Source organism: Phacochoerus africanus, chromosome 4 (assembly GCF_016906955.1).
Source record: "Phacochoerus africanus isolate WHEZ1 chromosome 4, ROS_Pafr_v1, whole genome shotgun sequence".
NCBI lineage: Eukaryota > Metazoa > Chordata > Mammalia > Artiodactyla > Suidae > Phacochoerus > Phacochoerus africanus.
Window position 1 is genome coordinate 107,561,714 of NC_062547.1, and position 144,179 is coordinate 107,705,892.

Below are 144,179 nucleotides of genomic sequence, written 5' to 3' on the forward strand. Positions count from 1 at the left end.
CCTGGCCATAGAACATGCTGTTTATTATATCTGTTTAATAGAAGTGTCTATTTAACTCAAATTGTCCTGATAAACATTTTCCCTAATCACCTATATGGATTAAAATAATACATAAATCAGTAAGTTTACAAATGTATGTCAAGGATTATACAGTCAATAGGTTTTTTTATGTTTTGTGGAACACATGGATTCTTGTGCCAAATTCAATTAAGAGAGAACCTCACTCAGCATTGTCATTTCTATTACGAATATAGTGAAAAATTTACCAATTGGAATGCCAAGATAGTCATTAGTTATTGGACTTATATTTGCTTAGCACTATGATTTTAATCATTTCTTCCCTTTCATAGCACTGAGCAACATTTTAAAGTGTTGAATTTTTGTGTACTTTAAAACACACTTCTGAAATTTTTCCCTTCAGTGTGACATACGCTATGTAGCCCTGATACTAAAGTCCTAATACTCTTGGCCATATCATCAGGATTACTGAAATGAGTCCATACATGCAGGGTTAATTAAAAATTGTAGGGAGCTCCCATTGTGTCTCAGTGGATTAAGACCTCATGTTGTCTCTATGAGGATATGGGTTCCATCCTTAGCCTCACTCAGTGGGTTAAGGTTTCAGCATTGCTGCGAGCAGCAGCATGGATGACAGATGCAGCTCAGGTCTCAGTGTTGCCATAGCTATGCCGTAGGCCCCAACAGCAGCTCTGATTCCACCCCTAGCCCAGGACCTTCCATATGGCACAGATGTGACTATAAAAAGAGAAAAAAATTGGAAAATGTAATCCTGTTAATTTAGGACTATGAAAATGAGATTTGCTCTTGGCAAACAAGGGATTTTTATATTCATCTAACGTTTTCAAAGTCTATCACTAGGGGTAAAAAGAAGACAAAGCATTACCTGCAAAAATGTTTAAGTGTGCATTGAAAAAATAATGCTATATGGCAATAATTTTAAGTTACTGTAATCTCTTTCAGTCCTCAAGTTATTATAAATCATAATGTCAATGAACTAGAGGCTTCATAATTCTTTCAGCATAAATAATAATGAGTTCCGGATGAGTAGGCAAGTGATATTTGTAAGACTAAGTGCTTTGATTTAGAGTAGTCAGTGAGCTCATAAAAACATAGAAGACAACTGAAGGTAAACAGTATGAAACAGATCTGAAAATTTAACACTGAGTTATTCTCTAGATGTTAGAAAGATGTGCACAGTCTATGGGTTAAGAATAAACACTGCCTTGGGAAAAGGAAGAGGTATCAGTCAAAGAGTACAGTTAGACAAAATGATTAAGTCCTAGAGATCTGCTTTACAGTATAGTGCCTAGAGTTAACAGAACTGAATTGTATACCTAAAATTTTTCTAAGACTTTAGACCTTATAGTAAGTGCCCTTAGCATAAATACCAACAATATTAACAACAGGAAGAAACCTCTGAAGGTAATGGTTTCATGAATGGATGCTTTTCTCCAAGTTCATGAAGTCGATCTATTAATGTGTGTGATTTTTAACCATACTTACATAGTGATTTTTTTTAAAAAGAATGAATAAATGCTGAGTTGGAAAATACTACAAATCCATTTCAGCCTGAATATTAGATAGCCTGATGAATTAAACTCAAATATAATGATTACTTTTCTTACCAGATAGAAGTGAAGTTGGGGTTTTTTACTTGTTAGAATGCATTAATACATTCAATTACTGAGGACAATGAATATCCTGTGCTCATTCTTCCTCAGATCTTTACGGAGGACTTATGAATGTCCACTTAAAATCTATGGCAAATACAAGATGGATCCAGGAATACGAGAGGTGTACCATGGTCCATTTGTACCACCATTTATTTTCCTAGCAAATATATAGTGCTTCAGCTTGGTACAGGATAAATAAAGACCCTGCACTCTGGGAATTACTATACAGTTCCTAAAAATTTGATTGAGTGGATCTTTATGATTCAACAGATGTTGACCTCTGACAAGATCCCTTTTAAAAAAAAAAAATTTTAAGATGCCTGTCTTTGAATCCAGAATGCTGGATGCTGGACTCAAAACATTTCTGGCACTTCCATACCATGTCAGGAGCAAAGAGTGTGTGGCACAAATTCATGGTAACAAACCTTGTATTAATAGTCTTTCAACAGATATAACCAGAATTATCCTCACTTGACTACTTTAATTGATGCAGAGACAAAATATACTGGAGGCCCATCTAAAGACAAAACTTAATAGTTTAAAATAAAGCAGTATTACCCTAATAGAACCCTAATTAATCAATCACTTAATTACTTTTTTGTGGCAACTGAGTTTTTATCCATTCCATTTATATGCACAACTGGTTTTTACTGAATAGGTTTTTTGAACGAATTGACTGCAGAGTCAAATAATCAAACCAATGCTGCATGGAGATGTGGAATAAATATCTCTGCTTATGGAATTTAACTGGTCATTAGCCTGCTTTATGAAAGTCTTAACTAATTCCCACTGACCTCTTTCCCCCGTACTATACCTTTCTGGTTATTCTACCAAGATAAAAAAGCTTACTCCAGCAAATAAGATCATTGAGCAGGTTAGTAACAATTCCTCCTCTAATCATCACCTGTTTGTTTATAAGTATTATTATAGGTATTATTTATAGGTATTGATTTGAAAAATTTGCTTCACTCTACTATTGCTCTCTCTTAAGGTTATGGATAAACCCATGTTTTATTCTTATAACACTTGAATTTCATTTCAAGAATTTAGGAAGTTCTGAAGTTACTTTTGTGGCCAACATTAACTTTTCTTTTTAAAACATTTTCAAATTTTGATGTTTTATTTAGTGATCATTGTAGACTCACATGTAGTTGTAGGAACCGTTACACAAAGATCCCCCATAGTACTGCCCAGTTTTCCTCTTAGGAACATATCATATAAGTACAGCCTAATATCATAGCCAGAATATTCTCACTGTTACAGTCTACTTACTGGATTCATATTTCACTGGTTTTAAATGCACTTTCTGTGTATTTGGTTTCTGCAGCTTTTTCTACATGTGTGCATCCAAGTGGTCACTACAGGACATGTACATCCCTATTCTGGTACCTGGAGACATCCCCACAGGCACCTTCTTGTTCTCCTCCTCCTCTTTCTCCTTTTCTAATACTAGTTTCCAATAGAAAAAGGGAGGAGGGAAATTTTTTTCCCATAAATGGTGCTGGAAAAACTGGATAGTCACAGTAAAAAAAAAAAAAAGAAGAAAAGAAAAGAAAAAGCTTAACCCCAATTTCACATCAAATACAAATGGAACCAGACTATTAAGCTTCTAGAAGAAAAATGGGTTAGAAATCTAGAAATACACCTTTTACTGTATAACAAATTTCAGATTCTAAATGTAAAATGTTAAGCTTAAAAATACTAAAGAACAAAATATGCTCATAATTGTAGGATAAGGAAGATCCATTTAGCAAGCTATAAGATAAAGGAATAATAAAGGAACAGACTACTTCTTTTGATTGTATCATATTAACAAAATTTTTTTAAAAAGTAGTAGACTAAATAAAATATTTAAAACATATGAAACAAAGAATTTTTATGAAAATGAATGAAGAAAATAAGTAAAGAACTTACCCAAATAATTAGAAAGTTTATGAATAGGCAAATCAAGAAACAGTACATAAAAATTACATTTAACATAAGGAAAATATTTAATCTCACATGCTATCTGAAAAATAAAACCAAAAGATAATTATTTGTTTCTTCTACCACACTATAAAATGAAAAGGAAGAAAGATAGGTTCAATTGACATAACTGACGTGCAGAATTGGTCAAATTGTGAGAAAATGCTCATGAACATGGGTACAACAGTTTTGAGGAAATAGTAGTACAATATCTATTTATGTTTAAAATGTGCATGATTTTAAACTCAGAAATGCTTCCTTAAGTTATCTTGGAAAGTCTGAGGACAAAGAAAAATACATTTTAATGATTTTTTAAAAAAACCTCAGATATTGACTAAATGTCCACTAATAGAATTGCTCATAAAATTGTAGTACAAATATATCATAGTACATTGTATAAAACAGACTATAATTAAGTGGAAAACTCTGTCAAATAAGTGAATATGTCATATTTTTAAAAAATACAATTCATAGACAATATGATCTGACGCCAGTTATAAAGAAAATCCTGCCAAGCATAAAACAAATTCTTTCATCAGTACTCATGTACTCATGTACAGTATCATGAAAAAAATAATTTTAGCTATGTGTATTTATTAAAATGTACTTAATACCAAATTTTCCATATAGATATATAGATACACTATCCTGTAACACTGACTTTTTGAGAAGTAACATGACAGTCCTTAGGAACAATGCTTGTCATATATATCAATGTCAATCCATTGTAACCCTTTCTTGAATTAATTTTTTTAAGGAGTTACATTTTAAGAGTTTAAAGGGGGTATAATCCTAAGAGATAAAAGAAAAAAAAAAAACTATGCATATTGCATGAATGTTTACCAACTGCAAAATCTTAATCTGCCAATGTTTTAGCAATATGTTGCAAAAATACTTCATAATATAATGAGGAAAGCATGTTTAAATATGAAAAACAAAAAAGGTAGGTTCACCTGAAGACAACAAATTAAAATTTAAAAGAATACCAATAACATTACCATGGTATTTCGTTCAAAAACACCATTTCAGGGGAAGAAGCATTCTCAAACATGTTAGGCTTTTAAGAATTTGATTTTACTCTTCATCTTGCTTATAATCTCTCTGCCTGAAGGCTACAAAAAGCACCATAAAGTCTTGCATAAAAATGATAAATGCAAAATATTAAAATTCAAACAAATGAGAAGTTTTTATAAAATTGACTCTAATCAAAAGGGAAATTATTCTTTAGTCAAACCAGATAAGTTCTGAATTTGGGAATAAGCTTTAGCAGGCTTAATAATGTCAATACATTTCATGTTGCCTCCTTAAAGAGAAGGAATTGCCATAAAAAGCCTCTAGAAAGGAAATCAAACAGATGCTCAACTCCCGATTTCAAGAAAGTGCTTAATTTAAAAGTGTATTTAACACCTTTTTATTTTCATTGGTAAAAAGCATACCTTTTAAAAATCTTTATTTCATTATCACCTGCTGCCTCCTTGTTCCCCAGGAAAAGTAAAGCTTAATGAGATATTCTTATGTAACAATAGCAGTTCTTAAAAGAAAATTAGAATGCTTGCTCCTGAAGGGATTTACAGATTAATTTGCCCAATCACCTCATAATGTAAGGGAGGAAATTAAAGAAGTATTTTCTAGAAATGGAAAGAATTTTTTTTTTTTCCTAAATGGTAATTATTCAGGGAGCCTGGGCCGGCTTCTCCCAGTATGGTTTATTCTTAAGTTTTTTGAACTTATAACTCACTACTCAGTCATGAAGGACAAGTAAGCATCACTAAGAGAAAGTTTGGGGGCTGGAAAACATGCAGATCATATCCAGGGAAGAATATGGCTAACTCTTTTTATTTTATTTTTGTTTTTCCTTTGCTAAGGACTGAGAAAAAGAAAGTATAGGATGTTTAGAATTTACCTAAGATCAATATCCCCTCCCTGTGTACAGATAGAGGGCAACTTACACAGAATCCAGGGACACCGCACCCAACTCCACACACACAAAAGGGAAAACAAATGCAAAAATGAAAAAACAATGACGGCGGAGTGGAGGTATACCTGTTTCACAAGTGACCTCAATAGTCTTTATCATACACTAAACTATATCCATTGTATTGGATTCTATATGGTTTTAAAATCTAAGTTTTCAAACTTATGATTAATACTTTGAGACTACTGTCTTGTTCGCTTGCTCCTTACCTGACACTTTGGTCCTTTTTAACTTGCATTTGTGATGACACAAAAATATTGGCTAAACTTGAGTGGAATTACATTGCAATTGAAATTCATAGGGCAGATAAAAGAAGATATAAGAGTAGCTAAATCCTGTGTCCTTTCCAAAGCTACCTTGTTATTCTCTTTCCTACAGGGGCTCCCACAGAGGGAAACGGGCTAACTCTCATCAGTCAATTTCACTCCTCAGAAGAAAGGAGAGGAATATTTTTCACCACAGCAAGCTCTGTGACCCAACCACCACCTGCGCCACTCTGTGGGCTAGAAATACTTCCCTCAGTTAATGCATCAGGTAACTCAAGGCAATGGTTCTCCACACCAGCATTCCTTGATAGTGAGGTTTTTTTGGTTTTTTGCTTGTTTGTTTTGGGTTTTTTAAGCAAAGGCTGTGGTTTTATACATTTATTTGTATTAGTAGTCAAAATCTTCAGTATATGTGAGACTTCCCACAGGGTCTGGAAAGGATATTTTTGGATCAGAAATGGGGACTTTCCCACCAGCAGGATTTTTCTTCGTGTAGGAAGTTTGTTTTCAGTTCAATTCCAGCAACTCTGTTGTACTCTAGACGCACATTCTGTTTCAGCCAAAGTGCTTCTGATGTAGAACATTGCAGCAGACAGAGGGTGATCTTTTCAGCCTGGCAACCAGCAATTTGCTACCTTCAAAACTTATTAATCTGTGGCAAGTTAAGGGGTCCAGGTCTAACAGAATTCTCCTAAATTATCAGCTGAGACATTTCTGTTACCTTCATTGCATATTTCCCTTTGCCTGAATTTAGAGATTAAGTCTCTTCCCTGGGAAACTCTTACGATAATAAGAACATGCCTTTACAATCTAATATATTCAAGAATATTATAAATACCATGAAAAGTATATAACAAAAATATTATAAATACCATCAAAGGTATATAGCCAATATATTAAGAGAACTTTAATTTTTAAAAGCCTAACTGAAATGGCGCCTTCAGGTAAATTGAAAAAGTATATGCCACCTCGTCAGTCTACTTCTATTTGTTTGAAAACGATCATTGATCATACACAAATGCTACTGCCCAGAGCTGTGTAACAACTATTCTCCGTTGACACAAGATGCAAAACTAATAGTATAGAGAACAGAAAACAGAATACCTCTGGAGATTCCAGAAAACAGAGTACCTCTGGAGATTCAATGTGTAATTGGACTCAAATAAGTGATTATTTTTTGCTATATACATATTCATTAAAAAAGATACACTTATTCTAAAATATTTTTATCAAGAGAAATTTATAAAAGAATCACATTAAGCTGAGCAAACTGCTAAAGTCATTCAAATGGAATTATTCTGATACCAAAAATAATGTATTTTCTATTACTTTGACATACAGAAATTAGAATCTTTCTGTAAGTGTGTTTTATCAATGGCTCCATTGATAAAGTAACAAAAATCATAACCCTGCTTTTTATAAAATTTTAGAGCTCATTCTTTACAAAACAGTAGCAACACTGCCAAGAGCAAAGTTTTTAGTTCTAACAGCATCTCCACTCCTATCACAAGAAAAAGAAAACACTGCCAAAAAACTTTTACTTGCTAGTATTTCAAAATAGGAATAAGTACTTCTATTTCAAAAGCTAATGGTGGCCAATTTTCAGACATTCATAGTGTGTTCCGTTATAACCTAAATTATATTCTTAACCTTCTGCACAGGGGTTGCTGCAATACAATTTGACTCAAATTAATGTTCTAGATATTAAAAAGCATTTACTTTTGAACCTTAGCATCAAGATCAAGTAGCTAGGGAATATTCACAATAACTGGCTTCCAATTAATTGGTGAGACCCTTGAGAGGCTTTGTCTTTAAGCATCAAGACGGAGTTATATGTCATATACTAATAACAGCAGGCCAGACCATTACAGAACACACTTACTGTTTTATTTATTCTTTTTGGAAGTAGACCTTCTTATAATCTAGATAGATTCTATCTTGGAAAGAAACAGATGTCAGGAGGTAGCCTATTCTAGGAAGGCTAAGTCCAGTCCTTTCTAGGACAGCAGAAGAGAAAAAGAATATACTAGTCATGCCAAGAGGCTTTATATACTCTGTAAATTTTCTCATGCAAACATTGTACAACCTAAAACTAAACTGAAAACCTCTATTATTCTAATGTGGCTTCTCAGCAACTGAGTTATTAGGGGGAAAGCTCACTCCATTATTCACAAATTCCATGGAACAGGTAAAGATTTGAAATTTCTTTCTAGTCCCATTTATTGTAAAAGAGAAAATCATAAACTTTAGTAGTAAAAACACGTCTATGGAGATATAGGGTGATAATATTTTTTATTTGTTGGAAAACATACTAAGCATTATTATTTTGATAACATTATCAAATCCCATGTTTACCTCATTCTTAGAGAGTTTAACCAGGCATCAATATGACTTTAATGCTCACTGTTGAAAAGTGGTCATTTTGGAGTGATTCTGACAATCACTACAATTATTTTAGTACTGAAATTTGTGATTTAAAAAAAAAGGTTACCTTTGAAGAAATTGATATATGGGAAATTTCAATGAGTCTGTAAGTTAACTAGAATAGTTTATCTTATTCTTGGTCCACATTGCATGTAGAGATTTCTTATGTAAATGAAAACTGTTACTCTGTTTAAATTCCAGATGGCTTTATGAAAGAGGCATTGGCACATAACTGAGGACTTGAAGGAAATACACTATGCCTACTCCATAAAACCTTATAATCTAATTGAGGAGTGTACTAATTCAGTTCCTCCAAGAAGCAGGCACCAAGATTAGACACACAAGATATTTACTTGGGGTGGGGATGGGGGGAAGGGAGAGAAAATGATAGTGAAGATAAGAGGTTGTAAGGATAACCATGGGACTTACACAGCTGATGCAGATTTAATACTTGTGAAAAGAGAGAGGGAAGACAAAAATGAATGGATAGGAAGTGCTTCAAAGAGGAGTAAGTTGGAAGAACTGTGCATCTTCCCGTAGTCCATAGTGTATTCTTTGTACTACATGAATTTACTTCTCTACATGGATACAGAGAGCAAAACCTTACTAGTTCCTATGAATTTCTCTGTCTGAGGAATATTTAGAAAAAACGTTAGTGAAATGAATTGTAGCTCCTTCTGTAGTTTTAACTGAATTCTTACCAGTCTGATTGTCACCCAAAATGTTTACATTCAATTTATCTTAATGGTCATGTTAGCTTTGCAAGAGAAATTAATGCCCCCATGCCAGACAATAATAAGAAAGCAAGGAAAAGAAAGGAGGAAGAGAAGGAGATTGGAAGAAGACACACTAAAAACTTGAAATAATGCTACTGTTAGTTATTGGTGAGAAATGGTAATTTTTAGGAGTCATGGTCCTAACCATTAAACATACAGTCATTAGAAAAATGACTGCCAGATGCTAGTCATATGCAACAATTTTGAACAAGAAGATATACTTTATTAAGCCTAGTTAATTAATATGATAAAACTGGCTGGTTGATTTAATTTAAAAAAGGGGTTCCAGGAATTCCTGTCACTAGCATCCATAAGAAACAGGTTTTATTCCTGGCCTCGCTCAATAGGTTAAGGATTCAGCCTTGCCATGAGCTGTGGTGTAAGTCACAGATGTGGCTCAGATCCTGCATTGCTGTGGCTATGGCGTGGGCCAGCAGCTACAGCTCTGATTGGACCCCTAGCCTGGGACCCTCCATATGCCATGGATGTAGCCCTCAAAAGGCAAAAGACAAAAAAAAAAAAGTGGAAAGTCCTACCAAGCAACTTTTTTGACATAATGGTATGAAGTTGGAAATCTATTACAATAAGAAAACAGGAAAATTCATATGAAGATTAAATAACATTCTACTGAACAACCAATTCAAGAACAAAGAAATTAAAAGAAAAAAATTAAAAACCTTGAAACAAATTAAATATGACATGTACCCAAACTTATGGGATGCAGAAAAAGCAGTTCTAAGAGGGACATTCATAAGGATAAATACCTAAGCCCAGAAACAAGAAAAATTTCAAACAACCTAAATTCACTGCTCAAGGAATTATAGGGGTACAAAAATGAAACTCAGAATTCCTGCTGAGTGCTGTGAATTGAGAATCCAACTGCAGTCGCCTGGGTCACTGTGGAGGCACAGGTTTGATCCCTGGCCCAGCACTTTTGGTTAAAGGATCTGGCATTGCCACAGCTGTAGTGCAGGTTACAGCTGTGTTTCAGATTGAATCTCTGGCCCAGGAACTTATATATGCCATAGGTGTGGCCATTAAAAAAAAAAAAAAAAACCCAAAACAAAACAAAAAAAAAACCCATGAAACTCAAAGTTAATAGAAGTAAGGAAATAACAAAGATCAGAACAGAAATACATGAAAGAGACTAAAAAGACAATGAAACTAAGAATTGTTTTTTTTGAAAAGGTAAAACAATATTGATAAACCTTTAGCTATAATCACCAAGAAAAAAGACAGGACTAAAGTAAATAAAATAAACAATGAAAGTGGAGACATTGCAGTTGATAACACAGAAATACAAAAGTAGTCATAATAAAATACTGCAAACAATTATGTACCAATAAATTGGACAAAGTAGAATAGATAAATTCCTAGGAACATATAAATGTCCAAGACAGAATCATAAAGAAATAGAAAATCTGAATATACTGATTAAAAGTAACCATATTGAACAGCAGTCAAAAACCTCCCAACAAACTAAAGTCTAGGACTAGGGAGTGTCAATGATAAATTCTATCAAACATTCAAAAATGTCTTTCTCAAACTCTTCCAAAAAATAAGAGGGCACACTTCCAAACTCATTTTACAAGGCCAACATTATCCTGATAACAAAATCAGACAAGGGAAACCATAGGGGGGAAAAAAAAATAACAGACCGATATCCCTGATGAATGTAGATGCAAACATCCTCAACAAAATATTAGCAAACCTAATTCAACATACATTAAAAGGGTCATATACCATCATCAAGTGGAATTTATTCTAAGGACGTAAAAGATGGTTCAACATCTGCAAATCAATCAACATGATATACAAAGTTAATAAAATGAAGGATAAAAATTAGATGATCATCTCAATAGATACAGAAAAGGCAGCTGACAAAATTTAATGTCCATTTATGATGAAAACTCTGAACAAAATGGGTATAGAGGGAATGTGTCTCAATATAATAAAGGTCAAATGTGACAAGTCCACAGCTAACATCTTAACTCAAAAGTGAAAAGATGAAAGCTTTTCCTCCAAGACCAGAATAGGTAAGAATGCCCATTCTCACCACTTCTATTCAAAACAATATTGAAAGTCCTAGCCAGTGCAATTAAGCAAGTACAAAAAATAAAGTGCATCCTGGAGTGGTTCATGTGGCTCAGCAGGTTAAGAACCTGACATAGTCTCCATGAGGATGTGGGTTCGATCCAACTCAGTGGGTTAAGGATCCAGCATGCTGCAGGCTGTGGCATAGGTCACAGATGCAGCTCAGACCCCCCATTAATCAGGCTGTGACATAGGCCTGCAGCTCTGATTCAACCCTTGGCTCAGAAACTTCCATATCCTGCAGATGTAGCCCTAAAAAGAAAACAAAATGTATCCAAATTATAAAGGAAGAAGTAAAGCTGTCATTATTTGCAGATAACATGATATTCCATAGAGAAAACCCTAAAGACACCACCAAAAAATAGATAAAAATGATCAACAATTCAGTACAGTTGTAGAATACAAACTTAATATACACCAGTCTGCTGTGTTTCCATACACTAATAACACTATTGGAGAAATTAAGAAAACAATACCTTTTACAATTGTATTTTTTTAAAAAATCCCAAGGAATAAGTTTAAACAAAGAATGAACTTTAAGACTTTGCTGAAAGAAATTGGAAAAGACACAAATATAGATATTTCATCATCATAGATTAGAATAATATTGTTAAAATGGCCATATGATGCAAAGCAATCTACAGATTCACTGCAATCCCTATCAAAATTCCAATAACATTTTTCACAGACATAGAACAAACAGTCCTCAAATTTGTATGAATCCACTAAAGGCCCCCAAAACCAAAGGAATCTTGAGAAAGAAGAACAAAGCTGGAATCATCATGGTCCCTGACTTCAAACTATATTACAAAGCAATTATAACTAAAACAGTGCAGTATTGGCATAAAAAATATGCATACAAATCAAATGAACAAAATAGAGATCCCCAGAACAAACCAATGCTCATATGGTCAATTAATTTATAACAAAAAGTATACAGTGGGGAAAAGATAGTCTTTTCAAAAAATGGTGTTGGGAAAACTGGACCACTTTCTTCTACCACACACACACAAAAAAAACAATATGAATGAATTAAAGAATTGAATGTAAGACCTATAACCATAAAACTCCTAGAATAAAACAGAGGTTGTAAATTTTCTGACATAGGTTTTTGTGATAGTTTTTTGGACTTAACAACAAAAGTAAAGGCAACAAAAACAAGTTGGACCACCTCAAATTCACAAGCTTCTGCTCAGTGAGGGAAACCTTCAACAGTTTCAAAAGACAAACTACTGAATAGGAGAAAGTATTTGCAAATCATGTATCTGATAAGGGTGTTAATATTCAAAATATGTAAAAAAACTCATACAACTCAATAGCCAAAACAATCCAATTGAAAATGGGCAGAGGATCTTTATAGACATTTTTTCCTTTTTTTTTCTTGGCTGCACCTATGGCATAAGGAAGTTCCTGAGCCAGGGATCAAACCTGCACCATAGCAGCAACCCAAGCTGCAGTGACAACACCGGATCCTTAACTTGCTGCACCATAAGGGAGCTCCTGAATATACATTTTTCAAAGAATACATACAGATGGCCAAGAGGTACATGATAAAGTGCTCAACATCAGTAATCATCAGGAAAGTGCAAATAAAAACCGCAATGGGATATCACCTCACATCTGTTAGAATGTCTATTACCAATCAGTCAAGAAATAAAAAGTGTTGGCCAAGATGTGGAGACAAGACAAGCCTGTGCACTGTTGATAGGAATGTAAATCAGTGTAGCCCCTATGGAAAACAGTATATGGCTCCTCAAAATATTACTACCACATGATCTAGAAATTCCATTTCTGGGTATTCAATTTGAAGAAAACAAAAACACTAACTCAAAAAGAGACACACGCACTCTAACTCTAATGTTCACTGCAGGATTATTTACAATAGCCAAGACATGAAAAGAGCCTAAATTTCCATCAGTGGATGAACTGATAAGGAAAATATGGGGTGGGGGGTGTTTATGTGTGTTTCCAAAGCAGGTTTAGGAGAAAACAATATACTTTTTCCTTCCAGCTTACACACAACACACACAATGGAATATTATTAAGTCATAAGAAAAAAAGAAATATTGCCATATTATGACAACATAAAATGACTCTGAAGGCATTATGCTAAGTGAAAATATCAGGCTGAAAAAGACAAATACATAAACTTCCAGTTTTAAAATAAGTCATAGGGATATAACATATAGCATTATAACTATAGTTAATTGCATACATGATTTAAAGATGCTAAGAGAGTAGAGCTCTACTTAATCATAAAATAATTTTGTAAATACATATGATGATAGATGTTAACTAGACTTGTGGCCATTATTTCACAATGCGTACAGGTATCAAATTATTATGCTGTAGACCTAAAATTATTATAATGTTGTATGTCAATTATATTTCTATTTTTTAAAAAGATAATGTGAAAAACACCGAAGGCCTACTCCATGAAAGGAAAAAACTGAGATGCTGAACTTTATAAAAATTAGTATCTTTTGCTTTGCAAAAGACACAGTTAAGAGAGACAAAGACAAGCCAGAGACTTGGAGAAAATATTTGGAAAATGTGTATCTGTTAAGAATTTCTATCTAAGACATACAAAGAGTCCCTTAAACTCAAATTTAGAAAACAAACAACACAATTAAAAATCAGGCAAGAGATTTAAGCAAATGCTTTATCAAAGAAGATATACAGATAAGGAATAAGTGTATAACAATTTGCTTGACACAATTTGTCATCAGGTAATGGCAAATTTAAAGAACAATGAGAGAGTACTACACACCTATTAGCATGAATAAAAGTTTTAAAAATGACAATACCACATTCTGTCAAAGATATAAAAAGGAATTCTCATTCACTGATATTGGGAATGCAAACTGGCAGTCACACTGGAAAAGTCTGGCAGTTTCTTACAAATTTAAACCTTATCATATAATCCAGCCATCACTTGCCTAGATATTTACTTCAAAACCTAAATCTACATGAAAACCCTATTCATTAGCAGCCCTATCCATTATTGTTATAACTGGAAGCAACCAGATGTAGTTCAATATTCAAAAAGACAAACTATGGTACATCCATAAAATGGAATACTACTCAGTGATAAAAAGAAGTGAGTCAAGGCAAGAAAGGACATGGAAGAATCTTAAATGCATATTTTGAAGTGAAAGGAACCAACCTGAAAAGGCTATATAGCGTGTGATTCCAATTATATGACATCCTGGAAAAGAAAAAATAGTAATGATAAAATGTTCAGAGTTTGCTAGGGATTTTGGGGGGAATGGGGATGGGCTGAATAGGTAATTTTTTTCAAGTGATGAAACTGTAATACTATAAAGGTGGATACATGAAATTCTGCATTTGTCAAAATCCTTAGAACATTACAACGCAAAACCAAACCTTAATGTATGCAAGTTCAAACGCCATCATTTAAGAGAACAGCAAATGTGAAAATGGAACACAGATCGTAATAAAAGTATCCATATTACAAGTACATTAAACATTATTACAGAAAGTGGCTAGGATGTAAAGGTGCTGACCTTGGTAACTATAAGTATGAATGTCTTCTGTAAGACTGAAAGTGAAAGAAACTGAATGAGAGCACTGTGCTATAATTCATAAAGTTTTGTCCATGGGAGTACAAGTTCAAAATTCTGATGTTGATATGCACGTATAATGGAAATAAGCAATTAAATGGATTGTGGATGGTAGGAGCCAGATTTCTTTTACAATAAGCAAAAGAAATACTTTAGAACGATTGCTGTCATAATAAACTTGAGCTGAAGACATCAATGTGAATTTATATGTACCTTTTATAGATACACAACTATTTATGGATGTGTCCATGTATATGGGTTGCTATTTATTTTCTTGTTGATTCATCTGAGAGGGTCTAGAAGAAATGATAACCCAATAGCAATGAGTATACTCGGCACCCAGATCTTGATTTTTAATAACTTTTCTAATAAAAGGAGCCAGAGCTTTTTGGAAAGAATATAAAAACATAAGTAGAAGATATACAAGATAAACTTGAAGCATCATGTATTGCCAGAAAATAAGGATGTACAAAAATGCTTACACACATACAAATAGCCACGCTTGGATGGGCATATGTTAAAGAAAGAAAGAAGCCAACTAAAAGAATCTCCAGTGGTCCAAACTGAAACAATTTGAGCAAGAAAACCAAGAAAGTAGCATTAGAGTATAACCTAAGTATAAAACAGTCATGAATTCATACTGATATAAATGAATGACTAATAATTAAGAGCAGAAGAAGAGACCAATATTCTAGGCAAAAGATGTCCAAAGAATTTATACAGATATCATGCCCTCAAGAGGAAAAGCATAAACCCATTCCCTATGACTGGGCTGTGCATAGTGTCTTCCAAAAAGTGCAATATGGAGTATAAAAAGGGTCAAAAGGGAGTAACTTTATAGTGGAAAACTTGACAGATACTACCTTACAGAAGTGGTTAAGTCAACATCACCAATGATAAATCACATTAGTAATGCATATCCACGGTATGATATGATGACAATGTCAATGTACTTCTATAGTAAAGCCCAACCCCAGTCCACTCAAGAGGAAAACAGAAAATTCCAACAGATCGACATGACCCAACCAAATACCAGACAGGTTCTCCTCGAAACTGCCAAGGTCATCTACAAAACTAGGAAAATCTAAGAAAATGTCACAGGCAAAAGGAACCCAAAGAGATATGACTAAGAGTAAAATCATATCTAAAATGAGATCCTGGACTAGATAAAGAGCACTGGGTAAAAAATAAAGAAATATGAATAAATTGTCAACTTTAATAAGAAGAAGTATATTCGATCATTAATTGTAACAAGTGCACCATGCTAATGTAAAATGTTAATAGGAAAAACTGGGTGTGAGGTAAAAAAAGAACTCTCTTCACTATTTTCTCAATGTTTCTGAAAACCTACAACTGTTCCAAAAAAATAAAGTCTATTTTTTAAAGTTATTGTGGCAAAAGATAAGTTTAGATAGGAAATAAGGAAAACTGAGAAATGTGTTGCCTCTGATAAAGATGTGGAAAAAGTTTGAGAGTCATTTAAATCTCTGAAGATACTGAACTGCAAAGAGTATGAACCAAATGACAAATAGTCAAATGTATTTTATATTGTACAGAATGTATCATGCTATTAATGACTAATATTTTCACCAAAAATTATATTCTGTTTGGTCTTTTAAAATCTGTGTATATATATACATATATATATGGATTACCTATCTATATATGCAAATACTTATTTTACTGAATTTGCTAGTTAGTGAACAGACTGTTATGGCATATATTTCCAAGGTGTGAAGGAACTTTTATTACTAGAAATTACTTCTTGGCCATTAGAAGAAATAACAGCTTCTGAAAATTATACATTCAAAGTTAAAATTTATTTAGGATTGTATTAAATAATTTAATATTTATGCTGAATAACTTTTGTTCCTTTGTCCTATTCAGAGAGTGGGCTTTTAGATTTCACATATAATTTATACAGCTTATCAAAATTATATGTCTGCAATATGTAGGCTAATTTTCCTTCCTAAAAGGTTCTGAGAAATATGTGAAAGAGAGAGAGAGAAGTCCCTGGCATTCAAAAGCTGGCCTGACAATCACATCTAGGCTATTTATTTTCCCATTTGATAAACAATTCCATAGTAAACCAGTTCTCAGATGGGGTTATTCTAAGACATGGTCAAATGGAAAAAAAGCAAGACCACTTCATATTTTTGCTGAAGAACAAACAAAAAAGGTCATTCTACCACCCGCAAGAAAATACTCTCCTTATTTAGACACTAGGCAATTGTCTGTTTTTTCACTGATTCACAGCATTGCCCCTGCTTTCTGGCATGTCCACTGCAGACAGCCCTCTCTTGGTTAGACCCTCCTCCAAATCACTGAACCAAAACTCAAACCCCAGAACAGATTCCTTCTAGCAGGCTCTTAAACGATACTTACTCTACTTCCCTCATGGTGTATATCCTCCTTTGGTGATCTGACAATGCAATTTGCTCACTTCTGATGTGTTGCTAGAGGTCTGCAGCTGAAAGTCATTGACAGAAATCAAAAAACTGACATCACAAAAACAGAATCTTTATAGTTCAGAAGATCTAATCAGCAAACTCTGTAAATTACTTATCCTTGGAAAACAGGTACTTTGGCTAGCATACTAGTGCTATCAGCATATTAAAATAACTACTAAATAACTGGTCAACAGGATTTTGTTATAATAAATATCATTGGGTTTTTCGTTTTATTTTGTTTTGTTTTGTTTTGGTAACTGAAGGGAAGATTGCCGTCTCTTATCCACTTGGCCAGATCTTTTCAACCACTCAGTGTGTCCTTATTTTCCTTTATCTTGCTTCTTGCTGCTTATGACTCTGTTTGACACCCCCACCCCCTTATAAAGTGTGAGCAGTACCAGCACAGAACAGGCTGTTACAGAGGCTGACAGAGTTCTTTACCAAAGCAAAGATTCAAAGATTCCTGAACTCTAAGTAAGAGGCTGCCAGAACATAAAAATTAAACCCATGTGTGTTTTAAAGTAGGCTGTCATGGTTAGAGTATAATGTGAAAGCATTCTGCAAAATGTTTATTCTTGTATTTGAAGGACCAAATTCCTCTCTTCTGATGATTCTAGAGGTTCTCTAGTGCATTCAATTCTATATCTAACTCTTAGGCTAACAGTTTATGTAATATTGGGCAGCCATGTTACTCATTCTAATATTGGGCTAGTTACTCATTTTCTTTGTCCTTTAATAAGCATTCATTGCTTTATATATTAAACTGGACTGAACAAGATTCTTAGAAGGAGTAATTTTTAAAAACTGGTCCTCTATATATTAATCATTTTTTTCTCTCTACTTATCATTTATCTTTTCATTCACCCATTAATTTATTCATGAATCAAACTGATTGCCCATGATTTATCTTAGAGTCCTTGCCGCGAAGTCCTTGCTTTGTCAGTCTATCATCTCTGTTATGTGATTTAGAGCAAGTTACCTTTCTAACTTCATCTCATACCACTTTCCCACTCACTGGGTTCCATCTTAGCTGGCAAAGTCCAATCTCAGGGACTTTGCATTTGCTTTCTAATGCTGAAAAAGTTCTTTGACAGATCAGTATTTGGCTTTCATTCTGATTTTATTCAGGTCTTTAGTCATACATTTTCTTCATGAGAACTTCCTCAAACCCTTCCTAATAATATGTCCCTTCTCCATGACACTCCTATGCTAAGTCCCTACTTTCTTTTTCTAGGTAACATAAATACTTTCATTTTTACTTATATATTTTACTTACTTTGTCTCTTATCTTTTTCCTCAACTGGAATGTGAACTCTCCTAGGGCAGAGATGTCCACTAGTTCAGTGCTGCATCTCCAGTTTCAAAAATGGACCTTGCACACAGAAATCCTCATTAAAATTTATTTGGATTCATGGAAATGTTAGGAAGATAAAAAGACATTTGAAAGTAATGTGCTTGCAACTGAACCTGATACAGATCATGGACTAAATAGATGGTACATATAGTCTGGTTTTTTTTTTGGTTTTTTTTTTTTTGTCTTTTCTAGGGCCGCACCAGAGGCATATGGAGGTTCCCAGGCTAGGGGTTGGATCAGCGCTGTAGTTGCCGGCCTACGCCAAAGACACAGCAATGTAGAATCTGAGCTGCGTCTGTGACCTGCACCACAGCTCACAGGCAACGCTGGATCCTTAACCCACTGAGCGAGGCCAGGGATCATACCCAAAACCTCATGGTTCCTAGTCGGATTCGTTAATCACTGAGTCATTACGGGAACTCCAGTCTGGTATTATTTCACATAACCTCATGCAGAGAACACTTACACAACCACCATGAAACTCAAGTACTTATCACACTCTTAGAGGATATTATTATTAGTTATTTAGTTGCTATTAGAGAAACTGTTAGTCATAGACTATATATAAATATATAAACACAAATATCCACATATACTAGATATGACATGATTGTAATTTTTACATGACCATATATATATTTTTTGTTTGTTTGCTTTTTCTAAGACTTTTTTTTTATTACTCAAATGAATTTATCACATCTGTATATGTATAATGATCATAACAATCCAACTTCACAGGATTTCCATCCCATAACCCAAGCACATCCCCCCAACCCCCAAACTCTCCTCTGGAGACCATAAGTTTCCAATGTCTGTGAGTCAGCATCTGTTCTGCAAAGAAATTACATGACCATATATTGAGTAACTTGACATAATTATGAGTTTATGACTTACTATATAATCCTTGCCAGTTCTTTTCCTCACATGTAAAAGTCCTGTGCCTGTTGAAAGGAAGATTTACAAGGTGACAAAGTGGCCACTTGTCCCCAGGCTGGGTCAGTCTTCTCTGCAGCTCCCCCCTATGCAGCAGTGTACAAGCCCTATTGCTTCCTAAGCACAAAACTGGCACTAAATCTATTCCATTTTCCCCAGGTTAGACTACTATGATGACATCTGTAAATGAATGAACATATGATCTGTGCACAAGGAAAAGGAGATAAATGTGACACCATGTCCTTATTATTCTGCACATGCTATTACCTGATGTCAATAAATCTTGTTGGTTGTATGTACATAATTTTGGTGGGACCAGCCCTCTGAGCAACATATTTTCTAATTAAAGGCACCTATACAAGGAGGTAACAGTTTTCTGTCCTGCTTGGAAAACAAAATAGTTTAAAATATAACATATGTTCTCCATTAATTGCTGCGTGAGCAAGATCTCTGCTCTGGGTATTCAAATAGGCCGGTTTCCAAATTAAATAGGACTGAAAAGCAAACTCATGTTGAGAATTACTACCTCTTAGATAAGGAAATTTACACTGTGACTTTATTCTGCTACTCTATATTAAAACATATTCTGAAGTAACTATTTCAACACTCAGTATCATTATGTACAAGAAAATGAACATTATTTTTAGAAGTGCTATCAAATCAATTTATCAATTCCCCTTCTCAAGTTCCCCAGAGATATAAGACATATTTAATTAACATCTATGTTTTGTAAATTATGACACAGAAGAATGGGAAAAATACTGAAAAAAGAGGAAAGTCAGAGGTAAAAAGGTGGACTGGAGCAGACAAGAGATGAGATTTGTAGTATCCCTTTTTGTGTATCCAGCCATTCTCTGCAGCAGTGAAAGCTCCCATCTTCAGTTACTATTCTTTTCTAGAATATGACAGAATAAGTTAATAAAGCTATGAAAATCTGATTTAAAGTGGCCCAAAACATTGAATTTTAACCAAGCTGTACATGTTTTCCTGAAATTTATAGTTATTTTTTACATTTTAAACCATTCATAATTTGCAGAAATACAGCATTTACAACCAAAAACTCAGCAAAGTTTTTGGGAGAAATAGATCCTAATGAGCTATCACATCAAAGTCAGTTTTATAACATTTTAGATTTAAATTGGCTTTAGAAATAGATATGTCAGCTATTTTGGGGAGTGTGAAAAAGTATATGCTAAGGTTTCATTGAACGATATAAACTTTTTCCAAACATATTGAAAATTTTCTGATATATAAAATGCTTCTGAATTTAAGTTTATCAAAATATACATGTTTAAGCTTTATTAATTTTAAGTACATTGATTTATCAACATTTTTTCCAGAGGCTGTATTATTTAATTTTCTTACTATATTCATCAAAATATATTTCATTTGGCTTTGTTTTAATTATATTAGCTTTTTAAATATTTCATATGTCCACTTTCAAAATGATGAATAGAAGAAAATAATATTTTCTGTTTTTTTTTTTTTTCAAATTAAACAACTTAAAACTCACTCCTAGGACTATATCTCTAATCCAACGTAGCTAAATGATGTGTTATTCTCCATCCTGTGCATTTATTTCATGTCATCTACCCACTTTCCATGTGTTAGACACCTAATTTGATTCCAGTTTGCCAGCTAAGCTGATATTAAAATAGAGTTAGTGAGGCAGCTAGGGCACATCATTTTTCTTTCTTTTTTTTTTCTTTTTTTTTTTATGGCCACACCCACGGCATCTAAAGTTCCCAGGCCAGGGATTGAATCTGAGCCACAGGTGTGACCTAAGCTGCAGCTATGGTAATACAGGATCTTTTTTTTTTAAATTTTTTATTATTCAAATGAATTTATCACATCTGTAGTTGTATAATGATCATAACAATCCAATTTCACAGGATTTCCATCACATAACCCAAGCACATCCCCCCACCCCCAAAACTGTCTCCTCCAGAGACCATAAGTTTTTCAATGTCTGCGAGTCAGCATCTGTTCTGCAAAGAAGTTAAGGCTGTCCTTTTTTCAGATTCCACATGTCAGTGAAAGCATTTGATGTTGGTGTCTCATTGTATAAAGGACTTCACTTAGCATGATAATTTCTAGGTCCATCCATGTTGCTAAAAATGCTGGTATTTCATTCTTTTTAATGGCTGAGTAATATTCCATTGTGTATATGTACCACACCTTCTTGATCCACTCCTCTGTCGATGGACATTTAGGTTGTTTCCATGTCTTGGCTATTGCAGCTAGTGCTGCAATGAACATCAGAGTACATGTGTCTTTGCAAGTCATGGTTTTCTCTGGGTAGATGCCCAGGAGGGGGATTGCTGGATCAAATGGTAGTTCTATGTTTAGTTTTCTGAGGACTCTCCATACTGCTTTCCACAGTGGTTGCACCAATTTACACTCCCAGCAACAGTGTACTAGGGTTCCTTTTTCTCCACACCCTCTCCAGCACTTATTGTTTGTAGACTTTTGGATGATGGCCATTCTGGCTGGTATAAGGTAGTTCATCATGGTAGTTTTGATTTGCATCTCTCTAATAATGAGTGATGTTGAACATCTTTTCATGTGTACTTTGGCCATCTCTATGTCTTCTTTGGAGAACTGTCTGTTTAGATCTTCTGCTCATTTTTTGATAGACTTGTTTGTTTTTTTGGTATGGAGCAGTAGGAGGTGTTTATAAATTTTGGAGATTAATCCCTTGTGTGTTGCTTCATTTGCAAATATTTTCCCCCATTTTTTGGGTTGTCTTTTCGTTTTGTTTAGGGTTTCCTTTGCTGTGTAGAAGCTTTTAAGTTTAATTATGTCCCCTTTGTTTATTTTTATTTTTATTGTCATTACTCTAAGAGGTGAATCTGAGAAGATGTTGCTGTGGTTTATGTCAGAGAGTGTTTGGCCTGTTTTCCTCTAAGAATTTTTAAGTATCTGGTCTTATATTTAGTCTTTAATCCATTTTGAGTTTATTTTTCTGTATGGTGTTAGAAGTGTTTTAAATTCATTCTTTTGCATGTGCTGTCCAGTTTTTCCCAACACCACTTATTGGAGGGACCGTCTTTTCTCCATTGTATATTCTTGCCTCCTTTGTCATAGATTAGTTGACTGTAGGTGCATGGGTTTAATTCTGGGCTTTCCATCCTGTTTCACTGATCTATATTTCTGTCTTTGTGCCAGTACCATATAGTTTTGATGATTCTTGCTTTATAGTATAGTCTGAAGTCCGGGAGCCTGATTCCTCCAGCTCCATTTTTCTTTTTCAGGATGTCTTTGGCTCTTCTAGGTCTTTTGTGCTTCCAAACAAACTTTAAAATATTTTGTTCGAGTTCTGTGAAAATGTCCTTGGTGATTTGATAGGGATTGCATTGAATCTGTAGATTGCCTTGGATAGTATAGTCATTTTGATAATATTAACTCTTCCAATCCATGAGCAGGGTATATCTTTCCATCTATTTGTGTCATTGTTGATTTCTTTCATCAGTGGCTTGTAGTTTTCAGAGTACAGGTCTTTTGTTTCTTTAGGCAGGTTTACTCCTAGGTATTTTATTCTTTTGGATGCAATGGTAAATGGGATTGCTTCCCTAATTTCCTCTTCTGCTCTTTCATTGTTAGTATATAGAAATGCCATCGATTTCTGTGTATTAATTTTGTATCCTGCGACTTTGCCAAATTCGCGGTGAGCTCTAACAGTTTTCTGGTAGAGTGTTTAGGATTCTCTAGGCATAGTATCATGTCATCTGCAAATAGGGATAGTTTTACTTCTTCCTTTCCAATAAAGATTCCACAAAAAAAGAAAATTATAGGCCACTTTCACTGATGAACATCAATGCAAAAATCCTCAACAAAATACTAGCAAACCGCATCCAACAATACATTAAAAGGATTGTACATCATGATCAAGTGGGATTTATCCCAGGGATGCAAGGGTTCTTCAATATCCTCAAATCCATCAGTGTGATACACCACATTAACAAACTGAAAAATAAAAACCATATGATCCTCTCAATAGATGCGGAAAAAGCCTTTGACAAAATCCAACACCCATTTCTGATAAAAACCCTTCAGAAAGTGGGCGTAACGGGAACTTACCTCAACATGATAAAGGCCATATAGGACAAACCCACAGCGAACATCATTCTCAATGGTGAAAAGCTGAAAGAATTCCCACTGAGATCAGGAACAAGACAAGGATGTCCACTCTCGCCACTACTCTTCAACATAGTTCTGTAAGTCCTAGCCACAGCAATCAGAGAAGTAAAAGAAATACAGGATCCTTTAACCCACTATGTTAGACTGCAAGTAGAACCTGTCAACCAGAGCTGCTACAGTTGGCTTCTTAAAACCCCCTGTGCCACAGCTGGAACTTCATGGAGCACAGCATTTAAGGAAGCACTTACACTCAGGTTGAGTGCTCTAGACTGTGGTCATGTTTTATATAACCTTGAAATTGAGCCCCTCCTTAATATCTGCACCTGAGCTGCCTCATTTACCCCACCTTAGTTCTCAACCAAGTCTTCCTGGGAAAACAAACACAATATTTCTAAAGAACAACTTTTCACATGTCCCTTTATAATTTATTTAAGGATAGGTTTGGGTTATATATCCAGTAAAACAACTGATTTATCATAGGGTATATGTATATATGGACTGAGTCACTAGTACTAGATTACTTTCCAAATGTCCAAAACAATCTATATACTACATTAGATGGGCATGAAGGTTCCTGTTACATTGTTAGTGTTATTTAATGCTCTAATGTTATCTAATCTAATGGCTCTAAAGTGATACCTTATTCCCGTTTTAATTTACCTATTTATGATCACTAATGCTTCTATGACTTCCCTTTATGCATGCTTGATAGCTTTTTAGTTTTCAGTTTTTGAAAATACTGTCTCATATCCTTCACAGTTAATTGTACCAGAATTGCTCCTTACAAAAGAATTTATCATATGCCAGGTATTGATTCTTAGTTGATTTTAAATATCATAAATACATTACCTCAATCCATTATCTGTTTATTAACTTGAAACATAGTGACTTTGATTAAAAAGAAAATTTTTTTTTTTTTTGTCTTTTTGCCATTTCTTGGGCCGCTCCTGTGGCATATGGAGGTTCCCAGGCTAGGGGCTGAATCGGAGCTGTAGCCACCGGCCTACACCAGAGCCACAGCAACGCGGGATCCGAGCCGCGTCTGCAACCTACACCACAGCTCACGGCAACGCCGGATCGTTAACCCACTGAGCAAGGTCAGGGACCGAACCCGCAACCTCATGGTTCCTAGTCGGATTTGTTAACCACTGCGCCACGACAGGAGCGCCAAGAAAATTTTCTTGATGTTATCAGCTTTATAAATTTTCTTTCTTTGGGTTTATATTTTCACATTTTTGTTTAAGTTCTACTACCCTAGATATTCCTCTAGATTTTCTTCTATTAACCTTATATTTTTACCATAGGTCTTTAATCTATTTGGAGGCCACCATCATATGTAGTGTTTGCTAATGGGAATGAATTGATTCTGATCATTGCTATTCCATTTTCTCCCAATAACAGAATTATATACCAAAGCTTCTATGAGACCTCCCACTAGAGTAGGACTATATATTTCTAGCCCCACTGACTTTGGTGTTGTTCATGTGACCAGCTCTGAATAAAGCAGTATGGACCACTGTGAAATGGCATAATGTCAAGCAGAGACTTGGAAAGGCATTAGATATTTCCACTGCCCCCTCTTGCCTTCCTGCTGTCTCCCATGAAAAGGGCAGCCCCTCAATGACTACAACTCATTTCACCTCATTATTGGAATGAGAGACCCATGGAACAGCCCTGAATCCAAGCCTGACCGACCTGAGTCAAGCCGAGGTTATCAAGGTTATCAAGTCCGCAGGCACATTTTGCTACACCACAATGAAATATGACTATAGGATACATAAATTCTTTTTTTGTTTTCCTTCATATAGACATCCATTTTTCTGTCAGGATGATGTGAAGAAGTATAATAAATTTAAAAAGTTGAAAAAAGATCTAAATAGGCATTTATATTAAATGATATAAAACTATTCATGTTAAAGAACACTTTCCCAGGTGTTCAAAGTAATCAAAAGCATCTTAAAAGGAAGTGGAGTTTACACTCACTGCTAAAGCACACTGTTACAATTTTTCTAACCGGAGGGTACTTTGAATACGTCAGAAGTAGCCATTGTTCTCAACAAAGTGTACAACTGAGGTGTTAAGATCATAACTCTGTAATGTGTACTTTGGAAGCTCATCTACAGAACTGAAGTTAAACTTGCTGACAATTTAAGCTGATTTGTTAAACTGACAATCTCTGTACTTATAAGACCTTTCTGTGTGTAGTCATTTTTCCTGAATCTTCTCCCCAAACTCCCAGCAATATAGGTGGTCAAACCATGATTAATGACCAAAGTTTTGACACTCAGAAGTACTTTATTCACTAATAAAATTCTTGAGTCATTTAATGTACTCAGTGATTTTAGTGATTTTGGCTCCCCTACTTAATAGTCTAAAAACATCAAGACAAGGACTATAGTTGTCTACTGAGGGAAGTGATAAAAATATATAATATATAAATATAACTCCACAATTTTTTCTTTCTTCTCTTTCTTATATTTCTTACTTTTTTTCCACTCTTCTCCCTTATAACCTAAAATTCTTTCTATTTTCTTACATATTTAGGTAATATATTTCTGAAAATTAGAATAAAGGCATTACTGCTTGTATAAGAGGTCATAAAAATAAAAAGACAAAGTATACATAAGTTCCTATGAACGTACTCTCATGATAACTAATGGCAAGAAAACTCACACTTTGATTCCAAAATAAGGGCTACTTTCTTCACTGCCAACAGCTGGACAATCATGAGAATGTTGGCAAAGTTTTAAAATGTAATGCGGGATTTCCCATCGTGGCACAGCAGAAACGAATCCGACTAGGAACCATGAGGTTGCGGGTTTGATCCCTGGGCTGGCTCAGTGGGTTAAGGATCTGGCATTGCAGTGAGCTGTGGTCTAAGTCACAGACACGGCTCGGATCCCATGCTGCCATGGCTGTGGTATAGACTGGCAGTTGTAGCTCCGATATGACCCTTAGCCTGGGAACTTCCATTTGCCACAGATGTGACCCTAAAAAGCAAAATAAATAAATAAATAAATTCAAATAAAATAAAATGTAATGCATTCCCAGAAAAAGATTAGCTAACTGCTCACCATTATGTGACCCAAGCACATTTAACCCCACTTGAATATTTGCTCTCAGACAAGGACTTCAGGAAACCCCCTTCCCTGGCAGAGGGTGGCCACATCCAGGATTAGAAAGGTTAAGGTCTTCACAGGTTCATTAGCTCCAACCACCCAGTGAAGACAGGAATACATGCAAAAGTTCTAGCAATCATTATTAGCATAATAGTTTTAAAGTGTAACATGAGGGCTTCATTAAGATGAAACTTTGGAAAGTGAGAAGACAGGAATGAACAAAGAGAAAAAAGAATGAGCAGAGGCTTAAAAAGCAAAAAGTTAACAGATTCACTAATTCACTATGTTGAAAAACAGAGAGACCCTTGCCATCTCTGGAAATATAGAAACTTGAAGGAGACATTTCACTCTCCCATTTTTCTTTCTTCTTTTTGCTTTGTTTGTTCTTTTCTCTGGCATTGGTCTTATTCACAATTATGTAGAAATAATAGTGAAGGAGTTCCCACTGTGTCTCAGTGATAATGACCCAGCTAGCATCCATGAAGACTCAGGTTCAATCCTGGCCTTGTTCAGTGGATCAAGGATCCAGCATTGCTGTGAGCTGTAGTGTAGCTCACAGATGTGGCTTGGATCCAGTGTTGCTGTGGCTGTGGCCTAGGCTGGCAGCTGTAGTTCTGAACTGACCCCTAGCCTGGGAACTTCCATATGCCACAGGTGAGGCCCTAAAAAACAAACAAACAAAAATTCTCTGCCTTTTAAAAAACTTAAAAGGATCAACTCAGTCATCAAATTTAGGTAACTTGCCAGATTAGTATTTGTGAGGTTCAAAAAATAGTGATAAATAAAATAAACAAATGAAAAAATTCAAGTCTCTCCCGAATCTCTGCTTCCTCCCTCATCCTCTACACCCTGACATCCTTTCTTTCAAAATTTCTCTCTTTGTCACCCCCATAAAAGGAATTGAAGACATATCAGTCAATGACTTTCCGTCAGTGTGAGGGACAATACTACCAAATAAAGCCTTTAATCAGAACCTCAGAAGAATGCTGGGCCTTGGCAGGCATATGCCAAACTGCTGTACCCTGAGTCCTGACACACCTATATATCTCACTATTTTTAGTAACAACATCCAAAGTAATTTCAGCAGTTGATAAAACCAAATGACTTCTTACAGCATTACCATTAGAGCATTTTATGCTACAATAAAAGAGGCACTAATTACCACAGGAAGTCAAGACAGCTTTATATTTTTCTCTCTAAATGACACAAAACATCGTAAGCACTATAGTTAGCATCGTTTTGTCATGAGTTCTTTTTAGATTTAAATATAGACCATTTCCAAGCTCATTTTGCAAAGTGCATGTTGGAAGAATCATGAATGACATATTTACACTATAAGCACTTCTTAAAAATAGACATAGGGAGTTTATTTTCGTCCCTAAACAAAAATGTTCACTTACGCTAAACAATCACCAGAGAGTTTCATATCCAAGCCTCCAATTACTACTTGATTCCTTATGAGCAACAACGAAGTTTTCTGGCAATGGAAAGGATTTAAACATGGTTAACTTCCAATGGCAATGCTAAAGAAGCTGTCTTCCTAGTGCAGGCACTAAACCTGGATAGAAAAGGAGTTTTATTAGATGACTACAATTTTATTGCCTTGAGATCATGGTGCTTCTGGGATAGAATAAGATCAAGTTTAAATGTTTAAAGTGTCCTTTTCTATCCTGTAGTTTAAAAAAACTGTAATATCCTTCACACAAGAATACTTTTAATGAGAGATCAAAAAGAAAACAAATGAGCGCCATGTGCATTACATAAGCATTAACTACAGCACTGGCTAAAGAGCAAGCTATGTTAAACACCAGCTGAAACAATTATACTAGGAGTACAGTCTGTTGTTTCTTCCAGTGTTTAATCCTGTTCCAGACAATTTAAAATCATTTTTCTATTCCAAAGCCAACCTACAATGTGTCAAGTTATTATATATTGTCACACAGCTATGTTACCAGTGAGTGTTCAATGAATACTAGTACAACCATAATGATGATTGTACGTTGCATTTGTATAGTTCAACAAATGCAACACAATGGCAAACGAAAATATATTCTCATGTATTTCTAACATATGAGTTTAGAGTCATTAAGTAGCTACTTGATCAAATAATGAATAATCATTGACACAAAGACTGACACAATTTCCTCAAAGTTCAGAAATGAGAAAAATATTAAAAAGGAAAATAAAAGAACCTTGGCACTAAAATTTTAACTATTAGTTATAATGGTATTATAAAGTATAGTCTTTATCAAAGTATGCTACATACTATAGAAGTCTTGGAAAGAAATGAAGGGGTATAAAAAAACTCCTCCATTATTTGTCTCATTAGAAAGACTCTGGAGTTCCCATTGTGGCTCAGGAGAAACAAACCCAACTAGTATCCATGAGGATGCAGGTTTAACCCCTGGCCTTGCTCAGTGGGTTAAGGACCCAGCATTGCTGCGAGCTGTGGTATAGGTCAAAGATTCTACTCAGATCCCATCTTGCTGTGGCTCTGGCTCTGGCTGTGGCGTAGGCAGGCAGCTGTAGCTCTGATTGACCCCTAGCCTGAATACTTCCATATGCCACACCTGTTTCCCTAAAAAGCAAAAGGAAGGAAGGGAAGGAAGGGAAGTAGGAAGGGAAGGAAGGGAAGGGAGGAAGGAAAGAAGGAAAATAGGAAAGAAGGAAAGTAGGAAAGAAAGAAAGAAAGAAAGAAAGAAAGAAAGAAAGAAAGAAAGAAAGAAAGAAAGAAAGAAAGAAAGAAAGAAAGAAAGAAAGGAAATTAACATGTGATTTCAAAATGTATATCTCAGATCTTTCCTTTAGTATCCCTTTAAAAAGTAAGATAGTGAAAAATAAGGAATACCATGCATTCATTAAATGACAGGTATGTGCTAGGCACTGTGCTCTTTGGAACTCAAATATGAAATACATTCTCCTCACCTTTAAGGAGAGTGTTTTGAGAGCAAGCAGAAAAATATATACACAATTCCAATTCAACTTATTATTAGGCAAGTTGTATGTGAGAAATGTAGAACATAGATACTTCTGTCTTAAAGCTTCTACTTGTCCTATTTTATAACAGCTTATTTATATTGCTTTTGAAGAAGTGAAAATTGCAACAAAGGATATAACTTTCCTATGAATTATTTTTCTCTCTGCAAACAAGCCATTAGTTTTAAATAAGGGGAAAAACCAAGAGGAGAATGTCTGTAATCTAGTCTGCAAAATTATATTGCCAATCTCTAGTTCTATTTGGCCTGAAATTAAGTAAAAATAGAAGAATTAGCAAAGATTATACATTAAGTTTTGTAGGTTGTGCACTCTACAAAACTACCTGGCAATGGAGTTCCCGTCGTGGCTCAGTAGTTAACGAATCCGACTAGGAACCATGAGGTTGCGGGTTCGATCCCTGGCCTTGCTCAGTGGGTTAAGGATCCGGCATTGCCGTGAGCTGTGGTGTAGGTTGCAGACACGGCTCAGATCCCACGTTGCTGTGGCTCTGCCGTAGGCCGGTGGCTACAGCTCCGATTCAACCCCTAGCCTGGGAACCTCCATATGCCACAGGAGCGGCCCAAGAAATGGCAAAAAGAAAAAAAAAAAAACTACCTGGCAAAATGGTTAAATCCAGGAGTCCCTACTGTGGTGCAGCCAGTTAAGGATCCAGCATTGCTGCAGCTGTGGGAGAGGTCACAGCTATGGCTCAGATTCAATCCCTGGCCCAGAGAAATTCCATATACCACAAAAGCATCCAAAAAAAGAAAAATAATAAAGATCCAACTTACATTCCATGTGTAGAACCAGGCTCTTTGTCATTGAGCCTTATCCATGAATTATGTCAAATTCAGGTAAAGATTCCTTATGGACTAGTGACAACTCTGAATTTTAGGGCCCCTGTTGCTGGGCATGCAATCGAAAGTCTGCTCCTGTTAAAGATCTCCCTCAGTGTTCCTTTCAGCAATACATATTCTAAAGTTGGGTCATTAAACAGAGAACAGCATGGCCGCATATGCTGCAGGTGCAACCCTAAAAAGGAAAAAAAAAAAAAAATGATACTGGGAAAACTGAACTCTTACAGCATACACAAAAGCATCTCAAAATGGATTAAAGACTTTACATATCAATGTCTACTTAGATTTAATATCACACTACTTCATGCAAACTGTAAAAACTTTAAACAGTATAATTCTATTCATACTCTCGGTCTTTATATTGTTTTTGTCCTATATTTCACATTTAACTGTCATGAACCCCACAATACAATCATCATTTAATTTTCTTAAATTAAAAGATCTCCCAAATTAGGACAAGATTCTAAAGAATTCATCCACACTCCATGTTGAGGTCAGAATCCCCTTGGAGGATATATCTGTCCATTTCACAAGTCTCTCTTTGAGAGAATGTAAAAAGGCCCAGATCCTGTAAGGCCTATACAAGAAATCATCTTTCTTAATAAATGTAACATGTGATATTTAAATGTTAATTACTAAAAACAAATGCTCCCTTACATCAAAGTAACCCCAATTATTTCCTCTTGGTCTTACTTTAACCTTGGGAAATTTCATACTTTAATATAATCTCCAAATTAGTTGTCAACTAAAAAAAATACACAGTGTGAGAGCTGTGAGTTAACTTTCAATTGGGGCATTGTGAGCACAATAGCCTGGGAAACAGCATCTCAAATAGCTCTGAAGGAATGTGTGGTCAAGCACACATTTTGGCAGAGGCTTGCTGCTAGTCATGAGGAGTAGGTGTCACTGTTAAGGATTTTGGTGCATTTCTAGACATGAGAAGATTAAAAAATCAGGCTCATAAAATCTCCTGAAAATATCTAACTATCTGAAGGCCTGTTCTGCCAGTTTTTTCCCAGAGCACAGAGCAACCCATTCCTGATCTCCACCCTGAACTCCTTTCAGGGTACGTTGAAGGTCAGTGGCTGCAGGGGCAAGGGAATTAAACCATCTAGAGATAGTTGGCACAGTGAATCCTAGAATTCCCTTCCCCATATTTTCAGGCTCCAACCCAGCTTTTTCCCAAAACACCATATCCTGATTCCCTTGGTATGATCAGACATACTGAGAGATTTAAAAAATTAAGTGCAGATAAAAGAATTATTAAACAAGCAATGGCTTGTTTTAAAATTGCCTTCTGCCAGAATATAAAGGCCCTGTTTGATCATGGGCAGTTTTGAGAAAGTCAAATACTGGTCTCCACAACTGGCAGGTCTTCAGCACCAACTTGTCTGGATTTTTAATTTTCTTCCTCTTCCCAAGGGATGACTATTTCCTATTCGACCATCGAGGAGTCCTCCTTGTGAGTATTGAAAATAAAAATACTCTGAAGCATCTGTACTCAAGAAGACTAAGAGAGACAGACCTGCATTCTGAACCCAACCTAGGCTTCCCCTGATTTCTACTTTCTAGAATTAGAAATGCTCTCAATTCCTCCCCTTCCCCCACTGCCATCTGCCCCTTGAGCTAAGTGTTGCAGTGATGGATCTTCTTAACCTTCTGAATAGACTTACCACAGGGATTTAAGCTTCCCAATCTAACAGGAATTGCTTTCATCTCACAGAAACTGCTTTCATCTCACAGAAATTGCTTTCATCTCTGTCAAGGGTATTCCGGAAGAACATGAATCACTGAGTTTAAGAGTCTAGCTCTGAATAGAACTAATTAGAGAAGACCTAAACTCTCCATAGATCAAAAAGTTAGGAAATAACCTTAAGAATGTTTCTCACAGATAGCTAGAAAACACCTTTAGAACAATCTCAAATCGCCTGACGTTATTGGCCAACGCTCTAAGCTCCCTCTAGAGGCATTCACTAATCCTTTCTAGCCCCTTCCTCAGGTTGCAGTTGAAACCTCTCTCCGATCTCATGCTTCCCTGAGAAGCTGATTAGTTTTATCAATGATTTTCCCAGAACTCTAGCTTAAGAGCTGTGGAGCAGACCACACTTGTCATCTCAATTTTTTGTTGTTGTTAGTTAATTTGGTTGTTCGTTTTTGTTTTTGTTTTTTTGGCAATATCATCAGCTTGACCAAAACTAACATTTTCACACGGGAAAAGAGGAAATCCAAAGCTATTGCAGTGCAACAAAACATCCCTGAAAGTGAAGCAGGAGATAGGTAGGCCCCAGGCTGAGCAGCTGTAACCTGTTCCCTGTGGACAGATAACTTCAAGATAAAAGCTGCATCTTGCTTGGATAAAAGATAGAGACCACCTATTTCTCATTCTTGAGGCCAAGGAGACCTCAGGAACCACACACTCGCAGAAAGACTCCTCAGGGGTCAGAGAAAGGGCCACCAGACCACAGTACATCCTGTCAACTTCCCAGAGACCCTTGTGCTAAAATCCATCCTGAGGCCAGGTCCCTAAGTCAGGCTAGAGCCAGATGAAGCAACATGATTGGCCAGAGGCAGCATGGAAAGACCGAATCCATACAGGTGATTTAAAGGATCTCCAAAGCATGTGTTGTCTCTCTTCCTCACCTGTTCTTTCTGTCTCTGTCTTTTTTCTCTCCTTCTCCACCCCTTCGCCCAGCCTGTCTGTGTCTGTGCTTCCTCCGCACCATTTCTCTCTCTTCTCTTTTTAAATAAACACTTAATTTGCCTTTGCTACCATCAGTCTTTTTGCCAAATTCTTTTTCCAAAGGGACAAAGTTCTGAGGACGCACATTAAATGATTAGGGTTCAGCACTCTCCCTTGACAGCCACCCAAGAACAAAAGTTCTAAAGGAATTTTAAATTATAAGAGAACTTTAAAAATTCTAATCTAGGTATGTCCACTAGAGTCATATTTGCAGAGCCTACATAAGAAGAAAAAGTCTATTAAATATAGTCACACATTGAAATCACAAAGGTAAGGATTGCGCCCAGTAAATCTGAAAATAGAGCACAAAGAATCAGCAAGAGCTATCTGCAGACATGTTAGCCTTAGATTTCAGACCTCTTTCAATAGAATACAGGACCCATATTAATCTACAGGGACAGAAAATAAGATAGTTTGTGATGATCATTAAGAACAATCATAGTTAAGTATTAGAAGACAAGTAATTTCAGACAGTAAAATTGTCTTAAAATGAGGAATGTTACCTAGGTGGGGATTCAGTTTTAGGCAACTTAACTCTAATACTGAGAATAAGGGATGTTGACTGAAAAAGCAAAATGTGCAACCACATAATAAAGACATCAGTAAAAGTAAAATAAAAAATGATTTGAAAAAATTTGAGCAGAGCTCAGTTATTACTATTTGAATAAATACTCATGCAATCACAAATTGTAAGGAGTATATTGAGAGTAGTAAATGTAGGATAAGAAAAAAACAAAGAAATAAAAAAAATACTCCTAAGGAAATTATGAAAAAGGGGTACATTTTCCTTGAATGTTTATATTCCAAAGAGATGTTTCTCAGCTTCTTAAGAAGGACATTTGGGGCCCATTAAGCTGAAAAGAGGCTTATTTTGCTTTTGAAAAGATGTATATACATTTCAAAGATACAGAGAAAGAACTTACAGTTTTTAAAGTAAATTCTCCAGGAGAAAAAGCAGGAGGAAAAAGGTCTCTCCCTTTGTTATTCAACAAAAAGAACTAAGCCTCTTATTTTTAATTTGTATTTCCATTACACTGCCAAGTCTTATTGGAGGTTTTGGGCGCCACACACAAAGAACAGGAAATCACTGCCCTCAAGGAATTTACATGGCATCCTAATAGTAGTTTAATCTGATCACTATGGCATTTTTTGAGATCATAACATATTAAAATGTTAGCAGAAACTGGCAAACAAGACTTTAGTGGATATAAAAAGCATCCAACATCTATTTCAGCTTCTTTTAGTGGCTTTCCTAAACTACAGAATCTGGAAGGCTAAAAACAAATTGTCCACACTCCCTTTCAGCTACAATGAGAAGGCAGGAATGAAGCAGACATAGATCATCTTTCTCTGCTTGGTTACTGCTGCTCACAACTGACATCAGGGAGGCAATAAAGTTGTTTGCAAGGGCATATAGTTGTCCATTTGTTGACATTATAAGTTTCAAGAGGCAGATACAGTGGAAGAAGCAGGGTAGGAAGTTGTATTTTTCTATCCTAGATTGAGACTAGGACGGTGTGTTCTTGGATCTAACAAGTTCCATGGCAACCTGAGTCTCCACCTTATCAGAGGCAGTAATGCACCTTGGACACTAGTTCAGTGATCTTTTGCCAACAAACAAACCAACCACCTTCCTGGTAATTCCTGGTATTCCACAGCCACTCCTCCAGGTTCTTCAATAATCCTGTAAGACTTTAATTCCCCCTACATTGACTCCATTTCTATTTAAAAGATCTAGAGCAGTTCCTGTTTCCTACAACTTAGTCTCTAGGGTTTTGTTTTTTTTTAAATTATTTTTTTCCACGGTACAGCATGGGGACCAAGTTAAACATACATGTATACATAGTTTTTCCTCCCATTGTTGTGTTGCATATAAGTATCTAGACATAGTTCTCAATGCTACACAGCAGGATCTCATTGTAAATCCATTCCAAGAGCAATAGTTTACATCCTTAACCCCAAACTCCCAATCCCTCGATCCCTCCCTCCTCTTCCCCCACTCCGCCAGGGCAGCCACAAGTCTATTTTGACTTCAAGTCTATGATTTTCTTTTCTGTGGAAACATTCATTTGTGCTATATATTAAAGTCAATTGCTTTATTTTGTTTCAATTGGTCTTTTATATACTGAGGACATTAATACTGAGACTTAACAATTACATGGAGAAAAGGCACATCTGTCCAACCGATGGTATTAATATGTTAATCCAGAATGAAACAGCCAAGACCATCAATGTCCTTAAGTAAACTGCATTTATCCTCATACATTTTGTTATTTTAATATATGCAATATATTTTAGGCTCTTTAAAGCCAATGGCTATCTTCTCTCTACAATGTTTTGCATATGCAAACATGAGATCAGAGAGAAAAGATATAGAAAATAAAAATTTAGAAGTTTTTTTTTTCTTTTTAAAAGTCATTATTTTTGAATGAGGCAAAGATTAAAGAAATACAAATAGGTCAAGAAAAAAAGTAAATTATGCTGTCCTCTTATTTATTCCATTATTCACAAAATACAAAACTTAACTTTTGCATCACAGGACTATTTTGTTACCTAATAAATTTATGAGTGTAGCTCACAACCTGATTTAAACAAATCAAAAAAATTTAAGTTCAATATGCAGTTTAACAAAATTAATTTTAACAATAAAGAATAGAAGGAAACTATAGATTTTGAAAACCTGCTTCTTCACTCACATTCATATTCACTTTGTGGAATATTGATGTTTATGGAATAGAGTTTTACTGTAGATTAATGTATTTAATTTACAAAGTTGTTTTTTTGTTTGTTTGGTTTTTTAATAAAGGCCAGTAATGAACATTAGGAATGGCTGACACAGAGTTCCCATAATGACTCAGTGGAAACGAATCTGCCTAGTATCCATGAGGATGCAAGTTTGATTCCTGGCCTCGCTCAGTGGGTTAAGGATCTGGCATTGTCGTGAGCTGTGGTGTAGGTCACAGATACGGCTCGGATCTGGCATTGCTGTGGCTCTGGTGTAGGGCGGCAGCTGTAGCTCTGATTCAACCCCAAGCCTGGGAACCTCCATAGGCTAGTGAGGCCCTAAAAAGACAAAAGACTAAAAAAAAACAAACAAAAAAAAAGTCTGATACAATTTCCACTTCTGCACACTTAGACTATGGGGAGTGCTGGCAAACATGTAACAATCCCTGACTTGTCAATATAGAATGTTGGAAATTATGGGTCAAAGATATACTACTAAAATTCAGGTATACTGCTGATATAATATTTATGATCTTTCTTAGGAACCAAGACATCATTTTATCATATTGATTTCACTAGAAAATTTAGACATTTCCTTCTTTCCTATGAGCAAATGAGCCCTTCTTCATGCCTCATGTCTGTCCTAGTAAGTGAGCCTGGAACAAGGATTTCTGTAATTCCTTCCCTAGGAGAGCTACACAAATAGGACATTTTGAACTGGAGATTGGCACCTGTCATCTGCCTCTACACAGATTAAATCATAAGCCACTGCAGCTGCCAACCCTTGATACACCCTGAAAAGAGCTCAAGGTGGAGATCAGGAGTGAGGCACTCTGTGCTCTGGGAAAACTAGGAGAATAGATCTTTGGATAGTTAGATGTTTTCAGAGAGATTTTATGAGCCAAATTTTTGCATCTTCTTATATCTAGAAAAGTACTAAAATCCTTCATGGTTACATCTGCTCCTTGTGACTTGCAGTAGCCTTCAGAAGACTAGCAGCAAACTTCTGTTAAAATGTATCCATGTTTGCATAGTCTCAACTTTTTAAGTTGTGCATATTTTTAAAGTTGACAACATCTACCAATAAAATTGTTCCTTAAGCTGCTCAGTGGAAAACCCCAAAATTGTAGAAAGGTTTTCAGAGTGAGCATTTCACCATAAACAGAAAATAAAGTCAGAGAGACAGCAGACTCAAACCGCTACTTAAGAGTCAAAAGATAGAGACAGGCACCATGGCTTAAGGCTGTCACTGGTATCGCAGTCAATGTCCAGTATCAAACACGGCTGTGTTAATAAGCAGGAAATCAGAAAATCAAATTTAGAAAACTCAAGATACTCAGAACATGTAGGATTTCAATACCAGCCACTCAATTTTTATGGTCTTTTTGAATACTTGTTTAGTTATTCAGTCCTTCAACAACTGTTTATTAATGAGGTACCAGATAAAATGTACCACAGAGGGTGGGGAGTATAAAAAAGTGGAGGTAGGAGTTCCCGTCGTGGCGCAGTGGTTAACGAATCCGACTAGGAACCATGAGGTTACGGGTTCGGTCCCTGCCCTTGCTCAGTGGGTTAACGATCCGGCGTTGCCGTGAGCTGTGGTGTAGGTTGCAGACGCGGCTCGGATCCCGCGTTGCTGTGGCTCTGGCGTAGGCCGGTGGCTACAGCTCTGATTCAACCCCTAGCCTGGGAGCCTCCATATGCCGCGGGAGCGGCCCAAGAAATAGCAACAACAACAACAACAACAACAACAGACAAAAGACAAAAGACAAAAAAAAAGTGGAGGTAAATCAAGGAGAGGACACCTAGAATGAAGTGTGTGTCAAGATGGGCAGATTGGGATGAAAAGTTGCAAAAAGGGCACAGTATGTGCAAATCATGAGGAAAATCTTGTCAGAATGTGCATGTCCTCCTCCTGACCACCCCAGATTATGCTATCTTCTGGCAGCAGGAATTGCATATGCACATTTGAAATAGTTTCTGACAACCATCCGTGCTTCATTCCTTTCAGAAGCACTGGTCTAACATTAAAAATGATAGCAGAAAGTGAAAAAGCCATGAGAGATTTCACGAGAATGAGAAACCCATCACCTCTAGATGAGAGCATCAGGGGAAGCTTTATGAGGGGGTAATATCCCATCTGGACATTGAAGGATAAAAATGGTTTAGACAGGCAGTAGAAAAGGCAGGCCTATCACCCACTGCCCTTGGCTAACATGAAAAATTAAGGTAGAATCAGTAATATAAAGACTTCAGTGTATATACCCAACCAGTTTCCCAAGGCCCAGTTTTCACAGACTAGCCAAACAACTGCAAGCTGAAGTGTGCCAATCCACAAGCAGGAGGGCACAACAAACATGTTTAATGGTGGGTGATTGGATGGAGGATGGCATAGGATCATAGCAACTGACCAGTGACATGAAAGGCCACCAAAAGAGGTAAGCAATTTTGATATTCATCTCACAAAGAAAAATAAGATAATGTTTCAAACACCAAGACTTACCAAAAGGATATAAACGTGGTACCCAGTGAATCAAGGAGTTGGAGCTGCATCTGTTCTGAAAAAATAGGGATCTCTTATTTTTTCTTTATAGTTAGACTGGTCTACTTACCACATTCAAATGTAAATTGCATTTTTCTTCTAACAAAAAATAAGGTAGTTATTGTACAAGACATATGCTGGTAATGAAAGATTGGGTTCCCAAGAATGCAAAAAAAAAAAAAAATCACATACAAACTTCTATTTTCAGTTTTTAATAGTACAATTCTGATTAATATATCACTTTATTATTTTTTACAAAAAAATGAAGATTTACAAGTAACATTTGTTGAATACATTCTATGACATTTTTAAAGTATGCTATTTTTTCCTAAAACTTCATTATGTCCATGCAATGCTCTTAAGGCTTCTTTTAATTATTATCAAAAACTCCAGGAATTAATCTCTAATGCTATTCCTGAGTAGAAGAATTAATATTTATTTCTGCTAAAGAAATCATAAACCACCAACATATAGTAAGTATGCCATCTTACTGAGGTAAGAAAAAAAAGCTCCTTAAATTTAATTTGATTTAAACACATCCATCTTACTAATATCAGATTTTTCAAAGGATTTCATGGGTGTGTGATGCCTTAAATGGAATGATTTTCAGCTCCTATACTGCTCTCATATCAAGGGAGAAAAGTCTCCCTTTTATTTGAGAGAGTACAGCCAGCCCAGAAGCAGCAGGGACATGGGATGAAGAAAGGAAGGAAGGAAAGTGGGTAGCTCCCGCCCACAGGAGGCTCAGGGAACAGTAGTAAGAGGCATAAGCAGGAACACAAAGAACTCAAAGCTCTCAATTTTACAGTAATGAATTCCAAAAGGAAAATGACAGTGTTCTAAGCTTAGTAATAAGACCTAGATATACCTCTTATATACCAAACTTTGGAATACTCTGACCAAAGCAACCATAGTAATATCTTAAAATCCAATGTTACATCAGCTAGTTTCTTCCACTAATCTCATTACTAAGGTTATGTAATTATTCCATAATAATAAAGCCCTAATTTATTTCCATTGGCTTAGCGCATTGTTGGAAGCATTTTACATTTCTATTAAATAACTTACTTTCCATTAAATTATGGATTTAAAAAGAAAAGATTCTCAGTGGTTTGCTTTGGTTCATTTTTTTTGTTAATGTTGAAGTTACCCTAAAAAGCCATATTAATTTTACTTTACTAAAAACCTACAATATATCATATTTTGAAAAACTGTAATCTCATCCTTGTGTACATCAACTAGATTAAAATTAAGTAAATCAATTACATTGATAGTTTTAATGTACCATTTTCCTATCTAGGGTCAGTGCTCCTACTCATTAAACCTGTGTGGTAATAACTAGTACATATTATAGTAGAAATAAAGGTACTGCTTGGTATTTGCTTTAGGAGCTAAAAATTCTAAAAGTTTAATTTTTTTAATGTGTTTAATAATGTCTTCATCTATAATACTGACTTCCAGTTAGGGGTCCATACTATAAGTAATCATATACTGATTTTGTGTTGTTTCCCCCAGTGAAAGTATGTATTAAATTGTGATTATTCCTTGTCCTGTATTTTCTGTTGTGTACCTGATAACCTGTATATGCTGTCACTGATGAAAGGGAACAGAACAAGATACTATTATTAATGTGAAAAATTGCCTTCCTTAAATAACTTCTAGTTTTGTATTTACCAAGAGAGACAAACAAAACTTATGAAAATTAAATCTTGTCCCTCCCAATGATATATTTAACACTGTCTTCATATGAATGTTTTCATGTGGATAGCCTAAAAATTGAGAAAATTTTAGTCCAGAGTCATCTTAAATGAGCAGTAGCAGAAAAAAGAAAAAAAATTAAATGCCTTGTCCTTCGATTGTGCCTTACTCTAAAAGAAACCATGAAATAAAATGAAATTTTAGAAATAATCTTTATTAAATTTTTATTTTTAGCAGAAATATATTTTTTCTTTTGAGCTTAGCATAGTGTCTATCATCTAGTGGGTACCCAATATTTGTGAATAACAAAATATTAATAATCTTAGTGGCTTTTAAAGGAGTCTGGAAACTAGGTAGTTCATTTGTTTTTGTTTTCAGCAAATTCTTTTGCTTTTAACCAAGAGCAGCGGAAATGAATCCGACTAGGAACCATGGAGTTGCAGTTCGATCCCTGGTCTCGCTCAGTGCGTTAAGGATCTGGCATTACCATGAGCTGTGATGCAGGTCACAGACACAGCTTGGATCCCACATTGCTGTGGCTCTGGCATAAGCCAGCAGCAACAGCTCCGATTAGACCCCTAGCCTGGGAACCTCCATATGCCACAGGTGGGTACAGCCCTAAAACGACAAAAGACAAATAATAATAATAATAATAATAAAGCAAATTCTTTAAAGGAACAAAGAAATAGTAGCCCTAGGCTACGACTGATTTTCTTGAAAGAGAAAGGAGCTACATGTATTTTGACGACCAGAAAGCATGAATAAATAGAATTAATATTCAGAAAGTACATGATAGTAGGTGAAGGCAAAGAGAACACTGATTATCCAGAGAAATGAAAACCTTGGCATTCCAAAGAAAAGCTATAATTAGAGATGAAAGGGTAAAAGAATCAATTCTTTACTTTTATGCATTAAAATCTTGGAAATCCACAAGTGACTTAGACTACAGAGTTTAAATTTTCCTTTCATTCAACAAGCATATACTGTGGTAAGAACAGATGAGTAGAGAGCACAGTACATATTTGGAGTCAAGGTAGGGCTTACAGTTTTAACACAGTATTAAGGGAATTCTCTGTGAAGGAGACAATTAAAGACTGAAGGCAGAGATATTTGCTGGTATTAACTAGTAATCCATGATCATGAAATACTTACCCAATTATAGCTATACCTCGGAGATACTGTGTGTTCAGTTCTGGACCACTACAATAAAGAGAGTATCACAATAAAGTGAGGCTCATGAATTTGTTGGTTACCCAGTGCATATAAAAGTTATGTTTACACCATAGTGTATTAAGTATGCAATAGGATTATGTCTGAAAATATATATATATAATTTGGAGTTCCCATCATGGCTCAGCAGTTAGTGAACCCAACTAGTATCCATGAGGACACAGGTTCAATCCCTGACCTTACTTAGTGGGTTAAGGATCTGGCATTGCTGTGAACTATGGTGTATATCACAGACACAGCTTGGATCCTGCATTGCTGTGGCTGTGACATAGGCTGGCAGCTGCAGTTCCAATTCAACCTCCATATGCCACGTGTGTGGCCCTAAAAAGACTATATATTTATATATATTTATAAAATATTATTTATAAAATAAAAAAATACTTAAATGCTAAAAAATGTTAACCATCATCTGAGCTTATGTGACTTGTAGTCTTTTGCTAGTGGAGGGTTTTGCCTGCATGTTGATGGCTGCTAACTGATCAGGGTCATAGCTGCTAAAGTTTGAGGTGGTGGTGGCAATTTCTGGTAGTAAGACAACACTGAAGTTGGTCATATCAACTGACTCTTCCTTTCATGAACAATTTCTCTGTAGCATGCAATGCTTTTGATAGCATTTACCAAGAGTAGAACTTCTTTCAAAACTAGAGTCAATCCTCTCAAACCCAGCCACTACTGTATCAACTGAGTTTATGTCATATTCTAGATTCTTTGGTCATTTCAACACAACCTCTCTTGTCATATTTACCAAGAGTAGATTCCACCTCAAGAAAATACTTTCTTTGATCATCAGTAAGAAGCAACTCCTTATCCCACCTAAGTTTCATCATGTGATTGCAGCAATTCAGTCACATCATGAGGCTCCACTTCTAATTCTAGTTTTTTTGCTAGTTCCACCTCATATACAGTCACTTCCTCCACAACTTCTCTAACACTCATGTTAATGCTGACATTCTGACTGCTTCCCATAAATCGTGAATGTTCTTAATGGCAACTATAATTTTGAATCATTTCCAGAAGGTTTTCCATCGACTTCTCCAAGATTAGAGGAATCACTATGACAACTATAACCCTAACAAATATATTTCTTAAATTTTAGGACTTGAAAGATGAAATTACTCCTTGATTCAGGGGCTGCAGAATGCATGTTATGTTAGCAGGCATGAAAACAACTCATTGTACATCTCCATCAGAGGTCTTGGGTGACTAGATTTTCTTTTTTTTTTTCCCTGAGCAGTAGGACCCAACAGTGGGATTCAAATATTCACTAAACTATGTTGTAAACAGGTGTGCTGTCATCCAGACCATGTCATCCCATTTATAAAGCATAGGCAGAGTAGATTTCGCATAATGCTTAAGGGTCTTGGGAGTTTGGGAATGGTCAATGAGTGCTGGCTCCAGTTTCAGGTCACCAGCAGCAGTAGTCTAACAAGAGCCAGCTTATCCCAGTACTGAGTTATCCTCTCTACCTATGAAAGTCCTAGACATCACCTTCTTCCATTATAAGGCCATTTAGTCTACATTCAAAATCTTCCATTTATCTGTTGATCTTCTAGATAACCTGCTGCAGCTTCCACATAAGAACTTGCTGCTTCACCTTGCACTTTGATGTTATGGAAATGGCACCGATCATGATGCCTTAAAGCAATTACAATAGCACCCTAAAAGATCACTGATCACAGACCACTCTAACAATAATAATGAAAAAGTTTGAAATACCACAGAAATCAACAAAATGTGACATAGAAACAGGAAGTGAACAATGTTGTTGGAACTGTCAGCATCAATAGAGTTACCTAATGCACTGTTAACACAAACCTTCAATTTATAAAAAACACAAACTGCAAAGTGCCATAAAGTGAAGCACAATAAAACCAAGTATTCCCATATTAAATTACTTTGATCATCATCAGCAAAAGAGTATAAACAATTAAATATTGCCATATTCATAATGCCTTGTGGTTTTTTTTTTTGGAGAAGTGAAGGAGAAAGAGTTGAAAAGCAAAGAAGAGGAAAGTATGAAAGATCAGAGAAGTAAAAACAAAAAAGCCTTACAGCCATTGATTTCTACATAAGATTATATATTTGTTTATTATTTTTTCTATTTTGCATACGTTTGAGTCAGTCAACTACTTGTACACAGAGACTGTTAATTCATGTAACATACATGGCACTTTAAAAATAAAATGCTTGATTTCTTGAAACTTCATAAAGATTTCAACTTCCCTAGGAGTTAACGGAGAGTATAGCACCACTTTAAATATAGATAGGAGAAAAATCATCCTCTGAATTTGCAATTTCCATTTCAGTAATAAATAGCTAAACATTAATATTTGTAGTATATTTCCGTGGCATTTAAAAAATTTTCCCATGTGCATAATTTACACTTGAAAATATTTTTGATATATATAGGAACTCATAAAGAACTGTATGTAAGTAAAAGATTTCTACCACACACTTCAGTTCCACTGTCTGCCTGTGCAGTGACACTGTGGAGGATAATCATTTTTATAATCCTTCCATAAGGAGATATGTAAACAATGTGTCTCATATAGATTTGAAATCTGTAATAGATTCAGGAGAAATCTCAAATAGAATCAGGAGACCAGAAGGGGGATCTTTTATGCCTTGGGAAGACAGTAGAACCCAAGAGGAAGAACAAAGACTTTCTGGCAGAGACTCAGCCAATGAAAAGCCATGCACTCTTTGTTTACTGTAACCCTCCTAACTTCTTTTCCTTTCTATAAAAGCTTCTTCCCTTGCTATCTGGGGACTTGAACATGGTTCTCCATCCATGGTTGTAGATTTTGAATTGCAATTCTCTGCTGATCCCAAATAAACCCACCTTTACTAGAGAAATATCTGGCAATCTATTTATTTCTGATCAATGGACAATACATATGCATGACCTATCACTTTACTACTAAAATAAGTCTGTACTACAAGCTCTGTTCCTTTGGTTACTTAATAATTCTCAAAAAAATATTATATGCCAATATAAAGATAGCTACCTCATTTTTTTTTTGTCTTTTTGTCTTTGTTGTTGTTGTTGTTGCTATTTCTTGGGCCGCTCCCATGGCATATGGAGGTTCCCAGGCTAGGAGTTGAATCGGAGCCGCAGCCACCGGCCTACGCCAGAGCCACAGCAATGCGGGATCCGAGCCGCGTCTGCAACCTACACCACAGCTCACGGCAACGCCTGATCATTAACCCACTGAGCAAGGGCAGGGACCGAACCCGCAACCTCATGGTTCCTAGTCGGATTCGTTAACCACTGCGCCACGATGGGAACTCCACTACCTCATTTAAATGCCTGCAAAATACCATATAAATTACATGGATTTTATACATGAATTGTGGTGTTGTTTGGTTTTTTTTTTTTTACAGAATTCCAGACTGGATTTTTTGGAGAACCAAGCGGCCATACCAGGAAAAGGTGACTAATGCCTATTTCCAATTCTGCTACTGAATATGAGGCCTCTAGAACAGTGTAGGGTGTTTTTGTGTTTCCTCAGGTGAGGATATGCAAATTAGAGGTAAGATTAAGCTACACAAGCCTGCTTGTCCATTCTGATTTCTGTATGTTCAATGGATGGCTTCCCATGGTCAAAGGTTTGCTTGGATGATAACTGAGTTTTAAAGCAAAGGAACAACAGAAAACAGGCTCCAAGTGGCACAGTTCCATTGCCAGCTTGCTGTGCTGTTGGTCACACACTGGGCTCTGTGAGCAGCTCGGAAAACAGGATCCAGGTTGGCTTTATTCTCTGTTATCGGCCCCCAAACAACACAGAGTAATGGGTGATTCTGTGGTCCCCAATCCCTGTCACCCAGGAGAAAGCTGGAGGTTTAATCTTCTCTTCTGCACCATGCATGCCCCTCTGCTGGCAGAACTGCCTCTCTCAGTGTGGCTTTCTCTTTCCATAGAGACTTTGTATCCAAAACCAGAAAAGGAGTCAATGTGGGGGTCTGAGCTGGGTATCTGTGTTATTTTTCAAACCTAAATTATATTTCTATAGGTACATTTGTTATTTTGTAGTCAGTGTTTAGCATACTCAAACACTTATGGGTAACAAACGTCTATTAAGCATTAACACATAGCTCTCTTACTTCACACATTCCACCAAAACAACACAATTCTCTCATAAGGGCAAGCATATGCTAAACATTTTACAAATTATTTACCAATAATTTTCCTGTAAGGTCCATGAAAACCACTACCACGTCTTATAATTCCCACACTAAAGATGTGATACTCCATTTTTTTTCCCCCTAGGGCCACACCTGAGGCATATGGAGGTTTCCAGGCTAAGGGTCGAATCAGAGCTACAGCTGCTGTCCTACGCCACAGCCACAGCAACGCCAGATCCAAATCACAACTGCAACCTACATCACAGTTCACAGCAATGCCAGATCCGTAACCCACTAAGTGAGGCCAGGGATGGAACCCTCAACCTCATGTGCTTCCTAGTTGGATTCATTTCCTCTGCACCCTGACGGGAACTCTGATACTCCATTTTTAAGACAACCAAAAAGCTAAAAGAAAAAAAAAAAGGGGGACTATTTGCTAAGATTAGAGATCATATAAAGAGTCCGTGTAACTTGGACAACGAAACTTTATTCACTGAAATATCCTATTCTACTTGAACATATGAAACTAAATCACCCAACCAAATGCCATCAACCAGCTAGGTCATTGTTTTGGGCAATGTTTTGGATTAGACTAATCTGCTATGTGTCAAAAATGATCAATGAGTCCCACACATGTTTCCTCTGAGTCGTTTCCAGCCTGCGAAGCAAAATAAAGACTTGGAGTGAGTCCTTGCTCCATGACACAGATCATCCAGACCCTCCCAGGTACTAGACTAATGGTTTCAAAGATCATTAATCTTATCCCAACCCCCATACCTGCCAAATGCTTGCCCTGGATAAATGCCTTTCCTCTCTTCTGGTCACCTCAAGCATAATTTAAGTCAAATCCAGAACACATTCTCCCTCCTCAATCAAACTGTTTGACAATTCTAGCCATGAAAACCTCTCTCCATTATTCACTCTCTAAACTCATTTTAAACAGTATATTTCAAACAAGTTTTATTACTAAACTTCCTGAGTTATACATATATCTTCCAAAATACTGTTTTATCCCCATTCAGAAACACCAAAGTGACTACTCTAAGGCTAACAACACAGTGAAAACTCAGTAAAAGCTTGTTCATTTGAAAGTTGTAAAGTTTGTGAAGAAACGGTGTCTCCATTATCAATAACTTAATGATCAAGGATTAAATACCACTAGTTTAATCTTGAAGTAGAAAACTCTATACCTGGACCCATCAAAGAACACTGCCATGTATTACAAATCTATTTTTGTGAATAATTGTAGACGAAATTGTAGATAAATATCTTTGTGCTCAGTTGTTCTGGGAAACGCTTAACATTCTCAAATAATGCTATTCACTTTTTCAGTGCCTAACAAGCTTTTAAAAGGCTACTGCCAAAAGTTGTTTACATAAAACTGCTTTGTCCTTTAAAAAATGTGATATCCATCTAGAAACACATATTTCACTTGGCCCCCATGAGCAGCAATTAACCCAAAAATGTTCATTTGATTCCTTAAAATGAATTAAGCTGATATACTCTTTATAGTAAATCAAATGTTTTAACCAAGCAGTTATTATTCTTCCCATATATTATTTCATATGCCAAAGATTATAATAAGCCCAATACTTATATTTTTAAAATTATCTTGAATAAATGCAGAAATCATGTTCTTTCTTCTCTCACCTAAGGGGTTGCTGCTAAAAAATTCTGTAGATACATTCATAAAGGTATCTAATAAATTTATGACAATTCAATGGTTTAATTTGATTGAATTTCTTAGTACCTAGCACATGATGGTGCAAGTTACCTTAATATGCATTCTCATAGCAACCTCTGTTTTCCTTTGTTATATTTATTTGTTTGTATTTATTGCTATATGTATGCAATTGATTAGATATGTATATAACTACTTATTTGATGTCTCCTTTCTTACTAGGGTCCATAAGGACAAAATTCATGTTTAACATTGCATTCTTTGTGCTTAAAAGTTATATAAAAATAGATTCTCAACAACTTTTGAAAAAAAAAAGAATGAAAATCAATGTGATAGGCCACATTAACAAATTAAAGGGTAAAAACCATACGATCATTTTAATGATGCAGAAAAAGCTTTTGACAAAATTCAACACCTGATTTATGATAAAAGCTCTCAAAAAAGTGGGTATAGGGGAACATGTCTCAGCATAATAAAGGCCATGTCGTACCCACAGCTAACATCATATTCTATGGTGAAACTGAAAGCATTTCCTTCTGGAGCAGGAAAAAAAGCAAGAATACCTACTCTGACCACATTTATTCAATGTAGATTTGGAAGTCCTAACCATAGAAATCAGAAAAGACAAAGAAATAAAAAGAATCAAATTGGAAAGAAAGAAGTAAAATAGTGATTCTTTGCATATGACATAATATATAGAGAAAATCCTAAAGATGCCACCAATCTGCAGGATACAAAATTATTATATTGAAATATGTTGTTTTTCTCAACTCTAAGAATGAACTATGAGAAAGAGAAATTAAGGAAACAATCCCATTAATAATCTCAATAAAAAGAATAAAATATTTAGGGATAAATCTAACTAAAGAGGTAAAAGACCTATACTCAGAAAACTATAAGATACTGATGAACAAAACTGAAAATGACACAAATGGAAAGATATAGCATGCTCATGGACTAGAAGAATTAATATAATTAAAAATGAACAAACTATGTAAGGTAATCTATGTATTCAGTGCAATCCCTACCAAAATATCAATGGCATTTTTCACAAAACTAGAACAATAATTCTAAAGTAGGTATTTGTCTGTAACACAAAAGACCCCAAACAGCCAAAACAATTCTAAGAAAGAAGAACAAAGCTGGAGGCATCATGCTTCCTGATTTCAAACTATATTACAAAGCTACAGTCATCAAAGCAGTATAGTATTGGCACAAAAACAGACACATAAATTAATGGAACAGAAGAGACAGCTCAGAAATAAACCCACATTTATATGATCAATTAATGTATGACAAAGGAGGGAATGGGGAAAAGACAAACTTTTCAATAAATGGTATTGAGAAATCTGGCCAGCCACATGCAAAAGAATGAAACTAGACTACTTTTTCTTGCTATACACCAAAACAAACTCAAGATAAAGACCTAAATATAAGACCTGAAATCATAAAACTTGTAGAAGAAAACAAAGGCAGTATACTCTCTGACATTAATATTAGCAATTTTTTTGAATATGTCTCCTCAAGTAAGGGGAAACAAAGTAAATAATAAACAAAGGGGACGACATTAAACGAAAAAGCTTTTGCACAGCAAAAGAAGCTGTCAACAAAACAAAAAGGCAATCTATTGAAAGGGAAAAGATATTTACAAATTGTATCCTGATAAGGATTTAATATCAAAAATATGCTGATATGGGGTTAATACCCAAAACATATAAAGAACTCATACAATTCAATATTAAAAAAAAAAAACTCATTAAAAATGGGTGGATAACCTCAATAGGTATTTTTTCAAAGACAACATACAGATGGCCAACATGTATATGAAAATATGCTCAACATTACTAATCATCAGAGAAATGCAAATCAACACCCTAATGAAATGTTACCACACACCTGTCAGAATGGCTATTATCAAAAAGGCAAAAAAAAAATAACAAGCATTGGCCAGAATGTGGAGAAAAAGGAATCCACACGCACTGTTGGCAGGAAGGTAAATTGGTCACATTTTTTAAAAGCATTATGGAGGTTCCTCAAAAAATTAAAAATACAACTGCCATATGGTCCAGCAATTCCACTACTAGGTATTTTTTGGAGAAAACTGAAACACTAATTAAAAAATATATGTGCACCTTCATGTTCACTGAAGCATTATGTACAATAGCCAAGATATAGAAGTAACCTAAGTGCCCATTAACAGATGAGTGGGTAAAGATGTGGTTACACACACACACACACACACACACACACAAACAATGGAACATTACTCAATCGTCAAAAATGAAAAGTTTGCCATTTGTGAAAACATGAATGGACCTACAAGGCATTATGCTAAGTGAAGTAAGTCAGAGAAATACAAATAACATATGATTTCACTCATACGTAGAATGTAAAAAAAAAAATCAACAAACAAAACAAACAAAGCTAGAGATACAAAGAACCAACTGGCAGTTGCCAGAGGGAGGAGGGTGAGGGGATGAGAGAAATAGGTGCAAGAGTTTTAAATGTATAAACTTCCAGTTACAAAATAAATAAAACGTACAATGTGGGGAATATAGCCAATAATAGAAGTATTATCTTTTTATGGTGACAGATGGCAGATGGCAACTAGATTTATCATGGTGATTAGTTTGTAATGTTCTGAAATATCATATCACCATGTTACGCACCAGTAACTAGCATAGTGTTGTAGGTCAATTATACTTCACAAACTCACTTTTAAAAAAAAAGGATGATCAACTCTGTGATTACCAGGAGTTTTTGGGGGGTAGGAGGGAGGATATTGGATGAAGGATTTTTAAAAAGAAAAAAATAAATGAAAAGAGATGTCTATCTATAGAGCTTGGAGTATTACTGCCATTCTTAAAACAAGAAAAGCTTCAGGAATTAAAAAAATCCATCAGAAAACTTAGGTCACAGGGCAAACTGCCAGCCTAATCCAAACAGTACATCAGAAAGATGCGCGTCCAACCAAGGTCTGCTCAGTAGAAGCCACTTGAAGTCATAAACTCATAAGAATATTTACATAATAATTTTGACAAGGTAATAGAGGCTCAATTAAAATCAGGATGAGAATAAAATTTTTTTGAGAGACTGTGTTATTTTGTGGGCTCAGCATTCACACTTACCTTCTAGGATCCTACCACATTCTCACAGTGCAGATTCAAGAAATAACCCCTCTTGACCCAGGCAGGAGAGGAGGAGAGTAACAAATCTAAAACAGGCAGATTTGTCCACAATGAAAAGATTTTATTAGACCAGAATTTTGAAACCTCTTTCCAGCTATTGGAAGGTAATTCCTCCCCACTCCAGCCCCCTCCAGTTCGCCTGTCTTATTCAAGAGACTAAAAAAATGAAAACAGGAGTTCCCATCATGGCTCTGTGGTTAGCAAACCCAACTAGTATACATGGTTAATGGGGTTTCAATCCCTGGCCTTGCTCATGGACTAGAAGAATTAATATAATTAAAAATGAACAAACTATGTAAGGTAATCTATGTATTCAGTGCAATCCCTACCAAAATATCAATGGCATTTTTCACAAAACTAGAACAATAATTCTAAAGTAGGGGTTTCAATCCCTGGCCTTGCTCATGGACTAGAAGAATTAATATAATTAAAAATGAACAAACTATGTAAGGTAGTGCAGCCCTAAAAAAAAAAAAAACAGAGACCAGAGCTTCAAAAAATATGTTTGGGGAGTTCCCATTGTGGCACAGTGGAAACAAATCCAACTAGGAACAATGAGGTTGCAGGTGCAATCCCTGGCCTCACTCAGTGGGTTAAGGATCTGGCGTTGCCACGAGCTGTGATATAGGTCGCAGACACAGCTCAGATCTGACGTTGCTGTGGCTCTGGTGTAGACCAGCAACTGTAGCTCTGATTCATCCCCTAGCCTGGGAACCTCCATATGCCACGGGTGCAGCTCTAAAAGGACAAAAGACAAAAAAAATAAAAAGAAAAAATGTTTGGAACACTGAAGAGGAAAAATGTTACATATCACTGAAGACACAACAGAAACACTGTGAAGACTATAGCCCCAGGCCCATTAAATAATTAAGATGAAATCAGAATATTTCAGAAACATCAACCACACCCCCATGCTACCACCCTACCAATAAGCCTCCAGGATATTAAAAGTGTGTTACTAATGAAAGGCACTGTAAGCAACAGTGTGTTATTAATGACAGAGTTGTAAAAATAACTCTTTGAATCACGTTCATATAGCAAAGTCCCAAAGCCAAGATGGGAGACAAAAAGCAATTAGAGCAATTTGAAGGCTGTGGCACCTGTAACTAAACAAACCTTAAACATAATCTGACTCCTAGCCAGATCTTGGTCCATGAAAGAAAAAAAAATTAAGTTGGACTTTATGAAAAAAAATTTTAATTGTTATACAAAGGATACTCTTAAGAGAATAAAAAGACAAATCACGGGCCCAGAGAAAATGTTTGGAAAATGCATATCAGAGTAATGATTTGTATCCAAAATACACAAAGAATTTTTGAGACTGTACAACATGAAAACAAAAAGACCTAACTAAAAAATGTAAAACAGATCTGAACAGGCACTTCACCAAAGAAGATCTATAGATGGCAAATACGTGTGTGAAAAGATGCTTAACATCTTTTCTCATTAGGAAATTTCAACTTAAAGATACTATTAGATATCACTACATACCTGTTACTCTGGCTAAAATCAAAACAAGTAAGTGATGATAGCAGACCCTGAAGAGGACATGGATCAACAGAAACCAGAACTCTCACTGATTGCTGACAGGAATACAAAATGGCACAGCTTCCGGGTTTCAGCGCGCACACACACACACACACACACACACACACACACACAAATGGCAAGCTACTCTGGAAGCTTGGCAGTTTCTTGGATAATCTTAATATGATCCACCCATTGTGCTTTCAAGTATTTGTCCAAATTTTTGGAAAATGTTAAGTCCACAGAAAAAATATGCATTGTAAAGCAATATACAACTTTATTTATAATTACCAAAAATTGGAAACCAAAAAAATGTCCTTCAATGGGTTAATGAAGAAAGAAATAATGGATTATTCAGTAATAAAATTAATGTGCTATCGAGCCATGGAGAAACATAGATGAATCTTAAATGGATATTACTAAGTGAAAGTTAGTCATAAAAGCTATATAATATAATTCCATGTGTATAACATTCTGGATAAGGTAAAACTATAGTAATAGTAAACAGACCAGTGTTTCTACCAAGAATTGTAACAAGGGGGAGGCTGAATAGACAAAAGAGGATTTTTAGGGGTGGCAAAACTATTCTATATGATATTGTAATTATGGATATATGAAACCATGTATATATCAAAACCCACAGAATTCCACTGCACACAAAAAAAATGAACCTTAATTATGCAAATTTAAAAATAGGAGGTTGGAGTTTGTGGGGCAAAATTCAGACTGTGACAAAACAATCTAACATATTATAAGCCTATGAGATATTCTCATTGAAGACATGGGGGAAAGGTGCTGACTTAAGAAACCTTGGAAATGATCAGTGACTATAAGATCAAAGACAAAAGAGCTATACAAAAGCAACATGCTCTAGCTGGTAAAATTGTTTCCCCAGGGTAATGTTTTAAAAATTCTGAAACTTCTATACATATATGTGAATTGAAAATTAATGCATGGGAGACAGTGGGAGCCACATTTATCACTGTCATAAGAGGCTGTAGATAAGCAGGAGTCAAAAAAAAAAAATGGAACTAATGGTATTGGTAGAATTGAAATCATCAGGGTGAACTCATGTTTAGCTTAGTGGAGACACAGATGGATAAACATAGAGGTATTTATACACATCTATATATACAGAGGTTGATGTACACAGGTTTCCCTGCTCTATGAGCAGAAAGGCATGGACACAGTGATACCCAATAGCAGTAAGTACATCTAGTGCCCAGATACTGGTTTCTAATACTATTTTCCAATGAAAGGAACCAGGATGCTTTGGAGAAATGGCTCAGTCCAGGATTAGGACAGAATATATAGTAGATAAGGCCTGGAGTTCCTGCTGTGGTGCAGTGGGTAAGTAAGAATCTGACTGCAGTGGCTTGGGTTGCTGCAGAAGTCCAGGTTTGATCCCAAGCTCAGTGTAAGGGGTTAAAGGATCTAGTGTTGTCACAACTGTGGCTCAGATTAAGTCCCTGACCCAGGAACTTCCATATGCTGTGGGTGCGTCCAAAGAAAAGGAAAAAAAAAAAAAAAGAAGATAAGGCCTAAACAAGTTATAGGAAAAATGGAAGGGCTAAAAAAGCAAACACAGCAATAGCAGGAGTATGTCAAAGGAGACAGTAACTCAATTAAAGAGTTCCCAGTAGCCAATGCCAAGACAATTTGAATGACAAAATTAATATAGTCATATTAGATTATAACCCAAGTAGAGAATGAATATCCATGGATCCAAACTTATAAATTATTGAATAAAATAAATGCAGAGAATAGATCTTTGTAGAGAATTCAAAATAATTTATGTCGATACTCAGCCCTTAAGGAAATGCAACTTAACTCCTTATTCCATGACTGTATGCTGGACATAGTGACTTCCTTTCAGTGATTAAATGGTTAGGAAGGAGATGGAGCTGAATCAATTACACTTCAGAAAACTGACACACATTTAAACTGAGTGATCACTGATAACATCAAGTGATAAAGCATGTTGATAGTATATATACTTTACATGATGTGATGAAAATGATACTTACCTCTATGGTCAACCTCATAAAATGCCATAATCTCAGTCTAATCACAGAAAAAAAAAAAATCAATGAATCCTAAATGAATGCCATTCTTAAATATCTTGTCATTGTTCCTAAAAACTGCCAGTATTGTCAAAAACAAAGAAAGTCTGAGAGCTATAATAGCCTAGAGGAGCCTAAGGAGACATAGCTACCAAAGGTAATGTGACATCCTGGATGGAACTTTCATAAAAATATTAAAATGGGAGTTCCTATCATGGCTCTGTGGAAATGAATTTTACTAGGAACCATGAGGATTCAGGATTCATACCTGGCCTTGCTCAGTGGGTTAAGGATCCGGCATTGCTGTGAGCTATGGTGTAGGTCACAGATGCAGCTGGGATCTCTCCTTGCTGTGGCTGTGCCGTAGGCTGGCAGCTGTAGCTCTGATTCGACCCCTAGTCTGGGAACTTCCACATGCTTCAAGTGCGGCCCTAAAAACCTATTAAAATGGCTACTAGGTAGAAGCTAAGGAAACCTGAACAATGTATGGATTTTAGTTAATAATAAAGTATCACTCTTGCCTGCCCACTTGCATCTCTCACAAGCGTCCTATCCTAATAAATCTATTTCTTTTCAATTAAAAATAATAATAATAATAACATATCACTATTGGTTCACTAGGTCTGACATATATGTTTTAACAAGAAGGAAATATGAGTTGTAGGATGTGTGGGAACTCTACATCATCTGCTTAAGTTTTATGTAATTCTAAAACTGTTCTAAAATAAATGAAGTTTACAATATGGTATTGTCAATGGTAGTCATATTGCTCCATTAGCCCTCCAGAAATTGGCTGGCAGCCTTCTGATCTATGAAAATGGTATTATCACTCCATTTATTTAGATCGTCTTTAAAATTTCTTTCAGCATCATTTCATAGTATTCAGGATATAGATGTTTTACTCTTTTTTTTTGGTAGATTTATCTCTAAGTATTTTATTTCTTTTTGTTATTTTAATAGGTATTTTAAAGTTTCAATTTCTCATTGTTTCTTGCTAATATATAGAAATACATTTGATTTTTTTTCTTGTCTTTTTAGGGCCACACCCATGGCATATGGAAGTTCCCGGGCTAGGGGTTGAATCAGATCTGTTGCTGCCAGCCTATGCTATAGCCATAGCAACGCGGGATCTGAGCCGTGTCTGCAGCCTACATCACAGCTCACAGCAATGCCAGATCCTTCACCCACTGAGCGAGGCCAGGGATCGAACTTGTGTCCTCATGGATACTAGTCAGATTTGTTTCTGCTGAGCAACAGGAACTCCAATAAATTTGATTTTTGCATATTTGAAATTGCAAACCTGCTAAACTCACTGAAGAGTCAGAATTTTATGGTTTTTTTGTTTGCCCTTGTTTTAAGATCCTATTGGGGAGTTGGAGAATTCCCAGTGTGGCTCAGCAGTAACAAACCCAACTATTATCCATGAGGACATGGGTTCGATCCCTAACCTTGTTCAGTGTATCAGGGATCTGGCATTGCCATGCACTGTGGTGTATGTCATAGACTCGGCTCAGATCCCTAGTTGCTGCGGCTGTGGTGTAGGCCAGCAGCTGCAGCTCCAATTCAACCCCTAGCCTGGGTACTTCCATATGCCATGGATGCGGCCCTAAAAAGAGAGAAAAAAAAAAAAAAGATCCTATTGGGTTTTCTATATAGATGATTGTGTGAAAAAAAGAAAACAGGGGAAAAAAAGACAATTCTGTATCTTACTTTCTAGTCTGTATGCCTTTTTTTTGTTTTATTGCACTGGATAAAATCTCTAGAATAAGTTTAAAATAAGTGGTACAATCAGATATCTTTGTCTCTTTTCCGATCTTAGGGAGAAAGCAGTCAGTCTTTTACCAATAAGTGAGATATAAGTTGTAGGATTTTTGATGTCCTTTATCAAGATGGACACGTTCTTTTATTCTTAGTTTGCTGACAATTTTTATTAAGAATGAATGTTGTATTTTGTCAAATGCTTTTTCTGATTCTACTGAGTTAATCGTGTGATTTTTCTTCAGTTTGTTGACACAGTGACACTGAACAATTCTTCAAGTGTTAAATAAACATTGCTTTCACAGGATAAATTCCATTGGCCACCATGTATTATTCTTTTTGTCTTTTGTTAGATCTGATTTACTAAAATTTAATTAGAATCTTTTCATCTATGTTCATGGGAAATATTAATCTCATTTTCTTTTTTTGTAGTATCTATCACAGATTTTGATATCAGAGTAATATTGGCCTCATGGATAAATTTGGAAAATCTCTCTCCCAAGGAAAGACTTTTAGAGCCACAAATCCCATCCAGGATTTAAGAAACATTTAGTCATCAACCTGCCTGCTCAAGAATAACATTTTCATTTGTCTTAAACAGCAGGTAGAAATAGCACTTTTCCAAAGAACTGCAGTTTTTCAAAAATGTTTCAGTTATATCTTCCTTACTGTATGCTAATAATTCTCCTGGAATTTCAATTATCTGATTATTATCAAGGAATTATATTTTGTTTTTACTAGCCAATTACATACAAATTGGTAAGTACAGCATCACACCATTACAGAGCTAGGTAGAACTAGAATTAACTTAAAAAACTTTCCTAGGGGCTTGTAAAGGAGGCCTCTACAACTGGTGACTCCAAGGTGAGCTCTATTTTGAGTTTAACAAAAAACATAGGTTAGGGTCAAGGGAAAACTCAATTAATGCCTTCTGTAAGTTTTTTATTCAATGTAATGAACTTCAACTTCCAATAGGCCAGGGAAAAATTTTTCATGTGAATCCATAATAGCAACCTGCAAAAATTCTTGAAAGTAGCTTGCAAAAAATATTTGTTAGAACAGTAATTAGTACCTTATTAGAAACATCTCTTAAAGGCCTTGTCTAAGGACTGTGCATATCAGAAAGTCTAAGACACAGTAAGTGTCTCTCCATTCTGTTGCCCTCACTCCATCTCTTAACACTCAGGGATCCAACGCCTACTCTGATTAGTTCTTCCAAGGAGTGCTCTATTCTCTGTAATTCTTCACCTCCCTTTTCCTTCTACATGTAATAAAATATTCTGTCCCTTAGATACTATTTTTATTTATTTATTTATTTATTTGTCTTTTTAGGGCCACACCCGCCACATATGGAGGTTCCCAGGTTAGGGGTCTAATCAGAGCTGTTGCTGCCAGCCTACGCCAGAGCCACAGCAACGCGGGATCCAAGCTGCGTCTGCAACCTACACCACAGCTGACAGCAACACCGGATCCTTAACCCACTGATTGAGGCCAGGGATCCAACACACAACCTCATGGTTCCTAGTCGGATTCATTTCCACTTCGCCACAATGGGAGCTCCTGGACACCATTTTTAAAAGGAACTCAAAATACACATTATATTAACAGTTGTTAACGTGTGATTCCACCCCAACAGCTGTGTAATGAAGTTCTAGAATACAAAATTTTTGAATCAAAAAAGAGAAAAGGAGCTCCTGTCGTGGCAGAAACAAATCTGACTAGTAACCATGATGAGGCAGGTTCAATCCCTGGCCTCAATCAGTGGGTTAAGGATCTGGCATTGCCCTGAGCTGGGTGTAGCTGGGGTATAGCTCACAGACGCAGCTCAGATATGGTGTTGCAGTGACTATGGTGTAGGCCAGCAGCTACAGCTCCTATTCAACACCTAGCCTGAGAATCTCCATATGCTGTGGGTGCGGCCCTCAAAAGACGACAAAAAAAAAAAATGATAGAAAAAAGATACTTGGGCCTTTCATGTTCCTCTAATGAAATTATATGGCTTAATTTATAAACCAATTAAGCTAATTTTTTTTTTTGTCCTTTATTAAACAGCTGGATGGCTCTCTGTAGGCTCTGGTGACACAATGGTGAATAACAAAATAAAAACAAAAAAGGAAAAGGGTTTCCACCATAAGCCTAAAACTAATGTGTAGAGATACACAATGAACAGAGAATGCAATAAATTCATAGCATGATAAGTGGTATAATAAAATAAACAGAGATAGCTGAGAGAAAGCTGGAGTGGACTAGTTCATATAGAGTAGTAGAGGAAGTTAACATTTGACAATGTGACACCTGAGCTGCAACAAGTCAGCTGATTCTAATGGCTTTCCAGGAGGTGCCCTTCCCTTGTACTTAATTCCACCCAATAAATTTCTCCTCCTTAACTCATTCACTTAAATATCTGTTAAAAGTTACCCTAAACAGTATACAATATTGACCTTACCCAAATTACAGAGGAAGAAAATTTAATCAAATGCCACTTTTTAAAAATTTACTGACATATAGAAACAAACGACCCATGAGTCCTTTGTCTCAGCAACTGGGCCTTCAAAGCTCTATCTCCTCTTTAAAAACAGAATATCCCATTTTCAGGTACTTCTTCTGTCCATTATACATTGTTTATTCAAATTACTAAAACCCTTTCATAGGTAATAGCAGGTGTTAATTTATAATGTTCCTCAGAATCGTCTGAGGACCTTGTCAAAAAATAAAATGTTCAGAACCCACCCAAAGAGATGCTAATTTAATAGATTTTGAGTGTAGGCCAAAAAGAGGCAATTTCAACAAACACCACATGTAATTCTGATACAGGGTGGCCCCAAAAAAATACAGTGATAAAAAGTGGGTTAAGCCTTTTTCTGGAGTTCCTGTCATGGCGCAGTGGTTAACGAATCCAACTAGGAACCATGAGGTTGCAGGTTCGATCCCTGGCCTCACTCAGTGGGTCAAGGATCTGGCATTGCCATGAGCCGTGGTGTGGGTCACAGACGCGGCTCGGATCTTGCGTTGCTGTGGCTGTGGTGTAGGCTGGCGGCTATAGCTCCAATTAGACCCCTAGCCTGGGAACCTCCATATGCTGCAGGAGCAGCTTAAGAAAAGGCAAAAAGACACACACACACACAAAAAGTGGGTTAAGCCTTTTTTTAGCATGAATGTATGCCATACTTATTCTTTTGCTGCTTTGGTTTAGCAGACACCAAAATTTTAAGGGTTTCTATTGAACGTCAGTCTGAACCTTTATGTTCTTACTTTATTCCTGTAACTCTTACGTCCATGCCTCATCTCCAAGCACATTTTCTACGTGAGCACCTGAAACTCTCAGCTGAACAAATGCCCTTCAGGTCTGCACATGTCTGGGGGTCAGTATCAGACCCTTCACTTGATTCTCCTCTTCAGACTTTGCCTTTTCATATATCCATTATACATTTCTATTCTTTCTTAAACTACTGTGGTCTTAAACTACTTTGTAAGTTGCTTCAGATGATGGCTAAAGCTTCTCTGTATTCTCCTTAGAAAGACTAGCACACAGTGGATACTTCAAAATGGTATACAGCACATTTTTTCCCCAATAAATATAGTGTAATCCCATGTACACAAAACAGGAAAACAAATCATACGGAGAGAGAGGAAAAAAATAAAAAATAAAAAAAACAATGAGCACAAGGAAAAGCAAGCTGAACAAGCTAAGGAGGTTATCTTGGTAACATTCCCTTCAATAGTTTGTTCTTTCAAAGCCCAACATTTCTCTGATAGTCACAACACACAGCACCATCTAGTGGTTTTAGTTCAAATGCAAGCCATCCACATTTACATGCTCCATTTTCAAACAAAATTAAAATGACACTTTTTTTCGTAGGATACAACACTCCAGCTATGAAATACATATTTTATAGACTCAGTAATAAAGTTACAAATTGTTTTGTGTGCATGTGCAAACTACATATTTGGAAGATTTTATGATTATGATTTGCTTCGTAGAGTTTAAAAAAATGATTGTCATAAAGACTAATCATAGCATTTATTTAAAATATTTGAAGTATATGAACATAATATCTAAAATTATATGTATTTTACATATATATTTATATTTAAAATTATAAGTGTATGGCAATATAATATGGCAAGAGCTCCGTTCATAAACCATCCATTTTGATCAGTTTACATTACGGAGGAAGATAGAAACAAACAGAAAAAATGAGAGAAAAACTGTTGTGTAGAAATCTGGGCCCATTTTCAAGAGAGAGAGATTCCATACCATAATTACTTGTTTTTCTTCACACCAAACTCAGCTTCACACATAAAACTCAGCCTGCTTTGGCTATCAGATACCCAACCATATATATAAATGGAAAATTCTGGAATTACCACTGTGGTTCAGTGGGTTAAGAACCCAAAATAGTGTCTGTGAGGATGCAGGTTAAATCCTTGGCCTCAGTGGGTTAAGGATCTGGCATTGCTGTGGCTGTGGTGTAAGCTGGCAGTGGCAGCTCCAACTCACCCCTTAGCTGGGGAACTTCCATATGCCACAGGTTAGGCTGTAAAAAGAAAAAAAAAAAAGAAAGAAAGAAAATTATACTCAAAGTAAAACTTGGACATTGGATTTAAAGAAAGAGAAACTATTTTTTGAAGCCCATGTAAACAAGGTATATACCAATGCCAACAGAATAAAGCTTTCTTAAAGCATTAGGGTTATTTTCAGGTTTCTTATTTTGGGTTCTTGTAGTGTTTTTATTTTTCCAAATCTAGGTAATATGGCATGTATCAGACACATAGGCTGGAGGAATGCCAACAAGAGTTAGAATTAAAAGAGGTTTGCGAAGCTCATTTCCACAAACATCAAGATTTTAAAGACATCAATGGGCTCACGGCAATTTTGCACGCTCTTTTCTCTCCTTGGAGTGTCCGTCTCATTGTTTTTCTTTCCATGTCCCAAAAACTCTCTCCTGTCCCACAAGACAACTTAAGCGTAACCTTAAAAAAAAGTCCTTGGGGGTGGGGGGCAGTTAACCTAACTGACCAAAGATGAAGATTTATTTGAAAAGATGTCTTTTTAACTGAGATGTGAATAACTAGATAGAATAAATCCTGAGGATATCAGGAAAAACCATTTCAGAGGGAGAAAAGAGCAAGTGAAAAGGCTGTGAGGGGAGTTCCCATGGTGTTACAGTGAAAAAGGATCCGATTAGGAACCATGAGATTGCGGTTTTGATCCCTGGCCTCGCTCAGTGGCTTAAGGATCCTGCATTGCCATGAGCTGTGGTGTAGGTCGCAGACACAACTCGGATCCTATAGACCCCTAGCCTGGGAACCTCCATATGCCGTGGGTGCAGTCCTAAAAAGCGAAAAAAAGAAAGGACTGTGAGGAATGGCTGAATATGGGAACTTTGAAGGAAAAAAAAAAAAAGGCTACTTGGGGCTACAGTAGGCAAAGGGGAGAGAGAATGAGAAGAGGACAGAGAAATAGAGAGGTTAATAATTTAGGGCTTTATAATTAAGAGTAAATGTTTGAATTTCACTCTACTGTAATGGCTGAGAGGGGCATTATGAAGTGGATATGTAATTTTTTTAGAATCACTCCATTCTAAAGAGATTGTACAGAAGCAAGAGTGCAAATACCAAAAGCAATCAAGAAGCCATTGCCTCTCTGAGAGAAATGTGCTAGTCTTGGCCAAGTGTCAGAAACAAAGATGAACAGATATAAATAGACTGAAGATATGGTCTGGATTTAGAGTCAACAGGAGTGTGGAAGGATGGTACATGAAGGAAAAGGCAAAGAAGAGGAACCAAGGACAAGGATGGAAATTTTAGCCCGAGGAACTGGGTAAATGCGTTTGCCCACTGAGTTGCTAGTGATGAAATAAATTTATATTTGGAGTTTGCACTGTGGCATAGCAGGTTAAGGGTCTAGCATTTTCTCTCTAGCAGCTCGGCTCACTCACTGCTGAGGTGCAGCCTTAATCTCTGGCCCAGTGCAGTGGGTTAGGATCCCATGTTGCCACAGCTATGGCGTAGGTCACACCTGAGGCTCAGATTCAATCCCTCATCCAGGAACTTCCATATGCTGCGGGTGTGGCTCCCACAAAAATAAATATTTTGAGAAGAAAAATTTAAACATAGAATATTTTCCTGGCCTGTTTCGGCCTCTCCCCTCCCCTCTAGTATACCTTATGCATCTGCATTATGCATTAACCAGACCTACCAAAGAGAAGAATACCTAATTAATCATGAAGATCAATTTTTCCTCCTTTGGTGCCAGCCATGTAATTGCTTAGAAAATAACATCTTTTTCTCAAACCTCTCAGGGGTCACCATGACACACCACATACCTGGTATGGGCAGTTTTCTCTGGTGAACTTTTTTTTTGGGGGGGGGGTCTTTTTTTTTTAGGGCCACATCCTCGGCATATGGAAGTTCCCAGACCAGGGGTCAAATCAGAGGTACAGCCGCTGGCCCGAACCACAACCACAGCAATGAGGGATCCGAGCTGCGTCTGTGACCTAAACCACAGCTCACGGCAATGCAGGATCATTAACCCACTGAGCGAGGCCAGGGATCGAGGCCGCATCCTCATGGATACCAATTGGGTTCATTACTGCTGAGTCGCAATGGGAACTCCAGAACTTTCCAATGTATCATTTCCCTTAAAGGTAGTGACTAGGTGGGATGGCCTGGGGAGATACCACACGACACCTAATGGAAATTCTTAGTTTAAATACTTGTAAATCACAAGATTACTCTTTCTTATATTAGGAAATGTATGGCTGAACCTTAGATAAAATTAATGATGATAATGGGATTTGTAATGACTGGCCAAATATCTAGTCCTATAAGATCAATGATTTTAATAGTGTAATTCTAAATATGGGAAGAAGCAACAAGAGGGAACCATTTTCTCCACCATAACAGACTAGTTAAACAGGTGATCCAGAGGCTTTTGGTTCCTTTTAACTGGGCCTAGTCCAATAATAGCACATTGGGTGGCCTCTCAACAAAATCCTTGCCGGACCTGGCAATGTGCATCCTACTGCAGGCAGTGGGGAGGGCAATCTGGTCATAAAATCCCTCCCAAATCTTGGTGGAAATGAAGACAGAAAGGAACAAGATTGTAAAAAAAGAATATGTCCCACCATCCAGTTTTACAAGAATCAAGCCATTAGCCACCACGGTAGATGACCTACAGTACACCCTGAAAGGAATTCAGGGCGAAGACCAGGATGAAGCACTTTGTGCTCTGGGAAAACTGATAGAACTAGTCCTCAGGTAGATATGTTCTGGAGATAATTCTGTGAACTCAGTCTTGCATCTTTCCATACTTAGAAAAGTTCCAAAACCATTAACTGAGCAGTTATGTACTTGAATGCACCCTGCACATACTCCCTGAACCAAAATCCCATACACTGACCTCTCCCCTTTACCTCTTTACAACAGTTCTCAGAGTTCACTGACAGATTCTCCAGGTTATCATACTTAGTTGGCTCAAAGGAAAATTTCCATTTCTCTCATAAATTGACCACTTATTTTTTCACTGATACCAGAAAAAGGGTGGTCTTCCAGATGTGAAGCACATTTTTTTTCTCTTAGGGCTGCACCTGTGACATATGTAAGTTCCTGGACCCAGGTTCAAATCTGAGCCAAAGTCCATGCCTCTGCATTGACTCCAGCCCCTGCAGTCAGATTCCTAACCCACTGCACCATGGTGGGAACTCCTAGAAGTACATTCTATAGATGGAACTTGAACTGTCTTATGCTAGAGTACACACCATTGCTGAACAGAAAGTCTATTAAAGAGACTACATTTTGTTTCCATATTTATGGAACTTTGGGGAATTTTTGGACACATTAATATTCTGCATGCCTTTTCTTCTACTCCTGTTTGTACCCAGTTAATCATTCAAATTATTCAAAGTATACAAAATATGTTATTATTGCAATGGATTGGATGTTTGCAACCTCCCACAATTCATATGTTAAAACACTAATCCTGAAGTGATGGTATTTGAAGCAAGGCCTTTGGAATAATTAGGTCATAAGGGTGGAGCCTTATAATGAGATCAGGGCCCCTGTAAAGAGGAGGGCAGAGAGCTAGCTAGCCCTCTTTCCACCATGTGAAGATACAGCAAGGAGAGATCAAGAAAGCAGGCATTCATCATGAACCCCACAATGCTGGCTGCCTGATCTTGAACTTCTAGCTTCCAGAACTGTGATAAATAAATACTTTTTGTTTAAGCAACCCAGTCTATGGTAATCTGTTATAGCAGCCAGAGCTGACTCATTCTAATCACATTTATAACCTACACAAAAATTATAAGAAAAATAATACAAGAAACAACTCAAATAATTCTCAAGGAAAAAACCAAGAAGCATGTTTTAAATGTTCTACAGCAGGAAAACTCCACAAAATGTAGTAATTTTGTAAAAAAAAAAAAACCATAAAACTAAAAGGGTTGGGGAATCCTCTTATGCCCTTAGCAATATATATGACACACAGTAAGTATGACACACAGTAAGGACTCTATAAGATCTGTTCAATTTAACTAGACAAAAAGTCACTTAGGGGAGTTCCCATTGTGGCTCAGTGGAAACGAATCTGACTAGCATCCATGAGGATACAAGTTCAATCCCTGGCCTTGCTCAATGGGTTAAGGATCTGGCATTGCTATGAGCTGTGTGTAGGTCATGGACACAGCTCGGATCTGGCATTGCTGTGGCTGTGGTGTAGTCTGGCAGCTGTAGCTTGGATTTGACCCCTAGCCAGGGAACCTCCATATGCCACGGGTGCAGCCCTAAAAAGAAGTACAACAACAACAAAAAAAGTTACTTGTGTTAGAAAAATTTAATCATAATTGTCACCAACAAAAAAACTAGTATTTACTGAAAATTTAAGGTTATAAGCCTCTGCTCTTCAAAATGCGTAGCGGAGTCCTTGGGTTCCAGAGACATATTAAGAAACCGTATCAGTGAAAAGGAGGGCCAGGTGGCCCAGTATGCTCTACTGTGTGACATGTATTGAATTTCCACAAGGAGTTCATGTCTACAAAGATTTTTGAGGCTAAAAATGAAGGCTTGAGAAGCATTGCTTTAAGCTAAGAAGACATTTTCATTTTTCCTATGTTGTCATAAATTGAGATAAGGAAAAATTTACACTGATACTCAGCAGTCACTGTAATTATTTACTGGCATCTAAATCTTTTAATATTCCTGTGTGCTTTAGTGGCTTTAGCAATTCATCCTTAAAAATTAACCAAACAGAAAAAAAAAAAATGTTTATGAGTGTATAAGAGAAAGGGAGGACCAGAAATAGTCCAGGAACGCTTTTCTTCCCTTTTGAGGCAAACTTACAGTTTCAGTAAATTTCCACCAAAGGAAGAGCTGCTGAGTTCCAACCCTACATTCATTCTCCTTTGCTTCATGGACCGAGAACTCATCGGGACCCCATTCCAGCCTACAGCAATGTGTGCGTAGCATCACAATGGCAATGTGTGTGCAGCATCACCTCTTTTACCTCTAGTGAGAACACATATATTCTCTCTTCTTCCCTGGCAATATAAATTTATATCTGGAAAGAATAAACAACATGATAGTATACATATGGATGTATTTCTTTAATTCATTGTCTAATGTATAGAGAAGGTATCTGGGGAAAGAAGATGTATGAATATTTAAAACAACACTAAAAACTTGTTCTAATGGAATACCCATTAAGAACTGATTTTCTGAGTGAAATAACATGACTTCCATCTAATAATTACAAATCATATTTGCTATTACCCGTGTTATCAGGGATGTTGTTCCGCAGTTTCTTAAATGATAAGGTCACCGATTTAACTGCTTTTATCACCTACCCTATGGAATGGAAAAATTCCGCTTGGTAAAACAAGATTCTTAGAAATATAATGGGAAAATTATTGCACCAAAAGCCATATTAAAAGTTATGACCCAGTTATGTCCAGGCAAATGGTCTTAATATTACATTATAATTTTACATTCCTTATGCTGAAATTGCTGATTTAGCTTTGAATTTAAATCCTGAAGATTGATGTAGAAATAAGCTTAATTTAAGCAAATGAAAAAATCAAACTATAACATGTATTTCCCCTAAAGAAAGATATATCTACTTTATTGTGGCAAGGCATTATGGTGTATCTATGCCAAAAGAGTGAAGAAAATATCCAATAACACAAGAGCATATCAATAATTATTGTATAAAACATGTTTTTTACAAAGTACCATGATGACAACACAGTATATTTTCATAGTTCTAAGATTTTTCAGGAAGCAGGATCCTTTACCCACTGCACCAAGGATCAAACTGGCAATGCCATAGGGACAAGCCAGATTAATAACCCATTGTGCCACAGTAGGAACTCCTTAGGAAGCACTCTTAACTATCTCATTCCTACTCTGCCTACATAAAGCTCCATGTGATCCAACTGAATTTACTATTTACTATGTGTTGAGACTAAGAACAAACAGATGAATAAGAAAAAAAAAGCCTACATATTAAAGAGCTCATTAACGAAACTGTTTTCCCAAGATTCAATTAAGACATCGATCGAGAATTCATCATAGAGCTCGCTTTGCTGCCATCTCCAGAAAAGACGGATCTGGAGATTCCGATTTGAGTATTACCAGTGAGAATTCTCATTCCTCTGAAGAAAGCACAAAAGTCTGACCATTCTAAATGAAATTCTTATTAAACTTGGATATTGTATGAGGGCACACAAGCACAGTTTCATATTTGCTAAGAGAAAAAAGGTGAAAATCCCTGTTGCTCCATGAACTAGGAGCAGAAAACTCAGAGGTACGTTACCTCTTTCCAGAGACGTCATAACCTAATTTTACCCACCTCAGAATGGTACCATTATGTCCTGGGGGGGTAAATGAACCCACATACTATCCCAAGAGACCAGTGACACTCTCAAAGTGTCAGAACATACTGTCAATAAAATTCTACAGCCTCTGTTATTAATACCATGAAAAAGTATCATTAAAATTTTAAAACATATAAATGTCTTATTTGTTTTATCCTTTCAGTAACCCATATTTTAAAGTCTTAATATTTACTTCATTTCAGCTCCCCTTATCTATAATACACAAAATTATCCCAACTTGGAATGGGAAAATAATATTTACGTTTATATAGCAGTATCCAAAAATGAGAAGGCCAGACAATTAGAGAACATGAATACTAGATCCTTTGAAATGGAAAAATTAACTTTACATATTAACCAATATACTATTATCTGCTACCCCACAAATCACAGCTAAAAGCTATCATGAATTACCTGACAGATCAGGTACTATCTTGATACTTCAATTTTCAAAGATATGTTTTGTATACAAGTAGCTGTTTATTAGATTACATTGGCTTATGAGCCTCAAGGTATTAACAGATTGTATTTGCATTTTTTGTTTTCAGGAATGTTCTGCAAAATCGTCCACTTTTGAGCCAGTTTTAGATGATGCCCTGATGGGCTTTTTCATTATTCACAAACCTCAGCCTTGTCTTTACTTCTCTCTTATTAATTGAATACAGCTGTCTGTTAAGATGCCTTACTCTCTTCCCTCTGCTCCTGTAACACTATTTCTTCTAGGTTTCTCTTACTGATTTACATCTCCTTTATCTCTAAACACTGAAGTGGCCTGGGAGTCAATTCTTGGATATCTTCTTTGTTTACCTTTGTTTACCTGTCTCCCCTAGGTGATCACATCTGGTTCTGTGACTTTAAATATTATCTTTATTTGAGGACCCCAAATTTCCTATCTCTAACTCTGACCTCTTCCCTGAACTCAGGTCCCCTCTGGCCAGCAACCTAGTTGGTATCTCCTGTATATTTAAAGATGAGAGAGAGCGCTTTCCACGTCCCAAATGAAAATTGATCCCACACTGCTCACCTCAAATGCTCTTCTCACTGTCTTCCTCACTTCAGTAAATGACAGCTCCAATCTTTCAGAACGAGGAATTCTAAGTCATTTTTTCTTCCTTTCAAATCTACATTTTAACAGCAAATCATCATGTTAAAATATAACCAGAAGTCAGCCATTTCCCCCTACTTCTAATGCACCACCCTCATCCAAAACACCATCACCTTTGGCTTAGAAGGTTTTAAAAGACTTTTAATGATATCCCTACTTCCATTCTTGCTCTTCTACAGCCCACTTCCACACAGAAATCAGATTTTAAAATCTTGATAAAACATGGCAGATAGTGCCATTCTTTACCAAACCTACCAGGGGCTTTCACTTTCACCCAGAAGAAATCCCAACTCCTTATAATAATCTGCAAGGCTTTCCAGGATCTAGTCCCCTGCTACATTTTGAATCTCATCTCCATCAAGACATCCTTCCTTACCCTACTGTAGCCCCACAGGCCTTCACTGTCTCTCAATCATGCTGGGCAAGCCTCTTCCTCAAGTTCCCTCACTCTTCATTCTGACTGCCTGGAGCGTGCTTTTTCTACCAGCTACCTGGATTCCTTTTTCACTTTTTCAGGTCCCTAGTCAAATGCTTAGTTGCCAGAGAGATTTTCCCTGACCACACTACATTAACATGCTTCTTTGCTTTATTTTTCTTCATAGCATTTTTCATTACCTGATGGATATTCACTAATTATTTGTTTACTGTTTCCCCTCCTCCATTAGAAACAAAGTCTATTGAGAACTTGGGCCTTATTATTTCTGGTATGTTACTACAAAATATACCACTTCCAAATATTGCCTGCAACATAGCAGATGCTCAAAAAATATTTGTTACACAAATGAATAAAAATTACAATATTAAATACAGAGGCAATCCCTTAATTTTCATATATAAAACATTCCTAGAAGAGATATAGAATTAGAAAGACAGACATGGATAGATTGATTCCAATCCCAAAGGAAAAAAAAAAATGTTTTTCAAAATCTCTAATTACATCATGCTTTTCAGTTTTGAAAAACATATTTCTAACATGTCATATATATGATTCATTTTGTTTTCTGCAAATTTAATAAGATAATTTATGTTAGAAAGATATTAAAATTCATTATTTAATGTAGCTGTAATGATTTCTTTGTTCTTGTGTACATTACTTCTCATAATCTTCTTGCTTATATTCCTTTTACTACTGACAGGAAGAAAGGAAATAAAATTCCCATAAGTACATCAGCAATGCTCTGAAGACAAAGAAATTGACTTGGCTCAAAACAGTTGGCTAGAAGGCATTTCCACCATACAGTAGCTTTTAATACATCTCATTAGCCAATGTACTAAAGTCCAAATTTGGTGTACAAAGGGAGTTTTATAGAATCAGTATACTCAAGTGTGAGCTGTATAAAATCTCATTGTAAAGAAGGCAGAAAATTGGGGAAATTACCTCACATCATGATATAAATATAATTGCGGCTCAGTCATCCCCAAGTTCTCAATCAGCAGTTTTCAAACTTCAACATTTATTTAATCCCCTAGAGGTTCCTATTAAAATTCAGGCCTCTCAGGCACAACCCAGATAATCTGATTCAACAGTTCAAAAAGAGCCCAAGAAATAGCGTTTCTAACAAGCACCTCAGGTGATACTGGTGTAGCTCTTCTGAGAACAACACTTTGAGAAATGCTGGTCTAAGTGAAGAAAGGTATCAGGGCTTCATTTTCGTCTATATGACTATTAGCTAATTTTTCAGATATATACTTTTTCTTGATGAATTATTTCCCCACAGTCTCAAAATTCTGAGCTGACTGATTTGCTGAGAAGACTTTAACTTCTGTTTCATTATCTAACTGAAAGTAGTCGAGGAGCTGTATTTCATTTTCTCCTCCTTCATCTTCCTGAAATGAGACATACGATGAATTTTTGGCTATCATACCTATTTTTGAAAAGTATAGATAATTTGTCTAGCACTGAATTTTAAGCCTCAGGCTATTCAGTATCAACATATAACTACCACTTCAATTACTCTTTCAGAAAATATTGCTCCATCTCAAGGGAAATACCATAATGGAGGTTTCTGAGGATACATTTTCCTCGAGACTGAGAAAGCTACATACAAAAAGTATGAGTAAATCTTCTCTTGGCAGAAACCAGAAAAACTGTTTCAAGGTCAATGTTAAAGAAAGGTTCCACATAGCCAGAAGTCTTGACATAATTAACATGCATAAGCAAAAATATATCAAAAATTGTTTTTGAAAACACACAACAAAAAGACCAAATTCTCAAAGACTTTTATAAGCATATTGATTCCTTACAGTTATGCTGTATCCATAGGTCTTTTAGCATTTTATTTAGTGTGTGATCTATAAAAATAAAGTTAAAAAATAATTGAAGAGACTACTCTTTGAAACAATGTTAATTTCGAATTAGATAACATACAACTAAAATCCCCTAAAAAACTATATTTTACCATAAACTAAGAATCAGCTATGGTAACTGACGGCACTAATGGCCTGAACCGAGCCAGAACCCAGATAGGGACACGAATCCCGGTGCCAGGACTAGAACCCAGATTGGGACTCAAACCCATGAGCCAGGACTTGAACTCAGACTAAACCCATATTGGGACTCAAACCCAGCCAAAACCCAGACTGGGACTTGAACCCACGTGCTGGGACTTGAATTTAACCTAAAACTAGATTGGTACTTGAAACCACAAGCTGGGACTCAAATCAACCAAAACCCAGATTGAGACTTAAACATACAGTTTTAAATTAGAATCACTCACCCGGTGTCTGGACTTACTGAGGTTCAGGTTCTTTATGCCTCCGCACAGAAGGAATTCAGCAAGAAACAAAGTGATAGGTAAGAAGTAGATTTATTAAGATAAGACGCTTGTGAGAGGAGCAAGCCGCAGGCAAGGAGGCTCTACTCTGAGGATTAGGTGGGCTAGTTTTATCATCCAAGGAGAGTAGGGATCGGAAAAGACACGCCCCTTCCTCTTTCTTTAACAGCTCCTCCTTGGTATCCAGTAAGGTACGCATTCAAATTAGCAGAAGGGCGGTCCTCAAACTCCAGCCCTAGGTCCCACTCTGAATGCAGGCCTTCCCCACCCCCCATCCAAAGACCTGAAGCATATCTCTCACCTCCACTAGTCAAGCAAGCCTGCCTTGTTCTGATGACTTTCTTGAGCACTTATTAACTTACAGTGATCTCCCAAAGTTTCTTAAATTTCCATCTCTATCCAACCCTTATTGGCACTTCTACAACTACCTGTGTCTACTCCACCCCTATCACTGCTAGATTTCTTTTGATTGCATTCTTAATTAAATGACTTGAGAGACTCCATATTTTTTATGATCTGTTACGTGCCTATTCGTATTTAATGGACATCCTCAGTTAGTAGGAACAATGGAAAATTAATAGCAATTTAAAAAAAAACCTTCAGATAACCCACAAGTAAAAAATACAAAGGTAAATATAGCAGAGAGTTACGTGTGTTGTGCATATCAGAGTGGAATTTTCAGATGCAAAATAATAAGATACCATGCTGGAAGTGGCTTAAAGAAAAGGAAATCTTCCTTTCCTAAAAAAAAAAAAGAAAAGAAAAATCGTTCCATTTTAAGTAATAAGTTATGACTCAGCTATTTTGCTCTGTTTTTTGCCCCCCCCCCACACCCCCATCAGGGATTATAGGCTGACTTGCTTTGTAAAAAGGGAAAACAGAGGTCTGCTATATAGCTGGAGGCCTATAGTTTAACTCTGTCAGCAACTACAGCAGAAAAGATCCTATCTTTGCAAAAAGTATCAATAAAATCAGGGCTTTAGACGAAGACAGCCCAGCCCTGAAACAATGGCTCTGCCCAAGGCATGTGCTGATCAGCTTGGTTCCCATCACAGTAACACCTTGATTGATGCTGGGTTTGGAGTCAACTCTGCCAGGAACACTGTGCTCGGAGTGGGAACAATGGTTCCTTTAAAGTAAAATCAGGGTTTCTTTTGGTGGCAAACAGGAAATAGCAACTAATAGCCAGGAACAACAGATGTTCATCCCATTAAAAACTGCCATGCATTCAATTCATATGCTATTAGCAGTAAAGTGACTTTATAGGGTATCTGTATAAGCAAGTGTGGGGCAAGCTTTATTGTCTATATGTAGGGATAACAGAGAATTTCACACTGTTCTGTGTTGATCAGGGTTAGAAATACCAACATTGAAAGCACCTGCAGCTGCTTGTTATAGTAATGGAGGCCAATTGTTTAGGGAGCTGTGGTGAGGGGGGCAGGGGTGAAGGGAGAGGGAGAGAGGGTGAAGTGGGAATGGGAAGAGAGGAGGAAACTTCCCTATGCCCATCACTCTCATATTTTGGGGGTCACACCATGCATGCTTGTTTGGGGGTTATTAAACAGAATGAAATTATCAAGTAACCCACAACAGCTCTGCCATCCTATTTTAAAGGTGATCCTCAATGCTCCTATAAGTTGTGATTTCGTAAAAGCTTTCACCCACTCCAGAAAGAGATTCAGATTTAAGTTATTGTCAATCATCCAGAACCACTAAAATAGAGCCTTCCTTATGTAGAAATGAAGACTTTTGCTTTTTATTTTCTAAGTTACTTAAAAGACCCTGTTATTTTCTTGTCAAATTTCAATTCTAAATATCAGTCAACATCAAACAATTAGGAATCAAAGAATTAAGTTTGGAGAACATTCTGTGGTCCCACAAAATCATATATTGCCTCAGTAAACTTAGTTTTTTCCTTTGTAAGGGCAACTGTGGATTTAGACTGAAAAATTAATAATGCACCTGAGACAAGTGCAGGAATTAAATCATCATTTTCTAATAAGAATGAAGAAATTAATCTGAATATTTACATTCGATAAAAATGACAAAACTAGATACACCTAATTATCACGTGTAGTATTGAATGGTGCATTTTAAACTCTGTCAGGGGTTCCCATCCTAGTTCAGCAGAAATGAATCTAACATCCATGAGGATGCATGTTCGATCCCTGCCCTCGCTCAGTGGGTTAAGGATCCGGCATTGCTGTGAGCTATGTTGTAGGTTGCAGATGCAGCTTGGATCCCACGTTGCTGTGGCTGTGGCGCAGGCCGACAGCTGTAGCTCCAATTCGACACCTAGCTTGGGAACCTCCATATACTGGGGCTGCAGCCCTAAAAAGGAAAAAAAAAAAAAAAAAAACCCTAACTCTGACAGAAAGGGATAAAATATCACCACACCATTCCTATGGTAACCAAATGACTCATTAATCCTCTTTTTAATAGATCATAGACTGTTATTCAATACATAATAAAGTAATCATATTGGTCACTAATGTCATAATAACTCTAACTTGGTTTAAAAATAAAGAGGAAGTTGACAGATCATCCAGTTATACCTCTGTTTCATAGAAGAGTCAGTTATAGTACATAGCAACTATGTAAGTGTCCAAGGTCATGGACTTAACTAAAATTATAACAGAACACATGAATTGAATATGGCTTTCTCCTCTTTTTAATACTTTGTAGTACAACAATGTCCTATGCCTATCAATAGTCATGTCTTTTCTTACCATCGTCAGATCTGGCTCAAAAATATATTAATATGCAAACTTTATAGTCCTAGGTAGGCAACAGACATAGAGGGAAATATTTAAAATGATATGTGAAAAGGTTAGGAAAATATTATCCTTCCGGGTTTTTGTTTACTGTGCAAATCAAGCCTTTTGTTCTGTGCTATTTCATTATAATTAAATGGGAAGGTAATTAGTATGCCAGTGGCTTTAATTTTAATACTTGAAGCTGAAGGTTCTTCTCAGTTTCCAAGTAACTTAAAAATGATATGTGTAAATAAACCATACTTCAATTTTAAAAAGTTGAAAAAAATTAAAAGTGAAAAAAAATGAGTCTCACCTAATATAGTAATGTTGGGTTACATAAGATTACGAAACTACTCTCCAAATTTTTCAGACTGTTCTAAGAGTTACAAACTAATCAAGCCTTGTTAATAGTGTTCTTAACTGTTACATAGCCAGCATAAACAGGAGATTAAAAAAAAAGACAAGGACAGATTCACAAAGCTTTAACCAGTAGGTCAGTTAGAAAATGATAAATAGAAGCTATTTCAAAAGAATACAAAGCAGGAAACAATAAAAAGCTAAACCTTTCAATTATGCGTACACAGGCATTTTGAGAGAAAGAAATAAAACAATTCTTATCAATTTTATTTAACCAAATCTGTTATATCCATTCTCTTCTTGTTCTCCTCCCGTCTTCCTTTCCTGTTGCTGTTAGAGTCCATATAAAATTGAGACCATATGGTATTTGTCCTTCTCTGTCTGACTTATTTCACTTAACATAATACCCTCATGGTCCATCTATGGTTTTGCAAATGGCAAGTTTCCAGTCTTTTGCATGGCTGAATAATCTTCCATGTGTACACGTACCATATATTCTTTATCCATTCATCCATTGATGGTCATGTAGGTTGTTTCCATGTCTGGGTTATTGTAAATAATGATGCAATGAACATGGAGGTGCATATATGTCTTTTCAAATAAGCATTTTAGCTCTCTTCAGATAAATGCCCAGAAAAGGAATTGCTAGAGCCCATGGTAGTACTGTTTTTAATTTTTGGATGAAACTTCATACTGTTGTCTATAGTCGTGGCATCAATTTACAGTTCCACTAACAATGCACAATGGTTCCTTTTTCTCCACATCCTCACCAATGCTTGTTAGTTCTTGTCCTTTTGATAACAGCCATTCTAAGAGATGTGAGGAGATACATCATTTGTGGTTTTGATTTGCATTTCCCTGATGATTAGTGATGAAAAGCATCTTTTCATGTACCTGTTAGCCACCTCTATGTCTTTGAAAAAATGTCAGGAGTTCCCATAATGGCTCAGTGGAAATGAATCTGACTAGCATCTATAAGGATGAATGTTGGATCCCTGGCCTTGCTGAGTGTGTTAAGGATCCGGCGTTGCTGTGAGCTATGGTGTAGGTAGCAGATGTGGCTGGGATCTGGCATTGCTGTGACTGTGGTGTAGGCCAGCACCTATAGCTCCTGATTTGACCCCTAGCCTGGGAACCTCCATATGCCATGGGTGTGGCCCTAAAAAGACAAAAAAAAAATGTTTATTCTACAACTCCGCCTGTTATCAGTTGGATATTTGCTATTAGCCCTTTATCAAATATATGAGTCACAAATATTTTCTCTTCTTTGGTAGGTTGCCTTTTCATTTTCTTGATGTTTGCTTTTTTTAGTTTGATATAGTGCTACTTATTTATTCTTGATTTTGTTACTTTTGCTTTTGGAGTCAGATCCAAATAAATCATTGCCAAGACTGATGACAAAGAGCTTACCACCTATGTTTTCTTCTGGGAGTTTATAGTTTCATGTTTTATATTCAAGTCACATTAATAAAATGATGTTATTTGCTTTCTACCATATGGGTTTTTGTATCTAATGGTGGTAGGTAAAATTGCTGGGTGCTTAGAAACAGTATAGTCAGTGGCACCGAAATACAAGTCTTTTTTTTTTTTCCTTTTCTATGGTCTCACATGTGGCATATGGAAGTTTCCAGGCCAGGGATTGAATCTGAGCCACAGCTGCAACCTATGCCACAGCTATAGCAATGCTGGATCCTTTAACTCACTGTTCAGGGCCAAGGATCAAACCCATGCCTCCATATTGACCTGAGCTGCTGCAGTTGGGTTCTTAACCCACTGCACCACAGCAGGAACTCCACACTAAGAGTTATTTTATTCTTCCATTTTATGCATTCACAGAAAAAATGAAAAAGCCAATTTCACTTAAGAATGTCCTTGATATAACTGTAAAACTTAATCAAATCTTAACAATGAGTAGGTCTGTTTTCAATATCCTTTATGAGAAAATGGGAAGTACACAAAACATTTGTGTTATATATTTCAGAAAAAGGAAATTTGGAAGAAAACCACTGTGTGAGTTGCTGTTTTTTGTTTGTTCAACAGATCAGTCAATGCTTTATTAGGGAAGTGTAATACCACCAAAATGACAGAAGTGATTGATAACATTTATAAGGGATTCATGAAAGGGTCTTTAAAAACTATTTTTTTTCTTCCAGTTTTACTGAGATACAAATGAAATGCAGCACTGTATAAGCTTAAGGTGCACAGCACAATGATTTGACTTATATACATCATTTGAAATGATTCCCACAGTAAGTTTAGTGAACATCCGTTATATCATATAAAATTGAAGAAACAGAAAAGGAATTTTTTTCCCATGTAATGAGAACATTCAGGATTTACTCTCTTGATTACCTTTATATACAATACAGAGCAGTGTTGGAATTCCCTTTGTTGCTATGCCGGTTATCAACCCAAATTGTATCCATGAGGATGTGGGTTCTATCCCTGGACTTACTCAGTGTGTTAAGGATCTGGCAATGCCATGAGCTGTGATGTAGGTCACAGATGCAGTTCAGATCCCATGTTGCTCTGGCTGTGGTGTAGCTACAATTCTACCCCTAACCTTTGGACTCCCATATGCTGCAGGTGCTGCCCTAAAAAGCAAAACCAACAAAAACATATAGCATTGTAAATTATATCTATCGTGCTGCACATTACATCCTTAGTAATTATCTTTTTTTTTTTTTGTCTTTTTTCCATTTCTAGGGCTACTCCTGTGGCATATGGAGGTTCCCAAGCTAGGGGTTCAATCAGAGCTGTAGCCGCTGGCCTACGCCAGAGCCACAGCAACACGGGATCTGAGCCACGTCTGCAACCTACACCACAGGTCACAGCAACACCGGATCCTTAACCCACTGAGCAAGGCCAGGGATCGAACCCTCAACCTCATGGTTCCTAGTCGGATTCGTTAACCACTGAGCCACGATGGGAACTCCAGTAATTATTTATCTTATCACTGGAAGTTTGAGTTAGTTTTTTATAGTAGAACAAGTTTACTTGATGGAATGACTGACAGCCAAACTATGGTTATGCAGACTTGGATATTTGTCAGTCAATCTCTCACAAATGTATGATGTGAGCATGTAACGTCAAGTAAAAAAACACACAAACTTTCAACTGAAGATTAGAATTTTGTAAAACTAATATTCTCCATTATTAACTTGACTGCTTCCAAAGTCTTAAAGGCTATCCTGATGAAATCAGAGGTGATAAGAAGTATGATTTCATAAAATGTTACATAATGAAATGTGTGAATATTTGAAAGTTGTGAATAATGTAATGTGAACCAATATTTTCCAGACAACTCATCTCATTAATTGTGTTATAAGATCATTTATGGGAGAAAATCCATTCAAAGTGCAAGATGACCAATGAATTTTAATGTAACAACATATGAAAAGTTTACTGATAGGTTTCAGATTTCACATTGGAGCTAAACTTTAATAAAAAGTCCTTTGTTACATTTTGGTGTGACTTTTAAAAAGAATATCCAAAATTATCTGAAAAGGTTATTAGAGCACCCCTTCATTTTTTAAACCATGTCTGTGTTTTCAGATACTTTTAACAAAAACAAGACTGTTTTGAATGCAGAAGCAGATATGAGGAACCAGCAATCTTATTAAGCCATGCATTGAAGAGATTTACAAAACTGTAAGATAATGCCAACCTTTTCATGGATTCTTTTTAAATTTAGACAATATAGTTACGTTCTCAAAAACCTGCAATATTTCTGTAGTGGTTTTGTTACTGATATTTTAAATTAATTAACATTAGTAACTTAAAAATATGTACTCATTTCTTACATGGCAAATTTTAAGGAAAAAATAAGCAAAAGAAATTGAGCTCTCAATAATTTTAAATAGTGTTGTGAAGCCAAAGACTAAACAGCTTAAAAACAGTTGATCCAACTGATAATCAATTCAGCAAGATACCAGGATAAAAAAATTAACTTATAGAAATAAGTTGCATTTCTTTAACAATAAAATATCAGAAAGGGAAATTAAAAGAAAAATAAAATCCCTTTTAGAATCACATCCAAAAAAAAAAAAACAATACTGAGGAATAAACCTCACCAAGGGTGTGAAAGACTTATATGCTAAGAACTACACAGCATTAATAAAGGAAATTAAAGATGATTCAAAGAAATGGTACGACATCTTATGCTCTTTGATTGTAAGAATTCATATTGTTATAATGGCCATACACCCCAAAGTAATCTAAGATATAATGGGATCTCTATAAAAATACATTTACACAGAACTAGAACAAATAATCCTAAAATTTACATGGAACCTTAAAAGAGCAAGAATTGCCAAAACAATCCTGAGGAAAAAGAACAAAGCAGGAAGCATAACTTTCCAAAACTTTAGACAATACTATGAAGCAAGAATAATCAAAACAGTATAGTGCAAATAGATGTGTTATCTTAAAATATCTTTCTAACTCAAGTGTGGCTCAAAGGCCAGAAATGGAGATAATTTTGCCTAATATTAAAATCTGAATCATTGCAGCCTATGAGAGTCCTCTTTATATGTGTGTTCACAATTATGCTATAAGATCTAGGTCTGAGATATCACTTAGAGGGTTGTTTTTTTTTCTTTTTAAGTTGAAATCTGATTGATAATCTCATTGCTTATATAAAAACACTTGTGATGTATAATGATAATAGCAATCAAACAAACTGATCAATAAACAAGCATAAGACTGAAAACAAACAAAAAGAAAAACTAACAACATGGTATTGGCCACAAAACAGACATACGGATCAATGGACTAGAATAGAGAGCCCAGAAATGAACCCACACACCTAAGGACAATTAATCTTCAGCAAAAGAGGAAAGAATATAGACTAGGGAAAAGACAGTCTCTTCAGCAAGTGGTATTGGGAAAGTTGGACAGACACATAAAAATCAGTGAAGTTAGAAGACACCCTCACACCACACACAAAAATAAACTCAAAATGGCTTAAAGACTTAAACATAAAACATGACACTTAAACATAAAACTCCAAGAAGAGAACATAGGCAAAAATTCTCTGACATAAACCTTACAAATGTTTTCTTAGGTCAGTCTCCCAAGACAATAGAAATAAAATAAATAAATAAATAAATGGGACCTAATCAAACTTGTAAGATTTGCACAGAGAAGGAAACCATAAACAAATAAAAAGACAACCTACAGAATGGAAGTGAATCTGACTAGTATCCATGAGGGTGCAGGTTCGATCCCTGGCCTTGCTCAGAGGGTTAAGGATCCAATGTTGCCATGAGTTGTGGTGTAGGTCGAAGATGCAGCTTGGATCCTGTGTTGCTTTGGCTGTGGTGTAGGCCAGTGTCTGCAGTCCCAATTCGACCCCTAGCCTGGAAATCTCCACATGCTGCTGTTGTAGCCAAAAAAACAAACAAACAAACAAAAAAAAACACAGAATGGAAGAAAATATTTGCAAATGATGTGACCAACAAGGGTTTAATTTCCAAAAAAGATAATGAGCTCATATACTCAATAAGAAAAAAACCCAAACAACCCAATAGAAAAATGGGCAGAAGACCAAATAGAATTTCTCCAAAGAAGACATAGAGATGGCAAGAGGCATATGAAAAGATGTTCATCATTAGTAATTATTCGAGAAATGCAAATCAAAACTACAATGAGGTATCACCTCACACCAGTCAGAATGGCCTTCATCAAAAAGTCTACAAATAAATGCTGGACAGGGTGTGGAGAAAGGGGAACCCTTTTACACTGTTGGTGAGAAGGTAAATTGATGTAGCCACTAGGGACAACGGTATGGAGGTCCTTAAAAAACTAAAAATAGAGTTGTGATATAATCCAGCAATCCCATTTCTGGGCATAAACCCAGACAAAACTATAATTCAAAAAGATACATTCATCTCTATATTCATCCTAGCACTATTTACAATAGGCAAGATATAGAAGCAACCTAAAAGTCCATTGATGGATGGATAAAGAAGATATGGTGCACGAACACATTTACATACGTGCACACACACACTAGAATATCACTCAGTCATTAAAAAGAAGGACATAATTCCCTTTGCAGTAACATGGATGGACCTAGAGATTATCACAGTAAGTGAAGTAGGTCAGAGAGATAAAGACAAATACCATACGATATCACTTAACAGGCAAAATCTAAAATATGACACAAATCAACTTATCTACGAAACAAAAGCAAACTCACAGATACAGGGAACAGACTTGAGTTGGGGAACAAGAGGAAGAGGAAACAATTGGGGGAGTTTGGGATTAGCAGAGGCCAATGATTATATAAAGGATGGATAAACAACAAGGTTTTACTGCATAGCACAGGGAATTACTTTATTCAATATCTTGTGAAAATCAAAATGGAAAAGAATATGAAGAGGAATATACATATATATAAAATCTGAGTCACTTGGCCATACACCAGAAATTAACACAACTTTGTAAATCAACTATACTTCAATTATTAAAAAAAAAAAAGCCACTCGAAACTTTCATAAGTCACTAACTGATAATTGCAACAACCTTTTCAAGTGTCCTCCCTGTTCCCATTCTGACTCTAATCTGCCCAAGCTGTTATAAGATTGGCATTTCTAATCCATACATTTCATACTCACCAGAAAGGAATCCTTTAATAGCATCTCTTTCTCCTGTAGGTAAAAACTCTAACTCTGTGACAAAGTTTAAAAGGGCATCTTGATCAAGTGCTTAACTACTGCTAACATTTGCTGCAACTCTCCACCGCTAGACAGGCTGGTCAGCCGAAAACCCCTGTACCACTCTCTCTCTTTTCCTTGCAGCCACTATCTTTTCTTATCTCATCCACCACCCTACACATCTCACCATGGGCATTTACCTTCACCTCAGGACTTTTGCAAGTATCATCTACAGAAAGTCTTTCTTGCTGTTCTTGCTGTCTATGGAGAAAACTGACCCTTGTTTCTTTTGTGCCTTTCTTCCCTTTCTAAAATATTCATCATAGCATCTCTACCCTGTGTCTACTGCACATGAACCACAGATCAATGGGGTCCCCATAATCTAAGGGAAGAAAACTTTTTTTCAATATTGCCATGAGTGGATTGTGGTTTTCAGTTGCTGTTATTCTTGTGCAGCTGGATATACGCAATCATTTAGATATTGTCTTTAAGCCACAAAATTGCCCTGTTTTTGCTATATTTCACTCTATAAACTACAGTTTTGCTTCACCATCTGGCTCCTTATTAGACTCTAATGGTCAGTACATTTCTATATATAAGCACTTTTTAGTCTTTTCTATGCATTTGGTCAAATTCCAATGTGCTGAAATAATTGTTCCTGTCCACTTTGGTATAGTCTTATGGTTGTTTTAGGGAGAGTATTTACGGATCTCTCCATTTGGTCATAGCCCAAAGTTCTACTCTCTGATACTTATTTTAAAAGTATTTATTATTGATTTGTTACATTTTTAACACTGGAAAAATACTCAAGTGTGCTTGCTTTTATGTGTTTGGTGTGCATCCTAACCAGGCATGTTTGAGAGCTGTGAGCCTTGGGTTATGAGGTAGGCCTGGCATGTCTTCTCTAGGGAGCAGGGTAAAACATATTCTGTGCCTCACAGTATGGTGTATTACATAAATATGTCAGCAGATTAGGACACGCGAACTGAAGGGAGTTCAGAATAACAATAAAATTAATAAGGGGAATGCAAGGAGAGTTTGTTTTGTTTTGTTTTGTCTTTTTGCCATTACTTGGGCTGCTTTCCTGCGGCATATGGATGTTCCCAGGGTAGGGGTCCAATCGGAGCTCTAGCCACCGGCCTACGCCAGAGCCACAGCAACGCGGGATCCGAGCCACGTCTGCAGCCTACACCACAGCTCCCAGCAATGCCGGATCCTTAACCCACTGAGCAAGGCCAGGGATCGAACCCACAACCTCCTGGTTCCTAGTCAGATCGGTTAACCACTGAGCCACGACAGGAACTCCTTCGAGGAGAGCTTTAAAAAGAAAATTTGGCTGAGTCATGTTAATTTAAAAATTAGTGAAGTAAACGTGATGTTTATTAATGAGGAGAGGCTTTAGAAATTGGAGTGTCCATACAACTCAATAGCCAAAACCCCAAACTATTTGATTAAATAGGCAGAAGATCTTAATAGCTATTTTTCCAAAGAAGACATACAGATGGCCAACAGTACATGAAAAGATGCTCAAAATCACTAACCATCAGGGAAATGCAAATCCCAATCACAATGATATATTACTTTACACCCATAAGAATGGCTATTATCAAAAAGATAAGAAATAACAAGTGCGGGTGAGGATGTGGAAAAAAGGGATCCCTTTTGCATTGTTTGGAGGAATGTCAATTGGTACAGCCACCATGGAAAAATTATGGAGCTTCCTCAAAATATTAAAAATAGAAATACTATACAATATGGCAATACCACTTCTGGATATTTATCCAAGGGAAGTGAAAACACTAATGTGAACAGATATATGACACATTCAATGAAGCATTACTTACAATAGCCAATATACAGAAAACCTAAGTTTCCATCAGTGGATGAATGGATAAAGAATATATGGCTTATGTATACAGTAGAATATTATTTAGCTATAAAAGGAATGAAATCTTGTCACAACAACATGGGTAAATCTTGAGGGCATTATGATAAGTGGAACAGACAGAGAAAGACAAATACTGTATGATTTCATTAATATGTAGAATCTAAAAAACAAATCAAAAAACCAAGCTCATAGATAAGAGAAAAAAGGTCATTGTTGGAGAAAGCAGGGGAAGGGGGAAAAGGTAAAAGGAATCAAAAGCACAAACTTCCAGTTATAAAGTCAGTCATGAGAATATAATGTAAAGCATCATGACTATAGTTAGGAGAACTGTATTGCATATTTGAAAGATTCTAAGAGAGTAAATCTTCTTTTTTTTTTTTTTTTCTTTTTAGGACCACCCCCATGGCACATGAAAGTTCCCAGGCTAGGAGTTCCTGTTGTGACACAGCAGAAACAAATCTGACTAGGAACCATGAGGTTGCAGATTCGATCCCTGGCCTCGCTCAGTGGGTTAAGGATCTGGCATTGCCGTGAGCTGTGGTGCAGATCACAGACATGGCTTAGATCTGGCATTGCTGTGGCTGTGGTGTAGGCTGGCGGCTACAGCTCCAATTAGACCCCTAGCCTAGGAACCTCCATATGCCACGAGTGTGGCCCTAAAAAGACAAAAAAAAAAAAAAAGAGAGAGAAAAGAAGAAAGTTCCTGGGCTAGGGGTTGAATCACAGCTACAGCTGCCAGCCTATGCTATGGCCATAGCAAAGCCAGATCCTTAACCCAATGAGTGAGGCCAGGGATCAAACCCACATCCTCATGGATCCTAGTCGGGTTCATTAACTGCTGAGCCACAAAAGGAACTCCTAAGAGAGTAAATCTTAAAAGCTCTAACACAAAAAAGAAAAAAAAAATTATAACAATAGGATGACAGATGGTAACTAGACCTTGTGGTGATCATTTGCCAATTTCAAATCATTATGTTGAAGATCTGAAACCAATATAATATTTTATGTCAATACCTCAATTAAAAATATTAACAATTTAAAAAAGAAATTAGAATGCCTATTTCTCTTTGATATCATGTGAAAAATATAATTTGACAGACTGAGCATATACTCTTGGTGGAACTAGAATCAATCCACTTCTGAAATACTAAAATCTATGTATTCCATACCTGCATATTCTCAACACATGATGCTTTAAAGAGAATAAAAACCATATTATTGTTAAAAAATCTATTTGAGAATAAAGGAGGATTTCATATCCAGATTTCATAACACAATGAGCAAAGACTGCTCTAAGCAAACATCGTATTAAGGTCTTGATAGGACTCAAGGATCTGATTTAGAAAAAGGAATGTTCTTACAGATCTTTCTAAATCAAAGCTACCTATGTCACATCCTGTTCCATACAGAGAAGCCCTCTCCATGGAATTTACTGGATATTTTCCTGGCCCCATTAATCATGCTCTTATTGTACCTCAATCCTCATCTGTTTTCTGTCATCATTTCCTTAATGACTTGCAGAGATGACAGTGGGAACTCTCACTTCTGTGTTCCAAACCAACTGAGAACAGCTGATGGTTTGATGACACTGTTTTCACAGTAACAACAACCGTGGACTATAGGGCTTCAGCTTGAAGCTGAGCTTGACATGTTTCTTCTCTACCTTTCTCTGAATTGAATTAATGAGGCAACTGTGTAAGGAAAGAAGGGAACAACTACAGGGATACAGACTCCCAAGTATAAAAGAAGCCTTGCCCTAAGACATCTAGTGAAGAGGAGAGAGTTTTCAGAGAGACGTAGGAAGTAACTACAGTTAGCCTGGGCAAGAATGAGTGAGAGCTAGGACAAAAGCAAGACCAAGAGGGAGAAGACCAGATGGGACAGGACTATACCAGGACTGTGACTGTGAACGCATTATGTAAATAGAAATACTGTAACAGTAGGCATAATTGGAATCAGTTCAATAGATTTTCTAATATATTTACTTTCCTCTTATCTGTAAAGTAGATAGAAATTATACCCATTTTTCTGGGTTAGAGATTGAAAATTCTCTCTCTCTTCAAGGACCTTGGCAAAGGCCCACTAATTCAGGGAAAGGCACAGAAGCAAAATCCATCTATCCTTGGAAGAAGGGAAGAAAAACACTTGGCCTAAGATCCTGCATAAGTCTGCTATCACTGAGGGGGTAAGTTGAAATTCTCTTCCAACCAGGAACCATGATACAGAGAAGACAGAGACATCATTTCATGATGATCTCAGGATGGCTAAAGCAGCCGGACCCTGAGGCCCAGACTCACAGAGTCCAAGACTGAGGCTAAACCAGGAGAACAGAGATCCCACTGTGCCCATTCTGAGCTTAGCACCTAAAAATAAGCAATACTAGTTTACTCCTGGGGTCTGGGTAAGACTAAGATGAATGCTTCTGTGTGGCTAAGGTACAAAAGGACTGCTACTATTGTGGAATCAGGAACACCAAGAAAAATCCTCTGTTCCACAGACACTATAGTAGGCAAAAAAAAATAGCAGCTCAATATTGGAAATTTTCATTTTTTAAAGATTTACTGAAGTATAGTTGATTTACAGGGTAATAAATATTTCCGCTGTACAACAAAGTGATTCAGTTATACATGTACACGTATCCAATGTCTTTCAGATTCTTTTCCCACATAGATTATCACAGAATATTGGGTAGAGTTTGCTGTGTTATACAGCAGGTACCTGTTGGCCAAACAACCACTGGAACTCTTTGATGTCTGAGGAAATTATAACAATGAAACCCAAATCCAACGCAAGCCCTGAATAGATTGATTCAGTAGCTTGACTGAATAGGAGGCAAGCACATTTGTGTGTTAGATTGATTTGGAAAACATAAAAGTAAGGAAGAAAGATTATTTTTTTATCATGTAAAATTTCTAATGATACACAGAGAAGGTGAAATATATTTTAAATTATTTTCAGGAAAATTTGCAATATTCTGTCCTATTCACAAATCCTTAAGGGCTCAAGAGTATCAATTTGCTTCAAAGTCATTCTGATGAATATTTTCATAGAAGAGAAATTAATTACATAGATTAAAAAATTTAAAAACCTATAGTCTATAACACATCATTTGATGACCAATATTTGTTTCTGTGTTTTTACAGTAATTTTGAAGCATGATGTTTTGTGTCTGGTAGTACATTTTTTTTTTCTTTTCTTTTTAGGGCCGCACCTGCCGCATATGCAAGTTTCCAGGCTAGGGGTGGAATCAGAGCCGAAGCTGCCAGCCTACACTGCAACCACAGCAACACAGGATCTGAGCCACATTTTCGACCTACACCATAGCTCACAGAAATGCCAGATCCTCAACCCACTGAGTAAGGCCTGGGATTGAACTCGTGTCCTCAGGCATACTAGTTGGGTTTGTTACTGCTGTGCCACAACAGGAACTCCTGGTAGTACTTTCTATTACATAATTTTTACAGATTCATAACAAAGTGCCTGGAATATAGTAAGGTTTCAATAAATAATAGATGTGTGCTATATATAAGTTCTTTTCATTATATATTATTTTCATACAATACATTGATTATATATGACTTTATCAAGGCCGATCAGGATGGTCCTTCATCCATTTTTATCACTGTCTTATCCCCAGCATCTAACACAGTGCTTTGCACATACAAAGCTCTCAAATGCAAGGAATGAATGCACACATGAATAACCACACTGCTGATAACAAAAACTCAACAATGATTGATCTTATCTCCTAATTTTGAGTATCATAATATCTCAACAGACTTTTATATAAAAATTAGTATATCACTTTAAATCCACAATACAATGTGTAGTCAGTAGTAAGTATATAGAGCTTTGCAAAGTATCTCTAGGTTATATTAAAATTTTATGATTTGGACTCCCATTTTGGCTGATGGTCTAGCCACCTTTCTCCCAGGTTCTCTCCCTTATAACTAAAAATCTCTGGACACAACAAGTAAGCATAGGAAATCTCTGAAAGGTAGAAAAAAGAGGGGAGTTTCTCTAGACTTCAGGACTTAAGGAATGACTTGGCAGTGAATTCCCTGGCTTTCCTTATTGACTTTCATATACACAGTGCAGAGCACTGCCTAACTTTCAAGCTAAAGCTGCCAGCCAGCACAGAAAGATAATCCCCAGAGAAATTCTGGTCCCTCTCATCAAAGAATCAAAGCCAGAAAAAATTTTGACAATACCCACCCTACTCCAGATAAATATCAAAAGAAAAACAGTCTCTCTCCTTGACAGGAGAAAATCTTCAAGATTTAAGCAAAGATTTCTTAGACTTTACATAGAAAGTATAATCCATAAATAGGAAAAAAAGTTAATAATTTGGCCGTATAAAAGACCCGCTAAAGAGGATAAAAAGCCAAGCTACAAACTGATAGCAAAGTTTGCAAACCACATATCCAGCAAAAGATTAGTGTCTAGAATATATGACTTCTCAAACCCTAGCAATGAAGGAACAACCCCAATTAGAAAATGAGCAAAAGATATGAATAGATATTTCACCAAAGCGTATATACACATGAAAAATAAGCACATCGTTAGGCAACAGGAAACTGCAAATTAAAACTTCTTTGTTAATGTGTGCGTTAAAATCTTTTGACCATTTTTGATTCAATGTTCTGTTTCTTTATAGTTGCAATGTGAGAGGTTTTTTTGAGAGGTTTTGTTTTGTTTTCTATTTTGAAAACAAGTCCTTAACCAGATATGTGTCTTGCCACAATTTTTTCTGAGTCTGTGGGTTACATTTCTGTTTACTTTACAGTGTCTTTTGAAAAGGTTTTTAATTTCTCTGCCATCCACTTTATCATTTATTTTTCCTTGTGAATTGTTTTTGGAGTTGTATTTGAGAAATCCTGATTTAATCTATCATCAGAAAGATTTGATTTCATATTTTGTTATATGTTTTTATGTTTAAATTTTGCAATATACCTATCTTATATATAATGTTAGGTATGGATTACAATCCATTTAAAAATATTTTTGCCTATTTCAGTATGTGTGTGAAGGAATCATTTAGAGGTTTTATTTAAAAGCATTAACTCTTGTTCACAGAACAAAACCTTTTCTTTTTGAATTTGATAAATATATAAAATAATGTAAGCCATAAATGCAATACTCATCCCTGTCCTTTAATTAAAAAAAAATACTTCTTTACTGATTCACCAAGTTCCTCTTCATTAGCTGTATCAAACATTTCCATTATTGGCTTATTAGCCTCATTAGATTTCCTAAAAATAAATCAGGTTCGGATTTCTCTACTCAACATTTGAAAGTCTCTACTATCCACAGTGTATTGATATTCATCATCCTAAAACACAATGTTTAGTAGAAATGTATCTATGGTGTCCTATGTTTCATGATGTTTGTGCTTTAATTGTGTTGCCCAATGTTAATAGTTCCCTTACTTGCCTTACTGTAACATCCGAATTAGAACTCTATTTCTGGTCTTTCCTTTTTTTTTTTTTTTTTTTTTTAACACATCATAAAGCATTGAAGCAAATTCTTGGTTTCCTATAGGCAAGACTTACCAAAGATATGAATTTCAGGGAATTAAGCTCCAGAATTCAAGTACTTTCAATTGCCCAAAGCTACCTTGTACCAGAAGTAGATGAAAGAATAAAGAGGGCGTTGCGAAGACTGACATATCCTAATTCACATTTCTGAGGCATGCATTTTCTTAATGAAGCTGGTGGCTTAATGCAAAAAGGCATCTGTTGCCCTCTTGGCAGTGAAACCTTTGCTATTTCTATCTAAGTGCTAATGCACTAAGTCCAATGAGTGAAACAAAGTAATAAATCCAAATGGCAAAATTAAGTATGAAATTAATGCTATAACATCAACCAGAGTTCATTATGGACAACGGAGCCTTTGAAGACTAGGTGTTCATAAAAGAGTTGGTGACTATTTTGTGACACTGAGTTAATTTAGTGGAGGTTAAGCCTTCTTTCTGTGCTGTTTCATCTGACTCTTCCAGTAGCAATGCCTTTAATCAATGTTTTGATTTTGATCTATTTTTTTTGTTTTCCCTCTCAGTAATTCCCTTAAAAAATTTTTAAAAAAATTCTGGGAGTTCCTGTTGTGGCTCAGTGGTTAACCAATCCAACTAGGAACCATGAGGTTGCGGGTTCGATCCCTGGCCTTGCTCAGTGGGTTAAGGATCTGGCATTGCCGTGAGCTGTGGTGTAGGTTGCAGACGCGGCTCAGATCCCACGTTGCTGTGGCTGTGGTGTAGGCCAGCGGCTACAGCTCCGATTGGATCCCTGGGAGCCTCCATGTGCCGCAGGAGCAGCCCAAAAAATGGAAAAAAAGAGAGAGGGGAAAAAAAAAAATTCTGTGAAAGCCAACACTGGTTACAGGCCAGAGGAGTACAGGACTGTGAGACCAATTGTCATTGGGGGACAATGAAGTTTTCTGGGAGAAAAGATTTGAGTTTGCATTTGAAGGATGGGTTCTGTAGAAACTTCCAAGTGTGTTGGCATTAAAGAAGACATTTTAGGGGGAAAAAAAGGGACAACACACTGAGAAAATATGAAAGATTTCTGTTATCTAAGAGATAACTTGTCATAATTTTTGTAGCTGGGAAGGACCGTGGAGTTCAATGACTCCATGGGTCAACCAATCTTGTGACTTATATCCCTGGAGTTGGCAGATGTGACTCTAGACCCATAAGAACAAAAAAGAGGCAGGTTATGTTTCATGACTGCATGATATACTAAAATTAAAGTATCAAAATCAGTAGTCTCTCCCAATCACTTTATTTTGCTTATAAGAAAGCAGCACAGTGGCACCTCTATGGACACAGAGATCCTAAATAGAAGGACCACGTGCTCTCAAGTCCACTGTTAGGCCATGTTTATAAGATGTGCTAGAATTCCAGACAAAAGATCCATTTTCCAATAATTCTCAGGAAAGGAAAAACAAAAGTCTTTTCAAGGCAAAGTGCTACTGTGTGAGAATAACAAGGAAAGACTAATCTCCCAAGGTCATTTTATATAAAGGATAAGTATCCTTCATAAAACACAGTTCAAAACACTACAACTTCACCACTATTAAGAAATAATAATCTACTGACCAAATTTAAATCGCAATAATGAGGAAATGTATTTCTGATGTTATGATAGGCATAGCTTTATTGTCAGACTTTAGAAATACATTCATTATCCATCTTTTGGAAGGTAATAAAGGGAGGGGTACTTTGGAAAGAAGAAAACTTCACAACCAAAGATTGGAAACAGAATTCTCCCAAGGTCTAAAAGTAATTAAGTTGACCCAGATTTTTAATTCAGGAAATCGTATTATGGAAACATAGTGATTTTCTTTGTCTCTCTTTTATTGTGGTGGCCCTAGAATAAGTATTTCATTTTAATCAAATGATCAAATCGATTAAATAAAACATCTGATTGTATTTCCTTCCAGATTTGGCTAGTGTTCAAATTAAACTGATTTTCATCAAGTCAAAGTCCCTGCAGCCTTTGCTGTTCGGAGCTTCCCCTTCCTACTGAAGATGTGCTTATTTTTGCAGTTAAAAAAATGGTAGCGAGAAGAAAAGAAAAATTTAAATCCATGCTTTCTTTCAAATTGTACAGACAATATAAAATACTGGCTTGAGAACAGTAATTTTATGCCAGCTGTGTGGAAAAGGAGTGTTCAGGAAATAATCAATAATAAAAATACACTGAACTTTAAAAAATGTTCAGGGATTGCTTTGTTTGCTTTGTTTTTAAAATTAAATTCAGGAAACTATTTTTATCTAAGTTAATCTTACTTAATTTTCTCAAAACAACATGCTGGAAGATCTGTTCAACCATGGCTTAATTCTCTTGTCATTTTCCATTATAAATTTAAAGCACAGGGGATTATTCAATATCATATAATAACCTATAATAGAATAAAATTTGAAAAAAAACTGAATCACTTTGCTGTATACTTGGAACTAATACAATATTGAAAATCAACTATATTTCAATTAAAAGTTAAAAAATACATTGCAGTGTGAATTTGAGAGTACTGTTTAAAACTCCAAGATATATTTTTCCAGTATATTACTAAAGGACTTACTATATGTCATGTTAACGTCATAGTTTTCCTGTTTTGCCCTTAAGATTATTGGGGTGTTGTTTTTGTTTTTGTTTTTGTGCTTTTTAGGGTCACACCTATGGCACATGGAAGTTCCCAGGCTAGGGGTCAAATCAGAGCTGCAGCTGCCGGCCTACACGACAGCTACAGCAACATGGGATCTAAGCCACGTTTACACCACAGCTGACAGCAAAGTCAGATCCTTAACCCCATGAGAGAGGCCAAGGATTGAACCCACATCCTCATGCATACTAGTTGGGTTCATTACCACTGAGCCATTGCAATGGGAACTCCCAAGATTATTACTTTTGATAATTTCAAATCTGTGCAAATTTTATACTTGCACCTGAACCTACTTTGCTAACTGGGTTAGGTTCAAATTATAAGAAAACTATAACATTAAGTTTAGTTTAATTAGCAAAAAGTTAAGCAAGCTCAGGTGACATTTATTATACCAAATCTTACATATAATAAGTACTCTAATTAGTTGAATTGATTACTTTATTTATTCAGAAAGGAATACTCCTAGAGATTTAATTATAGCGTAAAACTTAAGTATTTTCAGATTTATGCCATATCAGGAAAGGTGAACCTATCTTAATTCAAATATCATCCATTTACCATGTGCATATATTGACTCATCCAAAAGTCTCTGTGCATATATGAGCCTTGAATATTTTGGCTCAGAAAAGAGGTTATTTATAGCTAGCACCTACATTCATGATTAAAATTATTTACAAAAGAGTTGATTTTATCATCTGCTTTGGGAAAGGGGCATAAATGAACTAACTCCATTCATATTACAATTGTTTTTCCCTCAACTGATAATCTCTGTCTTAAGAGTTTTACTGTGACCTTATCAGTTACTGCTTATACTTATTAGTGGTTTTCTTTTCTTTTTCTTTTTTTTTTTTTGGTCTTTTTGCTATTTCTTGGGCCGCTCCCGTGGCATATGGAGGTTCCCAGGCCAGGGGTCGAATCAGAGCTGTAGCCACCGGCCTACGCCAGAGCCACAGCAACGCAGGATCCAAGCCGCGTCTGCAACCTACACCACAGCTCAGGGCAACGTCGGATTGTTAACCCACTGAGCAAGGGCAGGGACCGAACCCGCAACCTCATGGTTCCTAGTCGGATTCGTTAACCACTGCGCCACGACGGGAACTCCTATTAGTGGTTTTCTTATATCCTTGACCTCTACACCAAGCTAAATTTAAACCTGTGTGAATTCAAAAAAGCATATTATTTATGCTTTACTATCCCAATAGACCTATTTTACTCACATTAATAAAATCCAATTTAGCAATGCAGCAATTAGGAAAATAAGATAATGCCTAATGAAACATTCATCAACTTATTATCTTCTTCACTCATTCTGCTCCACCATGTTTTATTTCATCATTTCTCTTATTCTAAATATTTTATTATCTAATATTATTTGTTAAAAATTGAGATAAAATTTAACTAGTAGGAAGGTTTCTCAGACAAAACCCACCAAAGACAACTAAAAATATATATGATGAGAAAGATTTTAAAAATTGTTCTTAAATTTAGAAGACGGATTTTTTTCTTCTTTATTTTTTGAGTTTTTAAATTTCCTTGTGAAAAACTGCTGTCTTTTCCCTCTGGTTAAACTTAAGTACGATTGGAAGGAAAGAGTGAAATAATTATTTAAGAAATATTTGTTCAAAAGATGCAAACAAAATAATCCAGCATAAGGCAATAAATCAAAGGATAGACACTTAGAAATTAAAGTTGAAATCCTAATTAGGATACCTTGCACTGCAAACATGCCACTTTTTGTGAGCTAATTAGACTTTTATATTGGAAAGCTGTATAATTGAGTCTATATGGTTATGAGAGATGAAATTGAAAACAATTGCATATTTCATGACATTTATATTCCTGAATTATCAAACATAATTGTTTTTTTTTATTTTTGCAGGTAATTGGCTTACAATTTTTACAAAGTTACTGGAATATATTCTTGTGTTGAAGACTTTTCATAATCCGTATTCAAACAACTTCATTTCAAAAGCTTCAGAATGTTTCTGTTTCAACCCATGAGCTCCAAGAAAATATATATATTTATATACTGTTTTACTAAAAGGGAGACACTTTATGGATAAGCTAATAAAACATTTCATCATACTTTCTCATGGATGGCAATAGTCTTTTTATTATAAAGTCAGTATAAATATTCTATTATTGAAATTTTGTATGATCTTTTACAAAGCTGTGTCCATAATTTTATACTGTAATTTTCATATATGAAAAATATGAGGAATTAAAAGAACTGAGAGAATGTCAGCTATTCAAAAGACCCTGAAAAAAGGAATAAAATATTAGTACACGTTTTGAATTCAGAGAGGATCAAATTAAGTAATTTATGTGTGAAGGAAAACAGGGCAAAATGTGAAAGAGAAAGAGAGAGAAGTGTTTGGTTATGCTGGCAAGTGAAATATTGTTAAATACTATTAGGTTCCAAAAAAATCCAATCACAGAGAGAAATGTCAACAAATTCTTATTTTGTATTTTCTTTACCCATGCAGTGCATGTCCTGGATGGCCCTGAACCACAAAATCACAAAGACCCAGGGTGATGGAAGATATGCTGCCTTATGTTTTTTATCTAGAACAGGAGGCCACTTTGCTTATTGCAATAGGAGAAGAACTCAGAGAATACCTTAGTTAGAAGCTCTATCCCAGAGGTAAAACTCATCATTTTTCACAATCTAATGGACAGAATTCATTGTCTCTGCCTTATTATCAATAAGCAGAAAAGTATAATATTCACTATAGATCCAGAAGGAGGAGAAAATTAGATGTTAGCACTAGTGTTGCTCATTGCATAGAAATAGAGCTGTTTCTGTTACGTTTTAGCTGATTAGCATTCTCTATCTTAAGAATATTTAATTAGGAGTTCCTGTTGTGGCTCAGTAGTTAACGAATCTAACTAGGAACCATGAGGTTGTGGATTTGATCCCTGGCCTTGCTCAGTGGGTTGAGGATCCGGCATTGCCGTGAGCTGTGGTGTAGGTTGCAGACGGGGCTCAGATCTGGCGTTGCTGTGGCTCTGGCATAGGCCGATGGCTACAGCTCCTATTAAACCCCTAGCCTGGAAACCTCCATATGCCACATAAGCTGCCTTAGAAAGGGCAAAAAGACAAAAAAAAAAAAAAGAATATTTAATTAGATTCAAGTACTTAATTTTTAATTTCGATTGCTTCATTTTAATGATGCATCCACTTTTTAGCATCCTACATTTCTTCTTTTATGAAATAAGTTATGATACAATGATACTATTGAAATATATTTCTATCTGATTTTGCTATTTCAGATATACATTGTTCTCCTAAAACTGTTGCTCTTCATTTTGTAACTATGTTGGAAAGGACCATTCTTACTGTAAGACTACATTAGTAAAAATAATGATCTGGGAACCAAACTTCAAAATTCTGTGTATGACAATATGCAAAGAACTTTCCTCTCTGAACTTCATCAACGGAATAATAATATTATCTACCTTTTAGGGGGGTGATGTGTATTAAACAAAATTAAATGTTTAGATTGACTTGTGTTCTCTGGGATATCAGAGTTAAAAAAAAATCCATTAGGATTATAACAGAATCAGTCATATACTTTGATAATGGCCGTATAAATTAGCATCACCCTTTAGAAAAATCAGATTTTATTAATATATATATGTATATATCAAAATCTATCATTTGAGTGTAACATCATATCAAAAATTTTAATTGAAAAATTCTGCTATAAATTAGCTTCACCTTTTAGAAAAATCAGATTTTATTAATATATATATGTATATATCCAAATCTATCATCTGAGTATAACATCATATCAAAAATTTTAATTGAAAAATTCTGGTATAAATTTTATTTATACATCATTATCATCTATATGTGGGATCTAAAAAAGCCAAAGCTGTAAAATCAGGGAGTAAAATGAGGTTACCAGGGAGGGTGGGCGTGGGGAAGATAGGACAGATGTCATTTAAGGATGCAAACTTGTAACAAGCGGTAAATGAGTCCTAGAGATCCAAGGCACAGTAGAGTGAAAATAGACAACGATATTCTATTCTAATCATCAAACTTGCTAAGAGACTAGAACTTAATTATTACAACCACTACAAGGAAATGGTAATTCTATACTGTGATAGATGTGCTAATTATTGCTACAATGGCATATTACAATATAGAAATGCATCAAATTAACATACCATCACCTTAAATTTTCACAATGTTATATGTCAAATATATTTAAAGATAATATAAAAATAAAGAAAAATGAAATAAGACTACAGAGTTAAGCAAATTATGAAAAATTCTGTGTAGTTACTAAAATTATAATTATGAAAACTTAAAGGGGAACATAAGTTTTGTTTAGAGTGAATGTTAAGTTGGAATTAACCAAAATATGTAACTGCATTGATATGGAAATGATTTGAGAAGAAATTCAGAAAAAATAAATGTATTTGATGATTCAGAGTGGTTGAATTATAAATGAATTTTACTTTTAAATGTCTTTTTGGTGTGCTCTTGTAAAATGAAATGATATAAAATACTTCATTATGTGTTGATGCTTCTGAGTAAATTCACTTGTTAGGCTCTAATGAAATACTATCAACTCTACCAGCACTTTCTATGAAGCACAGTGAGTAAGCCAATTAATCAATTACATTCATTGAATGATTACTGTCCTGAGAACTTTAAATGTAGCACTTTGAGAGCCTTAACTTATTTGATATAGCATAGTAAGGTTAGTTCTAGTATTACTCTGTATGAATGAGAAAACCGAGCTGCAGAGAGCTTCCGTAACATGATCAAGTTTACCAGATGAGTAGGTGCTGGATCTGGGCATGAACCCCAATTCCATTCTCTTTACCACTTGCACACTGTTTCCCACAACAATTGAGAACAAAGTGACAGAAGTCTGTATTGAAAGAAAAATTATCCAAAATAAAAAGAAGAATAAGGGGCAGAAGGAGGAAGCAAAAGAAGAGGCAGGCTATAAAATTGGTTGTGATGATTGTTGTACAAATATAAATGTAATACACTTCTGATGGAGCATGATAATGGGAGAAAAAAGAATGTATACATGTATGTGTAACTGGGTCACCATGCTGTATGGCAGAAAAAAAAATGTATTGGGGAAAGAACAAAAAAAAAAAATTTTAATTCATTAAAAAAAGGAAGAGGAGAGTTCCCGTCGTGGCGCAGTGGTTAACGAATCCAACTAGGAACCATGAGGTTGCGGGTTCGATCCCTGCCCTTGCTCAGTGGGTTAATGATCTGGCGTTGCCGTGAGCTGTGGTGTAGGTTGCAGACGCGGCTCGGATCCCGCGTTGCTGAGGCTCTGGCGTAGGCCAGTTGCTACAGCTCTGATTCGACCCCTGGCCTGGGAACCTCCATATGCCGCGGGAGCGGCCCAAGAAATAGCAACAACAACAACAACAACAAAAAGACAAAAAAAAAAAAAGACAAAAAAAGGAAGAGGAAGGGAAGGGAGAGAAACAAGAGATTCAGGAAATAGAAAAATATATTGATAAGATAGAAAGCATATTAAAACTATGAAATAGTATGATTTCAGTGGAGTTTTACCCAATATAAAATGGAAAATTATATTATTCAATATGTACTAAAATTTTTCTTTTTCTGAAATATTTATTTTACAGGCACTCCTCATTTTATTGTGTGCATCGTGGACATTGCATTTTTTCCAAATTGAAAGTTGTGGTAACCCGGCATGGAGCAAATCTATTCAGCTCCATTTTTTTCCAACAGCGTTTTCTTACTTCATGTATCTGTGTCACATTTTTACAATTCTCACATATTTCAAACTTTTTCATTATTTTTACATTTGTTATGGTGGTCTGTGATCAGTGACCTTTGATATTACTACAATTCACTGAAGGTTCAGATGATTCTTAGCATTTTTTGACAATAAAGTATTTTAAAATTAAGGTATGTACTTTTTTAGGCATAATGCTATTGCAATCTTGCTATACTACAGTACAGTTTAAACATAACTTATATGCACAAAAATTTGTGCAACTCGCTATATTGTGATACTCTGTTTCAGGAGCCTGAAAGCAAACCCACAATACCTCAAGGTATGCATGTAGTTAAACTTTCATATTGTTTTTTGCAGGAAAAAAACTCTACCTCCTTTAGCTTAGCCCTAGTGACACCAGAATTCGATCCACAAATTTGTGCATTTTAATGGTTTATACACAATCTTTGTGAACCAGTCTTAGACTTCTAATTCTCACTGCCACAACATAATGCAGCCTGTGCTCTTTTACTTCTTGCTTACGTTGTTCTAGGAGACTTTCAACCACCCTTCTTACCTCCATTTCCCCTACAATCTAAGTCTGTCTTTCTCTTGTCTCTCTTCACATACATACACACTCACACAAATTCATCCTCAATCTTTCTGATACAAACTTTCAAATGGATCATATTCTATATGAAAATCTTTAATGTCTTTTTTGTTTCTTACTGCAGCAACAAACATGTGACTTGAAAACTTTCATTTTCTGATCCTCGCCCCTAGATCCTTCTACCTGGGTTGTAGCTCCTTCAACTTCCAGATAGAAATGGGGAACGTGCCTTTGTTCAGTATATTAACTTAATCAGCCCATGACAAATAATAATCTGCAGATTACATATGCCAGATTTTGCTTTTTGTGGTTTTTTTAATAGTAAAGAGAGTATCATTAAGAAAAATACGTTGCTGCATCAGATATCTATCTCCTCATACTAAAGGACCCCAAACATGGTTGTTTAAAAAACAAGCATTTAAATTATCTCAGAATTCTGTGTTTAACTGGGTGGTTTTATAATGCAGATGATCTTGGGTGGGTTCTGTTGAACCCTCTCATTGTCAGCTGCTATTTGACTCTGTTGTCAGCTGCTCAATCCTGAGGGACCTGGAAGATTTAAGGTGTCCTCACTCACATATATGGCAGCTGGCAAACCAGGTGCATCAGTTTCCCTCAACAAGTCTTCTCACTGCCAAGCAGGCCCTAGATTACTCACTTGGTGGTCTAAGTTTTCCACACCCAGCAATAACAACAACAAAACATCCTCAATGTGCAACATTTTTCAAGTACCTGCCTCTGCCTTTTTGGCTAAAGTCCCACTGACCTAGGAAACTATATAGTCAATCCAGATTCCAGGGCTGGTGAAGCTGAATCCACCTCCTGATAGAAGGTTGCCACAGCTTTTTTTTTTGTCTTTTTTTGTCTTTTTGTCTTTTCCGGAGCTGCATCTGCCGCATATGGAGGTTCCCAGGCTAGGGGTCGAATCAGAGCTGTAGCCGCTGGCCTACGCCAGAGCCACAGCAACTCGAGATCTGACCTGCATCTGCGACCTACATCACAGCTCACGGGCAACACTGGATCCCTAACCCACTGAGTGAGGCCAGGGATCGAACCCACCATCTCATGGTTCCTAGTCGGATTCGTTAACCACTGAGTCACGGCGGGAACTCCTGCCACAGCTTTTATAATTTATGTCTGTCTGATAATTTCCCCATTTCATCTAAGTTGTCATTTTTTTGCCTAATGATATTTATAACATTTAATGATATTTATAACATCCCTTTATAACATAGGTGATTTATTCTGTTTTCAAAGATTGGTATATTTTTAACTCTATTGAAACAAAGCATAATTAATTCCATTGCATATATTAACTGAAATTACATTGTGAGACACAAAAAGTATGGGAGCAGTTTTAAAGTAGTTTGGTAGCATATGTGAAATAAACACACACAAGTCTGTATACAGACATACACATTATTCACAGGTATAACCATAGGCTTCTCTTCCAGGAATACTATATAGTTAATATTATCTGGATACATTTCTTAAGATGAAATATAAAAATTGAAATTTGATGAATATAGTTCCTCTGCTCTTATTGCTAAGACTACCTGCTGAGTGCTGAAGACATGCAAAGACAGATGATACTGCTTTAGTGAGCTCTACTTGCAGATCTCCTTGTAGCCCACATTCAAGAAACCTTTTATTAATGAATCCCCCTCTTATTGAGAATCATTACTCATATCCATGTGTTGTTAGGAAGGAAGGATGACAGTTGGTTCAGGGTGATATTAAGGTTAATGATTTTCTAAAGGATAAGAAAACACAGGGTACTGACAGTAAAGTCTGGCCAATTTTCTCACATTCATCTATTTTATCAGATAAGCCATTCATTATATGGGCAGAGACATTTTTACACTGGAACAAAACTGCATAATTTAAAGTATCATATTTTTTTCCAAATTCTTATGAAAAGCCTTCCTAGAAACACACATCAGTGTGAATTCTTCATCCCAATATTTTAGATGACATTCATTTATATATATATGTATACACACACACATATAAAATTTGTCCATGCACATTTTTTTTCATACATTTGTTGTTCACAAGCAAGTTTATTTGCTTATGAAATTTATAGAAATAGACATGACATAACAGATAACTGAAATCATGCTACTGTGCTCAGGCTATGAATTCTTTTCTAAGGATGATTTATGAGTCTATGATTGTATAAAATAATAAGACACTATGATAAAAAATATTTTATTAAAGAAAAATTTTTGATTTATGAAAACTTTATGAGTGTAAAGATTATAGATGTGGTTTGGGTAGATAAATAAGATAGATGAGAGAGAGAGAAATAGATAATACATACATGGGGGTTGGGGTAGAGGTGGATGAATGGGCATATGTATGTGTGTATAAAGCATTTGCATATCCTTTAAACACAAGGAAATAATTTTTTTGATGAACTGAGATTAGCTGGGAACAAAGAATGTTATTTTTATATCCATAGGCCATTTCCTTAAAAAGAAATCATTTTTTTTACATATTTTATAATATATTTGATATAGTTGTCCTAAAAAACTAGATTTTTATATTTCTATTGTAAAGAAAAGTGTTTCTGTGAATCATATAAGTAAATTGACATAAAGTAGTACTCTATTGGAAGAGACCCAAAAATCCAGTTAAACTTATTCACAGGAAGTTTGAATCTTCCTTGCTTTTTTTTTTTTTTTTTTGTCTTTTTAGGGCCACACCCACAGCATACGAAGGTTCGCAGGATAGGGGTTGAATCAGAGCCGTAGCTGCTGGCCTACACCACAACCACAGTGATGATGATCCCAGCCACGTCTGCAGACTTCAGAAATGCTGGACTTTAACCCACTGAGCGAGTCCAAAGATCAAACCTGCGTCCTCATGGGAACTCAGGGTACTGACAGTAAAGTTACCACTGAGCCATGATGGGAACTCCTTCCTTGCCATTTTTATCTACCGCTGATACCCTTCCTCTTGACCTTAATGCTCACGTAACTACTGTTTAAGGATTTATATTTTGGTCATCTCATAAGAATCTCAAACTCAAACTATAAGAGTCCTAAGAGTTCTCCTGTGGTGCATTAAGGATTCAGCGTTGCTACTGAAGTGGCTTGGGTCACTTCTGTGGAGTGGGTCCAAACTCTGGCCCAGGAACTTCCACATGCTGTGGGCATCCCCCCCCCCAAAAAAAAACCAAAAACAAAACTCTAAGAGTTCCTCAGAGCTACAAAAACTGCCTCACTTACCATACTTCATCTATGTTAAGGACTTCACCATCTACCTGCTCACTGAAGGTAGAAACTTCAGATGCTTAAAATCATCTGAGATGCCTCCCTGTCTGAAAGATAAAGTACAAACTATTTAAAATCAGCTCAACCAGTATCCCCACCCATACAGATGAACATGCATTCTTTATTTCAACCATATAATATTACCAGAAATTATTTCAGTAGGCCATGTACTCATTTCTTTGCTTTGGTGGGAAAAGAATACATTCAATACTTATTGGAGGCCTATCATGTTCTAGACATTGTTCAAATAAATGAGATACACAAACAAAAAGCAAAACTAAGTACCTGCATGGAACACATTAGGTTTAGTGTGGAGTTAAAGAAAAAGGTGTAACTGGAGATAGGAATTGAGTATCATCAGCAGAGAGATATGTAAATTGATAAGAGGAAACCAGACAATTCAAGGGTGTAGGTGCAGACAGAAGAAAGAAAAGGCACAGGCTTGAGGAAGAGAGGAGAAAGGACCAGCAATGAGTCTGTAGGCTCAACAAATAAGAGGTCAATAAGATGAACAGATTGTTGGATGTACAATTCTAGAGAAATGAACAAGAATGAAGCAGGAATAAGCAAACAATGAGTTTTATGGAAATGAGATTATGGAAAAGTTGTAAAAGTAGGAATTGACATGGTCTAGGATGTGACCAGAGGAGAAAGTGGTTAAGATAAGTGATGGCCAAGCTTTCTGGGGGGAGCACTTCAAGAAACAGAATGGCCAAAGGGTTGACAGGATCATCTCTGTATATATTCAAATCACCAAGAAATAAGATGTAGGTAGATTTGAGGAGAACAACAATGAAATAGTAGTTGATAATCTCTGAGAGATTGAGAGCCCAGGTATTTGTAGATGACAATGCTAGTGATGGACTGTAAGACAGTAAAAGCCAAAAATGTCATGAAGCTTGTGTGTTTTAGGGCAAACAGGAGAGAGGTATGGAATTATCAATGAGCAACCAAAAGGAAAAATAATTCAGCTTTAAGCACAGTGGTCTTATGAGGTATGAAAGAAAAACAAGTACCACTTGAGGCAACTTCGGGGGAAAATAATGTATCATGAGAGGGATCCAGACTTCTGTGAAATGGTTAAGGAAATATTCAGAGGTTGACAATAGAGGAAATTTTGCTATTGATGAACAATGAGTTCCAAAGCTTTCTTTTGTGGGGGAGCCTGGGGTTAGATGGAGACTGAAAAGGTCATGTGCAGAGTAGGAGGACATTCAGGAGACCTAAGGAAGATAAGGAAGTCTGGGGCTTCCTGTGGTTACTATATAAATCTCACGCATTTAATCATGTGGATCAAGTTACACACATTTAGCAAAAACACAACCATCGTGGGGCATGAAGCAGTGAGTATCCCAATGTGCAGAGGGGTAAAGATCCTGTGAGGGGCTGGATAGACCTGCTCTGACTATGTAGATGAAATTGAAGACTTGATGGGAAAATCAAACTCTAAGCAGAGTTCTCATAAATACACTAATGAAGGCTTAAAGGCTTGATGAATACTTCCCATCTTTAAAGGTCTAGTTGAAATGTCAGTCTTTTTATCTTCTCTGATCATCGCAAGGGACTAGACTTATTTCCTCTTCTTGTTTCCTTAGCACTCTGTTCATCCAGCTATCACCATATGTGCTTGCCTGCCTTTCCTACCAGACTGTGAGATTCTTCTGTGAAGAAACAATTTATCTTAATGTTCACAGTGTCTAACAGAGTCTGGTATACATATGGTACTCAGGAAGGAGTTAGAATTGGTGGCTGAAAGCATAATTTCTAAATCAGGACTTCCCAAACTTTTGTGGGCCCATAGATCACCCAGGCATCTTTGAAAGGCAGATTCTGATGTCTGGGCTGGGCCTGAGGTAGTGCATATTTAACAAGAGTTCAGGTGTTACTGATGCTACTGGCCCTCTTCCACACAGGGAGATGCCAGGCTCTAAAATATATCAAATGGTAGGCACTTAGGCATTACAATTTTTATTATAATGCATTACTCCCATGGGCCATTAAAAGAGTATCCAATTCTGCTCATTTGTTAGCAGTAGATTTTTTTTTTGCGGAGAGGGGACTTTTTAGGGTGGCATATGGAAGTTTCCAGGCGAGGGGTCTAATCAGAGCTGCAGCTGCGAGCCTACACCACAGCCACAGCAACTCAAGATCTGAGCTGTGTCTGTGACCTACACTACAGCTCATGGCAACACCAGGTCCTAAACCCAATGAGTGAGACGATGGGTCAAATCTGTCTCCTCATTGATGCTAGTTGGGTTCATAACCCACTGAGCCACAATGGGAAATCCTAGACATTTTTTTCTTATCTTTTAATTTTGCTTTGCTACAATCTTTAATAAAGCTTTGTATTAAGTGTTGAACTCCAGGTAAAATTACATTAGAGTCCCCAGGAGATGGATATGTACCAACAAACCTTCATGAAGTTTTCTGAAGAATAGCACAGAAGTGGCTAAAAATCTATCTGAACAATGCCAGGAGAACTAGTTTGATGTGAAAATATTTATCCTTGCATCTCCGGACCCAAGATGCCATTTGTTTGAATGAGCTTTCAGTAGGCTGTGGATTTGGTCAATGCACTAGTCATTCAGGTAGAGTTTAATTTCTTAGTAGTGGATCTTAATAAATATACAATAGAGATTTGCGTTTAAAGGACGTTTGCTATTAATACCTGTGAAAAATATTTCTGAAACTTTCTGGTACAAGTGATCTGCTAAGATCTTACCTAGTTGAACTCATTTAGGGATACAGTATAGGAATGTTGATTTCCAGAGTGGAAAAAAAAACACAAACTATTCCATAACACCATTAGCCCACTCTGTTTCTAGACTGAATATAAAGCATGTATATTAGTTAATTTGATTTGGAATTAACTTTGTCAATTTAGAGTTTCTTATATTTTAGGTTAAAAAATGCATTGTTTGTACTAAAAGTAATAGACACTTTTGCAGTCATAAATATACATATGTATTTTTTCCTGCATTATTTTTTTTTCCAGCTGTCCCTAGAGCATATGGAAGTTGCCAGACCAGGCCAGCAATCGAATCCAAGCTGTAGCTGTGATTACACCAAATCTGCAGCAATGCTGGATCCTTAACACACTGTGAGGGTGAGGGATAGAACAGGTACCTCCACAGGGACAAACCACATCATTAACCCATTGCACCACAGAAGGAATTCCCATATTAATTTTTAATTAATTAAAAGTATAATAAAATCAGGGAACAGGTATGATATAAAGCCTTCTATGATAAAACTAAAGGATACCATTTTACATTTACAAATGTGAAGATACATATGCTGATGAATATTTCACTGATAGGACACAACATTATTGGCACCATATCTTTGACAGTGTATTAACTTGTTAATAATGACATGTGTACTAACTAGTCCACAGGGTTTTGTGTCCTTTCAACTATAATTGGTTAGGTCTGCAGAGCTTTTAGAGACTGTCTGCTATTTCCACACTTCCTATTTGTAGAATATTATGGAAAACTAGTTAAAGCTTTATCTGTACTCACAACAGAGAAAAATTTTAAAGTATTAGATAATTAAGAAATATGCAGTGGTTAATGAGAACCAAACTCCTTTATTACATCACTCAGATTTGATAGGTGGATTTTATAATTAAAACTACGGTTTCAGGAGTTGCTGTTGTGGTGAAGTGGAAACAAATCCAACTAGTGACCATGAGGTTGTGGGTTCGATTCCTGACCCCGCTCAGTGGCTTAAGGATCTGGTGTTGCCTTGAGCTGTGCTCTAGATTGCAGACATGGCTCAGATCCTGTGTTGCTGTGGCTGTGGCATAGACTGGCACCTATAGCTCCAATTCGATTCCTAGCCCAGGAACTTCCATATGCTGCTAGTGTGGCCCTAAAAAGCAAAAAACAAACAAACAAAAAAACCCACTGTGGTTTAAAAATTTCACTTTCTTATATGACATTCCAAGTAGAGACCTTTAAAATCCTTAGGAATTTAAGTATATGTATCCATTATCTGAACATTGGGTGCTAGATGGTCTTTATGGTTAACTACTTATAAATTATGAAGTAAAATCTTTAAAATCTATTTATAAATTTATAAAGCAAATGTATATATTGAAGATTTCTCACAGTGTTATATTTTAAAAAACACTGTTAATGGAAATGAAATACAGATTATATAAAGATAAAGCTTTGCTTTAAAAATATTTTGGGCCATACAAAAATATTGGCATGTAATGTAGTTACCTACATTATATAAAGCAAATTTATAAAGCAAATTTATATATTGAAGATTTATATAGCAAATTTATAAAGCAAATTTATATCTTGAAGATTTCTCACAGTGTTATATTTAAAAAAACACTGTTAATGGAAATTAAATTATATAGATTATATAAAGATAAAGCTTTGCTTTAAAAGTATTTTGGGCCATACAAAAATATTGGCCTGTAATGTAGTTACCTCTCTACACCAGTTTAAACAAGTTATTGTTCTTTGAATGAAAAGAAATTAAAACAAGTCAATGTAATTTTCTCATAATCTCTTGGAATCATTTAAAATTTTATTTATCCAGTAAGCACAGAATAATATAAAAGAATCAAAGAGTGCTCAAGCCTTCTATTTTCTTGTTTTTTTTCTCCAATTAAGGTACATTTTTAAAGATTACATGCTGGAAAACAGTTATTCAAGGATTTTTTTTTAAGAAAAAATTTAGGTTAATCAACAAGGTCCTACTGTAGAACACAGGGAATTTCACTCAATATTCTGTAATAACCTACGTGGTAAAATAATCTGAAAAAGATTTTATGTATATATATATATATATTTATAACTGAATCACTTTGCTGTATACCTGAAATGAGTACAACATGTAAATCAACTATATTTCAACATAAAAATTAATAAAAACAAAAACCAAACAAAAAAGAAATAATTTGTTATATAAGTTGGTGGGGAGAAGTAGTCAAGTTAGCCTTCCTCTAGAGTAAAGATATCACCACTTATTTTAGTAAAATCAGCTTCCTGACTTAGCTAGAGGTACCTATAGAAATCAAGAAGGAGTTACCCCTTCTTTTTCCAAGAAAGAATATCTATTTATTGTCTTCCAATTTATTAAATTTAATGCCTAACTACAACCTATGCTATTTCTACCCTATCTGAAGAGCATATTTTATGATCTTCAGTCAAAATCTTTCATTTTACTTGATCTAATTATATAGAATTTTATATAATTCTCACTTCTCAAACTTCTGATCTGAAACCAAAAATACTTCAATCTCATGACATGTGCTTTCCTCCTACTTGATGAAGATGAAACCTTCTGTCTCTATAATAAACTAACTTGGAGGAAAAAAAACCCTTCTGTTTTTTTAAATAAATGTTAGCACCTGAGCTTCAACTCCCAACAATTTCTTAGTCTCAAAAATGGTACAACCACATTCATTTTCTCCTTTAAATTATTCTTTTTTTGCTAATAGTTTCCAATTCAAAGATAGAATGTTTATCATTTATATATATAAATATATAGATCAAATATATCTTATATTGTATATTTCATATATGTTATATCCATCTTATATATATGGTATGTGATATATATTACCTATCATGTAATGCATATATCTTCTTTTTCTTCTTTTTTTGGCTGCAACCAAAGCATACAAAGTTCCTAGGCCAGTGATCAAATCTGAATCTTTGAGGCCTATGCCACTGCTGTGACAATGCCAGATCCTCAACCCACTGTGCCAAAGCAGGAACTTCTAATTCATATACATCTTAATAATTAAAACAAAACAAAGTTAGAGTTCCCATCATGGCTGGGCAGTTAATGAACCCAACTAGTATCCATGAGGATGCAGGTTCAATTCCTGGCCTCACTCAGTGGGTTAAGGATCTGGCATTGCTGTGAGCTCTGGTGTAGGTTGCAGAGGCGGCTTGGATCCAGTGCTGTTGTGGCTGTGGCATAGGCTGGAAGCTACAGCTCCAATTCAACCCCTAGCTTGGGAACCTCCATATGCCATGAGTGCAGCCCTAAAAATGGACAAAAATAAATAAATAAATTAATTAATTAAATAAAACAAAGTCAGAGAATTCTATCTCGACTTTAATGCCTTCCCTAATTTATGTCCCAGAACACAAAATTCTATTTGGCCTATATTTATCTATTACATTTTATTCTTACTTTATCCAAACCTCTAATTGCTTTAATCCCTATGAAATTATGAAGCATATTTTTTCAGAGATCAAAAGAACATTTCCTTTTCTAATATGCCAAATTCGGAATATCTTCCTGTATATTTCTCCCTTACCATAGAATTTTACAACCTTTGGTATTTAACTCTCCAGCCCAGCCTTCTTAACAGTTTATCTGGCTTGGTAACGCTCCAATATTCTGAACTTCCTTCCTTTTCTATTAATCCTTTTCTTTCCCTCATGTATTTTTCTTTAAAATATAAATTTAATAAATCTTAAACAAAACTCATTTATTTTCAACACCAAACTAGATTTTTGCCTCAGCATCAATTTTTCTATTGTGAGAATATAAAAACTTAATGCCAACAAATTTGAAAATTTATGTTTAATGGACCAATTCATAGAGCATCAATAAGATAAAGGACTTAACACACACACACACACACACACACAATGGCATAAATTCCATAAGAAATAATGTAGACAAGAACTGGCATGCTTTCCCATTAAAATCTGGAACAAAGCCAGGGTATTTATATTGGCAACCTCTATTAGACATTAAGGTTCTAAATAGTGGAAAAATATTTTTAAATTAAATTAATAAGTAAAAGGCATCTAGATCATAAAGATAAAAGGAAAAATATCTTTATGTGCAGGTAACACTATCCTTTGTGTAGAAAATTCTAAGGTGGAGGCAGGCGGAGGGGGAACAATAAGAAATAATAAATGAGTTTAACAAACTCACAATGAAGATGAATATTCAAAATTTACTTATCCCTATATACTAGCAGTAAATAATCTGAAATAATATTAGAAAACAGTTCTATTCCTACTAGCATCAGAAAAAATAAATTATTTTGGAATGAATTTAACAAAAGAAGCATAAGACATATACTGAAAATTACAAAACATTGCAAAGAAAAAGATCTAAATAAATGGAGACATTTCATATTCACTGATTAGAAGACTCAATATTGTTACAGTGGTGATTAAAACCAAATTGACCTATAAATTGAATGCCATATCAAAATAGTGACAGGTTTATTTGTAGATATTAAAAAGTCCACCCTAAAATTTATACAGAGAAGCAAAAGAACTAGAATATCTAAAATACATATGTAAAAACACTACCACATTGGAAAGATTACAGTATTTGATTTAAACTTACTTTAAATCCATAGGAATGAAGACAGTGTATAAACAAAGCATTGACAAGCATATAGATCAATGCATTGAAATCGAGAGTTCATAAATAAACCCTTCCTTTAAGGTCATTTATTTTCAACAAAGATGGCAATACTATTTAATGGGAAAGGATATGCTTTTATAAATGATGCTGGAGCAAATGGATATTCATATGCAAGAAAGAAAAAGAAGAGAGGAGGAAGAGGCAAAATAGATCCTTACTCACACCATACATGAAATTTAACTAAAAATGAGTCATAAACCCAGAAATTCTAATTCTACGATCTGTGCAAGGGAAATTTTTCTAATACCCACACAAAGACATGTATGCAAATTTCCAAAGCAACATTACTTCTAACAGTCCAAACTGGAAACAATTCAAATGACTATAAGTGATGAGTTAGAGAAAAAATAGGTAAAATTGAGAAGTTGATAATTAAAAGGAAAAAAATGTTGATACATGCTACAACATGAGTGAATCTCAAAAATATTATTCTAAATGCAGACGTGAGATGCAAAATACTATTATCTGTTTATTTTTATATGAAATATTTAGAAAAGGCAAATTTATAGAAACATCAGAGGAATAAGTTCCTAAGGGTGAGCATGGGGGTGAGATTAACTGTAAACAGATGTGAGACTACTTTCAGGATAATTAGAATGTGAAGAATAATCAGTCTTGTGAATTTGCCTCAGAAGAAAGTGTTTCCTGGGATGTGGGATTTTCAGTATTAATTCACTAAAATTATTAAATTGCACACCTACAAAAAGGGAATTGTATAATATTTAAATTGATAAACAGCTCAATAATGCTATTAAACAGAATGATAAAAATACTAGATATACTTCACAAATGTCTTTATTACCAAAGTAAACATAGAAATTTAAGAAATATACTGAGGATCTGCAGATGTCAAAATGAAAAAGTTTCTCAATTTACTCAAATAAGAAATTATAACCAAAATTTGATTTTGTATTGTACTGACTTTTAAAGGTTAGAAAACCGTGTATTAAATTTTCAAAGATAAGCCAAATGTACTGCCTAGGTTATATACACACACAAAAAAATGAATATTTCATTCAATCAATGATAAATTAAAAGATGCTACTGTTTGTAGGGCAAGTTGACAGTTTAATAAATTCCTTGAACATCTCACTAGATTTACCCATTTTCCTGGCTAGGAATATACTTTATGTTTAAAAAAAAAAAAAAAAAGCTGTTGAAATTTTAACTTCCTTTTTTCTACATAAATACAAGTAAAAAGTAGAACTGGCCTTAGTAAATTTCTTAAACTTTTGCTAATTTTATTCAAAGTATTTTCTTCTTTACTATAAAAGCAAACCATGATATTTTTAAATAGTTTTATTTTATTCTTTATTGAGGAGAGGTTAGATGATGCAAGCACATTCCCTATCATACTCTTAATAGACCATGAAGAAGTATAGCCAGAGGTATTTTAGGTACCAGAAGGAAAGCAGGATGGCATGTGTGTGTCTCCACCAGACCTTGGCTCTAAGTGCTCAAAGCAGAGCCTACTTAATGCCCTGCTGCAAGGAATCATTTTTTTTCCCAACCACTGGTATGCTAAAATGTCCACCCAATAAATAGGGATAGGGGAATTAGAGGAGAGAAAGGGGTTAAACTAAGTACTGTTTTAATCCCCACTGCCTTCAGAATGGGGTTGAAGTGGCTATAGAAACACCTAAATAGGTTAAGGAAAACCTAGGAGAGTCTGAAAGGAGGAGAGTTCTAGAGGACTGAGAAATTTGCAAATCTCTTTGTGAATCTCTGCATCCAGCCTAGTAACAGAGTATCCCTGAGCTTATAGTTTAGAAATAGCCAAGAGAGTCATTGACATGAATAGATGTTTTTAAAAATTCCCTTTGCTAAGATTCCTTTTGGCTAGAAACATGGAAGACAGAAGAGTCTGTAACATGGAATGTTTATCAAAAAGCTGTAATATAAGTGGATTAATCCAAATTACATTCTTTAAAATAATGGCTAAATTTATTTCCTTCCCCTCTCTCCCACTAACCTGCCTTCAGCAAGATTAAACTTTGAAAGAAAGAAAGACGGGAGAGGTGGGGAACTAGCTCTAGAAGGTAAAGATGCTATATTTTTGATATTTGATATTGTGTACAAATTTCCAATCACAAAAATTTTTCAAAACTTGAACATATGCTACAATGTTTTTGAGAAAATTTTTCTGTAAAGGAGAACAGCAAACAGTAGTAGTTTCAGGAGGGATCTAGACAATTTATTTTCTTTTGCTAATAACATTATGATTTTCTCTTCTAAACAATTAACTGCCTAAGGTCAATAAATTCCTTCCCCAACAGGTATTTAGTTTTAGTGCTTAAAAATTACTATCTTTCTGCAGCTCCCTTGTGGCACAGTGGGTTAAGGATCTGGTATTGTTACTGCAGTGGCTTGGGTTGCTGCTGTGGCACAGGTTTGATCCCTGGCCCATGAAATTCCACATGCCTTGGATGCAGCCAAAAAAAAAAGAAAAAATCCTATCTTTCCAACTTACCTATTTTTCTCTCTTTTGTTACTTTTTATGGTATTTCTGGGCTACATCTCTCTCATCTTCCTACCTGAAATTACATCAATTACAGTATAAACTTTCATGAGAAATTTTTATTAAACATGATATTGTGACAAAAGGCTCATTTATAATTTGATATAATTCATCAGGAAAAAAAAATCTGAGGAGGTGAGTGAATATCTATTCTTAGTTTACACCACAAGGCACATAAAGGACAAGATGGATTGAGGACTGGGTCTTCTCCAGAGTTCTACAAAGGTCACTGGCACTATGTAGAGTCCTATAAAACTGCTAGTGAAGAATCAGACCCAAAGTTATTTTGCATTTCTTGCCTAACCTACAAAGAAACATGCACCTGTTGATAGAGAGAGAGGATTAAGATGGAAGAATAGAAGGACTAGAGCTCAACTTCTCTCCTAAAAACAACAAAATTCACAACTAAAAACTGAGCAATCCCCATCCAAATGGACCAGAAACCTTAAAAAAGATACCCTACTCCAAAAGAAAAAGAGGAGGCCACATCAAGAGGTAGGAGGGCGATTTTGTGATATAAACAACCCCATACTCCTGGGTGGGAAGCTCCACAGACTGGAAACTAACTGGTTCACAGAGAAAGACTCACCTACAGGAGTGAGAGTTCTGAGCCCCACAGCAAACCCTCACGTGTGGGGATCTGGCACTGGGAGAAAGAGCCCCTGGAGCATCTGGCATTGAAGGCCAGTGAGGCTTGTGCACAGGAGCTCCACAGGACTGGGGGAAACAGAGACCCCATTCTTAAAAGGCACCCACGGACTTTCACGTGCACTGGGTCCCAGGGCAGAGCGAGATCTCCATAGGAATCTGGGTCAAACCTGACTGCAGTTCTTGGAGGACATCCTGGGAAAACAGGGGTGAATGTGGCTTGTTGTGAGGGAGGGACATTAAAGGCAAAGCTCTCAGGAATATTCAGCAGCTGCCTTTCTCTGGAGGTGGCCATTTTGGGAAAATATGGCCCCGCCCCGTCAGTCAGCTGCTGAGAAGCCCCAGGGCAAACAACAATCCAGGTGGGATCACAGCCCTGCCCCTCAGTAAACAGGCTACCTAAAGACCCTTCAGGCACACAGCTGCCTTTAATCTCATCCAGAGACTAAGCCCCACCCACCAGAGGGATTAGAATCAGCTCCACCTACCAGTGGGCAGGCATCAGCCCCTCCCATCAGGAAGCCTACAGCAAGCCCCCATACTGACTTCAGCCAGATGGGGGACAGACACCAGAATAAGAGAGGCTACAACTCTAGTATCTGTAGAAAGGTCACCACACCAAAAACCTATAAAAATGAAAAGACAGAGAACTATAACTCAGATGAGGGAGAAAGGAAAAATCCCAGAAAATCAGCTAAGTGATGAGGAGATTCTTAGCCTCCAAGAAAGACTTTAGACTGTTGATGCTAAAGATGATGCAAGACATTGGGAATAAACTGGAGGCAAAGATGGATAACTTACAGGAAACACTGACCAAAGAGACACAAGATATAAAATTTAAACAAGAAGAGATGCAAAATACAATAACTGAAATAAAAAATTCACTAGAAGCAGCTAACAGCAGAATACAGGAGGCAGAAGAACGAATAAGCAAGGTTGAGGACAGATTAGTGGAAATTATGGATGCAGAACAGAAAAGAGAAAAAAGACTGAAAACAAATGAAGAGAATCTCAGAGAACTCTGGGACAACGTTAAATGCAGCAACATCCCTATAATAGGGGTGCCAGAAGGAGAAGAGAGAGAGAAAGGGACAGAAAAACTATTCCAAGAGATAATAGCCGAAAACTTCTCTCACATGGGAAAGGAACCACTCACTCAAATCCAGGAAGCACAACAAGTACCATATAAAATAAACCCAAGGAGGAATACACTGAGACACATATTAATCAAACTAACCAAAATTAAAGATAAAGAGAAAATCTTGAAAGCACCTAGGGAAAGAAACACATAACATACAAGGGAACCCCAATAAGGTTATCAGCAGATTTTTCAGCAGAAACTCTGCAGGCCAGAAGGGAGTGGCATGATGTACTTAATGTAATGAAGGGAAAAAACCTCCAACCAAGATTACTCTACCCAGCAAGGCTCTCATTCAGATTTGAAGGAGAAATCAAAACCTTCACAGATAAGCAAAAGTTGAGAGAGAATTCAGCAACACTAAACCAGCCTTACAACAAATACTAAAGGAACTTCTCTAGGCAGAAAAGACAAGACAGCAACAGGGAACAAAAATGCCATAAATGACAAGGCTCACCAGTAAAGGTATATATACAGTAAAGATACTAAATCATCCATGCACAATTATACCACCAAAATCAGAAATCATGAGAAGAGGTGGGTACAAATGCAGGACACTGGAGATGAACTTGCAATTAAGAGAACAACAACTTAAAACAATCTCTTATATATATAGACTCATATAAAAACTTCAGAATAACTATAAACTGAAAATCTACAATTGATACACAAACAAGTAATCTCTGGAGAAGATATGTATCTCATAGTAAATAAGTGCATAATCCACCATGAAGAGGGTCATTTTACATCATTCTTGGAATGCTGAAGTCTTCTTAGAACTGATTCTGATTTCCTCTCCATCAAAGAATTTATGATAATTATAATTAAATAATTCCACTGTACAATTAAATAATACAGTTCTACAATTGTATTATTAATAACCATTTCTCTCCATGGTACAATGTAAGGTCTATAATGTCTTGTTTATCACATCACCTAGAATGGTGTAATGCCTTTATTGAAGAATCAATAAGATGTGACAAACTGTGAGGACATATTTATATAGTTACACTGTTTTTTTAACCAATTTATGCATTTTATATTTTACTTATTTTCAGAAGGTGTATTATTTTTGTTATTCTTACCAGTTAAATTATTCATTATGCTATATAAAATATTTAATGGTTAAAAAAAAAAGAAACATGCACCTGTCAGTTTTTTCCCTCTCTTACCCTAACATTAATTTATAATTACTATGCATCTGCTCCTTTTGACATTCAATAGTTCCACATCTTTGAACAAAATAAATATTATTAAAAATACATCCAGAGTTCCTATTGTGGCTCAGAGGGTTAAGAACCTGACTAGTAACCATGAGGATGCAGGTTCAATTCTTGGCTTTGTTTGGTGGGTTAAGGATCTGGTGTTGCCATGAGCTGTGTCATAGCTTGCAGATGCGACTTGGATCTGGCACGTTGCTGTGGCTGTGGTCCAGCAGCTGCAGCTCAGATTAGACCCCTAGCCTGGGAACTTCCATATGCCACAGGTGCGGCTCTAAAAAAAAACCAACAACAACAAAAACAAAAAACACAAAAAAATCAAATAACTTTTATCTTTTTCCAGATGCACATATCACAAAAAGCTGAGATAAAAGATATCATATTTTAAAATTTGTTTGTAATTAATTTGAACATTTGCTTGTATTCTCTGAACTGGAATCACACACCTATTAATTTAAATTAAATTGCACTTATTGAAATAAAGTGGTTTATAAAGAGGTAAAACAACATAATGAAAAATATTATGAAAATGTCTAAAAATTTCTGTGACTTAAAAAATACTCCTAAAATCAGCAATTTATTAGCTGTAAAAATACTTAAAAATCTCTCATTTTTATAAGAATGATATGCTAGTGGCAGTTTTATTCATTATTTCATTAAATGTATCAAAAGATCTATTTCATTAGAGTCATGTTATAAGTCACTAGGAGAAGAAATTCAGGGTAAAATATCTGTGCCTTGTCAAAAAAATTAAGGATTGAACACTTCAATGTAATTCATGATATTTATCAGGTAATCTATATACTTCCATGGTATTGCCTGTGTCTGATGGAAATTTGAAGAGTCACATAAATAACTAATAGATGAAATTATGCTGTAAAAAACATACCTATAAATGCCCATGGGAAAAAAAGAAAACCTGAAAAGCAGGATAGAATTCAATTATTTTCTCTTCTAAAGACTAGCCTGTCATCAATGATATTACAAAGGAGACAAGACTCTAACTCAACTGGACTAATACACAAGCTCACTGACATAAACATCCATAATGCAAAGCGAACTTCTCCAGACAGTTTTATGCATTAGCTAGAATGTCTATTTTGTGGGACTTCAGCTTTTATCTTCTGTATGTGTTAGAACACAGACCCTGCTATTACATTTCCAGTTTGACAAGCCACAGATAACTTAGGGTTCACTCATTTTTTTTAATGTAAGTTAAAGAGCAAACAAAATGAAGCAAACCAAGACCCATGTACATTCAGATAGTAATAACTGTTGTGTTGCAAATGCAACTAAGTGCAGGTAAATACAAGAAGAATAAAATTAAACCAGGTCAACCTCTGGGCACTTTACTAATAAAGAGTTGTGTGTTTAAGAATGATGGCATTCCCTTACATAACCATAGTACAATTTTTAACATCAGAAAATTCAATGTTGATACGATGCCACTATCTAATCCATGACCCATATATAATTTTCACATACCGTTGCAAAAATGTCCATTCTAATTATTTTTGCCAGTCTAAAATCCCACTCATAATTGTACATTAAATGTTGTTGTTATGTTTCTTCAGTCTACTTTATCCGGGAAAGAGTTTTTAGCCTTTTTTTTTTTTGTAATTAATGACCTTAATATTTTTGAAAAGCACAAATAATTTCATGGAGTATCCTTGCATTTGGGCTTACATGATATTTCCTCTTGTTTAGATTTAAGTTATACATTTTGTCAGGAATGCAGAAAAGTGATGTTGCATCTCTGTCAGTACATTATATACGGAGATACATACATTTATCCCAAAGTTGGTGGTTCGCCCATCTTACCACCATAACATTACTACAATTCCCTTTGTAATTAACATATAATTGGTAGGAGATACTCTATGATTATATAAAAATCCTATTCACCATTACTCACCCATTAGTAACAATATCAATATAGGTCTTGCTTGAATTATTGTACTGACAGTTGCCAAGTAGTGAATTTTACACATTTGACAAGATGTAACTTTGTTCGAGTAAAGAACTACTATTTCATTTTCATATTTGCTATTTTCTCAAGTGCTATCAGTGGACAGATTCTGTAACCAGAGATACATTACTGTACTATCAAAACATGTGATCATCTTTGGCAAGTGATGGATGACTTTTTTTTTAAATCTCTACCATTTAGTTGTTCTGTAACTTTGGGTAAGTAACTTATTTTCTAAGATTTAGTTTTTTCACTTCAAATTGGAAATTATATGAACTCTGAAGGGCTCTTATGTGATAAAATAGTGTATATAAAGTATTTAGCATTAACATAAAACATGCCAGGTACAAAGCATAATGAATGGATGTTGATGAATATCCTAGAGGATTCCTCAACAGTCCTTAACATGGGAAGATAACTGAGAGAGCCAGATTCTGGGGGGTAATGAAAGCCCATTACTTATCTCAAGTAAGTCTGTGCCTTTGTGAGCAAAAATTGTGAATGTTGCCCATTCTAAAGCAAAACCCACCACATTTTAAAGAAATCATGTTCACACAAAAAAACTCCAAACATTATCTTTTGACTCAAGCACAGACTTGTTTTGTAACATTGGTTAGTTTACTTAATCTCTCTAGGCGTCAGGGCTTCATCTAAAAGATACATTTTAAATGATTAACATGCATTTGCCATGTTGTTCTACAATAAATACTATTGTACTAATATCTATAATGCATCTGAAGATTGCTAGAGATTCTATAATGTATCTCAAGATTATTTTTTATTTTTAAATGATTTTTATTTTTTTCCATTATAGTTGGTTTACAGTGTTCTGTAAATTTTCTACTGTACAGCAAAGTGATCCAGTCACACATACACATATATACATTATTTTTCTCACATTATCCTCCATCACACTCTCAAGATTACTTTAGATCTTTAGATACATTATAGATAATTACTTTCCTAAAAGCAGTTGCTTTAACAACAAAATTTAAAGAAATAATGCTTTTTTCTCAAGTGTGTTTTTATTTCATCTTGTGGTTGGCAATTTTTTCACTCAACTATATGTAACATAGTAAAAAATAAATAGTATTTTTAGCATATGCTTTTGTGACTGTTTTTTTCTACTTTTTAAAAACACATTTATTTCATTTTTTTTATTGCTTTCAGAGACGACATTCTCTTTAGCCTATAAAGCAACTGACATTTTCCTATGTATCTGGAATCATTTCTGATGTTTTCACTTAACTCAAAATACATGTTGTTACCAAAACTGATATTAAGCCTACAGATGATAGCTTCGTGCATTGTTATGAAACCTGCTAATAATTTGTAAAAGATTTTTCCATATTTGCAGCATTTCTGGGAGGTAAGCAAGGTTTTAATAGCTCTTTCCTTTTTTTATGTAACATGAAGACAAAATTATTGCTGACATGGAATTTAAAGCTGATGAAGCAAATGAAAGGTTAAAATTGATGGAAATATTTCAAACCATTTCCTGAGGAGAAGGTCTAAATCCAACTAAGAAAATTACACACTGCCTTTTTAAAATTAGGTAGTCAATTTAAGTAAAAAGCAATTTGAAAAACAAAGTTGCTCGTCATTTAAAAGCAAAGATCTGTGTTTATGCAGGAAATTAAACATTTTGTTTCATATTCTAATAATACACTAAAAACTCTAATGACTTTCTACTAGAACTTATGGAATTTCACACAGCTAGAGATTCTCATACTAAGTGAAGTAAGTCAAAGAGAAAAACAAGTTCCACATGATATCACTTATATGTGGAATCTAAAATGTGGTACAAATGAACTTATCTACAAAACGTCAACAGACTCGGACATAACGAACAGACTTGTGGTTACAAAGTGGGGGGAACGAATGGGAATCTGGGGTCAGTAGATGAAAACTATTATATTTAGAATGGATTAGCAATGTAGTCCTACTATACAGCACAGGGAACTATATCCAGTCTCTTAGGATAGACCATGATGGAAGACATTAGGAGAAAAAGAATGTGTGTGTGTATGTATATATATATGTATGTATGACTGGGTCACTATGTACAGCAGAAATTGACACAATACTGTAAATCTACTATACTCTAATAAATTTATGGAACTTCAAACTATTCAATAAACTAAAAATAATTTACCATTATTATTATTATTACTTGTGCTTTCTATGAATTTTTTTCCATCCTCTGATTGGTCTAGGCACAAGTAACAAAATAAAAAAATATCCAAGGATGTTATAAACATTTATTGCTGAACAGGAAATGTCATGTCTTCTTCAGAAAACTTATTCTGAGTTCATTTCCATCATATAACTATAGATCTAGATTGGATTTCTTCTGCCTGATACCAAAAGATTTCTGTCTAGGAGTTCCCGTCGTGGCGCAGTGGTTAACGAATCCGACTAGGAACCGTGAGGTTGCGGGTTTGGTCCCTGCCCTTGCTCAGTGGGTTAAGGATCTGGCCTTACCGTGAGCTGTGGTGTAGGTTGCAGACACGGCTCGAATCCCACGTTGCTGTGGCTCTGGTGTAGGTCTGTGGCTACAGCTCCAATTCGACCCCTAGCCTGGGAACCTCCATATGCCGCGGGAGCGGCCCAAAAAATAGAAAAAAAAAAAAAAAAAGATTTCTGTCTAAAACTCAGGCATAGATCTCTTTGACAGAGTAATCACACACACACATATCCACACATATACACACCATATTATTTTCTAGTATGGCCACTATGTTCTCTGTTTATTATCAGTTATTACAAATCGTTTCATTCCCTTACATGTTAATTTTTGTACTGACCATAATCCTCATTAGAATATAAATTCTAAAATAGTTAAAGTTATGTCTACTGTATTCACCTCTGTATTTTTCCACCTAGTACAGTGTCCTGGCATCTTTTTCTATTCAGTAAATATATTCAATGAATTTACTAAAATAAAAATCAAACTTTTGTGGAAAATGTTGTAGACTAATTCTGCATCATGCAAAATTATCATCATCAGTATATTAGCTAATGGGTTTAACCCCTTAGATTCCTTAAGTCATATACTGTTCTGTTTTTAAACATTCATAAATCCTGGGGGAAAAGTGCTTCTTTGAGACTTGCATGATGTTTCATTTTCATTGTCCCCCCTGCCGAACACTCTTGTTCCTGGCCAAAAAAGGATAGAGTCTGAATTAAAATAATATTGAACATAACTGTAATAAGGTCCATCAGATCCATAACTGAATCTCCTATGACCTCAGGTGACTATCCCCAGTATTTCAAAATTTTGATATCATATAAATCCATTAGGACAATTTCAGCAATTCATTAAAGAATTTATTTATTTAATCATTCCTTCTTTCTTGGCTGAGTCTATGTTGAGAGAGGAGCTTCTTAATCATTCTGCATGCATTATTCACTAGTTCTTCAGTGTCAAGTCTTTTTACTACTTTTCTAGCCCTCCTGAATGCTTGTGCCAACAGCTATCTGCCTACAAACTTGTGAAATGCTTTGAATCCATATCTACTCTATTGGTTTCAATTTCTTTGTATTCCACTAGTGTCCTTCATTTAATTTTTTTTTCATGCCTCAGATCCCTTTCTTTATGTTATGATTAGAGGAGAAAATGGACTACTCACCAGGGCTTGAAGTAGAACTCCCCTCACCACCTGCTTCTGGTAATGTCACTAAACTATACATTCCACAGGACAGAAGTTGCCCACCTCTCCCTAGACTACTCCTGCAGAAGCTTAGCTGGTTGAGGTCACAGTGCCACCCTTCAGCCTTATACTTGTAGTAGACTTAAGTCTGAACAGCAAATCAAAGGCTTAAATTCAAACTATAGTTAGTTCATTAGTAAGTTATTTCCTATACTTCATAAGACCTATCAGAAATTCAATAACTGACACTCAATGTTTTATATCATGTTTAATTATCTAAGTCTTGATGGACTAAACATGGGAAAACAAAATAATACTGGAAAAAATGTAGTCTTATCAAAAAAGAATAGCTCGATACAGTTTTTAAAAGAAAATTATAAATAGGAGAGGAAAGAGCTGGTACCTAAAAAGGGGGAAATGGATTGAAGAAAGTTTGTAACAGGAAAGAATGGGAATGCTGTAATTTAGGTTAAAATAATACACATCAACATAAATTCATGACCTTTTACAAATTAATTATATGTCTCTAAATAGGCCTGGAAGTTCCTGACATCACCCTTCCTGCTACCAGCACTCATACAAGGTTCTCTCAGCATCTACATGTAAGCTTCTAATTAATATGGTCTTTAAGTCTTAATTGCTAATATTAACAGATGTAGATGATATGCAATAATATTAAAGTGTGTTATTAAAAATATATTGCAAATTATAATTTTATAGAATTAAGATATAATCACGCTTGACTATTTGAACACCTAGAATTTTCTGAGTCAGATGATGCTGGACATCTGCTTAATATGCTGTCCTTGGTTTATATTATCCCAGTTAATAAAATCCTAGTTGTGGACTTTTTTTTTTTACCTATATGAGATGTTTAAACTTATAGCGATAGTCATTTCACAATATGTTTAAGTCAAGTCACTGTTCTGCACATCTTAAACCTATACAATGTCAAATACATCTCAATTAAACAAAAAAAAAAATCCTATTCATTAAGCAGATGCCCCAAACAAACGGCATTTTCAAGCCACCTGGAGCTTCATGAAATTCATGCACAAAATATTCTCCACTTGAGTTGGCAGCTACCCACTGCCCTAAGTTGCTGCCCCTTCCATCAGTGGTTTGTCATATGTTTAGTTTCTCAACATCTGGCCCCTCATCTGGTGAGCACCAACAGACAAGATGGATGGACTCTTCATCCTACCCACCACACACACACACACACACACACCCTAGACATGGTACAACTGTAAACTCAGTATAATGTAATGAGTCCAGGATATTTAGTGGCAGTGGTGGTTGTGAGGAACTCCCTGGGGAATTAGGCTAAAAGGGCAGAGTGACTAAGAAGAACTCTCTCATTTGATGGTTCATTTCTACTTCAACCTTTTTATTTATCTCTCTTGCATAAGTTATTCAATGGTTATATATTTTAAAATCTTACTTCTGAACACAATAGGTTAATTGTGGGATTTGTATGTCAAGTCAAATAGTTAACAAGTACCCCATGTTATTTTCTAACCTACAATTATTTCTTTAATAACATCTCACTAGAAAATGTAGTAATTACACTTTGTGATACAATTAAGCACCTTACAACCTTACACTGAAGAAAACATGGGAGAAAGTATTCATTTACCCAGAAAACAATAATGAAGTAGCAATTAGAGTATGGTTTATTCCAGTCAAATATGAATTTTAGATAAATAAATTTTAATATGATAATGTCAAATATTGCATGGAACACTCTGAAATTACTTATTGTTTATCTGAAATTCAAGTTTGGCTGGGTGTCCTGTATTTTATCTGGTAACCCTAAATTAAAGATTGGAATGAAAGTGACATGACTGTACTATGCAGGAATATTACAATTAAAATAAAGAATATGAGAAACTTGATCAGCACATTCAAAAATGCATCTTCCTAAGCAGAAACAGAAGCTCTATGTCCTTGTATATTGATATTTGAAAGCTTAATATTTTGACTTCTGGCATTAAAAGCCCTTGAGAAAATATCACTAACTGGTTGTGATCACTAACAAGATCTGTCTTATAGTGAAGATTAGAAAGGCATGGAGGTATTGTATTTTGTGGATATTTGTGAAGGTTAAAAGCATATTTTAATATGTGCTTAATAACATATTGGAATTACTAATGAAAAAGGAGAGAAGACATAACAGTGGATGGAAAAACATGTGGCAAAGATACAGAACATAATCCTTGTGGTTTATAATCATTATCATTTTAAATTTCTTACTACCAAAAGATTACAAGAACATTTCCATAAGAAAAATGTGAGTAGCATTCTACATACTGAATACAACATTTACCATTACTCTTACTTAAGAAAAGCAATTACGCATAAAAAATATTCACTACCACCATGACTATCACCTTCACTGGACATTTCTTGAGCTCATTTGTGCTCCTGAAAGTCGGGGTCAAAGTCCATGCTGCCCAGCACTCTGCCTCTCCCAGCACTGTGCTCATTGCATGATGTCAGTAAACAATCAGTCTATTAAATTTGAATTGATTATATTGCGCTCTGACCAAAGTATGCTTGGTGATGTCATTCACAAGGGGAAGAGTACTTGGCACAAAATTGCTGGCAGATAAGCAGAGCTAAGTCTTGCTTCACATATTCCTGGACACCAGTAAACTACAGAATGAAGAAACCTGCTGATATTGTCATGCATTTTTATCAGACAGAAGTTAGAAAATGGCAAATAAAGACATCATAATGCCCAAGTCTATGTTTTCATGATGTGACTTAAAGTCAAGATTTAGAATTAGTGTTGGACCCTTGAACACACTCCTTACCAATGAGTTCCTATGTTAAAAAATTAGCTTTAGGAGTTCCCATCGTGGCTCAGTGGTTAACGAATCCGAATAGGAACCACGAGGTTGAGGGTTCGATCCCTGGCCTCGCTCAATGGCTCAGTGGGTTAAGGATCTGGCATTGCTGTGAGCTGTGGTGTAGGTTGCAGATGCAGCTCGGATCCCACGTTGCTGTGGCTCTGGTGTAGGCTTGTGGCTGCAGCTCCGATTTGACCCTAAGCCTGGGAACCTCCATATGCTGCGGGAGCAGCCCTAGAAACGGCAAAAAGACAAAAAAAAAAAGTAGCTTTACATATTATCTATTAAATAAAAATAGACCTTTGCCATCTTCCCAATGGTGAGAAAACATGTTTTCAAAAACCAGATATTTAAGAAACACCATACTTTCACAAGGAAGTTCATATTTTCTGTCTTTATTTCTACTGATTACAATAGGAAAATATATTTCTAAAGTACTAGATTATTTAGAAAAACATCTATTCTTCCTGTCCCTTATTTACAGCAACAGCAATAGATTATTTTTCACAATAGTTCTGATTGTTATATTCTTAAAATTTATGAGTTAAGAAAGTCTCTTCAAAGAAGATTTATTAATACAAATTGTTCAAGTGAAGGGTCATGTCTGGAATTTTGGTATTTCTGAAATGTGAATTCATTGTTGTTTTATAAAAGGTAAAGTATTATTCAGGGCTCTATTGTGCTTAACTCAATAAGGACTTCACATTTCAGATTGGCAAGACAAACAAACCTTCTAATGTAAAGTTCAGAATCTTTATATAAAATCCTTTGGAAGCAAAACTAAATACCAAATTTTCAGAACATATTTTTTTCTGGCATTAGCAAAGGTATCCCAGGCATGACCACAATGTAAATACTGACTACACTAGATCACTTAATTATCTGAATGCAAGCGAGGCTGGGACCTTGGAAAATTATCAATCAGGCATGAAGTCACAAGAATGGCAAGTCTTCTTAAATTATAATTCATATTTAAATATTGTAAAAAAATTAAAGTTATTTATTTAACTTTTTACACATTAGAACACGTGTGTAAAGCTGTGCAATTAGAAAGACAAAAATGTTCAATGTTCAATTCTGAAAACAATTTCTGTAGCAAAAGATCACTAATGGGAGAGCTTCATGTCCCTTGAGTGGGTTGGGGCAGAAAAAAGGTACAAGTTTTCTATTGCTGTCATAACAAATGACAGCAAACTCAGTAGTTAAACAATGCAATTTTACTATTTCACAGTTCCGTAGGTCAGAAATCTGACAGAAGTCTCATGGAGCAAAAACCAAGATATTGGTAGAGCCATGTCTTTTCTGGAGGTCCTACAGGAGAACCCATTTCCTATTCACTGACAGAATTCAGTCCCTCATAGCTGCAGGGCTGACATCCCTGATTCCTTGGTAACTATCAACTGGGGGCCCTCCCAGGTTCTACGGCCTGCCTCTATTTCTTGGTTTATGATCTCTGTTCACATCTTTGAAGCCAGTCAAACATAGTCTAAGGCTTTGAGTTGCTGCTGTTTCTTCCATCTCATCTCTGTAACCCAGTCAGAAAAGGTGTTCTACTTTAAGGATTCAAGTGATTAAATTGGGACCACCTCGATAATCCAGGGTAATCTGCCCCACCTCAAGGTCAGAACCCTTAATTACATCTATAAAGTTCCTTTTGCCATGGAAAGATGACATATTGACAAGTTCTGGCATTGAACACATGCCATCTTGGCATGAGGGAAGGACATTATTCTGTGTACCACAACCATCATACAAACAAACATTTTGAGAGGATGCCTCATAATTTTATATAGTTGTATAAAATCTACAACAAAGTCACTATCACAGAGCAATTATCAAACAGTTATCCTGTAGAAGATTTTAGGATGCTATAACATGTCAATCAATTTGGCACATGCAATGGCATCTACCAGTGTCAATCAAAAAAGTAAAAATATGTAATGACTCAATTATTTCTGAAACTTCTAAGATAAAGTGAAGAGTGTCCTTAAAATCTTTAAACAGCAATCAAAAAAGTCTCTATATAGTCACCTTTAGGAATATTCACAGCAGCATTCAGTAAAGTCTGTTGAATGTCAATGTACCACTCACCTAAGAAAAACATATTTTTTATGCGCTAAACCTTCTTTAGCATTTTCACCCAGGCTCATTGGGTTCTTTCCCCGTAACACTTGCAATGGCAACCTGTCATTGTTTTGCATAGGTTTGGAGGAAAGCATCTTCTTTCTCAAGGAGGTGTAAATTTAGAGAGCAAGAACTATGACACATACGTCTTTTGGATTCCTCTTCCACAGCCTCCCACTCACGACCTTATGCAATGATTCCCACATGCTATGAAATAAATATATTGATTTTTCTTTCTCTAGTACTGAGGCACGTGTATCCATTCAATGTTTTATACATTACCCTGCCTGTTTGAGCATTACAAAGAAATTTATTTTGGAAGTTATTTAGAAATATTTTCCCTGAGAAGGAAGCTATGTATTCTTGGCATACTTGGATCAGCTACACTGACACCTGAGTTTGAAACTTGCAAACATTAGGCTCTATTACATGTTTACACATGTCTAGTGAATATAATCACCGTGTCTGAAGCATCTATTTTTAAAACACCTAGGGATAGAGAAAAGAGTAGGTGTGAAATTAAAATAACATGCTGATATTTCTAGTTGTATATTTCATTTGAAATTATTAAGAGTAAGATATAGCTGTGAATGGATTTGACGATACATTCATCCTGTTACTGGGGAAATTTGGCTACAAAGTTTGACATCTTTTGGAAAGATCTATTTAATTCATACTATTTCTTTTAGATTTGTTGCCTTCTTCACCGCCTGCTTGGAATAAACCTAAGTCTGTTATTTGGAAAAGTAAAACCTAAAATTTCTTCTTTAAAGAGATAACAAGACTAGAAAGCCATGAAGGTTATTCACAGTTGCCAAGCTGATAAATGAGACTAAACGGAAAATTGATCCAAAGTATAGGAATCAATTGAGGTTTCCTAGTAAGACATTTGCTATAATTATAATGTCATCCTTGATAGATTGATTCTTTTATTTCTCATCTATTACCTATCTAGTGCTTTCCCCAAAGACAACAAAACTGCTAATTAAAATGTGGACTTTCTTTAGAAAATTAGTCTTTCTATCACAAATTTATTTAGACAACTACTTTACATATGTAAATATATTATTTAAAGAATACATTGTGGCTATGACCCTTTGTATTCAGCAATAGTTTTTCCCATATTTTAAATATTTTATAATAAATATTTATGCATATTTGTCTATCATTTTATAAATCAAAAAAGGATGTCATTTTCTTTCAATGATTAATATAAAGTATCATGCAATTAATATTTGTGTTAATAGTGAATTAAGAATTTTGGTACCATCAAAAATGACATTTGTTAATACCACTACCAAATCCTGAAAGTCATTAAGCATTATGAAAGTTGTTAAGCTCAGGCTGGCAAATTTAAGCTTTCCAAAATTTCAATTTTTTCTTGAAATATATTTTTTTGCCTTTGACTACAATACTGCCAGTTATTTTTTCTTTTGGTGATATGCTTACTTTATTTTTAAGGAAATCAAGCCAATTTGTGAATGACCATGTTACTTATTAGTCACTTTCAGATAAACACAGAGTACTATGAAAAATAAGTGGCTAGTTCATATTATGACTATAATAATCTCATACATGTTTCTCTTAGAGATGTCATCATACTTGGATTTGGAGAAGTGCTTTACTCAAATAAGTAAGAGTATTTATTGCAATATTTATACTTATTAAAATATTAAAAATATGACCATTCAAAGGGAAAGATTTGATGGAATTAGTAATGTTTACTGCTTCAAACTCACATTCTTTTCTTTTTTCTTTTTTTTTTTTTTTAATAGCTGCTCCCATGGCATATGGAAGTTCCTGGACCCAGGATCAAATCTGAACTGCCGCTGTGACCTGTACCACAGATTCAGCAATGCCTGATCTAAACCCACTGCACCAGCTGGGGATCAGCCAGATCCTAACCCACTGTGCCACAGAAGGAACTCCCAAACTGATATTCTTAAATTAAAAAAAAAAACTGTGAGGGTGTGGTGGTAAATATTATATGAGTATGAGGGTGACTGAGGGCCAGTGCCTTCATTCATGTCAAGAAGAGAGACTTTTTACCTTCTATTGTTTTTCTAACATCATTCTAAATATCAGCATGAAAACAAATACATAATATTGTAGTATTATTGTGAAAATAGTTTTGACTTTATGGACCCCTTGAAAGGGTATTAAGTCCCTGAGAAGGTCAAAATATTGGACAAAGTATTGAAATTAATAAGAAAAATCAGGACATACAAAAAATCAAGAATGTTTCTCAGCATTTTCATTCAGGTTTGTTTTCTAAGGCCTAGCTAAAGTAATAAAAACATAGAGAACAGCAGATATGAAGAGTTGAAATATCAACATAATATTAGCATTACATACATGTAACAATTTACCAGAAAATGACTCAGAATTACACTTTGTAAAAGCAAAACCTATTCCATGTAACAGTAATTACTAAGCAGAAAACAGAATGGGATACATGCAATCAGTTACTCCCACTTTTTAAGGAAATAAACATCCTGTGTATGTGTGTGTGCATGTGTGTGTGTTTGCCTGCATGTCTATATTTCTATCAGTACAAAGAAAACAGTTGTGGAAGGGATGCACTCTAGGATGATGAAACCATACAGGGACAATGGAGCAGGTTAGAGAAAATGGAAAACTCAAGTTTTCTTTATGTCAGTATATATGAATCTTTGATACCATGAAACTTGTATTACTAATTTTTGTTGAAAAGTATTAAATATTTTAAGGGAAAAGGAAAATTATATAAATTAAATGAGCTAAAACAGCATTATGCTTTTAAACTTAAAAATTATAGGGACCAGCTAAATACACAAAAATAGCCACAAAAAATAAAGAGACCCAGAGAAATGGAGAGAAAATTTCACACACCAGGATAGGAAAACTCACTAGTATAAGTATGATAGTTCACCTTTAAAATACCTCAGCTTAAGATTTGACAAAACTTATAATAATACATCTTGGAACAGGAAAGGGAACATCAGCAAGATTTCTTTGGAGAAAGAAAGGTAAAGAGATAAATTACTCTCACTACAAAATGTTAAGTAGCGTCTTTAAAACTATTTTTATTTAAAATATTTTCCTGGGAGTTCCCGTCATGGTGAACGAATCCGACTAAGAACCATGAGGTTGCAGGTTTGATCCCTGGACTTGCTCAGTGGGTTAAGGATCCAGTGTTGCCGTGAGCTATGGTGTAGGTCTCAGAAGCGGCTTGGATCCCTCATTGCTGTGGCTCTGGAGTAGGCCAGTGGCTACAGCTCTGATTAGACCCCTAGCCTGGGAACCTCCATATGCCGTGGGAGCGGCTCAAGAAAAGGCAAAAAGACTAAATAAATAAATAAATAAATAAAATATTTTCCTGGTTTAGGATTATATAGACAGTTTTAAGGTAGTAGATTTGAAGTTCCACATAATACTAATTTTAATTATAATATGAAAATATGACATTCCAAACTGAGCTAACATAAACCATAAGATTGTCAAATGAGACTCAAATCAGAACTCTTACTGTAAGCATATAAAGTTCTACTAGTAATTTCAAGCATGTAAGGAATCAAGAGGTGCATGTAAGAAATCAAGAGGCACAGATGTCTCTCAGTAAAGTATGCAGATTATTTCACACTGCAGTGTGTTTATGTCATAAAACAACTCCATTTTACATAGTTTACATGACATAAGAGTTGCATAGCTTATATGACTTTCTCCAAGGAGCATGCCTCATAAATCCAGAGGGTATAGGTTTATTTACCAGAAGCAATCATATACCTGGAGCACCCTCGTAGGGCATTCATTCCATAGATCAGGGCTGCTCTCCTAGAAAGTATTATTTGTCCACTTACCAGAAAGTCAGTTATTTATGTTGAAATTAGACTGATCATCTTTATTTCTCTTGAAGTCTTTCCCCCAACCTCTAAATCAGAAAAGAAATAGATCACAAGCTAACTGCTTTAATTCTGTGCTCAAGATTTTTCTATGCGGTCCCTCTACATCAGCTGATTTTAGCTTTTCATTGCATGATAATATATAAAAAATAATACTTCTTATCTAATGGTAGAAAGCTTCAAGGGTGAGTATTCTAGACTACAAAGCTGAAGTAGCAGCAAATTTTATGAACTAGCCCCAAAGTCATTGTGTCATTTCTGATGTATTTCATTGGTTAAAAAATAACTTTTATACATAATATTGTGCACATATTATATATGTATATAATCCCACCCAGTTATAAGAGAAGGGGACATAGAAAACTTCTGCAGCCAGCTTTGGAAAATATGATCCCCCCAAACCCACCCAACTCATTCAGAATAAACTACAACCTTCCCACATAACTATACAATACTTACACAGGCATAGGACAGTCACTATAGATGACATATTAAAAAGAAATATTACTTTTCCTATTTAAGAATTTCCATGATTGTGTAATAAATTATTAGCCTGTTGGTAATAATTACCATTATTTTAAAAATCTGGAGATGCCAACAGGCAGAGTACTGTGAAGACTGCTAGGACCATAAATGACTTTACAACACTTGATCCTTTGTTAAAACAGTCTACAAGTATGATTAATCCACTAAGTGGACATCATTGCAAGTGAATATAGCTTTTGCCAAAACCTTAATACACCTTTTGCCAAGCACCATGCCCTGGCTTTAAAAGACAGGAACTGCCTGAGAGCACACTTCAAAGATCCTCAGAAAATGACTTAGCACTGGTCTTTAATCCAAGCAGTTGGTAAATTAGCAAACATACTAAGTTAAGTAGAAGTTAGCATAACTTTTATACCAGGGAAATACAGTGTTATCAGGAAATTGTAGTTATCAGATTTCAGAAGGCAGAGATGTGAAATCTCTTACACTTAGATGAATTCTGTCCTGAATATCCATTCACATCATGATAGTTTCACTGGGCAATCCAGACAGATATGGAAATTGAATCCTGAGCTTTTTAAGATCTATGGTCATCTGACATGGTGACAGGAATCAAAATTCTATCAAGAACTAATCATTATATAGAATGAACCAATTGACTTCACTCAGGTCAGGAAAACAAAAACAAAATCAAAAATCTCTCATCAACCACCTTAGGACATATGCGATTTTTGTTTTGTTTTTATTTTTATTTTTGAACTAGAAACTTTCACCGAGGTACCAAAGATTCAACCAAGCAGTATTTTTATGAGTTTGGGTAGGAGGATCAATTATATACCTAGAAGTTAAGGTCAGCATCCTCTATTTCCACCTCATCCTGTCTTCAAAATGGAATGAATAAGTAAAGGGCAGCCAGCATTACCACTCTGTCTGAGCTTCGAGTTTCAGACACACAGTACCAAAGGACAGAGTCTATAGGGTATGATGAGTCAGTCAAGTTTTAAACTCATTGTATTTGAGATATAGACCACAGATGATGGGGACTATAATTTACTTCAGAACAGCTCATTTTATATAGTATGATGTTTTAGCTAACAACCTAGAATAGTCATTTATCAATGACTGAGAATTCACTCTCCTAGGATGGTCAGCCCTTTTTTCAAAGCAAAAGTGCTATTCTAGAGGCTGCTAAAATATTTCAGCTCACTTCCCTTCCTTGATTGGTTGGTTTGGTAAGTTAAATAATAAATATTACAAGTAAATTAGTAAAAATAAATCCTTTAATTAGCATGGTGAACTTTTTGTGAATGTTTTAATAAAAATAACCTCATTGTTAAAAATCACTATTATGATTATACCATGTATACACTGATCTATTTTATATAAAAAAAATTAGTCTGGGATAAGTTAGAAGTAAGAAAAATGGAATGGTCTTTCACATTAATAGGCTGGAAGTACTGCTCTAAAATGTAACCATATCTGCCTCTGAGGATCTTTTCAGTGCAAGGAGTGGTCAGATCATGGTAGAAAACTAAAACTATGTAGACAACAGATCAGATGAACTGCTTTGTACTTATCTACTAATAATTTCTATGTGTGTGGCAGAGGTTACCCTAAACCTTTCACTATAACCAGACAGAAAGGTTGTAGGGGTTCTCATTCAGTGCAAACAGTTATTTGTGACCAAGTTGGCTTAGATAGATTCATAACATCATCTGAAAAAAAAAATCAGTATGGAGCTTTAAAAAGAGATCAAGCTGGAAGAAAGGGCTTTGAGTGTCACCAACACAGAAGGAAATTGTTGAAACCTAACATACAATTAAGACCTGGTATACAATTATGATCACACATACCAAGTGGCTGGATTTAGAACTATAACCTGTTGAGAGAAGAATACAGAATAGAAAACACCTCAGCTCAAACTTTTGACAAATCATGTTATAAAAATCATTTTACTATATTCAGTTATCACATGAGCAATTCATTTTTGTTTTTCTTTCCATCTCAATACAGAAGGGTCTACATGAATCACCATAATAGTAATTAATATTGTAACACTGGCTTACTCTAACATCTTCAAAAAAGGGAGTTCTTGTTGTGGCACAGCAGAAACGAATGACTAGGAACTGTGAGGTTGCGGGTACAATCCCTGCCTTTGCTTGGTGGGTTAAGGATCTGGTGTTGCCATGAGCTGTGCTGTAGGTCGTAGACTCTGCTTGGATCTGGTGTTGCTGTGGCTGTGGCGTAGGCCGCCAGCTGTAGCTCCAATTGGACCCCTAACCTGGGAACCTCCATATGCCATGGGTGCAGCCCAAAAAAGCAAAAAAAAAAAAAAACAAAAAAACAAATAAAATCTTCAAAAAAAAAAAACATGAGTAGCTCAGAGCAGAATCACATTTTGTCCATCTTTGTGCTAGATCATTTCTTTAGTCAGTATATAATTCAATGTCTGGCTTATAACAAGCAATGCTAAATTATATAATAAACACAATAAGCATATATACATTTACTTATGAATATGTATATATATATGTATGTATATGTTTATCTATAAATATATTTATATTTATAAATGCTAGTTATGTTACTTATGACAATTTGAATTACTTAAAGGACTAGAAAAACTCCATAAACCCTTTTTGCCCTAGATTTGTTGAGCTATAATTGACATATAACACTGTGTAAGTTTAAGATGTACAAGGTGACTATTTGAAAGATGTATATATTGTGAAGTGATTACCACAAGGTTAGTTTACATATCCACAATCTTACATAACTACATTTGTGTGTGTGTGTGTGTGTGTGTGTGATGAGAACGCTTAAGATCTACTCTGAGCATCTTTCAAATATACAATACAGTATTGTTAACTCTAGTCACCAGAGTGTATATTATATCTCCATGACTTACTCATCTCATACTGGAAGTTTGTACCCTTTGACCAACATCTTCTAATTTTCCTTACCCCTCTGCGCCCTGGGAACCAGAAATCTACTCTCTGTTTCTATGAGTTTAGCTTTTTTTAGATTCCACATATAAGGACACACAGTATTTATCTTTGTATGACTTATTTCACTTCACAAAATGCATGCCCTTGAGGTTCATTCATAGTGTCACAGATGGCAGAATATTCTAGCTTTTATGGCTGAGTAATATTCCATTGTGCATTTATACCACATTTTCCATTCATCTGTTGATGGACATTTAGTTTGCTTTCATTTCTTGCCATTGCAAATACTGTTGCAATGAACATAAGAGTGCAGATATCTATTCAAGACAACAACTTCATTTTCTTCAGACATATACTAAGAAGTAGGATTTTTGGATCACAGGGCAGTTCTATTTTTAGTTTTTTGAGGAACCTCTATAATGGCTGTGCCAATCTGCATTCCCATAAGTGGGGCACAAGAGTTCCCCTTTTCTCCCCATTCTTGCCAAAAGTTAAATTTTAAAGATAAAATAAAAAGCATAGCTTTCAAAGTCCTTCCTCAAACTCACAGGAAATATTTCAAATTCATAGCATGAAACACCAAGACATACGTGAGACACACTGATCCCAGTAAGGTATGTGGCATCCAAGGAGGAGACTTTTATATCCCTCCTGTTTCAACAAAAGAAACTGAGACCCCAAACAGAAATCAAATGTAATCTATCAATCTTCACATTTTCTATAAAAATGCTGACAAATTGCTCCCTGGTATATAGATTACTCCCTAGTGTATTCTGCACCCCCAACCCAGAAATACCTCAGTCACTAGTTAGAATATTCCATTCAGGTTTGGCCAAGGGTTAGCACCATGTGTTCACTCCAGTGTTCAGGGATTAGAACAGGGTTGTGAGAGATCACACACAGATGAAATAAACCTTGTATCTACACACTGCAGGGGAGAGAGGGGAGAGGAATGGGGGAAGGGTGGGGTGGCATGTGAAGGAGAGGGAAGGGCAAGACATGATGGAATCTCATAGTAATTCAAAAGGATTTGATTCCAAAAGCATCAGGTGCTAGCAGAATCTCAATTGGCAGACCCAACACATTTCCTTAAAAGTTGATGAATCATGGTCTTAATCACAGTTGAGAAGCAAAAATAAAGATGCTTGTCATTTCCTTGACCTCACATAGAAGCTGAACAATCAATAATTTCTTTAAAAATCTGCTTTGCCAAAAGAAGAACTTTTTTTCCAAAGCTGATTTTATAACAAAAGCCATGAATGGCCAATATAACGACTGTATTAAGCTGAGATAAGACAGTGACTTCTACATTTAATGGAGCGATAGGGTCAGCAACAAAAGGCTTCCCAGCTAGAGTGTTCTTGCAATGTCCTCAGCATGCAGATTCTGATGCTCTTGCTATTTTCCAACTGTGAAACAAAGCGCAAGTTACTTAACCTCTTGTGCTTCAGTTTCTTCATCTTTGTAAAAATGGAGATAAAAATAGTATCTTTCTCACTATTTTATGCAAACTAAATTATTTCATAAAATATTTAAAACCTTATGCCCAACACAGAGCATGTGCTTAAGAATATTAGATGAAATTGTTACTGTTCATAGCAATCATATGCTATATATTGCTCTTGAGGGTTCTCATTCATTTTTATTATTTCCTAGTAATGCTTTAATGGTCAGGAGTTGTTTTTTATGTTTTTGTTCATTTCTGTATTGCATTTGCTCAAAATTCTTGGCCAAAGCTCCAGGGGCTTCATGGTTCACTTAATTAGCATACGTTTTAGCATTAATTGATATAGGTGTGTTCCATTTCTTTTCTACAGCCTCTGACTGATCAGATGTAGCATCTCTTTTAGTTCTTAAAAATGGGTCCTGGAGTTCCCGTCGTGGCGCAGTGGTTAACGAATCCGACTAGGAACCATGAGGTTGAGGGTTCGGTCCCTGCCCTTGCTCAGTGGGTTGAGGACCCGGCGTTGCCGTGAGCTGTGGTGTAGGTTGCAGACACGGCTCAGATCCTGCGTTGCTGTGGCTCTGGTGTGGGCCGGCAGCTGGGGATTCGACCCCTAGCCTGGGAGCCTCCATGTGCCACGGGAGCGGCCCTGGAAAAGGCAAAAAGACCAAAAAAAAAAAAAAGAGTCCAATTTTTTCCTGTGGTATAAATTCTAATAGATCGCATCCCATACCCCCTGAAGTAAAAATGAGGACGTTTAAGAACTTTAAACAACAAATGCCACATTTTAACACAATTATTTCCATGATTACATAGGAAGAGCAATAACCATTATGCATACTCTTTTCATGTATTGACTACTAAACATTTCCAATATTGTCCAAAGTATTTTTAACTACTGGATACTTATACCATTTCAGATACTTATAGTAGCCCCTGGAATATGAGACCCAAAATAATTGAACTATCTCATTCTAAAGAGGGAAACAAGTATTGATGAGACAAAAACTCACTATTCATGGATTTTAAATAAGAAAAAGTGAGAAATATTTCCTATTAAAAATCATAAAATACCATAACTGAAAGGGACCTCCAAGCTGACCTATAAACTACGAAACTTTAGGACAGATGGTACAATCTGAGATCTTAAGATAGGTTGCATTTTCCTGGAAAGAATATTTATAAAAATGACTCAAGTCATAAAATAGTTAATACATTTCAACTTCAATCAATGAGCAGGCTTACCTACACAATCAGACTCAATCACTGCACTTTAAATTCTGTGGAACAAAAGTTTTATAATTCTCAGATGTCATCCTCATCCTTCTTATCATGAACCCTGTTTCTCCAGCAGCCTTTCAAATAATATTCTTCCATCAGAGAAGACACACACATGGATGTAAGATGGAAGCATTAGCATTTTTAAATGAGCATGTGGGGAAATGACAGGATATTGTAGAATGTTTGGGGCCCTGGGAGTCTATTATGCTTGGTTTCCAGCTGTGCCACACTGGTGCCTGCTTTTCACAATAAGATGTCACACACAGCAGGAGAACTAGACAAAAAGGGTTTTAATAATCAGTAATGGCCCAAATTCAGAGATGTTAGCCTCTGCAAACCTAGGAAACAATTATTTTTTCCACTGGGATTTCTGCTTATTCTCAGCTTTTTAACACATTTGTTAGAAGACAACTGAGCTATTAATGACAAATTTGCAGTCAATCAGAAAGCACAGAGCATTTAAAATGAGCTGTGAGCCCCTAAACATTCTATTTGCAGCACCCACTGTGTATTAGAGGGGAATACAAGAGGTGGCAGGCATTCACACAGTTCACACTTTTTGGCAGTTCATATTATAGCTACAAATACAAAACTTTTTTTACATTATTCTTCATAAATAAGAAATATTCTATGCAGAGAGATAGGAACAGAGCTACTTTATCTGTAAGATATTAGAAAACAAACATTTTAATTTGATGCATTTCATGTTACAGATGAATAACATTGCAGAAATTACAGAATGTAAACTATTGCTAAAATGAAACAGCATCTGCTTTTCAAAATATATTGCTTAAAGAAATGAAAAATCAGCCTATGCATGTATAAATAGATGTAAACATGTATACATGTGTTTATATATACATATTATATATATTTATATCAGTTTAAAGTTTCATATATACTTAAAACTTTAAAAAAAGAGGTTACTTTTCCATGCTAGATTTTGAAATAACAGTGTGGAATAAGTGAACTAAAATTTTTAAAACTTTAGCTGCCAGAGGAAAAAAATGAAAAACAGGATCAAATGTAAAATTTCATTTCTTTAGAGAAGTATCAAGCCACGTAGTTTTATTAAGTCTGGAAGTTGTAGAGAATTTCAATCTTATTGAATTCAGCTGAAAATTGACTTGACTTCCTGTTCCAGCTTATCAAAATGATGATCCAGTTTCTTTTAAAATCTCACTACTATATACACAATCAATGGCACAAAAGAACTATCTACAGAACACAGATAGTTTCCCAGACATAAAGAATAAACTTGTGGTTGCCAAGGGGGCAGGGGAGGTATTCCCATGCTATTTGAGCATGTGTGTATAAAATTTGAATTGTGCTTCTTCATGTTGAGAGATCAAGTTGTTTTGTATTTAATGGAAAGCTGAAATGTTGATCCACGTGTCAGTTTTGTATATGTTTCAAGGAATTTTTCTTCAAACAGGTAACTGATACTAACCTTTATTTTTTAAAATCATGAATTATATAATTTTCATAATTTAAACAACCTAAATTTTCATAATGTAAATGTATGTATAAATACATACCTAAGTATATATACTTCTTGATGGATACATACTTAAATCGACACTCTTTTTAACATAGTCCTTCAACTTTGTTTTATCTAAAGTGATCATGTCATAAGGTGTTGAGATATTCAGTCTGGCATTGTGGTTGACCTTTGAGTGTGTTTAGCTTTGAAAATACATATGATAATTGAGGTACTTCCTGGCTCATTCTTTTTTCTTTTTTTTTTTTCCCACTGTACGGCAAGGGGGTCAGGTTATCCTTACATGTATACATTACAATTACATTTTTCCCCCAGCCTTTCTTCTGTTGCAACATGAGTATCTAGACAAAGTTCTCAATGCTATTCAGCAGGATCTCCTTGTAAATATATTCTAAGTTGTGTCTGATAAGCCCAAGCACCCGATCCCTCCCACTCCCTCCCCCTCCCATCAGGCAGCCACAAGTCTCTTCTCCAAGTCCATGATTTTCTTCTCTGAGGAGATGTTCATTTGTGCTGGATATTAGATTCCAGTTATGAGTGATATAATATGGTATTTGTCTTTGTCTTTCTGGCTCATTTCACTCAGTATGAGATTCTCTAGCTACATCCATGTTGCTGCAAATGGCATTATGTCATTCTTTTTTATGGCTGAGTAGTATTCCATTGTGTATATATACCACTTCTTCCGAATCCAATCCTCTGTCGATGGACATTTGGGTTGTTTCCATGTCCTGGCTATTGTGAATAGTGCTGCAATGAACATGCGGGTGCATGTGTCTCTTTTAAGCAGAGTTTTGTCTGGATAGATGCCCAAGAGTGGGATTGCGGGGTCATATGGAAGTTCTATGTATAGATTTCTAAGGGATCTCCAAACTGTTCTCCATAGTGGCTGTACCAGTTTACATTCCCACCAACAGTGCAGGAGGGTTCCCTTTTCTCCACACCCCCTCCAGCACTTGTTATTTATGGATTTATTAATGATGGCCATTCTGACTGGTGTGAGGTGATATCTCATGGTAGTTTTGATTTGCATTTCTCTTATAACCAGCGATGTTGAGCATTTTTTCATGTGTTTGTTGGCCATCTGTATATCTTCCTTGGAGAAATGTCTATTGAGGTCTTTTGTCCATTTTTCCATTGATTGATTGGCTTTTTTGCTGTTGGGTTGTATAAGTTGTTTATATATTCTAGAGATTAAGCCCTTGTCAGTTGCATCATTTGAAACTGTTTTCTCCCATTCTGTAAGTTGTCTTTTTGTTTTCTTTTTGGTTTCCTTTGCTGTGAAAAAGCTTTTCAGTTTGATGAGGTCCCATGGGTTTATTTTTGCTCTAATTTCTATTGCTTTGGGAGACTGACCTGAGAAAATAGTCATGATGTTGATGTCAGAGAGTGTTTTGCCTATGTTCTCTTCTAGGAGTTTGATGGTGTCCTGTCTTATATTTAAGTCTTTCAGCCATTTTGAGTTTATTTGTGTGCATGGTGTGAGGGTGTGTTCTCGTTTCATTGCTTTGCATGCAGCTGTCCAGGTTTCCCAGCAATGCTTGCTGAATAGACTTTCTTTTTCCCATTTGATGTTCTTGCCTCCCTTGTCAATGATTAATTGACCCTAGGTGTCAGGGTTTATTTCCAGGTTCTCTATTCTGTTCCATTGGTCTGTCTGTCTGTTTTGATACCAGTACCATGCTGTTTTGATGACTGTGGCTTTGTAGTATTTCTTGAAGTCTGGGAGAGTTCTGCCTCCTGCTTGGTTTTTGTTTCTCAGGATTGCTTTGGCGATTCTGGGTCTTTTGTGGTTCCACATAAATGTTTGGATTGTTTGTTCTAGTTCTGTGAAAAATGTCCTGGGTAATTTGATAGGGATTGCATTGAATCTGTAGATTGCTTTGGGTAGTATGGCCATTTTTACAATATTGATTTTCCCAATCCAGGAGCATGGAATATCTTTCCATTTCCTTACATCTTCTTTGATTTCTTTGATGAAAGTTTTATAGTTCTTGGCATATAGGTCCTTTACCTCCTTGGTCAGGTGTATTCCTAGGTATTTGATTTTGTGAGGTGCAATTTTAAAAGGTATCGTATTTTTGTATTCCTTTTCTAATATTTCATTGCTGGTATACAGAAATGCAACTGACTTCTGAATGCGAATCTTATATCCTGCTACTTTGCTGAATTTATGAATCAGTTCAAGGAGTTTTGGGGTTGAGTCCTTAGGGTTTTCTATGTATAGTATCATGTCATCTGCATACAGTGACAGTTTGACCTCTTCTCTTCCTATATGGATGCCTTTGATTTCTTTTGTTTGTCTAATTGCTGTGGCTAGGACTTCCAAAACGATGTTGAAGAGCAGTGGTGAGAGTGGGCATCCCTGTCTTGTTCCAGATTGGAGTGAGAAGGCTTTCAGTTTTTCCCCATTGAGTATTATATTTGCCGTGGGTTTATCATAAATGGCTTTGATTATATTCAGGAATGTTCCCTCTATACCCACTTTGGCGAGGGTCTTGATCATGAATGGATGTTGGACTTTGTCCAATGCTTTTTCTGCATCTATTGAGATGATCATATGATTTTTGACTTTTTTTTTTGTTAATGTGGTGTATGATGCTGATTGATTTGCGTATGTTGAACCATCCTTGTGAACCTGGGATGAACCCAACCTGGTCATGGTGTATAATTTTTTAGATATGTTGTTGGATTCAGTTGGCTAAGATTTTGTTTTGTTGAGAATTTTTGCATCTATATTCATCAATGATATTGGGTGATAGTTTTCTTTTTTGGTGTTATCTCTGTCTGGTTTTGGAATGAGGGTGATGGTGGCATCATAGAATGTCTTTGGGAGTATTCCTTCTTCTTCAACCTTTTGAAAGAGTTTAAGGAGGATGGGCACCAATTCCTCTTTATATGTTTGATAAAATTCACCTGTGAAGCCATCTGGTCCTGGACTTTTATTTGTCCTGGCTCATTCTTTATCATTAAAAGGATGACTGGCCTCCTTCACCACATTAAGATTTACAGTTTGTCACAAAGTCATTTTTACCTCTGTGAAAATGTTGTTTTATTTCACTTTATTTGCTTTTTAGGGCCATATCTGCAGCATATAGAAGTTCCCAGGCTGGGGGTCAACTAGAGCTGCAGCTACTGGCCTACACCACAGCCACAGCAAGGCCAGATCTGAGCCAAGTCTGCGACCTACACCACAGCTCATGGCAACGCTGGATACTTAACCCACCAAACAAGGCCAGGTATCAAGCCCACACCCTCATGGAAGACTAGTTGGGTACCACTGAGCCACAACAGGAACTCCTGAAAAATTTTAAAATAAGCCATTCCTTATTCAGTTCATAAAATTCTAAAAGCAGTTATTCAAGCTAAGCCAGAATATGTCTGCTGAATAAAGCATGCTTTCAAAAGTACATCTCATTAAATATTTTTCAAATTTGTGTATTCAGGGAGTTCTCTTGTGACACAGTAGGTTAAGGAGCTAGGGTTTTCACTGCAGCAGCTTGGGTTGCTGCCATGGTACACATTCAGTCTCTGACCCGGGAACTTCCACATGCCATGGAAGCATCCAAAAAAATACACATGTATATTTTTTTCTTCAAACAAAATATATATAATTTTGTTCAAATACACTATCTACATATCTATATCTATATCTATAGTGGTTTCAAACTAAACTTCAAAATTTATTTTGGCATTTTACTACTCATGAGAATTCAAAAAATGTTAAGAAGAAACTCTTTGAAAGTGTTGGCATGTGTTTGGTGCTAACAGGTGCCCTGAGGGTGTGCAGTGACCTTGAGGTGAGCCTCCTGTTTTGCCAGTTTGCATTTTTCTTCCCAATCAATAATTTGCTCAGACACACACACATTTATTTTTTCAGCTAGGTTTTCATTAACTATTTTATCAAATACTTTGATCATTAACATGTATTCAAAGACATGGTTATTAACAAGGCTACAAAAAGATAAATCAGCAGTGTTCTTAATATTTATACTTTCTTCCAATTCTTACAAAAATACTGATTAACCTTTGACTTTCAACTAAAATTTAAAGTTTATTTTCTAAGTAAAAAATTGTATTACTTAATATATTTTGTGCAATAAGCCATTGTTTTTGGCTTGACTGCCTTTGTTGATTCGGGGACATGTTTACCATGCTGCAGGCTTCCAAATGTTCTTCTATTCCATGAGACTCTTGTCTTAAGGTAATTCTAGAACAGACCCTAAATAATGTTTCAAACAACTTTGACTTGCTATTAATGTGTTCTATTTATTACAATAGCTCCTAGTCAAGACTTCTCTATTACTGGTTGCAAAAACATTCTTATTTTTTCTTTAAAAATGCACCAATTACTTTTTTAAGCATAATTGCAAGAATTCCAATGTCATGCAGTGGGGTGCTCTCCAACTGATATCAAGAATTAGGCTCATTTATAGCTTCAAAAAAAAACAATTTTAAAATTAGTTTCTAAATTGACCCTATTCTTTTTAAATTTGTTATTCTTTACTGTTTTTCTCACTGTGGGGAACCTCAGCATAACATCTAAGCCAGCCTTTGCAAGTTGTTCTAAAATGCCTTCTCAGTCCCCTTTACCTTCTCTTTCCCTACATCCCATTAAAAAAAAATAGCTGGCAGGTTTATGATAATCTCATCTGACATCACGTATACCACATAGTTTTATGAATGTAAGTATCTAATTACCTCTAAATGAATAAAAGTAGATGACATGTAGGACCTTTAAGACGACTTTCCAGCTCAATTGCTGGGAAATATGTGGTAAGAAGAGGGTAAGACGACAGCTTGCTCAGTAATTTTACTTGGCACTATAGGAAAGATTATTTCCACTTAAGACTAAAGTCTTAACATTTCAAGTTATGTCTTCACAAAACTTTGGGGGAAAGCTTATATAAGTGACCAAGCAGTATGCCCGGAATTTAAAATGAAAATAGAATGTAGAAGCTCTCCAACATCAATCTTCTCTCATTTTATTATTTCCATTTCATTTTTAGTTTGGTTTGTGAAAAACAGGTTTTTCTCTTTTATCTCAGTTTCTAGTCATTTACATTCTTTTATTCAGCCTATCCATTGATTTTATTATTATTACACACACACACACACACACACACACACATAGTCCTTGGATGAATTAAAGAAAATCCCACAGAGCTATCTCTATCAGCCTAGGGTAGTGATGACTTAACCTTGAAGAAACCAACACTTGCTTTCTTCTTTATCCTTGAATTCTCAGACAACAATAATGGGAAAAGAAGTGAAGCTCCTTGGTTAAGATTATTTCAAAGTGGTACCCAGTACAACCATCTCTAATAGCCAAGGCAAATATCACATATTATTTAATACCAAATAATGCAAAGACTCAATCGTTTTTGCATGTTTTTGTTAGAAACCTGGTCATTCCTCCCAAAAAGCCTCTCTCTACTCAGATGGCCAGGTATTGCTTTCACATCCACACTAGGATTTTATCCTTGTAGGGATTATATCACACTCTGATGCTCTCTCCTCAGATGCTCTCCAATGGTATGCCTCCTTTGGGGGCATTAAAGCAGCAAGTCCTCTACATTGAAAGCTCATTTCTCAAGTCTAATTCCTCAGACAGCCATCTGTTAAGTGTAGAGATTCATAATTTAATATTCACTGTTCGTACTGTCCCTCAAGTCACCTCTCTGGAGGAAAATAATCTCTATTCCATTACTTGAGAAAAATAGTTTAAAATTATTCCAATCTAATCCTTTCTTACGGAGCTGGCAAAGACTTATCTGTAGCAAAAGGAGGTAAATAAATTATAGGATTACATGGTAGTGGTAAGAAAGCTCATTATTCATGACCTTGTTTGAAGAATTAGCATAAGAAATATTATTGTTACACCTCAGCTCTGTATTAGTCAGATATATTGTTCTATCTTAAACTTTCTAAGTCCTTAACTCTCTTAGTTTTTAGAGTCATCAGAAGCCTTGGATAACCTATGGCACTTGCCTATGATGCTCTATCCTTAAGCAGCATCTGGTGGCCCAAATTTATTTCCTATTGGCAGATGCTGGCATGAGAAAACATTGCTAGGATCTTCCTTTCTTGAGCAGCATTAAAGGTCATCAATCTTGACAACAGAAATTGCACCTGCTTCCCCCAATTTCATAGTATGTGTTTTACTAAATGCTCAGCATGCTTGTTGTTGGAACTTTAAGTATTAAGCTACTATTCAGAAACCCCAACCAGGAAGACCTAGTGAGCCCAGGCTACAAAATTCAGAGAGAGGAGAAATAAATAAGTTAAATTAAAGCACAGGATTGTTACTGTTTAGGACACATCCTTTAATATAACAAGGATGATTTCTCTCTTTCAACACCCTACCAGAGCCTGTACAAGGCAATTCAAGAGCATAGAAAAGTGAATTCTGATGAAAAACATAATGTTAACTCACTTGGAATATGTGTGCTACCTCCTGATGGTGTCCTGAACCAATATATTAAAAGTGAGAGCAGTGGGGGCTTAATGCAAGGGTATTAATGTTAAAGGCATCCAGGGATGACCTGGATGTTATGAAAAAGAGCAATGAGACTTGAGAGATACTCAAAGTTTGCAGAATAAACAGTCAATGAGAGTTCTCCCCAAATTTTGTTTTATGAAACAAACAAAAATGAAAGTGTGAGGGAGAAGAAAGAAGACATCAGAGTCTCAACTGTTCTGAAATTTGGGGCAATATAATCAGCCAGTGTTTTGAGGGAAGGAAGAGCAGTGAGTGCATCATCAACCACAATATCTTCTAGAAGAAGATAGTTTGTATATTAAATAAATGGAGAATTATTGTTGCTAAGAAAATGCATGAGATAGAAGGATCCAGAGACTGATAACCATGCATTTCACTACACCCACCAGACATCGTTCTATTTTAAACCACTGGCAATGTGATTTAACGTCCTAGCTGAGAATTTCACTTCTAGTGTATAGATTCCATCTTCCATTAAACAATAAGAAATATGATCACTCTCTGAATCACCATTAGATACCATGCTGTCAATGGTTTTCTAAAATTATTAATAAAATAGAATATAAGCAGGAAATTCTTCTGTCTGTTATAATAATGGCTATAGGTTTATAATATAAATGAACAATTATCAAAGATCATTTTCTATAATGGAACCAACAAAGAAAAAGTAGGATACTATTTAAGATAATTACTAAACATTTTTTTTGGCTTTTTCTAGGGCCTCAACTGCAGCATATGGAAGTTCCCAGGCTTGGGGTCAAATCGGAGCTGAAACTGCCAACCTGCACCATAGCCACAACAAGGCCAGATTTGAGCTGAGTCTGTGACCTATACCACAGCTCAGGGAAATGCCAGATCCTTAACCCACTGAGTGAGGTCAGGGATTGAACCTGTGTCCTCGTGGATCCTAGTTGGGTTCATTACCACTGAGCCACAATAGAAACTCCACTAAACATGTTTTAAGGCACTGGGAAATATAAATTGAAAATAAAATAACAGGATAGGAAAATAATTCCACCTGGGATGTGATGTAATCCCAAATCTGAGGTCACCATAATGATTGGACCGTTTTCTTGGGGATGAAATTGGCACACAGTCTCTTCACTTGGATAGATTTACAACAACTTGGCAGTCAAATGATAATGGTTTCCCCATATGGGAAGGTCATACTCCTCATCATTTTTAAACTTGAATTTTCTCACCTATTTTTCTGTGTATATATGTGTGTTTTGCACATCTCAAGGTTAAAACAGAAATGAAATATAATAATTCAATAATTCCAGTGGGCTACACACTAGCTAAAACTTCTGGTTAACTTCCTTAACCTTAGTCATCTCTAAAATGAGTTTGGAAAAATAAATTGATATTTCTGCATTATTCAGAAATGTTTTGGGGTTTTGTTTGGGGTTTGGTTTTGCTTTATGTATTGCTTTTTTTTTGTTTTACACTATGTTGTTTCACTAATTTCTATTTCTCATAACACATCTTTTGTTTTATTTTCCTTTGAAGGGGTAATCAATACTTGTAATTCTCATTGTTTATAGTTGGCAAAGGGACTGATCTGATGTATACTATCCCCCATTCTTCAATTCTGTCACTACCTTCAAGTACATGGCTCATAACAGACTTGACCAATCCCTCTATTCTATTTCTTGACTAAAACTATTAGGTCTGTAAAGGGGGGGAGTCAAATTTGTCCAATAACAGTGAAATTTGAAGATTCTGCTGGAATTATTGAAAAGAAGATTTCTCTTTATGTTGAAACAGTTAGCTAATAGAATATATGCATGAGACTCTTGGTGACTTTATCATATATTCATGGCCAAAGCCTATGTGGTCATAAAACATAACAAAAGAGGACAGAGCAGAGTAATGGAGAGAAAGAGTTACACAATTTCAAATGTGACTCTTATTTGAAGTCAAAGATCCCATCATGCTTTAGATTAATGAGAATCACTCCCTTCAGATTCCTAGTTTCATGAGCCAAAATATTCAAATATATAATTATTTCTCACTAATTCACCCTTTAAAACTTGGATAAATTAATACCAATAATTCTATTTATATTGTTTAGTCTTTTGACACACAAAAAGAAGTGATACTATTATACTGTTTAGTCTTTTGACATACAAAATGAAGTGACACACAAAAAGAAGGCATCACTTACTCATTAAAAAATTTTTTTGAGGATAAAACTGAAGTTATTTCCATACTTTAAACTTATTGATTTTAAAGTGATTTTTCTTGTGGCTCTTTAAATGGCCTGACCTTGGAGTAAGTTCCATATTGAAACCTCAGCACTCCTTAAGTTAACTGCACACCACACATACAAAAAAAAACTTTATCAATCTTTTTTCTAGTACACAACACTGTGGTTGGCATTTTTATTTTAAATTCTAATGAGCTTTCTAGGTTGACTTAGTTAAACATCATTTTCAAATAAATTGTCAACTTATTATCAGTTCATCCAGTTTTCTCTGCATGGACTTCTCTTATACATACATCACATTATA

General features: G+C 35.7%; 1 long non-coding RNA gene across 2 annotated transcripts; it reads left to right on the forward strand.

Annotated features, from left to right (window-relative positions):
* The first annotated feature begins 6,019 nt into the window (after positions 1-6,019).
* LOC125124346 (uncharacterized) lies at positions 6,020-92,515 on the forward strand. 2 transcript variants are annotated; one of them, XR_007134278.1, is made up of 4 exons: positions 6,020-6,168; positions 44,926-44,974; positions 84,361-84,481; positions 92,339-92,515. It is a non-coding gene; the product is annotated as an uncharacterized LOC125124346 (long non-coding RNA). The 2 variants fall into 2 exon arrangements; XR_007134277.1 differs by lacking the exon at positions 6,020-6,168 and adding an exon at positions 40,885-40,917.
* Positions 92,516-144,179: the final 51,664 nt, after the last annotated feature.